Raw genomic sequence first — 144179 nt, forward strand, 5'->3', positions numbered from 1 at the left:
GGGGCTGAAGCTAACCCTAACCTTAACCCTAACACTATCCTAGGGCTGATGCTAACCCTAACCCTAACCCTAAAAATATCCTAGAGCTGATGCTAACCCTAACCCTAACCCTAACCCTAATAGTATCCCAGGGCTGATGCTAACCGTAACCCTAACCCTAACACTATCCTTGTTCTGATGCTAACCCTAACCCTAACCCTAACACTATCCTAGGGCTGAGGCTAACACTAACCCTAACCCTAACACTATCCTAGAGCTGATGCTAACCCTAAACCTAACACTATCCTAGGCCTGATGATAACCCTAACCCTAACACTAACACTATCCTAGGGCTGATGATAACCCTATCCCTAACACTATCCTAGGGCTGATGCTAACCCTAACCCTAACACTATCCAAGGGCTAATGCTAACCCTAAACCTAACCCTAACAGTGTCCTAGGGCTGATGCTAACACTAACCCTACCCCTAACAGTATCCTAGGGCTGATGCTAACCCTAACCCTAACCCAAACACTATCCTAGGGCTGATGCTAACCCTAACCATAACACTATCCTAGGGCTGATGCTAACACTAACCCTAACCAAAACACTATCCTAGAGCTGATGCTAACCCTAACCCTATCACTATCCTAAGGCTGATGCTAACCATAACCCTAACCATAACATTATACTAGGGCTGATGCTAACCCTAACCCTAACACTATCCTAGGGCTGATGCTAACCCTAACCCTAACCCTAACACTATCCTCGGGCTGATGTTAACCCTAACCCTAACCTTAACACTATCCTAGGGCTGATGCTCACCCTAACCCTAACCCTAACAGTATCCTAGGACTGATGCTAACCCTAACAATAACCCTAACACTATCCTATGTCTGATGCTAACCCTAACCCTAACACCATCCTAGGGCTGATGCTAACCCTAACCCTAACCCTAACACTATCCTAGGGCTGATGCTAACCCTAACAAAACACTATCCTAGGGCTGATGCTTACCCTAACCCTAACCCTAACACTATCCTAGAGCTGATGCTAACCCTAACCCTAACACTATCCTAGGCCTGATGATAACCCTAACCCTAACACTAACATTATCCTAGGGCTGATGCTAACCCTATCCCTAACACTATCCTAGGGCTGATGCTAACCCTAACCCTAACACTATCCTAGGCCTGATGCTAACAATAACCCTAACCCTAACACTATCCTAGGGCTGATGCTAACCCTAACCCTAACACTATCCTAGGGCTGATGCTAACCCTAACCATAACACTATCCTAGGGCTGATGCTAACACTAACCCTAACAATAACACTATCCTAGAGCTGATGCTAACCCTAACCATAACACTATCCTAGGCCTGATGACAACCCTAACCCTAACCCTAACACCACCCTAGGGCCGATGCTAACCCTAACACTAACACTATCCTAGGGCTGATGCTAAACCTAACCCTAACCCTAAAACTATCCTCGGGGTGATGCTAACCCTAAACCTAACCCAAACACTATCCTAAGGCTGATGCTAACCCTAACCCTAACACTATCCTAGGGCTGATGCTAACCCTAACCCTAACCCTAATACTATACTAGGGCTGATGCTAACCCTAACCCTAACCCTAACACTATCCTAGGGCTGATGCTAACCCTAACCCTAACCCTAACACTATCCTAGGGCTGTTGCTTACCCTAACCCTAACCCTGACACTATCCTAGGGCTGATGCTAACCCTAACCCTAACCCTAACCCTAACACTATCCTAGGGCTGACGCTAACCCTAACCCTAACACTATCCTAGGGCTGATGCTAACTCTAACGCTAACCCTAACACTATCATAGGGCCGATGCTAACCCTAACCCTAACCCTAACACTATCCTAGGGCTGATGTTAACCCCAACCCTAACACTATCCTAGGGCTGATGCTAACCCTAACCCTAACCCTAACACTGTCCTAGGGCTGATGCTATCCCTAACTCTAACACTATCCTAGGCCTGATGCTAAACCTAACCCTAACCCTAACACGATCCTAGGGCTGATGCTAACCCTAACCCTAACACTATCCTAGGGCTGTTGCTAACCCTAACCCTAACCCTATCACTATCCTAGGCCTGATGATAACCCTAACCCTAACCCTAACACCACCCTAGGGCCGATGCTAACCCTAACCATAACACTATCCTAGGGCTGATGCTAACCCTAACACTAACACTATCCTAAGGCTGATGCAAACCATAACCCTAACCATAACATTATCCTAGGGCTGATTCTAACCCTAACCCTAACACTATCCTGGGGCTGATGCTAACCCTAACCCTAACCCTAACACTATCCTAGGGCTGATGCTAACCCTAACCCTAACCCTAACAATATCCTAGAGCTGATGCTAACCCTAACCCTAACCCTAACCCTAATAGTATCCCAGGCCTGATGCTAACCGTAACCCTAACCCTAACACTATCCTAGGGCTGATGCTAACCCTAACCCTAACCCTAACACTATCCTAGTGCTGAAGCTAACCCTAACCCTAACCCTAACACTATCCTAGGGCTGAGGCTAACACTAACCCTAACCCTAACACTATCCTAGAGCTGATGCTAACCCTAACCCTAACACTATCCTAGGCCTGATGATAACCCTAACCCTAACACTAACACTATCCTAGGGCTGATGATAACCCTATCCCTAACACTATCCTAGGGCTGATGCTAACCCTAACCCTAACCCTAACACTATCCTAGGGCTAATGCTAACCCTAAACCTAACCCTAACAGTATGCTAGGGCTGATGCTAACACTAACCCTACCCCTAACAATATCCTAGGGCTGATGCTAACCCTAAACCTAACCCTAACAGTATGCTAGGGCTGATGCTAACACTAACCCTACCCCTAACACTATCCTAGGGCTGATGCTAACCCTAACCATAACACTATCCTAGGGCTGATGCTAACACTAACCCTAACCCTAACACTATCCTAGAGCTGATGCTAACCCTAACCCTAACACTATCCTAAGGCTGATGCTAACCATAACCCTAACCATAACAGTATCCTAGGGCTGATGCTAACCCTAACCCTAACACTATCCTAGGGCTGATGCTAACCCTAACCCTAACCCTAACACTATCCTCGGGCTGATGCTAACCCTAACCCTAAACTTAACACTATCCTAGGGCTGATGCTCACCCTAACCCTAACCCTAACACTATCCTAGGACTGATGCTAACCCTAACAATAACCCTAACACGATCCTATGTCTGATGCTAACCCTAACCCTAACACCATCCTAGGGCTGATGCTAACCCTAACCCTAACCCTAACACTATCCTAGGGCTGATGCTAACCCTAACAAAACACTATCCTAGGGCTGATGCTTACCGTAACCCTAACCCTAACACTATCCTAGAGCTGATGCTAACCCTAACCCTAACACTATCCTAGGCCTGATGATAACCCTAACCCTAACACTAACCTTATCCTAGGGCTGATGCTAACCCTATCCCTAACACTATCCTAGGGCTGATGCTAACCCTAACCCTAACACTATCCTAGGCCTGATGCTAACAATAACCCTAACCCTAACACTATCCTAGGGCTGATGCTAACCCTAACCCTAACACTATCCTAGGGCTGATGCTAACCCTAACCATAACACTATCCTAGGGCTGATGCTAACACTAACCCTAACAATAACACTATCCTAGAGCTGATGCTAACCCTAACCATAACACTATCCTAGGCCTGATGACAACCCTAACCCTAACCCTAACACCACCCTAGGGCCGATGCTAACCCTAACCCTAACACTATCCTAGGGCTGATGCTAAACCTAACCCTAACCCTAAAACTATCCTCGGGGTGATGCTAACCCTAAACCTAACCCAAACACTATCCTAAGGCTGATGCTAACCCTAACCCTAAATCTAACCTAGGGCTGATGCTAACCCTAACCCTAACCCTAATACTATCCTAGGGCTGATGCTAACCCTAACCCTAACCCTAACACTATCCTAGGGCTGATGCTAACCCTAAACCTAACCCTAACACTATCCTAGGGCTGTTGCTTACCCTAACCCTAACCCTGACACTATCCTAGGGCTGATGCTAACCCTAACCCTAACCCTAACCATAACACTATCCTAGGGCTGATGCTAACCCTAACCCTAACACTATCCTAGGGCTGATGCTAACCCTAACGCTAACCCTAACACTATCCTAGGGCCGATGATAACCCTAACCCTAACCCTAACACTATCCTAGGGCTGATGTTAACCCTAACCCTAACACTATCCTAGGGCTGATGCTAACCCTAACCCTAACCCTAACACTGACCTAGGGCTGATGTTAACCCTAACTCTAACACTATCCTAGGCCTGATGCTAAACCTAACCCTAACCCTAACACGATCCTAGGGCTGAAGCTAACCCTAACCTAACACTCTCCTAAGGCCGATGCTAACCATAACCCTAACCATAACATTATCCTAGGGCTGATGCTAACCCTAAACCTAACACTATCCTAGGGCTGTTTCTAACCCTAACCCTAACACTATCCTAGGGGTGATGCTAACACTAACCCTAACAATAACACTATCCTAGAGCTGATGCTAACCCTAACCATAACACTATCCTAGGCCTGGTGGTAACCCTAACCCTAACCCTAACACCACCCTAGGGCCGATGCTAACCCTAACCCTAACACTATCCTAGGGCTGATGCTAACCCTAACCCTAACACTAACACTATCCTCGGGCTGATGCTAACACTAACCCTAACCGAAACACTATCCTAAGGCTGATGCTAACCCTACCCTAACACTATCCTAGGGCTGATGCTAACCCTAACCCTAACCCTAACACTATCCTAGGGCTGATGCTAACCCTAACCCTAACCCTAACACTATCCTAGGGCTGATGCTAACCCTAACCCTAACCCTAACACTATCCTAGGGCTGTTGCTAACCCTAACCCTAACCCTGACACTATCCTAGGGCTGATGCTAACCCTAACCCTAACACTATCCTAGGCCTGATGATAACCCTAACCCTAACCCTAACACCACCCTAGGGCCGATGCTAACCCTAACCCTAACACTATCCTAGGGCTGATGCTAACCCTAACCCTAACACTAACACTATCCTAGGGCTGATGCTAACCCTAACCCTAACCCAAACACTATCCTAAGGCTGATGCTAACCCTAACCCTAACACTATCCTAGGGCTGATGCTAACCCTAACCCTAACCCTAACACTATCCTAGGGCTGATGCTAACCCTAACCCTAACCCTAACACTATCCTTGGGCTGATGCTAACCCTAACCCTAACCCTAACACTATCCTAGGGCTGATGCTAACCCTAACCCTAACCCTAACACTATCCTAGGGCTGATGCTAACCCTAACCCTAACAGTATCCTAAGGCTGATGCTAACCCTAACCCTAACCCTAACACTGTACTAGGGCTGATGCTAACCCTAACCCTAACACTATCCTAGGCGTGATGCTAAACCTAACCCTAACCCTAACACTATCCTAGGGCTGATGCTAACCCTAACCCTAACACTATCCTAAGGCTGATGCTAACCATAACCCTAACCATAACATTATCCTAGGGCTGATGCTAACCCTAACAATAACACTATCCTAGGGCTGATGCTAACCCTAACCCTAACCCTAACACTATCCTAGGGCTGATGCTAACCCTAACCCTAACCCTAACACTATCCTAGGGCTGATGCTAACCCTAACCCTAACCCTAACACTATCCTAGGGCTGATGCTAACCCTAACCCTAACCCTAACACTATCCTAGGACTGATGCTAACCCTAAAAATAACCCTAACACTATCCTATGTCTGATGCTAACCCTAACCCTAACACCATCCTAGGGCTGATGCTAACCCTAACCCTAACCCTAACACTATCCTAGGGCTGATGCTAACCCTAACCCTAACACTATCCTAGGGCTGATGCTTACCCTAACCCTAACCCTAACACTATCCTAGTGCTGATGCTAACCCTAACCTTAACACTATCCTAGGCCTGATGATAACCCTAACCCTAACACTAACACTATCCTAGGGCTGATGCTAACCCTATCCCTAACACTATCCTAGGGCTGATGCTAACCCTAACCCTAACACTATGCTAGGGGTGATGCTAGCCCTAACCCTAACCCTAACCCTAACACTATCCTAGGGCTGATGCTACCCTAACCCTAACACTATCGTAGTGCTGATGCTAACCCTAACCCTAACCCTAACACTCTCCTAGGGCTGATGCTAACCCTATCCCTAACACTATCCTAGGGCTGATGCTAACCCTAACCATAACACTATCCTAGGGCTGATGCTAACACTAACCCTAACAATAACACTATCCTAGAGCTGATGCTAACCCTAACCATAACACTATCCTAGGCCTGATGACAACCCTAACCCTAACCCGAACACCACCCTAGGGCCGATGCTAACCCTAACCCTAACACTATCCTAGGGGTGATGCTAACCCTAACCCTAACCCTAACACTATCCTCGGGCTGATGCTAACCCTAAACCTCACCCAAACACTATCCTAAGGCTGATGCTAACCCTAACCCTAACACTGTCCTAGGGCTGATGCTAACCCTAACCCTAACCCTAACACTATCCTAGGGCTCATGCTAACCCTAACCCTAACCCTAACACTATCCTCGGGCTGATGCTAACCCTAAACCTAACCCAAACACTATCCTAAGGCTGATGCTCACCCTAACCCTAAGACTATCCTAGGGCTGATGTTAACCCTAACCCTAATACTAACACTAACCTAGGGCTGCTGCTAACCCTAACCCTAACACTAACACTATCCTCGGGCTGATGCTAACACTAACACTAACCCAAACAGTATCCTAAGGCTGATGCTAACCCTAACCCTAACACTATCCTAGGGCTGATGCTAACCCTAACCCTAACCCTAACACTATCCTAGGGCTGATGTTAACCGTAACCCTAACACTATCCTAGAGCTGATGCTGACCCTAACCCTAACCCTAACCCTAATACTATCCCAGGGCTAATGCTAACCGTAACCCTAACCCTAACACTATCCCAGGGCTGATGCTAACCCTAACCCTAACCCTAACACTATCCTAGTGCTGATGCTAACCCTAACACTAACCCTAACACTATCCTAGGTCTGATGCTAACCATAGCCATCACACTATCCTAGGGCTCATGCTAACCCTAACCCTGACACTATCCTAGGCCTTATGGTAACCATAACACTAACCCTAACACTATCCTAGGGCTGAGGCTAACACTAACCCTAACCCTAACACTATCCTAGAGCTGATGCTAACCCTAACCCTAACCCTAACACTATCCTAGGCCTGATGATAACCCTAACCCTAACACTAACACTATCCTAGGGCTGATGATAACCCTATCCCTAACACTATCCTAGGGCTGATGCTAACCCTAACCCTAAACCTAACACTATCCTAGGGCTCATGCTAACCCTAACCCTAACCCTAACACTATCCTAGGGCTGATGCTAACACTAAACCTACCCGTAACACTATCCTAGGGCTTATGCTAACACTAACCATAACCCTAACACTATCCTAGAGCTGAAGCTAACCCTAACCCTAACACTATCCTAGACCTGATGATAACCCTAACCCTAACCCTAACACGATCCTAGGGCTGATGCTAACCCTAACCCTAACACTATCCTAGGGCTAATGCTAACCCTAACCCTAACCCTAACACTATCCTAGGGCTGATGCTAAACCTAACCCTAACCTTAACAGTATCCTAGGGCTGATGCTCACCTTAACCCTAACCCTAACACTATCCTAGGGCTGATGCTAACCCTAACAATAATCCTAACACTATCCTATGTCTGATGCTAACCCTAACCCGAACACCATCCTAGGGCTGATGCTAACCCTAACCCTAACCCTAACACTATCCTAGGGCTGATGCTAACCCTAACTCTAACCCTAACCCTAACACTATCCTAGGGCTGATGCTAACCCTAAACATAACACTATGGTAGTGCTGATGCTTACCCTAACCCTAACCCTAACGCTCTCCTAGGGCTGAGGCTAACCCTAACCCTAACACTATCCTAGGGCTGATGCTAACAATAACCCTAACCCTAACACTATCCTAGGGCTGATGCTAACCCTAACCCTAACACTCTCCTAGGGCTGATGCTAACCCTAACCCTAACCCTAACACTATGCTAGGGCTGATGTTAACCCTAACCCTAACACTATCCTAGGGATGATGCTAACCCTAACCCTAAACCTAACACTATCCTAGGGCTGATGCTAACTCTAACCCTAACACTATCCTAGGCCTGATGCTAAACCTAACCCTAACCCTAACACTATCCTAGGGCTGATGCTAACCCTAACCCTAACACTATCCTAAGGCTGAGGCTAGCCATAACCCTAACCATAACATTATCCTAGGGCTGATGCTAACCCTAGCCCTAATACTATCCCAGGGCTGATGCTAACCGTAACCCTAACCCTAACACTATCCTAGGGCTGTTGCTAACCCTAACCCTAACCCTGACACTATCCTAGGGCTGATGCTAACCCTAACCCTGACACTATCCTAGGGCTGAGGCTAACCCTAACCCTAACACTATCCTAGGGCTGATGCTAACCCTAACCCTAACCCTAACACTATCCTAGGGCTGATGTTAACCCTAACCCTAACACTATCCTAGGGCTGATGCTAACCCTAACCCTAACCCTAACACTGTCCTAGGGCTGATGCTAACCCTAACCCTAACACTATCCTAGGCGTGATGCTAAACCTAACCCTAACCCTAACACTATCCTAGGGCTGATGCTAACCCTAACCCTAACACTATCCTAAGGCTGATGCTAACCATAACCCTAACCATAACATTATCCTAGGGCTGATGCTAACCCTAACCCTAACACTATCCTAGGGCTGATGCTAACACTAACCCTAACCCTAACACTATCCTAGGGTTGATGCTAACCCTAACCCTAACCTTAACACTATCCTAGGGCTGATGCTCACCCTAACCCTAACCCTAACACTATCCTAGGACTGATGGAACCCTAACAATAACCCTAACACTATCCTATGTCTGATGCTAACCCTAAACCTAACACCATCCTAGGGCTGATGCTAACCCTAACCCTAACCCTAACACTATCCTAGGGCTGATGCTAACCCTAACCCTAACACTATCCTAGGGCTGATGCTTACTCTAACCCTAACCCTAACACTATCCTAGAGCTGATGCTAACCCTAACCTTAACACTATGCTAGGCCTGATGATAACCCTAACCCTAACACTAACACTATCCTAGGGCTGATGCTAACCCTATCCCTAACACTATCCTAGGGCTGATGCTAACCCTAACCCTAACACTATCCTAGGCCTGATGCTAAAAATAACCCTAACCCTAACACTATCCTAGGGCTGATGCTAACCCTAACCCTAACACTATCCTAGGGCTGATGCTAACCCTAACCATAACACTATCCTAGGGCTGATGCTAACACTAACCCTAACAATAACACTATCCTAGAGCTGATGCTAACCCTAACCATAACACTATCCTAGGCCTGATGACAACCCTAAGCCTAACCCTAACACCACCCTAGGACCGATGCTAACCCTAATCCTAACACTATCCTAGGGCTGATGCTAACCCTAACCCTAATCCTAACATTATCCTAGGGCTGATGCTAAACCTAACCCTAACCCTAACACTATCCTAGGGCTGATGCTAATCCTAACCCTAACCGTAACACTATCCTAGGGCTGTTGCTAACCCTAACCCTAACCCTGACACTATCATAGGGCTGATGCTAACCCTAACCCTAACCCTAACCCTAACACTATCCTAGGGCTGATGCTAACCCTAACCCTAACACTATCCTAGGGCTGATGCTAACCCTAACGCTAACCCTAACACTATCCTAGGGCCGATGCTAACCCTAACCCTAACCCTAACACTATCCTAGGGTTGATGTTAACCCTAACTCTAACACTATCCTTGGGCTGATGCTAACCCTAACCCTAACCCTAACACTATCCTAGGGCTGTTGCTAACCCTAACCCTAACCCTGACACTATCCTAGGGCTGATGCTAACCCTAACCCTGACAGTATCCTAGGGCTGAGGCTAACCCTAACCCTAACACTATCCTAGGGCTGATGCTAACCCTAACCCTAACCCTAACACTATCCTAGGGCTGATGCTAACCCTAACCCTAACAGTATCCTAAGGCTGATGCTAACCCTAACCCTAACCCTAACACTGTCCTAGGGCTGATGCTAACCCTAACCATAACACTATCCTAGGCGTGATGCTAAACCTAACCCTAACCCTAACACTATCCTAGGGCTGATGCTAACCCTAACCCTAACACTATCCTAAGGCTGATGCTAACCATAACCCTAACCATAACATTATCCTAGGGCTGATGCTAACCCTAACCCTAACACTATCCTAGGGCTGATGCTAACCCTAACCCTAACCCTAACACTATCCTAGGGCTGATGCTAACCCTAACCCTAACCTTAACACTATCCTAGGGCTGATGCTCACCCTAATCGTAACCCTAACACTATCCTAGGACTGATGCTAACCCTAAAAATAACCCTAACACTATCCTATGTCTGATGCTAACCCTAACCCTAACACCATCCTAGGGCTGATGCTAACCCTAACCCTAACCCTAACACTATCCTAGGGCTGATGCTAACCCTAACCCTAACACTATCCTAGGGCTGATGCTTACCCTAACCCTAACCCTAACACTATCCTAGTGCTGATGCTAACCCTAACCCTAACACTATCCTAGGCCTGATGATAACCCTAACCCTAACACTAACACTATCCTAGGGCTGATGCTAACCCTATCCCTAACACTATCCTAGGGCTGATGCTAACCCTAACCCTAACACTATCCTAGGCCTGATGCTAACAATAACCCTAACCCTAACACTATCCTAGGGCTGATGCTAACCCTAACCCTAACACTATCCTAGGGCTGATGCTAACCCTAACCATAACACTATCCTAGGGCTGATGCTAACACTAACCCTAACAATAACACTATCCTAGAGCTGATGCTAACCCTAACCATAACACTATCCTGGGCCTGATGACAACCCTAACCCTAACCCTAACACCACCCTAGGCCGATGCTAACCCTAACCCTAACACTATCCTAGGGGTGATGCTAACCCTAACCCTAACCCTAACACTATCCTCGGGCTGATGCTAACCCTAAACCTCACCCAAACACTATCCTAAGGCTGATGCTAACCCTAACCCTAACACTATCCTAGGGCTGATGCTAACCCTAACCCTAACCCTAACACTATCCTAGGGCTGATGCTAACCCTAACCCTAACACTATCCTAAGGCTGATGCTAACCATAACCCTAACCATAACATTCTCCTAGGGCTGATGCTAACCCTAACCGTAACACTATCCTAGGGCTGATGCTAACCCTAACCCTAACCCTAACACTATCCTAGGGCTGATGTTAACCGTAACCCTAACACTATCCTAGGGCTGATGCTAACCCTAACCCTAACCCTAACACTGTCCTAGGGCTGATGCTAACCCTAACCCTAACACTATCCTAGGCGTGATGCTAAACCTAACCCTAACCCTAACACTATCCTAGGGCTGATGCTAACCCTAACCCTAACACTATCCTAAGGCTGATGCTAACCATAACCCTAACCATAACATTCTCCTAGGGCTGATGCTAACCCTAACCCTAACACTATCCTAGGGCTGTTGCTAACCCTAACCCTAACCCTAACCCTAACACTATCCTAGGGCTGATGCTAACCCTAACCCTAACCCCAACAATATCCTAGAGCTGATGCTGACCCTAACCCTAACCCTAAACCTAATACTATCCCAGGGCTGATGCTAACCGTAACCCTAACCCTAACACTATCCCAGGGCTGATGCTCACCCTAACCCTAACCCTAACACTATCCTAGTGCTGATGCTAACCCTAACACTAACCCTAACACTATCCTAGGTCTGATGCTAACCATAGCCATCACACTATCCTAGGGCTCATGCTAACCCTAACCCTGACACTATCCTAGGCCTTATGGTAACCATAACACTAACCCTAACACTATCCTAGGGCTGAGGCTAACACTAACCCTAACCCTAACACTATCCTAGAGCTGATGCTAACCCTAACCCTAACCCTAACACTATCCTAGGCCTGATGATAACCCTAACCCTAACACTAACACTATCCTAGGGCTGATGATAACCCTATCCCTAACACTATCCTAGGGCTGATGCTAACCCTAACCGTAAACCTAACACTATCCTAGGGCTCATGCTAACCCTATCCCTAACCCTAACACTATCCTAGGGCTGATGCTAACACTAAACCTACCCGTAACACTATCCTAGGGCTTATGCTAACACTAACCCTAACCCTAACACTATCCTAGAGCTGAAGCTAACCCTAACCCTAACACTATCCTAGACCTGATGATAACCCTAACCCTAACCCTAACAAGATCCTAGGGCTGATGCTAACCCTAACCCTAACACTATCCTAGGGCTAATGCTAACCCTAACCCTAACCCTAACACTATCCTAGGGCTGATGCTAAACCTAACCCTAACCTTAACAGTATCCTAGGGCTGATGCTCACCTTAACCCTAACCCTAACACTATCCTAGGGCTGATGCTAACCCTAAAAATAATCCTAACACTATCCTATGTCTGATGCTAACCCTAACCCGAACACCATCCTAGGGCTGATGCTAACCCTAACCCTAACCCTAACACTATCCTAGGGCTGATGCTAACCCTAACTCTAACCCTAACCCTAACACTATCATAGGGCTGATGCTAACCCTAACCATAACACTATGGTAGTGCTGATGCTAACCCTAACCCTAACCCTAACGCTCTCCTAGGGCTGAGGCTAACACTAACCCTAACACTATCCTAGGGCTGATGCTAACAATAACCCTAACCCTAACACTATCCTAGGGCTGATGCTAACCCTAACCCTAACACTCCCCTAGGGCTGATGCTAACCCTAACCCTAACCCTAACACTATCCTAGGGCTGATGTTAACCCTAACCCTAACACTATCCTAGGGATGATGCTAACCCTAACCCTAAACCTAACACTATCCTAGGGCTGATGCTAACTCTAACCCTAACACTATCCTAGGCCTGATGCTAAACCTAACCCTAACCCTAACACTATCCTAGGGCTGATGCTAACCCTAACCCTAACACTATCCTAAGGCTGAGGCTAGCGATAACCCTAACCATAACATTATCCTAGGGCTGATGCTAACCCTAGCCCTAATACTATCCCAGGGCTGATGCTAACCGTAACCCTAACCCTAACACTATCCTAGGGCTGTTGCTTACCCTAACCCTAACCCTGACACTATCCTAGGGCTGATGCTAACCCTAACCCTGACACTATCCTAGGGCTGATGCTAACCCTAACCCTAACCCTAACACTATCCTAGGGCTGATGCTAACCCTAACCCTAACCTTAACACTATCCTAGGGCTGATGCTCACCCTAACCCTAACCCTAACACTATCCTAGGACTGATGGAACCCTAACAATACCCTAACACTATCCTATGTCTGATGCTAACCCTAACCCTAACACCATCCTAGGGCTGATGCTAACCCTAACCCTAACCCTAACACTATCCTAGGGCTGATGCTAACCCTAACCCTAACACTATCCTAGGGCTGATGCTTACTCTAACCCTAACCCTAACACTATCCTAGAGCTGATGCTAACCCTAACCTTAACACTATGCTAGGCCTGATGATAACCCTAACCCTAACACTAACACTATCCTAGGGCTGATGCTAACCCTATCCCTAACACTATCCTAGGGCTGATGCTAACCCTAACCCTAACACTATCCTAGGCCTGATGCTAACAATAACCCTAACCCTAACACTATCCTAGGGCTGATGCTAACCCTAACCCTAACACTATCCTAGGGCTGATGCTAACCCTAACCATAACACTATCCTAGGGCTGATGCTAACACTAACCCTAACAATAACACTATCCTAGAGCTGATGCTAACCCTAACCATAACACTATCCTAGGCCTGATGACAACCCTAAGCCTAACCCTAACACCACCCTAGGACCGATGCTAACCCTAATACTAACACTATCCTAGGGCTGATGCTAACCCTAACCCTAATCCTAACACTATCCTAGGGCTGATGCTAAACCTAACCCTAACCCTAACACTATCCTAGGGCTGATGCTAATCCTAACCCTAACCGTAACACTATCCTAGGGCTGTTGCTAACCCTAACCCTAACCCTGACACTATCATAGGGCTGATGCTAACCCTAACCCTAACCCTAACCCTAACACTATCCTAGGGCTGATGCTAACCCTAACCCTAACACTATCCTAGGGCTGATGCTAACCCTAACGCTAACCCTAACACTATCCTAGGGCCGATGCTAACCCTAACCCTAACCCTAACACTATCCTATGGTTGATGTTAACCCTAACCCTAACACTATCCTAGGGCTGATGCTAACCCTAACCCTAACCCTAACACTATCCTAGGGCTGATGTTAACCCTAATCCTAACACTATCCTAGGGCTGATGGTAACCCTAACCCTAACCCTAACACTGTCCTAGGGCTGATGCTAACCCTAACCCTAACACTATCCTAGGCGTGTTGCTAAACCTAACCCTAACCCTAACACTATCCTAGGGCTGATGCTAACCCGAACCCTAACACTATCCTAAGGCTGATGCTAACCATAACCCTAACCATAACATTATCCTAGGGCTGATGCTAACCCTAACCCTAACACTATCCTAGGGCTGTTGCTAACCCTAACCCTAACCCTAACACTATCCTAGGGCTGATGCTAACCCTAACCCTAACCCCAAAAATATCCTAGAGCTGATGCTAACCCTAACCCTAACCCTAATACTATCCCAGGGCTGATGCTAACCGTAACCCTAACCCTAACACTATCCTAGGGCTGATGCTAACCCTAACCCTAACCCTAACACTATCCTTGTGCTGATGCTAACCCTAACACTAACCCTAACACTATCCTATTGCTGATGCTGACCCTAACACTAACACTATCCTAGGCCTGATGATAAACCTAACCCTAACCCTAACACGATCCTAGGGCTGAGGCTAACACTAACCCTAACCCTAACACTCTCCTAGAGCTGATGCTAACCCTAACCCTAACCCTAACACTATCCTAGGCCTGATGATAACCCTAACCCTAACACTAACACTATCCTAGGGCTGATGATAACCCTATCCCTAACACTATCCTAGGGCTGATGCTAACCCTAACCCTAAACCTAACACTATCCTAGGGCTCATGCTAACTCTAACCCTAACCCTAACACTATCCTAGGGCTGATGCTAACACTAACCCTAACACTATCCTAGAGCTGAAGCTAACCCTAACCCTAACACTATCCTAGGCCTGATGATAACCCTAACCCTAACCCTAACACGATCCTAGGGCTGATGCTAACCCTAACCCTAACAGTATCCTAGGGCTAATGCTAACCCTATCCCTAACCCTAACACTATCCTAGGGCTGATGCTAAACCTAACCCTAACCTTAACAGTATCCTAGGGTTGATGCTCACCCTAAACCTAACCCTAACACTATCCTAGGGCTGATGCTAACCCTAACAATAATCCTAACACTATCCTATGTCTGATGCTAACCCTAACCCGAACACCATCTTAGGGCTGATGCTAACCCTAACCCTAACCCTAACACTATCCTAGGGCTGATGCTAACCCTAACTCTAACCCTAACCCTAACACTATCCTAGGGCTGATGCTAACCCTAACCATAACACTATGGTAGTGCTGATGCTAACACTAACCCTAACCCTAACGCTCTCCTAGGGCTGAGGCTAACCCTAACCCTAACACTATCCTAGGGCTGATGCTAACAATAACCCTAACCCTAACACTATCCTAGGGCTGATGCTAACCCTAACCCTAACACTATCCTAGGGCTGATGCTAACCATAACCCTAACCATAACACTATCCTAGGGCTGATGTTAACCCTAACCCTAACACTATCCTAGGGCTGATGCTAACCCTAACCCTAAACCTAACACTATCCTAGGACTGATGCTAACTCTAACCCTAACACTATCCTAGGCCTGATGCTAAACCTAACCCTAACCCTAACTCTATCCTAGGGCTGACGCTAACCCTAACCCTAACACTATCCTAAGGCTGATGCTAGCCATAACCCTAACCATAACATTATCCTAGGGCTGATGCTAACCCTAGCCCTAATACTATCCCAGGGCTGATGCTAACCGTAACCCTAACCCTAACACTATCCTAGGGCTGATGCTAACCCTAACCCTAACCCTATCACAATCCTAGTGCTGATGCTAACCCTAACCCTAACCCTAACACTATCCTAGGGCTGATGCTAACCCTAACCCTAACCCTAACACTATCCTAGTGCTGATGCTAACCCTAACACTAACCCTAACACTATCCTAGGTCTGATGCTAACCATAGCCATCACACTATCCTACGGCTCATGCTAACCCTAACCCTGACACTATCCTAGGCCTGATGGTAACCATAACCCTAACCCTAACACTATCCTAGGGCTGAGGCTAACACTAATCCTAACCCTAACACTATCCTAGAGCTGATGATAACCCTAACCCTAACCCTAACACTATCCTAGGCCTGATGATAACCCTAACCCTAACACTAACACTATCCTAGGGCTGATGATAACCCTATCCCTAACACTATCCTAGGGCTGATGCTAACCCTAACCCTAAGCCTAACACTATCCTAGGGCTGATGCTAACCCTAACTCTAACCCTAACCCTAACACTATCCTAGGGCTGATGCTAACCCTAACCATAACACTATGGTAGTGCTGATGCTAACACTAACCCTAACCCTAACGCTCTCCTAGGGCTGAGGCTAACCCTAACCCTAACACTATCCTAGGGCTGATGCTAACAATAACCCTAACCCTAACACTATCCTAGGGCTGGTGCTAACCCTAACCCTAACACTATCCTAGGGCTGATGCTAACCATAACCCTAACCATAACACTATCCTAGGGCTGATGTTAACCCTAACCCTAACACTATCCTAGGGCTGATGCTAACCCTAACCCTAAACCTAACACTATCCTAGGGCTGATGCTAACTCTAACCCTAACACTATCCTAGGCCTGATGCTAAACCTAACCCTAACCCTACCTCTATCCTAGGGCTGATGCTAACCCTAACCCTAACACTATCCTAAGGCCGATGCTAGCCATAACCCTAACCATAACATTATCCTAGGGCTGATGCTAACCCTAGCCCTAATACTATCCCAGGGCTGATGCTAACCGTAACCCTAACCCTAACACTATCCTAGGGCTGATGCTAACCCTAACCCTAACCCTATCACAATCCTAGTGCTGATGCTAACCCTAACCCTAACCCTAACACTATCCTAGGGCTGAGGCTAACACTAACTCTAACCCTAACACTATCCTAGAGCTGATGCCAACCCTAACCCTAACAGTATCCTAGGCCTGATGATAACCGTAACCCTAACACTTACACTATCCTAGGGCTGATGATAACCCTATCCCTAACACTATCCTAGGGCTGATGCTAACCCTAACCCTAACCCTAACACTATCCTAGGGCTAATGCTAACCCTAAACCTAACCCTAACACTCTCCTAGGGCTGATGCTAACCTTCACCCTAACCCTAACACTATCCTAGGGCTGATGCTAACCCTAACCCTAACCCTAACACTATCCTAGGGCTGATGCTTACCCTAACCATAACACTATCCTAGAGCTGATGCTAACACTAACTCTAACCCTAACACTATCCTAGAGCTGATGCTAACCCTAAACCTAACAGTATGCTAGGCCTGATGATAACCCTAAACCTAACCCTAACACAATCCTAAGGCTGATGCTAACCCTAACCCTAACACTATCCTAGGGCTCATGCTAACCCTAACCCTAAACCTAACACTATCCTAGGGCTGATGCTAACCCTAACCCTAAACTTAACTCTATCCTAGGGAGGATGCTCACCCTAACCCTAACCCTAACTCTATCGTAGGGCTGATGGTAACCCTAACAATAACCCTAACACTATCCTATGTCTGATGCTAACCCTAACCCTAACACTATCCTAGGGCTGATGCTAACCCTAACCCTAACCCTATCACAATCCTAGTGCTGATGCTAACCCTAACCCTAACCCTAACACTATCCTAGGGCTGATGCTAACCCTAACCCTAACCCTAACACTATCCTAGTGCTGATGCTAACCCTAACACTAACCCTAACACTATCCTAGGTCTGATGCTAACCATAGCCATCACACTATCCTAGGGCTCATGCTAACCCTAACCCTGACACTATCCTAGGCCTGATGGTAACCATAACCCTAACCCTAACACTATCCTAGGGCTGAGGCTAACACTAATCCTAACCCTAACACTATCCTAGAGCTGATGATAACCCTAACCCTAACCCTAACACTATCCTAGGCCTGATGATAACCCTAACCCTAACACTAACACTATCCTAGGGCTGATGATAACCCTATCCCTAACACTATCCTAGGGCTGATGCTAACCCTAACCCTAAGCCTAACACTATCCTAGGGCTGATGCTAACCCTAACTCTAACCCTAACCCTAACACTATCCTAGGGCTGATGCTAACCCTAACCATAACACTATGGTAGTGCTGATGCTAACACTAACCCTAACCCTAACGCTCTCCTAGGGCTGAGGCTAACCCTAACCCTAACACTATCCTAGGGCTGATGCTAACAATAACCCTAACCCTAACACTATCCTAGGGCTGGTGCTAACCCTAACCCTAACACTATCCTAGGGCTGATGCTAACCATAACCCTAACCATAACACTATCCTAGGGCTGATGTTAACCCTAACCCTAACACTATCCTAGGGCTGATGCTAACCCTAACCCTAAACCTAACACTATCCTAGGGCTGATGCTAACTCTAACCCTAACACTATCCTAGGCCCGATGCTAAACCAAACCCTAACCCTACCTCTATCCTAGGGCTGATGCTAACCCTAACCCTAACACTATCCTAAGGCTGATGCTAGCCATAACCCTAACCATAACATTATCCTAGGGCTGATGCTAACCCTAGCCCTAATACTATCCCAGGGCTGATGCTAACCGTAACCCTAACCCTAACACTATCCTAGGGCTGATGCTAACCCTAACCCTAACCCTATCACAATCCTAGTGCTGATGCTAACCCTAACCCTAACCCTAACACTATCCTAGGGCTGAGGCTAACACTAACTCTAACCCTAACACTATCCTAGAGCTGATGCCAACCCTAACCCTAACAGTATCCTAGGCCTGATGATAACCGTAACCCTAACACTTACACTATCCTAGGGCTGATGATAACCCTATCCCTAACACTATCCTAGGGCTGATGCTAACCCTAACCCTAACCCTAACACTATCCTAGGGCTAATGCTAACCCTAAACCTAACCCTAACACTCTCCTAGGGCTGATGCTAACCTTCACCCTAACCCTAAAACTAACCTAGGGCTGATGCTAACCCTAACCCTAACCCTAACACTATCCTAGGGCTGATGCTTACCCTAACCATAACACTATCCTAGAGCTGATGCTAACATTAACTCTAACCCTAACACTATCCTAGAGCTGATGCTAACCCTAAACCTAACAGTATGCTAGGCCTGATGATAACCCTAAACCTAACCCTAACACAATCCTAGGGCTGATGCTAACCCTAACCCTAACACTATCCTAGGGCTCATGCTAACCCTAACCCTAAACCTAACACTATCCTAGGGCTGATGCTAACCCTAACCCTAAACTTAACTCTATCCTAGGGAGGATGCTCACCCTATCCCTAACCCTAACTCTATCGTAGGGCTGATGGTAACCCTAACAATAACCCTAACACTATCCTATGTCTGATGCTAACCCTAACCCTAACACTATCCTAGGGCTGATGCTTACCCTAACCCTAACCCTAACACTATCCTAGAGCTGATGATAACCCTAACTCTAAAACTATCCTAGGCCTGATGATAACCCTAACCCTAACACTAACACTATCCTAGGGCTGATGCTAACCCTATCCCTAACACTATCCTAGGGCTGATGCTAACCCTAACCCTAACACTATCCTAGGTCTGATGCTAACAATAACCCTAACCCTAACACTATCCTAGGGCTGATGCTAACCCTAACCCTAAACCTAACACTATCCTAGGGCTGATGCTAACCCTAATCATAACACTATCCTAGGCCTGATGATAACCCTAACCCTAACCCTAACACGACCCTAGGGCTGATGCTAACCCTAACCCTAACACTATCCTAGGGTTGAGGCTAACCCTAACCCTAATCCTAACACTATCCTAGGGCTGATGCTAACCCTAACCCTAACACTATCCTAGGGCTGATGCTAACTCTAACCCTAACCCTAACACTGTCCTAGGGCTGATGCTAACCATAACCCTAACCAAAACATTATCCTAGGGCTGATGCTAACCCTAACCCTAACACTATCCTGGGGCTGATGCTAACCCTAACCCTAACCCTAACAGTATCCTATGGCTGATGCTAACCCTAACCCTAACCCTAACCCTAACAATATCCTAGAGCTGATGCTAACCCTAACCCTAACCCTAACCCTAATAGTATCCCAGGGCTGATGCTAACCGTAACCCTAACCCTAACACTATCCTAGGGCTGATGCTAACCCTAACCCTAACCCTAACACTATCCTAGGGCTGAGGCTAACACTAACCCTAACCCTAACACTATCCTAGAGCTTTTGCTAACCCTAACCCTAACACTATGCTAGGCCTGATGATAACCCTAACCCTAACACTAACACTATCCTAGGGCTGATGATAACCCTATCCCTAACACTATCCTAGGGCTGATGCTAACCCTAACCCTAACCCTAACACTATCCTAGGGCTAATGCTAACCCTAAACCTAACCCTAACAGTATCCTAGGGCTGATGCTAACACTAACCGTACCCCTAACACTATCCTAGGGCTGATGCTAACCCTAACCCTAACCCTAACACTATCCTAGGGCTGATGCTAACCCTAACCATAACACTATCCTAGGGCTGATGTTAACACTAACCCTAACCCTAACACTATCCTAGAGCTGATGTTAACCCTAACCCTAACACTATCCTAGGCCTGATGATAACCCTAACCCTAACCCTAACACGATCCTAGGGCTGATGCTAACCCTAACCCTAACACTATCCTAGGGCTGATGCTATCCCTAACCCTAACCCTAACACTATCCTAGGGCTGATGCTAACCCTAACAATAACCTTAACACTATCCTAGGGCTGATGCTCACCCTAACCCTAACCCTAACACTATCCTATGACTGATGCTAACCCTAACAATAACCCTAAGACTATCCTATGTCTGATGCTAACCCTAACCCTAACACCATCCTAGGGCTGATGCTAACCCTAACCCTAACCCTTACACTATCCTAGGGCTGATGCTAACCCTAACCCTAACACTATCCTAGGGCTGATGCTTACCCTAACCCTAACCCTAACACTATCCTAGGGATGATGCTAACCCTAACCCTAACCCTAACACTATCCTAGGGCTGACGCTAACACTAACTCTAAACCTGACACTATCCTAGAGCTGATGCTAACCCTAACCCTAACACTATCCTAGGCCTGATGATAACCCTAAACCTAACCCTAACACAATCCTAGGGCTGATGCTAACCCTAACCCTAACACTATGCTAGGGCTCATGCTAACCCTAACCCTAACCCTAACACTATCCTAGGGCTGATGCTAACCCTAACCCTAACCTTAACACTATCCTAGGGCGGATGCTCACCCTAACCCTAACCCTAACTCTATCCTAGGGCTGATGCTAACCCTAACAATAACCCTAACACTATCCTATGTCTGATTCTAACCCTAACCCTAACACCATCCTAGGGCTGATGCTAACCCTAACCTTAACCCTAACACTATCCAAGGGCTGATGCTAACCCTAACCCTAACACTATCCTAGGGCTGATGCTTACCCTAACACTAACCCTAACACTATCCTAGAGCTGATGCTAACCCTAACCCTAAAACTATCCTAGGCCTGATGATAACCCTAAACCTAACACTAACACTATCCTAGGGCTGATGCTAACCCTATCCCTAACACTATCCTAGGGCTGATGCGAACCCTAACCCTAACACTATCCTAGGTCTGATGCTAACAATAACCCTAACCCTAACACTATCCTAGGGCTGATGCTAACCCTAACCCTAAACCTAACACTATCCTAGGGCTGATGCTTACCCTAACCCTAACCCTAACACTATCCTAGAGCTGATGCTAACCCTAACCCTAAAACTATCCTAGGCCTGATGATAACCCTAACCCTAACACTAACACTATCCTAGGGCTGATGCTAACCCTATCCCTAACACTATCCTAGGGCTGATGCGATCCCTAACCCTAACATTATCCTAGGGCTAATGCTAACCCTAAACCTAACCCTAACACTCTCCTAGGGCTGATGCTAACCCTCACTCTAACCCTAACACTATCCTAGGGCTGATGCTAACCCTCACCCTAACCCTAACACTATCCTAGGGCTGATGCTTACCCTAACCATAACACTATCCTAGGGCTGATGCTAACCCTAAACCTAACAGTATGCTAGGCCTGATGATAACCCTAAACCTAACCCTAACACAATCCTAGGGCTGATGCTAACCCTAACCCTAACACTATCCTAGGTCTCATGCTAACCCTAACCCTAACCCTAACACTATCCTAGGGCTGATGCTAACCCTAAACCTAACCATAACTCTATCCTAGGGCGGATGCTCACCCTAACCCTAACCCTAACTCTATCCTAGGGCTGATGGTAACCCTAACAATAACCCTAACACTATCCTATGTCTGATGCTAACCCTAACCCTAACACTATCCTAGGGCTGATGCTTACCCTAACCCTAATCCTAACACTATCCTAGAGCTGATGCTAACCCTAACCCTAAAACTATCCTAGGCCTGATGATAACCCTAACCGTAACACTAACACTATCCTAGGGCTGATGCTAACCCTATCCCTAACACTATCCTAGGGCTGATGCTAACCCTAAGCCTAACACTATCCTAGGGCTGATGCTAACAATAACCCTAACCCTAACACTATCCTAGGGCTGATGCTAACCCTAACCCTAACACTATCCTAGGGCTGATGCTAACCCTAACCATAACACTATCCTAGGGCTGATGCTAACACTAACCCTAACAATAACACTATCCTAGAGCTGATGCTAACCCTAACCATAACACTATCCTAGGCCTGATGACAACCCTAAGCCTAACCCTAACACCACCCTAGGACCGATGCTAACCCTAATACTAACACTATCCTAGGGCTGATGCTAACCCTAACCCTAATCCTAACACTATCCTAGGGCTGATGCTAAACCTAACCCTAACCCTAACACTATCCTAGGGCTGATGCTAATCCTAACCCTAACCGTAACACTATCCTAGGGCTGTTGCTAACCCTAACCCTAACCCTGACACTATCATAGGGCTGATGCTAACCCTAACCCTAACCCTAACCCTAACACTATCCTAGGGCTGATGCTAACCCTAACCCTAACACTATCCTAGGGCTGATGCTAACCCTAACGCTAACCCTAACACTATCCTAGGGCCGATGCTAACCCTAACCCTAACCCTAACACTATCCTATGGTTGATGTTAACCCTAACCCTAACACTATCCTAGGGCTGATGCTAACCCTAACCCTAACCCTAACACTATCCTAGGGCTGATGTTAACCCTAATCCTAACACTATCCTAGGGCTGATGGTAACCCTAACCCTAACCCTAACACTGTCCTAGGGCTGATGCTAACCCTAACCCTAACACTATCCTAGGCGTGTTGCTAAACCTAACCCTAACCCTAACACTATCCTAGGGCTGATGCTAACCCGAACCCTAACACTATCCTAAGGCTGATGCTAACCATAACCCTAACCATAACATTATCCTAGGGCTGATGCTAACCCTAACCCTAACACTATCCTAGGGCTGTTGCTAACCCTAACCCTAACCCTAACACTATCCTAGGGCTGATGCTAACCCTAACCCTAACCCCAAAAATATCCTAGAGCTGATGCTAACCCTAACCCTAACCCTAATACTATCCCAGGGCTGATGCTAACCGTAACCCTAACCCTAACACTATCCTAGGGCTGATGCTAACCCTAACCCTAACCCTAACACTATCCTTGTGCTGATGCTAACCCTAACACTAACCCTAACACTATCCTATTGCTGATGCTGACCCTAACACTAACACTATCCTAGGCCTGATGATAAACCTAACCCTAACCCTAACACGATCCTAGGGCTGAGGCTAACACTAACCCTAACCCTAACACTCTCCTAGAGCTGATGCTAACCCTAACCCTAACCCTAACACTATCCTAGGCCTGATGATAACCCTAACCCTAACACTAACACTATCCTAGGGCTGATGATAACCCTATCCCTAACACTATCCTAGGGCTGATGCTAACCCTAACCCTAAACCTAACACTATCCTAGGGCTCATGCTAACTCTAACCCTAACCCTAACACTATCCTAGGGCTGATGCTAACACTAACACTAACCCTAACACTATCCTAGAGCTGAAGCTAACCCTAACCCTAACACTATCCTAGGCCTGATGATAACCCTAACCCTAACCCTAACACGATCCTAGGGCTGATGCTAACCCTAACCCTAACAGTATCCTAGGGCTAATGCTAACCCTATCCCTAACCCTAACACTATCCTAGGGCTGATGCTAAACCTAACCCTAACCTTAACAGTATCCTAGGGCTGATGCTAACCCTAACCCTAACACTATCCTAGGGCTGTTGCTAACCCTAACCCTAACCCTAACACTATCCTAGGGCTGTTGCTAACCCTAACCCTAACCCTGACACTATCCTAGGGCTGATGCTAACCCTAACCATAACCCTAACCCTATCACTATCCTAGGGCTGATGCTAACCCTAACCCTAACACTATCCTACGGCTGATGCTAACCCTAACCCTAACACTATCCTAAGGCTGATGCTAACCATAACCCTAACCCTAACACTATCCTATGGCTGATGCTAACACTAACGCTAACAATAACACTCTCCTAGAGCTGATGCTAACCCTAACCATAACACTATCCTAGGCCTGATGATAACCCTAACCCTAACCCTAACACCACCCTAGGGCTGATGCTAACCCTAACCCTAACACTATCCTAGGGCTGATGCTAACCCTAACCCTGACACTAACACTATCCTCGGGCTGATGCTAACCCTAACCCTAACCCAAACACTATCCTAAGGCTGAGGCTAACCCTAACCCTAACACTATCCTAGGGCTGATGCTAACCCTAACCCTAACCCTAACACTATCCTAGGGCTGATGCTAACCCTAACCCTAACCCTAACACTATCCTAGGGCTGATGCTAACCCTAACCCTAACCCTAACCCTAACACTATCCTAGGGCTGTTGCTAACCCTAACCCAAACCCTGACACTATCCTAGGGCTGATGCTAACCCTAACCCTAACCCTAACCCTAACACTATCCTAGGGCTGATGCTAACCCTAACCCTAACACTATCGTAGTGCTAATGCTAACCCTAACCCTAACACTAACACTCTCCTAGGGCTGAGGCTAACCCTAACCCTAACACTATCCTAGGGCTGATGTTAACCCTAACCCTAACCCTAACACTATCCTAGGGCTGATGCTAACCCTAACCCTAACCCTAACACTATCCTAGGGCTGATGTTAACCCTAAACCTAACACTATCCTAGGGCTGATGCTAACCCTAACCCTAACCCTAACACTGTCCTAGGGCTGATGCTAACCCTAACCCTAACACTATCCTAGGCGTGATGCTAAACCTAACCCTAACCCTAACACTATCCTAGGGCTGATGCTAACCCTAACCCTAACACTATCCTAAGGCTGATGCTAACCATAACCCTAACCATAACATTATCCTAGGGCTGATGCTAACCCTAACCCTAAAACTATTCTAGGGCTGATGCTAACCCTAACCCTAACACTAACACTATCCTCGGGCTGATGCTAACACTAACCCTAACCCAAACACTATCCTAAGGCTGATGCTAACCCTAACCCTAACACTATCCTAGGGCTGATGCTAACCCTAACCCTAACCGTAACACTATCCTAGGGCTGATGCTAACCCTAACCCTAACCCTAACACTATCCTAGGGCTGATGATAACCCTAACCCTAACCCTAAAACTATCCTAGGGCTGTTGCTAACCCTAACCCTAACCCTGACACTATCCTAGGGCTGATGCTAACCCTAACCATAACACTATCCTAGGCCTGATGATAACCCTAACCCTAACCCTAACACCACCGTAGGGCCGATGCTAACCCTAACCCTAACACTATCCTAGGGCTGATGCTAACCCTAACCCTAACACTAACACTATCCTAGGGCTGATGCTAACCCTAAACCTAACCCAAACACTATCCTAAGGCTGATGCTAACCCTAACCCTAACACTATCCTAGGGCTGATGCTAACCCTAACCCTAACCCTAACACTATCCTAGGGCTGGTGCTAACCCTAACCCTAACCCTAACACTATCCTAGGGCTGATGCTAACCCTAACCCTAACCCTAACACTATCCTAGGGCTGTTGCTAACCCTAACCCTAACCCTGACACTATCCTAGGGCTGATGCTAACCCTAACCCTGACACTATCCTAGGGCTGAGGCTAACCCTAACACTAACACTATCCTAGGGCTGATGCTAACCCTAACCCTAACCCTAACACTATCCTAGGGCTGATGCTAACCCTAACCTTAACCCTAACACTATCCTAGGGCTGATGCTAACCATACCCCTAACACTATCCTAAGGCTGATGCTAACCATAACCCTAACCATAACATTATCCTAGGGCTGATGCTAACCCTAACCCTAACCCTAACCCTAACACTATCCTAGGGCTGATGCTAACCCTAACCCTAACACTATCGTAGTGCTAATGCTAACCCTAACCCTAACACTAACACTCTCCTAGGGCTGAGGCTAACCCTAACCCTAACACTATCCTAGGGCTGATGCTAACCCTAACCCTAACCCTAACACTATCCTAGGGCTGATGCTAACCCTAACCCTAACCCTAACACTATCCTAGGGCTGATGTTAACCCTAAACCTAACACTATCCTAGGGCTGATGCTAACCCTAACCCTAACCCTAACACTGTCCTAGGGCTGATGCTAACCCTAACCCTAACACTATCCTAGGCGTGATGCTAAACCTAACCCTAACCCTAACACTATCCTAGGGCTGATGCTAACCCTAACCCTAACACTATCCTAAGGCTGATGCTAACCATAACCCTAACCATAACATTATCCTAGGGCTGATGCTAACCCTAACCCTAAAACTATTCTAGGGCTGATGCTAACCCTAACCCTAACACTAACACTATCCTCGGGCTGATGCTAACACTAACCCTAACCCAAACACTATCCTAAGGCTGATGCTAACCCTAACCCTAACACTATCCTAGGGCTGATGCTAACCCTAACCCTAACCGTAACACTATCCTAGGGCTGATGCTAACCCTAACCCTAACCCTAACACTATCCTAGGGCTGATGATAACCCTAACCCTAACCCTAAAACTATCCTAGGGCTGTTGCTAACCCTAACCCTAACCCTGACACTATCCTAGGGCTGATGCTAACCCTAACCATAACACTATCCTAGGCCTGATGATAACCCTAACCCTAACCCTAACACCACCGTAGGGCCGATGCTAACCCTAACCCTAACACTATCCTAGGGCTGATGCTAACCCTAACCCTAACCCTAATACTATCCTAGGGCTGATGCTAACCCTAAACCTAACCCAAACACTATCCTAAGGCTGATGCTAACCCTAACCCTAACACTATCCTAGGGCTGATGCTAACCCTAACCCTAACCCTAACACTATCCTAGGGCTGGTGCTAACCCTAACCCTAACCCTAACACTATCCTAGGGCTGATGCTAACCCTAACCCTAACCCTAACACTATCCTAGGGCTGTTGCTAACCCTAACCCTAACCCTGACACTATCCTAGGGCTGATGCTAACCCTAACCCTGACACTATCCTAGGGCTGAGGCTAACCCTAACACTAACACTATCCTAGGGCTGATGCTAACCCTAACCCTAACCCTAACACTATCCTAGGGCTGATGCTAACCCTAACCTTAACCCTAACACTATCCTAGGGCTGATGCTAACCATACCCCTAACACTATCCTAAGGCTGATGCTAACCATAACCCTAACCATAACATTATCCTAGGGCTGATGCTAACCCTAACCCTAACCCTAACCCTAACACTATCCTAGGGCTGATGCTAACCCTAACCCTAACACTATCGTAGTGCTAATGCTAACCCTAACCCTAACACTAACACTCTCCTAGGGCTGAGGCTAACCCTAACCCTAACACTATCCTAGGGCTGATGCTAACCCTAACCCTAACCCTAACACTATCCTAGGGCTGATGCTAACCCTAACCCTAACCCTAACACTATCCTAGGGCTGATGTTAACCCTAAACCTAACACTATCCTAGGGCTGATGCTAACCCTAACACTAACCCTAACACTGTCCTAGGGCTGATGCTAACCCTAACCCTAACACTATCCTAGGCGTGATGCTAAACCTAACCCTAACCCTAACACTATCCTAGGGCTGATGCTAACCCTAACCCTAACACTATCCTAAGGCTGATGCTAACCATAACCCTAACCATAACATTATCCTAGGGCTGATGCTAACCCTAACCCTAAAACTATTCTAGGGCTGATGCTAACCCTAACCCTAACACTATCCTAAGGCTGATGCTAACCATAACCCTAACCATAACATTATCCTAGGGCTGATGCTAACCCTAACCCTAAAACTATTCTAGGGCTGATGCTAACCCTAACCCTAACACTAACACTATCCTCGGGCTGATGCTAACACTAACCCTAACCCAAACACTATCCTAAGGCTGATGCTAACCCTAACCCTAACACTATCCTAGGGCTGATGCTAACCCTAACCCTAACCGTAACACTATCCTAGGGCTGATGCTAACCCTAACCCTAACCCTAACACTATCCTAGGGCTGATGATAACCCTAACCCTAACCCTAAAACTATCCTAGGGCTGTTGCTAACCCTAACCCTAACCCTGACACTATCCTAGGGCTGATGCTAACCCTAACCATAACACTATCCTAGGCCTGATGATAACCCTAACCCTAACCCTAACACCACCGTAGGGCCGATGCTAACCCTAACCCTAACACTATCCTAGGGCTGATGCTAACCCTAACCCTAACACTAACACTATCCTAGGGCTGATGCTAACCCTAAACCTAACCCAAACACTATCCTAAGGCTGATGCTAACCCTAACCCTAACACTATCCTAGGGCTGATGCTAACCCTAACCCTAACCCTAACACTATCCTAGGGCTGGTGCTAACCCTAACCCTAACCCTAACACTATCCTAGGGCTGATGCTAACCCTAACCCTAACCCTAACACTATCCTAGGGCTGTTGCTAACCCTAACCCTAACCCTGACACTATCCTAGGGCTGATGCTAACCCTAACCCTGACACTATCCTAGGGCTGAGGCTAACCCTAACACTAACACTATCCTAGGGCTGATGCTAACCCTAACCCTAACCCTAACACTATCCTAGGACTGATGCTAACCCTAACCTTAACCCTAACACTATCCTAGGGCTGATGCTAACCATACCCCTAACACTATCCTAAGGCTGATGCTAACCATAACCCTAACCATAACATTATCCTAGGGCTGATGCTAACCCTAACCCTAACCCTAACCCTAACACTATCCTAGGGCTGATGCTAACCCTAACCCTAACACTATCGTAGTGCTAATGCTAACCCTAACCCTAACACTAACACTCTCCTAGGGCTGAGGCTAACCCTAACCCTAACACTATCCTAGGGCTGATGCTAACCCTAACCCTAACCCTAACACTATCCTAGGGCTGATGCTAACCCTAACCCTAACCCTAACACTATCCTAGGGCTGATGTTAACCCTAAACCTAACACTATCCTAGGGCTGATGCTAACCCTAACCCTAACCCTAACACTGTCCTAGGGCTGATGCTAACCCTAACCCTAACACTATCCTAGGCGTGATGCTAAACCTAACCCTAACCCTAACACTATCCTAGGGCTGATGCTAACCCTAACCCTAACACTATCCTAAGGCTGATGCTAACCATAACCCTAACCATAACATTATCCTAGGGCTGATGCTAACCCTAACCCTAAAACTATTCTAGGGCTGATGCTAACCCTAACCCTAACACTAACACTATCCTCGGGCTGATGCTAACACTAACCCTAACCCAAACACTATCCTAAGGCTGATGCTAACCCTAACCCTAACACTATCCTAGGGCTGATGCTAACCCTAACCCTAACCGTAACACTATCCTAGGGCTGATGCTAACCCTAACCCTAACCCTAACACTATCCTAGGGCTGATGATAACCCTAACCCTAACCCTAAAACTATCCTAGGGCTGTTGCTAACCCTAACCCTAACCCTGACACTATCCTAGGGCTGATGCTAACCCTAACCATAACACTATCCTAGGCCTGATGATAACCCTAACCCTAACCCTAACACCACCGTAGGGCCGATGCTAACCCTAACCCTAACACTATCCTAGGGCTGATGCTAACCCTAACCCTAACCCTAATACTATCCTAGGGCTGATGCTAACCCTAAACCTAACCCAAACACTATCCTAAGGCTGATGCTAACCCTAACCCTAACACTATCCTAGGGCTGATGCTAACCCTAACCCTAACCCTAACACTATCCTAGGGCTGGTGCTAACCCTAACCCTAACCCTAACACTATCCTAGGGCTGATGCTAACCCTAACCCTAACCCTAACACTATCCTAGGGCTGTTGCTAACCCTAACCCTAACCCTGACACTATCCTAGGGCTGATGCTAACCCTAACCCTGACACTATCCTAGGGCTGAGGCTAACCCTAACACTAACACTATCCTAGGGCTGATGCTAACCCTAACCCTAACCCTAACACTATCCTAGGGCTGATGCTAACCCTAACCCTAACCCTAACACGACCCTAGGGCTGATGCTAACCCTAACCCTAACACTATCCTAGGGTTGAGGCTAACCCTAACCCTAATCCTAACACTATCCTAGGGCTGATGCTAACCCTAACCCTAACACTATCCTAGGGCTGATGCTAACTCTAACCCTAACCCTAACACTGTCCTAGGGCTGATGCTAACCATAACCCTAACCAAAACATTATCCTAGGGCTGATGCTAACCCTAACCCTAACACTATCCTGGGGCTGATGCTAACCCTAACCCTAACCCTAACAGTATCCTATGGCTGATGCTAACCCTAACCCTAACCCTAACCCTAACAATATCCTAGAGCTGATGCTAACCCTAACCCTAACCCTAACCCTAATAGTATCCCAGGGCTGATGCTAACCGTAACCCTAACCCTAACACTATCCTAGGGCTGATGCTAACCCTAACCCTAACCCTAACACTATCCTAGGGCTGAGGCTAACACTAACCCTAACCCTAACACTATCCTAGAGCTTTTGCTAACCCTAACCCTAACACTATGCTAGGCCTGATGATAACCCTAACCCTAACACTAACACTATCCTAGGGCTGATGATAACCCTATCCCTAACACTATCCTAGGGCTGATGCTAACCCTAACCCTAACCCTAACACTATCCTAGGGCTAATGCTAACCCTAAACCTAACCCTAACAGTATCCTAGGGCTGATGCTAACACTAACCGTACCCCTAACACTATCCTAGGGCTGATGCTAACCCTAACCCTAACCCTAACACTATCCTAGGGCTGATGCTAACCCTAACCATAACACTATCCTAGGGCTGATGTTAACACTAACCCTAACCCTAACACTATCCTAGAGCTGATGTTAACCCTAACCCTAACACTATCCTAGGCCTGATGATAACCCTAACCCTAACCCTAACACGATCCTAGGGCTGATGCTAACCCTAAACCTAACACTATCCTAGGGCTGATGCTATCCCTAACCCTAACCCTAACACTATCCTAGGGCTGATGCTAACCCTAACAATAACCTTAACACTATCCTAGGGCTGATGCTCACCCTAACCCTAACCCTAACACTATCCTATGACTGATGCTAACCCTAACAATAACCCTAAGACTATCCTATGTCTGATGCTAACCCTAACCCTAACACCATCCTAGGGCTGATGCTAACCCTAACCCTAACCCTTACACTATCCTAGGGCTGATGCTAACCCTAACCCTAACACTATCCTAGGGCTGATGCTTACCCTAACCCTAACCCTAACACTATCCTAGGGATGATGCTAACCCTAACCCTAACCCTAACACTATCCTAGGGCTGACGCTAACACTAACTCTAAACCTGACACTATCCTAGAGCTGATGCTAACCCTAACCCTAACACTATCCTAGGCCTGATGATAACCCTAAACCTAACCCTAACACAATCCTAGGGCTGATGCTAACCCTAACCCTAACACTATGCTAGGGCTCATGCTAACCCTAACCCTAACCCTAACACTATCCTAGGGCTGATGCTAACCCTAACCCTAACCTTAACACTATCCTAGGGCGGATGCTCACCCTAACCCTAACCCTAACTCTATCCTAGGGCTGATGCTAACCCTAACAATAACCCTAACACTATCCTATGTCTGATGCTAACCCTAACCCTAACACCATCCTAGGGCTGATGCTAACCCTAACCTTAACCCTAACACTATCCAAGGGCTGATGCTAACCCTAACCCTAACACTATCCTAGGGCTGATGCTTACCCTAACACTAACCCTAACACTATCCTAGAGCTGATGCTAACCCTAACCCTAAAACTATCCTAGGCCTGATGATAACCCTAAACCTAACACTAACACTATCCTAGGGCTGATGCTAACCCTATCCCTAACACTATCCTAGGGCTGATGCGAACCCTAACCCTAACACTATCCTAGGTCTGATGCTAACAATAACCCTAACCCTAACACTATCCTAGGGCTGATGCTAACCCTAACCCTAAACCTAACACTATCCTAGGGCTGATGCTTACCCTAACCCTAACCCTAACACTATCCTAGAGCTGATGCTAACCCTAACCCTAAAACTATCCTAGGCCTGATGATAACCCTAACCCTAACACTAACACTATCCTAGGGCTGATGCTAACCCTATCCCTAACACTATCCTAGGGCTGATGCGATCCCTAACCCTAACATTATCCTAGGGCTAATGCTAACCCTAAACCTAACCCTAACACTCTCCTAGGGCTGATGCTAACCCTCACTCTAACCCTAACACTATCCTAGGGCTGATGCTAACCCTCACCCTAACCCTAACACTATCCTAGGGCTGATGCTTACCCTAACCATAACACTATCCTAGGGCTGATGCTAACCCTAAACCTAACAGTATGCTAGGCCTGATGATAACCCTAAACCTAACCCTAACACAATCCTAGGGCTGATGCTAACCCTAACCCTAACACTATCCTAGGTCTCATGCTAACCCTAACCCTAACCCTAACACTATCCTAGGGCTGATGCTAACCCTAAACCTAACCTTAACTCTATCCTAGGGCGGATGCTCACCCTAACCCTAACCCTAACTCTATCCTAGGGCTGATGGTAACCCTAACAATAACCCTAACACTATCCTATGTCTGATGCTAACCCTAACCCTAACACTATCCTAGGGCTGATGCTTACCCTAACCCTAATCCTAACACTATCCTAGAGCTGATGCTAACCCTAACCCTAAAACTATCCTAGGCCTGATGATAACCCTAACCGTAACACTAACACTATCCTAGGGCTGATGCTAACCCTATCCCTAACACTATCCTAGGGCTGATGCTAACCCTAAGCCTAACACTATCCTAGGGCTGATGCTAACAATAACCCTAACCCTAACACTATCCTAGGGCTGATGCTAACCCTAACCCTAACACTATCCTAGGGCTGATGCTAACCCTAACCATAACACTATCCTAGGGCTGATGCTAACACTAACCCTAACAATAACACTATCCTAGAGCTGATGCTAACCCTAACCATAACACTATCCTAGGCCTGATGACAACCCTAAGCCTAACCCTAACACCACCCTAGGACCGATGCTAACCCTAATACTAACACTATCCTAGGGCTGATGCTAACCCTAACCCTAATCCTAACACTATCCTAGGGCTGATGCTAAACCTAACCCTAACCCTAACACTATCCTAGGGCTGATGCTAATCCTAACCCTAACCGTAACACTATCCTAGGGCTGTTGCTAACCCTAACCCTAACCCTGACACTATCATAGGGCTGATGCTAACCCTAACCCTAACCCTAACCCTAACACTATCCTAGGGCTGATGCTAACCCTAACCCTAACACTATCCTAGGGCTGATGCTAACCCTAACGCTAACCCTAACACTATCCTAGGGCCGATGCTAACCCTAACCCTAACCCTAACACTATCCTATGGTTGATGTTAACCCTAACCCTAACACTATCCTAGGGCTGATGCTAACCCTAACCCTAACCCTAACACTATCCTAGGGCTGATGTTAACCCTAATCCTAACACTATCCTAGGGCTGATGGTAACCCTAACCCTAACCCTAACACTGTCCTAGGGCTGATGCTAACCCTAACCCTAACACTATCCTAGGCGTGTTGCTAAACCTAACCCTAACCCTAACACTATCCTAGGGCTGATGCTAACCCGAACCCTAACACTATCCTAAGGCTGATGCTAACCATAACCCTAACCATAACATTATCCTAGGGCTGATGCTAACCCTAACCCTAACACTATCCTAGGGCTGTTGCTAACCCTAACCCTAACCCTAACACTATCCTAGGGCTGATGCTAACCCTAACCCTAACCCCAAAAATATCCTAGAGCTGATGCTAACCCTAACCCTAACCCTAATACTATCCCAGGGCTGATGCTAACCGTAACCCTAACCCTAACACTATCCTAGGGCTGATGCTAACCCTAACCCTAACCCTAACACTATCCTTGTGCTGATGCTAACCCTAACACTAACCCTAACACTATCCTATTGCTGATGCTGACCCTAACACTAACACTATCCTAGGCCTGATGATAAACCTAACCCTAACCCTAACACGATCCTAGGGCTGAGGCTAACACTAACCCTAACCCTAACACTCTCCTAGAGCTGATGCTAACCCTAACCCTAACCCTAACACTATCCTAGGCCTGATGATAACCCTAACCCTAACACTAACACTATCCTAGGGCTGATGATAACCCTATCCCTAACACTATCCTAGGGCTGATGCTAACCCTAACCCTAAACCTAACACTATCCTAGGGCTCATGCTAACTCTAACCCTAACCCTAACACTATCCTAGGGCTGATGCTAACACTAACACTAACCCTAACACTATCCTAGAGCTGAAGCTAACCCTAACCCTAACACTATCCTAGGCCTGATGATAACCCTAACCCTAACCCTAACACGATCCTAGGGCTGATGCTAACCCTAACCCTAACAGTATCCTAGGGCTAATGCTAACCCTATCCCTAACCCTAACACTATCCTAGGGCTGATGCTAAACCTAACCCTAACCTTAACAGTATCCTAGGGTTGATGCTCACCCTAAACCTAACCCTAACACTATCCTAGGGCTGATGCTAACCCTAACAATAATCCTAACACTATCCTATGTCTGATGCTAACCCTAACCCGAACACCATCTTAGGGCTGATGCTAACCCTAACCCTAACCCTAACACTATCCTAGGGCTGATGCTAACCCTAACTCTAACCCTAACCCTAACACTATCCTAGGGCTGATGCTAACCCTAACCATAACACTATGGTAGTGCTGATGCTAACACTAACCCTAACCCTAACGCTCTCCTAGGGCTGAGGCTAACCCTAACCCTAACACTATCCTAGGGCTGATGCTAACAATAACCCTAACCCTAACACTATCCTAGGGCTGATGCTAACCCTAACCCTAACACTATCCTAGGGCTGATGCTAACCATAACCCTAACCATAACACTATCCTAGGGCTGATGTTAACCCTAACCCTAACACTATCCTAGGGCTGATGCTAACCCTAACCCTAAACCTAACACTATCCTAGGACTGATGCTAACTCTAACCCTACCACTATCCTAGGCCTGATGCTAAACCTAACCCTAACCCTAACTCTATCCTAGGGCTGACGCTAACCCTAACCCTAACACTATCCTAAGGCTGATGCTAGCCATAACCCTAACCATAACATTATCCTAGGGCTGATGCTAACCCTAGCCCTAATACTATCCCAGGGCTGATGCTAACCGTAACCCTAACCCTAACACTATCCTAGGGCTGATGCTAACCCTAACCCTAACCCTATCACAATCCTAGTGCTGATGCTAACCCTAACCCTAACCCTAACACTATCCTAGGGCTGATGCTAACCCTAACCCTAACCCTAACACTATCCTAGTGCTGATGCTAACCCTAACACTAACCCTAACACTATCCTAGGTCTGATGCTAACCATAGCCATCACACTATCCTAGGGCTCATGCTAACCCTAACCCTGACACTATCCTAGGCCTGATGGTAACCATAACCCTAACCCTAACACTATCCTAGGGCTGAGGCTAACACTAATCCTAACCCTAACACTATCCTAGAGCTGATGATAACCCTAACCCTAACCCTAACACTATCCTAGGCCTGATGATAACCCTAACCCTAACACTAACACTATCCTAGGGCTGATGATAACCCTATCCCTAACACTATCCTAGGGCTGATGCTAACCCTAACCCTAAGCCTAACACTATCCTAGGGCTGATGCTAACCCTAACTCTAACCCTAACCCTAACACTATCCTAGGGCTGATGCTAACCCTAACCATAACACTATGGTAGTGCTGATGCTAACACTAACCCTAACCCTAACGCTCTCCTAGGGCTGAGGCTAACCCTAACCCTAACACTATCCTAGGGCTGATGCTAACAATAACCCTAACCCTAACACTATCCTAGGGCTGGTGCTAACCCTAACCCTAACACTATCCTAGGGCTGATGCTAACCATAACCCTAACCATAACACTATCCTAGGGCTGATGTTAACCCTAACCCTAACACTATCCTAGGGCTGATGCTAACCCTAACCCTAAACCTAACACTATCCTAGGGCTGATGCTAACTCTAACCCTAACACTATCCTAGGCCTGATGCTAAACCTAACCCTAACCCTACCTCTATCCTAGGGCTGATGCTAACCCTAACCCTAACACTATCCTAAGGCTGATGCTAGCCATAACCCTAACCATAACATTATCCTAGGGCTGATGCTTACCCTAGCCCTAATACTATCCCAGGGCTGATGCTAACCGTAACCCTAACCCTAACACTATCCTAGGGCTGATGCTAACCCTAACCCTAACCCTATCACAATCCTAGTGCTGATGCTAACCCTAACCCTAACCCTAACACTATCCTAGGGCTGAGGCTAACACTAACTCTAACCCTAACACTATCCTAGAGCTGATGCCAACCCTAACCCTAACAGTATCCTAGGCCTGATGATAACCGTAACCCTAACACTTACACTATCCTAGGGCTGATGATAACCCTATCCCTAACACTATCCTAGGGCTGATGCTAACCCTAACCCTAACCCTAACACTATCCTAGGGCTAATGCTAACCCTAAACCTAACCCTAACACTCTCCTAGGGCTGATGCTAACCTTCACCCTAACCCTAACACTATCCTAGGGCTGATGCTAACCCTAACCCTAACCCTAACACTATCCTAGGGCTGATGCTTACCCTAACCATAACACTATCCTAGAGCTGATGCTAACACTAACTCTAACCCTAACACTATCCTAGAGCTGATGCTAACCCTAAACCTAACAGTATGCTAGGCCTGATGATAACCCTAAACCTAACCCTAACACAATCCTAAGGCTGATGCTAACCCTAACCCTAACACTATCCTAGGGCTCATGCTAACCCTAACCCTAAACCTAACACTATCCTAGGGCTGATGCTAACCCTAACCCTAAACTTAACTCTATCCTAGGGAGGATGCTCACCCTAACCCTAACCCTAACTCTATCGTAGGGCTGATGGTAACCCTAACAATAACCCTAACACTATCCTATGTCTGATGCTAACCCTAACCCTAACACTATCCTAGGGCTGATGCTAACCCTAACCCTAACCCTATCACAATCCTAGTGCTGATGCTAACCCTAACCCTAACCCTAACACTATCCTAGGGCTGATGCTAACCCTAACCCTAACCCTAACACTATCCTAGTGCTGATGCTAACCCTAACACTAACCCTAACACTATCCTAGGTCTGATGCTAACCATAGCCATCACACTATCCTAGGGCTCATGCTAACCCTAACCCTGACACTATCCTAGGCCTGATGGTAACCATAACCCTAACCCTAACACTATCCTAGGGCTGAGGCTAACACTAATCCTAACCCTAACACTATCCTAGAGCTGATGATAACCCTAACCCTAACCCTAACACTATCCTAGGCCTGATGATAACCCTAACCCTAACACTAACACTATCCTAGGGCTGATGATAACCCTATCCCTAACACTATCCTAGGGCTGATGCTAACCCTAACCCTAAGCCTAACACTATCCTAGGGCTGATGCTAACCCTAACTCTAACCCTAACCCTAACACTATCCTAGGGCTGATGCTAACCCTAACCATAACACTATGGTAGTGCTGATGCTAACACTAACCCTAACCCTAACGCTCTCCTAGGGCTGAGGCTAACCCTAACCCTAACACTATCCTAGGGCTGATGCTAACAATAACCCTAACCCTAACACTATCCTAGGGCTGGTGCTAACCCTAACCCTAACACTATCCTAGGGCTGATGCTAACCATAACCCTAACCATAACACTATCCTAGGGCTGATGTTAACCCTAACCCTAACACTATCCTAGGGCTGATGCTAACCCTAACCCTAAACCTAACACTATCCTAGGGCTGATGCTAACTCTAACCCTAACACTATCCTAGGCCCGATGCTAAACCTAACCCTAACCCTACCTCTATCCTAGGGCTGATGCTAACCCTAACCCTAACACTATCCTAAGGCTGATGCTAGCCATAACCCTAACCATAACATTATCCTAGGGCTGATGCTAACCCTAGCCCTAATACTATCCCAGGGCTGATGCTAACCGTAACCCTAACCCTAACACTATCCTAGGGCTGATGCTAACCCTAACCCTAACCCTATCACAATCCTAGTGCTGATGCTAACCCTAACCCTAACCCTAACACTATCCTAGGGCTGAGGCTAACACTAACTCTAACCCTAACACTATCCTAGAGCTGATGCCAACCCTAACCCTAACAGTATCCTAGGCCTGATGATAACCGTAACCCTAACACTTACACTATCCTAGGGCTGATGATAACCCTATCCCTAACACTATCCTAGGGCTGATGCTAACCCTAACCCTAACCCTAACACTATCCTAGGGCTAATGCTAACCCTAAACCTAACCCTAACACTCTCCTAGGGCTGATGCTAACCTTCACCCTAACCCTAAAACTAACCTAGGGCTGATGCTAACCCTAACCCTAACCCTAACACTATCCTAGGGCTGATGCTTACCCTAACCATAACACTATCCTAGAGCTGATGCTAACATTAACTCTAACCCTAACACTATCCTAGAGCTGATGCTAACCCTAAACCTAACAGTATGCTAGGCCTGATGATAACCCTAAACCTAACCCTAACACAATCCTAGGGCTGATGCTAACCCTAACCCTAACACTATCCTAGGGCTCATGCTAACCCTAACCCTAAACCTAACACTATCCTAGGGCTGATGCTAACCCTAACCCTAAACTTAACTCTATCCTAGGGAGGATGCTCACCCTATCCCTAACCCTAACTCTATCGTAGGGCTGATGGTAACCCTAACAATAACCCTAACACTATCCTATGTCTGATGCTAACCCTAACCCTAACACTATCCTAGGGCTGATGCTTACCCTAACCCTAACCCTAACACTATCCTAGAGCTGATGATAACCCTAACTCTAAAACTATCCTAGGCCTGATGATAACCCTAACCCTAACACTAACACTATCCTAGGGCTGATGCTAACCCTATCCCTAACACTATCCTAGGGCTGATGCTAACCCTAACCCTAACACTATCCTAGGTCTGATGCTAACAATAACCCTAACCCTAACACTATCCTAGGGCTGATGCTAACCCTAACCATAACACTATCCTAGGGCTGATGTTAACACTAACCCTAACCCTAACACTATCCTAGAGCTGATGTTAACCCTAACCCTAACACTATCCTAGGCCTGATGATAACCCTAACCCTAACCCTAACACGATCCTAGGGCTGATGCTAACCCTAACCCTAACACTATCCTAGGGCTGATGCTATCCCTAACCCTAACCCTAACACTATCCTAGGGCTGATGCTAACCCTAACAATAACCTTAACACTATCCTAGGGCTGATGCTCACCCTAACCCTAACCCTAACACTATCCTATGACTGATGCTAACCCTAACAATAACCCTAAGACTATCCTATGTCTGATGCTAACCCTAACCCTAACACCATCCTAGGGCTGATGCTAACCCTAACCCTAACCCTTACACTATCCTAGGGCTGATGCTAACCCTAACCCTAACACTATCCTAGGGCTGATGCTTACCCTAACCCTAACCCTAACACTATCCTAGGGATGATGCTAACCCTAACCCTAACCCTAACACTATCCTAGGGCTGACGCTAACACTAACTCTAAACCTGACACTATCCTAGAGCTGATGCTAACCCTAACCCTAACACTATCCTAGGCCTGATGATAACCCTAAACCTAACCCTAACACAATCCTAGGGCTGATGCTAACCCTAACCCTAACACTATGCTAGGGCTCATGCTAACCCTAACCCTAACCCTAACACTATCCTAGGGCTGATGCTAACCCTAACCCTAACCTTAACACTATCCTAGGGCGGATGCTCACCCTAACCCTAACCCTAACTCTATCCTAGGGCTGATGCTAACCCTAACAATAACCCTAACACTATCCTATGTCTGATGCTAACCCTAACCCTAACACCATCCTAGGGCTGATGCTAACCCTAACCTTAACCCTAACACTATCCAAGGGCTGATGCTAACCCTAACCCTAACACTATCCTAGGGCTGATGCTTACCCTAACACTAACCCTAACACTATCCTAGAGCTGATGCTAACCCTAACCCTAAAACTATCCTAGGCCTGATGATAACCCTAAACCTAACACTAACACTATCCTAGGGCTGATGCTAACCCTATCCCTAACACTATCCTAGGGCTGATGCGAACCCTAACCCTAACACTATCCTAGGTCTGATGCTAACAATAACCCTAACCCTAACACTATCCTAGGGCTGATGCTAACCCTAACCCTAAACCTAACACTATCCTAGGGCTGATGCTTACCCTAACCCTAACCCTAACACTATCCTAGAGCTGATGCTAACCCTAACCCTAAAACTATCCTAGGCCTGATGATAACCCTAACCCTAACACTAACACTATCCTAGGGCTGATGCTAACCCTATCCCTAACACTATCCTAGGGCTGATGCGATCCCTAACCCTAACATTATCCTAGGGCTAATGCTAACCCTAAACCTAACCCTAACACTCTCCTAGGGCTGATGCTAACCCTCACTCTAACCCTAACACTATCCTAGGGCTGATGCTAACCCTCACCCTAACCCTAACACTATCCTAGGGCTGATGCTTACCCTAACCATAACACTATCCTAGGGCTGATGCTAACCCTAAACCTAACAGTATGCTAGGCCTGATGATAACCCTAAACCTAACCCTAACACAATCCTAGGGCTGATGCTAACCCTAACCCTAACACTATCCTAGGTCTCATGCTAACCCTAACCCTAACCCTAACACTATCCTAGGGCTGATGCTAACCCTAAACCTAACCTTAACTCTATCCTAGGGCGGATGCTCACCCTAACCCTAACCCTAACTCTATCCTAGGGCTGATGGTAACCCTAACAATAACCCTAACACTATCCTATGTCTGATGCTAACCCTAACCCTAACACTATCCTAGGGCTGATGCTTACCCTAACCCTAATCCTAACACTATCCTAGAGCTGATGCTAACCCTAACCCTAAAACTATCCTAGGCCTGATGATAACCCTAACCGTAACACTAACACTATCCTAGGGCTGATGCTAACCCTATCCCTAACACTATCCTAGGGCTGATGCTAACCCTAAGCCTAACACTATCCTAGGGCTGATGCTAACAATAACCCTAACCCTAACACTATCCTAGGGCTGATGCTAACCCTAACCCTAAACCTAACACTATCCTAGGGCTGATGCTAACACTAACCCTAACCCTAACACTATCCTAGAGCTGATGCTAACCCTAACCATAACACTATCCTAGGCCTGATGGTAACCCTAACCCTAACCCTAACACGACCCTAGGGCTCATGCTAACCCTAACACTATCACTATCCTAGGGCTGATGCTAACCCTTACCCTAACCCTAACACTATCCTAGGGCTGAGGCTAACCCTAACCCTAACCCTAACACTATCCTAGGGCTGATGCTAACCCCAACCCTAACACTATCCTAGGGCTGATGCTAACTCTAACCCTAACCCTAACACTGTCCTAGGGCTGATGCTAACCATAACCCTAACCAAAACATTATCCTAGGGCTGATGCTAACCCTAACCCTAACACTATCCTGGGGCTGATGCTAACCCTAACCCTAACCCTAACACTATCCTAGGGCTGATGCTAACCCTAACCCTAACCCTAACCCTAACAATATCCTAGAGCTGATGCTAACCCTAACCCTAACCCTAACCCTAATAGTATCCCAGGGCTGATGCTAACCCTAACCTTAACCCTAACACTATCCTAGGGCTGATGCTAACTCTAACCATAACACTATCCTAGGGCTGATGCTAACACTAACCCTAACCCTAACACTATCCTAGAGCTGATGCTAACCCTAACCCTAACACTATCCTAGGCCTGATGATAACCCTAACCCTAACCCTAACACGATCCTAGGGCTGATGCTAACCCTAACCCTAACACTATCCTAGGGCTGATGCTATCCCTAACCCTAACCCTAACACTATCCTAGGGCTGATGCTAACCCTAACCCTAACCTTAACACTATCCTAGGGCTGATGCTCACCCTAACCCTAACCCTAACACTATCCTAGGACTGATGCTAACCCTAACAATAACCCTAACACTATCCTATGTCTGATGCTAACCCTAACCCTAACACCATCCTAGGGCTGATACTAACCCTAACCCTAACCCTTACACTATCCTAGGGCTGATGATAACCCTAACCCTAACACTATCCTAGGGCTGATGCTTACCCTAACCCTAACCCTAACACTATCCTAGGGATGATGCTAACCCTAACCCTAACCCTAACACTATCCTAGGGCTGATGCTAACCCTAACCCTAACACCATCCTAGGGCTGATGCTAACCCTAACCCTAACCCTTACACTATCCTAGGGCTGATGCTAACCCTAACCATAACACTATCCTAGGGCTGATGCTTACCCTAACCCTAACCTTTACACTATCCTAGGGCGGATGTTCACCCTAACCCTAACCCTAACACTATCCTAGGGCTGATGCTTACCCTAACCCTAACCCTAACACTATCCTAAGGCTGTTGCTAGCCATAACCCTAACCATAACATTATCCTAGGGCTGATGCTAACCCTAGCCCTAATACTATCCCAGGGCTGATGCTAACCGTACCCCTAACCCTAACACTATCCTAGGGCTGATGCTAACCCTAACCTTAACCCTATCACAATCCTAGTGCTGATGCTAACCCTAACCCTAACCCTAACACTATCCTAGGGCTGAGGCTAACACTAACCCTAACCCTAACACTATCCTAGAGCTGATGCTAACCCTAACCCTAACAGTATCCTAGGCCTGATGATAACCGTAACCCTAACACTTACACTATCCTAGGGCTGATGATAACCCTATCCCTAACACTATCCTAGGGCTGATGCTAACCCTAACCCTAAACCTAACACTACCCTAGGGCTAATGCTAACCCTAAACCTAACCCTAACACTCTCCTAGGGCTGATGCTAACCCTCACCCTAACCCTAACACTATCCTAGGGCTGATGCTTACCCTAACCATAACACTATCCTAGGGCTGATGCTAACACTAACTCTAACCCTAACACTATCCTAGAGCTGATGCTAACCCTAAACCTAACAGTATGCTAGGCCTGATGATAACCCTAAACCTAACCCTAACACAATCCTAGGGCTGAGGCTAACCCTAACCCTAACACTATCCTAGGGCTCATGCTAACCCTAACCCTAACCCTAACACTATCCTAGGGCTGATGCTAACCCTAACCCTAACCTTAACTCTATCCTAGGGCGGATGCTCACCATAACCCTAACCCTAACTCTATCGTAGGGCTGATGGTAACCCTAACAATAACCCTAACACTATCCTATGTCTGATGCTAACCCTAAACCTAACACTATCCTAGGGCTGATGCTTACCCTAACCCTAATCCTAACACTATCCTAGAGCTGATGCTAACCCTAACCCTAAAACTATCCTAGGCCTGATGATAACCCTAACCCTAACACTAACACTATCCTAGGGCTGATGCTAACCCTATCCCTAACACTATCCTAGGGCTGATGCTAACAATAACCCTAACCCTAACACTATCCTAGGGCTGATGCTAACCCTAACCCTAAACCTAACACTATCCTAGGGCTGAGGCTAACACTAACCCTAACCCTAACACTATCCTAGAGCTTTGGCTAATCCTAACCCTAACACTATGCTAGGCCTGATGATAACCCTAACCCTAACACTAACACTATCCTAGGGCTGATGATAACCCTATCCCTAACACTATCCTAGGGCTGATGCTAACCCTAACCCTAACCCTAACACTATCCTAGGGCTAATGCTAACCCTAAACCTAACCCTAACAGTATCCTAGGGCTGATGCTAACACTAACCGTACCCCTAACACTCTCCTAGGGCTGATGCTAACCCTAACCCTAACCCTAACACTATCCTAGGGGTGATGCTAACCCTAACCATAACACTATCCTAGGGCTGATGTTAACACTAACCCTAACCCTAACACTATCCTAGAGCTGATGTTAACCCTAATCCTAACACTATCCTAGGCCTGATGATAACCCTAACCCTAACCCTAACACGATCCTAGGGCTGATGCTAACCCTAACCCTAACACTATCCTAGGGCTGATGCTATCCCTAACCCTAACCCTAACACTATCCTAGGGCTGATGCTAACCCTAACAATAACCTTAACACTATCCTAGGGCTGATGCTCACCCTAACCCTAACCCTAACACTATCCTATGACTGATGCTAACCCTAACAATAACCCTAAGACTATCCTATGTCTGATGCTAACCCTAACCCTAACACCATCCTAGGGCTGATGCTAACCCTAACCCTAACCCTTACACTATCCTAGGGCTGATGCTAACCCTAACCCTAACACTATCCTAGGGCTGATGCTTACCCTAACCCTAACCCTAACACTATCCTAGGGATGATGCTAACCCTAACCCTAACCCTAACACTATCCTAGGGCTGATGCTAACCCTAACCATAACACTATCCTAGGGCTGACGCTAACACTAACTCTAAACCTGACACTATCCTAGAGCTGAGGCTAACCCTAACCCTAACACTATCCTAGGCCTGATGATAACCCTAAACCTAACCCTAACACAATCCTAGGGCTGATGCTAACCCTAACCCTAACACTATGCTAGGGCTCATGCTAACCCTAACCCTAACCCTAACACTATCCTAGGGCTGATGCTAACCCTAACCCTAACCTTAACACTATCCTAGGGCCGATGCTCACCCTAACCCTAACCCTAACTCTATCCTAGGGCTGATGCTAACCCTAACAATAACCCTAACACTATCCTATGTCTGATGCTAACCCTAACCCTAACACCATCCTAGGGCTGATGCTAACCCTAACCTTAACCCTAACACTATCCAAGGGCTGATGCTAACCCTAACCCTAACACTATCCTAGGGCTGATGCTTACCCTAACACTAACCCTAACACTATCCTAGAGCTGATGCTAACCCTAACCCTAAAACTATCCTAGGCCTGATGATAACCCTAAACCTAACACTAACACTATCCTAGGGCTGATGCTAACCCTATCCCTAACACTATCCTAGGGCTGATGCGAACCCTAACCCTAACACTATCCTAGGTCTGATGCTAACAATAACCCTAACCCTAACACTATCCTAGGGCTGATGCTAACCCTAACCCTAAACCTAACACTATCCTAGGGCTGATGCTTACCCTAACCCTAACCCTAACACTATCCTAGAGCTGATGCTAACCCTAACCCTAAAACTATCCTAGGCCTGATGATAACCCTAACCCTAACACTAACACTATCCTAGGGCTGATGCTAACCCTATCCCTAACACTATCCTAGGGCTGATGCGATCCCTAACCCTAACACTATCCTAGGGCTAATGCTAACCCTAAACCTAACCCTAACACTCTCCTAGGGCTGATGCTAACCCTCACCCTAACCCTAACACTATCCTAGGGCTGATGCTAACCCTAACCCTAACCCTAACACTATCCTAGGGCTGATGCTTACCCTAACCATAACACTATCCTAGGGCTGATGCTAACACTAACACTAACCCTAACACTATCCTAGAGCTGATGCTAACCCTAAACCTAACAGTATGCTATTCCTGATGATAACCCTAAACCTAACCCTAACACAATCCTAGGGCTGATGCTAACCCTAACCCTAACACTATCCTAGGTCTCATGCTAACCCTAACCCTAACCCTAACAGTATCCTAGGGCTGATGCTAACCCTAAACCTAACCTTAACTCTATCCTAGGGCGGATGCTCACCCTAACCCTAACCCTAACTCTATCCTAGGGCTGATGGTAACCCTAACAATAACCCTAACACTATCCTATGTCTGATGCTAACCCTAACCCTAACACTATCCTAGGGCTGATGCTTACCCTAACCCTAACCCTAACACTATCCTAGAGCTGATGCTAACCCTAACCCTAAAACTATCCTAGGCCTGATGATAACCCTAACCCTAACACTAACACTATCCTAGGGCTGATGCTAACCCTATCCCTAACACTATCCTAGGGCTGATGCTAACCCTAAGCCTAACACTATCCTAGGGCTGATGCTAACAATAACCCTAACCCTAACACTATCCTAGGGCTGATGATAACCCTAACCCTAAACCTAACACTATCCTAGGGCTGATGCTAACCCTAATCATAACACTATCCTAGGGCTGATGCTAACACTAACCCTAACCCTAACACTATCCTAGAGCTGATGCTAACCCTAACCATAACACTATCCTAGGCCTGATGGTAACCCTAACCCTAACCCTAACACGACCCTAGGGCTCATGCTAACCCTAACACTAACACTATCCTAGGGCTGATGCTAACCCTTACCCTAACCCTAACACTATCCTAGGGCTGAGGCTAACCCTAACCCTAACCCTAACACTATCCTAGGGCTGATGCTAACCCCAACCCTAACACTATCCTAGGGCTGATGCTAACTCTAACCCTAACCCTAACACTGTCCTAGGGCTGATGCTAACCATAACCCTAACCAAAACATTATCCTAGGGCTGATGCTAACCCTAACCCTAACACTATCCTGGGGCTGATGCTAACCCTAACCCTAACCCTAACACTATCCTAGGGCTGATGCTAACCCTAACCCTAACCCTAACCCTAACAATATCCTAGAGCTGATGCTAACCCTAACCCTAACCCTAACCCTAATAGTATCCCAGGGCTGATGCTAACCCTAACCATAACACTATCCTAGGGCTTATGCTTACCCTAACCCTAACCTTTACACTATCCTAGGGCGGATGTTCACCCTAACCCTAACCCTAACACTATCCTAGGGCTGATGCCTACCCTAACCCTAACCCTAACACTATCCTAAGGCTGTTGCTAGCCATAACCCTAACCATAACATTATCCTAGGGCTGATGCTAACCCTAGCCCTAATACTATCCCAGGGCTGATGCTAACCGTACCCCTAACCCTAACACTATCCTAGGGCTGATGCTAACCCTAACCTTAACCCTATCACAATCCTAGTGCTGATGCTAACCCTAACCCTAACCCTAACACTATCCTAGGGCTGAGGCTAACACTAACCCTAACCCTAACACTATCCTAGAGCTGATGCTAACCCTAACCCTAACAGTATCCTAGGCCTGATGATAACCGTAACCCTAACACTTACACTATCCTAGGGCTGATGATAACCCTATCCCTAACACTATCCTAGGGCTGATGCTAACCCTAACCCTAACCCTAACACTACCCTAGGGCTAATGCTAACCCTAAACCTAACCCTAACACTCTCCTAGGGCTGATGCTAACCCTCACCCTAACCCTAACACTATCCTAGGGCTGATGCTTACCCTAACCATAACACTATCCTAGGGCTGATGCTAACACTAACTCTAACCCTAACACTATCCTAGAGCTGATGCTAACCCTAAACCTAACAGTATGCTAGGCCTGATGATAACCCTAAACCTAACCCTAACACAATCCTAGGGCTGAGGCTAACCCTAACCCTAACACTATCCTAGGGCTCATGCTAACCCTAACCCTAACCCTAACACTATCCTAGGGCTGATGCTAACCCTAACCCTAACCTTAACTCTATCCTAGGGCGGATGCTCACCCTAACCCTAACCCTAACTCTATCGTAGGGCTGATGGTAACCCTAACAATAACCCTAACACTATCCTATGTCTGATGCTAACCCTAAACCTAACACTATCCTAGGGCTGATGCTTACCCTAACCCTAATCCTAACACTATCCTAGAGCTGATGCTAACCCTAACCCTAAAACTATCCTAGGCCTGATGATAACCCTAACCCTAACACTAACACTATCCTAGGGCTGATGCTAACCCTATCCCTAACACTATCCTAGGGCTGATGCTAACAATAACCCTAACCCTAACACTATCCTAGGGCTGATGCTAACCCTAACCCTAAACCTAACACTATCCTAGGGCTGATGCTAACCCTAATCATAACACTATCCTAGGGCTGATGCTAACACTAACCCTAACCCTAACACTATCCTAGAGCTGATGCTAACCCTAACCATAACACTATCCTAGGCCTGATGATAACCCTAACCCTAACCCTAACACGACCCTAGGGCTGATGCTAACCCTAACACTAACACTATCCTGGGGCTGATGCTAACCCTTACCCTAACCCTAACACTATCCTAGGGCTGAGGCTAACCCTAACCCTAACCCTAACACTATCCTAGGGCTGATGCTAACCCTAACCCTAAAACTATCCTAGGGCTGATGCTAACTCTAACCCTAACCCTAACACTGTCCTAGGGCTGATGCTAACCATAACCCTAACCAAAACATTATCCTAAGGCTGATGCTAACCCTAACCCTAACACTATCCTGGGGCTGATGCTAACCCTAACCCTAACCCTAACACTATCCTAGGGCTGATGCTAACCCTAACCCTAACCCTAACCCTAACAATATCCTAGAGCTGATGCTAACCCTAACCCTAACCCTAACCCTAATAGTATCCCAGGGCTGATGCTAACCGTAACCCTAACCCTAACACTATCCTAGGGCTGATGCTAACTATAACCAAAACACTAACACTATCCTAGTGCTGATGCTAACCCTAACCCTAACCCTAACACTATCCTAGGGCTGAGGCTAACACTAACCCTAACCCTAACACTATGCTAGAGCTTTTGCTAACCCTAACCCTAACACTATGCTAGGCCTGATGATAACCCTAACCCTAACACTGACACTATCCTAGGGCTGATGATAACCTTATCCCTAACACTATCCTAGGGCTGATGCTAACCCTAACCCTAACCCTAACACTATCCTAGGGCTAATGCTAACCCTAAACGTACCCTAACAGTATCCTAGGGCTGATGCTAACACTAACCGTACCCCTAACACTATCCTAGGGCTGATGCTAACCCTAACCCTAACCCTAACACTATCCTAGGGCTGATGCTAACCCTAACCATAACACTATCCTAGGGCTGATGCTAACACTAACCCTAACCCTAACACTATCCTAGAGCTGATGTTAACCCTAACCCTAACACTATCCTAGGCCTGATGATAACCCTAAACCTAACCCTAACACGATCCTAGGGCTGATGCTAACCCTAACCCTAACACTATCCTAGGGCTGATGCTATCCCTAACCCTAACCCTAACACTATCCTAGGGCTGATGCTAACCCTAACCCTAACCTTAACACTATCCTAGGGCTGATGCTCACCCTAACCCTAACCCTAACACTATCCTAGGACTGATGCTAACCCTAACAATAACCCTATCACTATCCTATGTCTGATGCTAACCCTAACCCTAACACCATCCTAGGGCTGATGCTAACCCTAACCCTAACCCTTACACTATCCTAGGGCTGATGCTAACCCTAACCCTAACACTATCCTAGGGCTGATGCTAACCCTAACCCTAACCCTAACACTATCCTAGGGATGATGCTAACCCTAACCCTAACCCTAACACTATCCTAGGGCTGATGCTAACCCTAACCCTAACACCACCCTAGGGCTGATGCTAACCCTAACCCTAACACTTACACTATCCTAGGGCTGATGCTAACCCTAACCCTAACACTATCCTAGGGCTGATGCTTACCCTAACCCTAACCCTTACACTATCCTTGGGCGGATGCTCACCCTAACCCTAACCCTAACTCTATCCTAGGGCTGATGCTAACCCTAACAATAACCCTAACACTATCCTAGGGCTGATGCTAACCCTAACAATAACCCTAACACTATCCTATGTCTGATGCTAACCCTAACGCTAACACCATCCTACGGCTGATGCTAACCCTAACCTTAACCCTAACACTATCCAAGGGCTGATGCTATCCCTAACCCTAACACTATCCTAGGGCTGATGCTTACCCTAACCCTACCCCTAACACTATCCTAGAGCTGATGCTAACCCTAACCCTAAAACTATCCTAGGCCTGATGATAACCCTAACCCTAACACTAACACTATCCTGGGGCTGATGCTAACCCTATCCCTAACACTATCCTAGGGCTGATGCGAACCCTAACCCTAACACTATCCTAGGTCTGATGATAACAATAACCCCAAACCTCACACTATCCTAGGACTGATGCTAACCCTAACCCTAAACCTAACACTATAATAGGGCTGATGCTAACACTAACCCTAACCCTAACAGTATCCTAGAGCTGATGCTAACCCTAACCATAACACTATCCTAGGCCTGATGATAACCCTAACCCTAACCCTAACACCACCCTGGGGCTGATGCTAACCCTAACCCTAACACTATCCTGGGGCTGATGCTAACCCTTACCCTAACCCTAACACTGTCCTAGGGCTGAGGCTAACCCTAACCCTAACCCTAACACTATCCTAGGGCTGATGCTAACCCTAATCCTAACACTATCCTAGGGCTGATGCTAACTCTAACCCTAACCCTAACACTGTCCTAGGGCTGATGCTAACCCTAACCCTAACACTATCCTAGGCCTGATGCTAAACCTAACCCTAACCATAACACTATCCTAGGGCTGATGCTAACTCTAACCCTAACCCTAACACTGTCTTAGGGCTGATGCTAACTCTCACCCTAACACTATCCTAGGCCTGATGCTAAACCTAACCCTAACCGTAACACTATCCTAAGGCTGATGCTAACCATAACCCTAACCATAACATTATCCTAGGGCTGATGCTAACCCTAACCCTAACACTATCCTGGGGCTGATGCTAACCCTAACCCTAACCCTAACACTATCCTAGGGCTGATGCTAACCCTAACCCTAACCCTAACAATATCCTAGAGCTGATGCTAACCCTAACCCTAACCCTAACCCTAATAGTATCCCAGGGCTGATGCTAACCATAACCGTAACCCTAACACTATCCTAGGGCTGATGGTAACCCTAACCCTAACCCTAACACTATCCTAGTGCTGATGCTAACCCTAAACCTAACCCTAACACTATCCTAGGGCTGAGGCTAACACTAACCCTAACCCTAACACTATCCTAGAGCTGATGCTAACCCTAACCCTAACACTATCCTAGGCCTGATGATAACCCTAACCCTAACACTAACACTACCCTAGGGCTGATGATAACCCTATCCCTAACACTATCCTAGGGCTGATGCTAACCCTAACCCTAACACTATCCTAGGGCTAATGCTAACACTAAACTTAACCCTAACAGTATCCTAGGGCTGATGCTAACACTAACCCTACCCCTAACACTATCCTGGGGCTGATGCTAACCCTAACCCTAACGCTAACACTATCCTAGGGCTGATGCTAACCCTAACCCTAAACCTAACACTATCCTAGGGCTGATGTTACCCTAACCCTAACCCTAACACTATCCTAGAGCTGATGCTAACCCTAACCTTAAAACTATCCTAGGCCTGATGATAACCCTAACCCTAACACTAACACTATCCTAGGGCTGATGCTAACCCTATCCCTAACACTATCCTAGGGCTGATGCGAACCATAACCCTAACACTATCCTAGGGCTAAAGCTAACCCTAAACCTAAACCTAACACTCTCCTAGGGCTGATGCTAACCCTCACCCTAACCCTAACACTATCCTAGGGCTGATGCTAACCCTAACCCTAACCCTAACACTATCCTAGGGCTGATGCTTACCATAACCATAACACTATCCTAGGGCTGATGCTAACACTAACTCTAACCCTAACACTATCCTAGACCTGATGCTAACCCTAAACCTAACAGTATGCTAGGCCTGATTATAACCCTAAACCTAACCCTAACACAATCCTAGGGCTGATGCTAACCCTAACCCTAACACTATCTTAAGGCTCATGCTAACCCTAACCCTAACCCTAACACTATCCTAGGGCTGATGCTAACCCTAACCCTAACCTTAACTCTATCCTAGGGCGGATGCTCACCCTAACCCTAACCCTAACTCTATCCTAGGGCTGATGGTAACCCTAACAATAACCCTAACACTATCCTATGTCTGATGCTAACCCTAACCCTAACACTATCCTAGGGCTGATGCTTACCCTAACCCTAACCCTAACACTATCCTAGAGCTGATGCTAACCCTAACCCTAAAACTATCCTACGCCTGATGATAACCCTAACCCTAACACTAACACTATCCTAGGGCTGATGCTAACCCTATCCCTAACACTATCCTAGGGCTGATGCTAACCCTAACCCTAACACTATCCTAGGCTGATGCTAACAATAACCCTAACCCTAACACTATCCTAGGGCTGATGCTAACCCTAACCCTAAACCTAACACTATCCTAGCGCTGATGCTAACCCTAATCATAACACTATCCTAGGGCTGATGCTAACACTAACCCTAACCCTAACACTATCCTAGAGCTGATGCTAACCCTAACCATAACACTATCCTAGGCCTGATGATAACCCTAACCCTAACCCTAACACGACCCTAGGGCTGATGCTAACCCTAACAATAACACTATCCTGGGGCTGATGCTAACCCTTACCCTAACCCTAACACTATCCTAGGGCTGAGGCTAACCCTAACCCTAACCCTAACACTATCCTAGGGCTAAAGCTAACCCTAACCCTAACACTATCCTAGGGCTGATGCTAACTCTAACCCTAACCCTAACACTGTCCTAGGGCTGATGCTAACCATAACCCTAACCAATACATTATCCTAGGGCTGATGCTAACCCTAACCCTAACACTATCCTGGGGCTGATGCTAACCCTAACCCTAACCCTAACACTATCCTAGGGCTGATGCTAACCCTAACCCTAACCCTAACCCTAACAATATCCTAGAGCTGATGCTAACCCTAACCCTAACCCTAACCGTAATAGTATCCCAGGGCCGATGCTAACCCTAACCTTAACCCTAACACTATCCTAGGGCTGATGCTAACCCTAACCATAACACTATCCTAGGGCTGATGCTAACACTAACCCTAACCCTAACACTATTCTAGAGCTGATGCTAACCCTAACCCTAACACTATCCTAGGCCTGATGATAACCCTAACCCTAACCCTAACTCTATCCTAGGGCTGATGCTAACCCTAACCCTAACCATAACATTATCCTAGGGCTGATGCTAACCCTAGCCCTAATACTATCCCAGGGCTGATACTAACCGTAACCCTAACCCTAACACTATCCTAGGCCTTATGGTAACCCTAACCCTAACCCTAACACTATCCTAGGGCTGAGGCTAACACTAATCCTAACCCTAACACTATCCTAGAGCTGATGCTAACCCTAACCCTAACCCTAACACTATCCTAGGGCTCATGCTAACCCTAACCCTAACCCTAACACTATCCTAGGGCTGATGCTAACACTAACCCTACCCGTAACACTATCCTAGGGCTTATGCTAACACTAACACTAACCCTAACACTATCCTAGAGCTGAAGCTAACCCTAACCCTAACACTATCCTAGGCCTGATGATAACCCTAACCCTAACCCTAACACGATCCTAGGGCTGATGCTAACCCTAACCCTAACACTATCCTAGGGCTAATGCTAACCCTAACCCTAACCCTAACACTATCCTAGGGCTGATGCTAAACCTAACCCTAACCTTAACAGTATCCTAGGGCTGATGCTCACCCTAACCCTAACCCTAACACTATCCTAGGGCTGATGCTAACCCTAACAATAATCCTAACACTATCCTATGTCTGATGCTAACCCTAACCCTAACACCATCCTAGGGCTGATGCTAACCCTAACCCTAACGCTAACACTATCCTAGGCCTGATGCTAACCCTAACTCTAACCCTAAACCTAACACTATCCTAGGGCTGATGCTAACCCTAACCATAACACTATGGTAGTGCTGATGCTAACCCTAACCCTAACCCTAACGCTCTCCTAGGGCTGATGCTAACCCTAACCATAACAATATGGTAGTGCTGATGCTAACACTAACCATAACCCTAACGCTCTCCTAGGGCTGAGGCTAACCCTAACCCTAACACTATCCTAGGGCTGATGCTAACAATAACCCTAACCCTAACACTATCCTAGGGCTGATGCTAACCCTAACCCTAACACTATCCTAGGGCTGATGCTAACCCTAACCCTAACCATAACACTATCCTAGGGCTGATGTTAACCCTAACCCTAACACTATCCTAGGGCTGATGCTAACCCTAACCCTAAACCTAACACTATCCTAGGGCTGATGCTAACTCTAACCCTAACACTATCCTACGCCTGATGCTAAACCTAACCCTAACCCTAACTCTATCCTAGGGCTGATGCTAACCCTAACCCTAACACTATCCTAAGGCTGATGCTAGCCATAACCGTAACCATAACATTATCCTAGGGCTGATGCTAACCCTAGCCCTAATACTATCCCAGGGCTGATGCTAACCGTAACCCTAACCCTAACACTATCCTAGGGCTGATGCTAACCCTAACCCTAACCCTAACAATATCCTAGGGCTGAGGCTAACACTAACCCTAACCCTAACACTATCCTAGAGCTGATGCTAACCCTAACCCTAACAGTATCCTAGGCCTGATGATAACCGTAACCCTAACACTTACACTATCCTAGGGCTGATGATAACCCTATCCTTAACACTATCCTAGGGCTGATGCTAACCCTAACCCTAACCCTAACACTATCCTAGGGCTGAGGCTAACACTAACCCTAACCCTAACACTATGCTAGAGCTTTTGCTAACCCTAACCCTAACACTATGCTAGGCCTGATGATAACCCTAACCCTAACACTGACACTATCCTAGGGCTGATGATAACCTTATCCCTAACACTATCCTAGGGCTGATGCTAACCCTAACCCTAACCCTAACACTATCCTAGGGCTAATGCTAACCCTAAACGTAACCCTAACAGTATCCTAGGGCTGATGCTAACACTAACCGTACCCCTAACACTATCCTAGGGCTGATGCTAACCCTAACCCTAACCCTAACACTATCCTAGGGCTGATGCTAACCCTAACCATAACACTATCCTAGGGCTGATGCTAACACTAACCCTAACCCTAACACTATCCTAGAGCTGATGTTAACCCTAACCCTAACACTATCCTAGGCCTGATGATAACCCTAACCCTAACCCTAACACGATCCTAGGGCTGATGCTAATCCTAACCCTAACACTATCCTAGGGCTGATACTATCCCTAACCCTAACCCTAACACTATCCTAGGGCTGATGCTAACCCTAACCCTAACCTTAACACTATCCTAGGGCTGATGCTCACCCTAACCCTAACCCTAACACTATCCTAGGACTGATGCTAACCCTAACAATAACCCTATCACTATCCTATGTCTGATGCTAACCCTAACCCTAACACCATCCTAGGGCTGATGCTAACCCTAACCCTAACCCTTACACTATCCTAGGGCTGATGCTAACCCTAACCCTAACACTATCCTAGGGCTGATGCTAACCCTAACCCTAACCCTAACACTATCCTAGGGATGATGCTAACCCTAACCCTAACCCTAACACTATCCTAGGGCTGATGCTAACCCTAACCCTAACACCACCCTAGGGCTGATGCTAACCCTAACCCTAACCCTTACACTATCCTAGGGCTGATGCTAACCCTAACCCTAACACTATCCTAGGGCTGATGCTTACCCTAACCCTAACCCTTACACTATCCTTGGGCGGATGCTCACCCTAACCCTAACCCTAACTCTATCCTAGGGCTGATGCTAACCCTAACAATAACCCTAACACTATCCTATGTCTGATGCTAACCCTAACGCTAACACCATCCTAGGGCTGATGCTAACCCTAACCTTAACCCTAACACTATCCAAGGGCTGATGCTAACCCTAACCCTAACACTATCCTAGGGCTGATGCTTACCCTAACCCTAATCCTAACACTATCCTAGAGCTGATGCTAACCCTAACCCTAAAACTATCCTAGGCCTGATGATAACCCTAACCCTAACACTAACACTATCCTGGGGCTGATGCTAACCCTATCCCTAACACTATCCTAGGGCTGATGCGAACCCTAACCCTAACACTATCCTAGGTCTGATGATAACAATAACCCTAACCCTCACACTATCCTAGGGCTGATGCTAACCCTAACCCTAAACCTAACACTATAATAGGGCTGATGCTAACACTAACCCTAACCCTAACAGTATCCTAGAGCTGATGCTAACCCTAACCATAACACTATCCTAGGCCTGATGATAACCCTAACCCTAACCCTAACACCACCCTGGGGCTGATGCTAACCCTAACCCTAACACTATCCTGGGGCTGATGCTAACCCTTACCCTAACCCTAACACTGTCCTAGGGCTGAGGCTAACCCTAACCCTAACCCTAACACTATCCTAGGGCTGATGCTAACCCTAATCCTAACACTATCCTAGGGCTGATGCTAACTCTAACCCTAACCCTAACACTGTCCTAGGGCTGATGCTAACCCTAACCCTAACACTATCCTAGGCCTGATGCTAAACCTAACCCTAACCATAACACTATCCTAGGGCTGATGCTAACTCTAACCCTAACCCTAACACTGTCTTAGGGCTGATGCTAACTCTCACCCTAACACTATCCTAGGCCTGATGCTAAACCTAACCCTAACCGTAACACTATCCTAAGGCTGATGCTAACCATAACCCTAACCATAACATTATCCTAGGGCTGATGCTAACCCTAACCCTAACACTATCCTGGGGCTGATGCTAACCCTAACCCTAACCCTAACACTATCCTAGGGCTGATGCTAACCCTAACCCTAACCCTAACACTATCCTAGAGCTGATGCTAACCCTAACCCTAAAACTATCCTACGCCTGATGATAACCCTAACCCTAACACTAACACTATCCTAGGGCTGATGCTAACCCTATCCCTAACACTATCCTAGGGCTGATGCTAACCCTAACCCTAACACTATCCTAGGCTGATGCTAACAATAACCCTAACCCTAACACTATCCTAGGGCTGATGCTAACCCTAACCCTAAACCTAACACTATCCTAGGGCTGATGCTAACCCTAATCATAACACTATCCTAGGGCTGATGCTAACACTAACCCTAACCCTAACACTATCCTAGAGCTGATGCTAACCCTAACCATAACACTATCCTAGGCCTGATGATAACCCTAACCCTAACCCTAACACGACCCTAGGGCTGATGCTAACCCTAACACTAACACTATCCTGGGGCTGATGCTAACCCTTACCCTAACCCTAACACTATCCTAGGGCTGAGGCTAACCCTAACCCTAACCCTAACACTATCCTAGGGCTAAAGCTAACCCTAACCCTAACACTATCCTAGGGCTGATGCTAACTCTAACCCTAACCCTAACACTGTCCTAGGGCTGATGCTAACCATAACCCTAACCAATACATTATCCTAGGGCTGATGCTAACCCTAACCCTAACACTATCCTGGGGCTGATGCTAACCCTAACCCTAACCCTAACACTATCCTAGGGCTGATGCTAACCCTAACCCTAACCCTAACCCTAACAATATCCTAGAGCTGATGCTAACCCTAACCCTAACCCTAACCGTAACAGTATCCCAGGGCCGATGCTAACCCTAACCTTAACCCTAACACTATCCTAGGGCTGATGCTAACCCTAACCCTAACACTATCCTAGGGCTGATGCTAACACTAACCCTAACCCTAACACTATTCTAGAGCTGATGCTAACCCTAACCCTAACACTATCCTAGGCCTGATGATAACCCTAACCCTAACCCTAACACGATCCTAGGGCTGATGCTAACCCTAACCCTAACACTATCCTAGGGCTGATGCTATCCCTAACCCTAACCCTAACACTATCCTACGGCTGATGCTAACCCTAACCCTAACCTTAACACTATCCTAGGGCTGATGCTCACCCTAACCCTAACCCTAACACTATCCTAGGACTGATGCTAACCCTAACAATAACCCTAACACTATCCTATGTCTGATGCTAACCCTAACCCTAACACCATCCTAGGGCTGATGCTAACCCTAACCCTAACCCTTACACTATCCTAGGGCTGATGCTAACCCTAACCCTAACACTATCCTAGGGCTGATGCTAACCCTAACCCTAACCCTAACACTATCCTAGGGATGATGCTAACCCTAACCCTAACCCTAACACTATCCTAGGGCTGATGCTAACCCTAACCCTAACACCACCCTAGGGCTGATGCTAACCCTAACCCTAACCCTTACACTATCCTAGGGCTGATGCTAACCCTAACCCTAACACTATCCTAGGGCTGATGCTTACCCTAACCCTAACCCTTACACTATCCTTGGGCGGATGCTCACCCTAACCCTAACCCTAACTCTATCCTAGGGCTGATGCTAACCCTAACAATAACCCTAACACTATCCTATGTCTGATGCTAACCCTAACGCTAACACCATCCTAGGGCTGATGCTAACCCTAACCATAACACTATCCTAGGGCTGATGCTAACACTAACCCTAACCCTAACACTATCCTAGAGCTGATGCTAACCCTAACCCTAACACTATCCTAAGCCTGATGATAACCCTAACCCTAACCCTAACACGATCCTATAGCTGATGCTAACCCTAACCCTAACACTATCCTAGGGCTGATGCTAACCCTAACCCTAACCCTAACACTATCCTAGGGCTGATGCTAACCCTAACCCTAACCTTAACACTATCCTAGGGCTGATGCTCATACTAACCCTAACCCTAACACTATCCTAGGACTGATGCTAACCCTAACAATAACCCTAACACTATCCTATGTCTGATGCTAACCCTAACCCTAACACCATCCTAGAGCTGATGCTAACCCTAACCGTAACACTATCCTAAGGCTGATGCTAACCATATCCCTAACCATAACATTATCCTAGGGCTGATGCTAACCCTAACCCTAACACTATCCTAGGGCTGTTGATAACCCTAACCCTAACCCTAACACTATCCTAGGGCTGATGGTAACCCTAACCCTAACCCCAACAATATCCTAGAGATGATGCTAACCCTAACCCTAACAATAACCCTAATACTATCCCAGGGCTGATGCTAACCGTAACCCTAACCCTAACACTATCCTAGGGCTGATGCTAACCCTAACCCTAACCCTAACACTATCCTAGTGCTGATGCTAACCCTAACACTAACCGTAACACTATCCTAGGTCTGATGCTAACCATAGCCATCACACTATCCTAGGGCTCATGCTAACCCTAACCCTGACACTATCCTAGGCCTTATGGTAACCATAACCCTAACCCTAACACTATCCTAGGGCTGAGGCTAACACTAATCCTAACCCTAACACTATCCTAGAGCTGATGCTAACCCTAACCCTAACCCTAACACTATCCTAGGGCTCATGCTAACCCTATCCCTAACCCTAACACTATCCTAGGGCTGATGCTAACACTAACCCTACCCGTAACACTATCCTAGGGCTTATGCTAACACTAACCCTAACCCTAACACTATCCTAGAGCTGAAGCTAACCCTAACCCTAACACTATCCTAGGCCTGATGATAACCCTAACCCTAACCCTAACACGATCCTAGGGCTGATGCTAACCCTAACCCTAACACTATCCTAGGGCTAATGCTAACCCTAACCCTAACCCTAACACTATCCTAGGGCTGATGCTAAACCTAACCCTAACCTTAACAGTATCCTAGGGCTGATGCTCACCCTAACCCTAACCCTAACACTATCCTAGGGCTGATGCTAACCCTAACAATAATCCTAACACTATCCTATGTCTGATGCTAACCCTAACCCTAACACCATCCTACGGCTGATGCTAACCCTAACCCTAACGCTAACACTATCCTAGGGCTGATGCTAACCCTAACTCTAACCCTAACCCTAACACTATCCTAGGGCTGATGCTAACCCTAACCCTAACCCTAACGCTCTCCTAGGGCTGATGCTAACCCTAACCATAACACTATGGTAGTGCTGATGCTAACACTAACCCTAACCCTAACGATCTCCTAGGGCTGAGGCTAACCCTAACCCTAACACTATCCTAGGGCTGATGCTAACAATAACCCTAACCCTAACACTATCCTAGGGCTGATGCTAACCCTAACCCTAAGACTATCCTAGGGCTGATGCTAACCCTAACCCTAACCATAACACTATCCTAGGGCTGATGTTAACCCTAACCCTAACACTATCCTAGGGCTGATGCTAACCCTAACCCTAAACCTAACACTATCCTAGGGCTGATGCTAACTCTAACCCTAACACTATCCTAGGCCTGATGCTAAACCTAACCGTAACCCTAACTCTATCCTAGGGCTGATGCTAACCCTAACCCTAACCATAACATTATCCTAGGGCTGATGCTAACCCTAGCCCTAATACTATCCCAGGGCTGATACTAACCGTAACCCTAACCCTAACACTATCCTAGGGCTGATGATAACCCTAACCCTAACCCTAACACTATCCTAGGGCTGAGGCTAACACTAACCCTAACCCTAACACTATCCTAGAGCTGATGCTAACCCTAACCCTAACAGTATCCTAGGCCTGATGATAACCGTAACCCTAACACTTACACTATCCTAGGGCTGATGGTAACCCTATCCCTAACACTATCCTAGGGCTGATGCTAACCCTAACCCTAACCCTAACACTATCCTAGGGCTAATGCTAACCCTAAACCTAACCCTAACACTCTCCTAGGGCTGATGCTAACCGTCACCCTAACCCTAACACTATCCTAGGGCTGATGCTAACCCTAACCCTAACCCTAACACTATCCTAGTGCTGATGCTAACCCTAACCCTAACCTTAACACTATCCTAGGGCTGATGCTCACCCTAACCCTAACCCTAACACTATCCTAGGACTGATGCTCACCCTAACAATAACCCTAACACTATCCTATGTCTGATGCTAACCCTAACCCTAACACCATCCTAGGGCTGATGCTAACCCTAACCCTAACACTATCCTAAGGCTGATGCTAACCATATCCCTAACCATAACATTATCCTAGGTCTGATGCTAACCATAGCCATCACACTATCCTAGGGCTCATGCTAACCCTAACCCTGACACTATCCTAGGCCTTATGGTAACCCTAACCCTAACCCTAACACTATCCTAGGGCTGAGGCTAACACTAATCCTAACCCTAACACTATCCTAGAGCTGATGCTAACCCTAACCCTAACCCTAACACTATCCTAGGGCTCATGCTAACCCTAACCCTAACCCTAACACTATCCTAGGGCTGATGCTAACACTAACCCTACCCGTAACACTATCCTAGGGCTTATGCTAACACTAACACTAACCCTAACACTATCCTAGAGCTGAAGCTAACCCTAACCCTAACACTATCCTAGGCCTGATGATAACCCTAACCCTAACCCTAACACGATCCTAGGGCTGATGCTAACCCTAACCCTAACACTATCCTAGGGCTAATGCTAACCCTAACCCTAACCCTAACACTATCCTAGGGCTGATGCTAAACCTAACCCTAACCTTAACAGTATCCTAGGGCTGATGCTCACCCTAACCCTAACCCTAACACTATCCTAGGGCTGATGCTAACCCTAACAATAATCCTAACACTATCCTATGTCTGATGCTAACCCTAACCCTAACACCATCCTAGGGCTGATGCTAACCCTAACCCTAACGCTAACACTATCCTAGGCCTGATGCTAACCCTAACTCTAACCCTAACCCTAACACTATCCTAGGGCTGATGCTAACCCTAACCATAACACTATGGTAGTGCTGATGCTAACCCTAACCCTAACCCTAACGCTCTCCTAGGGCTGATGCTAACCCTAACCATAACAATATGGTAGTGCTGATGCTAACACTAACCATAACCCTAACGCTCTCCTAGGGCTGAGGCTAACCCTAACCCTAACACTATCCTAGGGCTGATGCTAACAATAACCCTAACCCTAACACTATCCTAGGGCTCATGCTAACCCTAACCCTAACACTATCCTAGGGCTGATGCTAACCCTAACCCTAACCATAACACTATCCTAGGGCTGATGTTAACCCTAACCCTAACACTATCCTAGGGCTGATGCTAACCCTAACCCTAAACCTAACACTATCCTAGGGCTGATGCTAACTCTAACCCTAACACTATCCCAGGCCTGATGCTAAACCTAACCCTAACCCTAACTCTATCCTAGGGCTGATGCTAACCCTAACCCTAACACTATCCTAAGGCTGATGCTAGCCATAACCGTAACCATAACATTATCCTAGGGCTGATGCTAACCCTAGCCCTAATACTATCCCAGGGCTGATGCTAACCGTAACCCTAACCCTAACACTATCCTAGGGCTGATGCTAACCCTAACCCTAACCCTAACAATATCCTAGGGCTGAGGCTAACACTAACCCTAACCCTAACACTATCCTAGAGCTGATGCTAACCCTAACCCTAACAGTATCCTAGGCCTGATGATAACCGTAACCCTAACACTTACACTATCCTAGGGCTGATGATAACCCTATCCTTAACACTATCCTAGGGCTGATGCTAACCCTAACCCTAACCCTAACACTATCCTAGGGCTAATGCTAACCCTAAACCTAACCCTAACACTCTCCTAGGGCTGATGCTAACCGTCACACTAACCCTAACACTATCCTAGGGGTGATGCTAACCCTAACCCTAACACTATCCTAGGGCTGATGCTTACCCTAACCCTAACCCTAACACTATCCTAGAGCTGATGCTAACCCTAACCCTAAAACTATCCTAGGCCTGATGATAACCCTAACCCTAACACTAACACTATCCTAGGGCTGATGCTAACCCTATCCCTAACACTATCCTATGGCTGATGCTAACCCTAACCCTAACACTATCCTAGGTCTGATGCTAACAATAACCCTAACCCTAACACTATCCTAGGGCTGATGCTAACCCTAACCCTAAACCTAACACTATCCTAGGGCTGATGCTAACCCTAATCATAACACTATCCTAGGGCTGATGCTAACACTAACCCTAACCCTAACACTATCCTAGAGCTGATGCTAACCCTAACCATAACACTATCCTAGGCCTGATGTTAACCCTAACCCTAACACTAACACGACCCTAGGGCTGATGCTAACCCTAACACTAACACTATCCTGGGGCTGATGCTAACCCTTACCCTAACCCTAACACTATCCTAGGGCTGAGGCTAACCCTAACCCTAACCCTAACACTATCCTAGGCCTGATGCTAACCCTAAACCTAACACTATCCTAGTGCTGATGCTAACTCTAACCATAACCCTAACACTGTCCTAGGGCTGATGCTAACCATAACCCTAACCAAAACATTATCCTAGGGCTGATGCTAACCCTAACCCTAACACTATCCTGGGGGTGATGCTAACCCTAACCCTAACCCTAACACTATCGTAGGGCTGATGCTAACCCTAACCCTAACCCTAACCCTAACAATATCCTAGAGCTGATGCTAACCCTAACCCTAACCCTAACCCTAATAGTATCCCAGGGCTGATGCTAACCGTAACCCTAACCCTAACACTATCCTAGGGCTGATGCTAACCCTAACCCTAACCCTAACACTATCCTAGGGCTGACGCTAACCCTAACCCTAACCCTAACACTATCCTAGGGCTGAGGCTAACACTAACCCTAACCCTAACACTATCCTAGAGCCGATGCTAACCCAAACCCTAACACTATCCTAGGCCTGTTGATAACCCTAACCCTAACACTAACACTGTCCTAGGGCTGATGATAACCCTATCCCTAACACTATCCTAGGGCTGATGCTAACCCTAACCCTCACCCTAACACTATCCTAGGGCTGATGCTAACCCTAACCCTAACCCTAACCCTAACAATATCCTAGAGCTGATGCTAACCCTAACCCTAACCCTAACCGTAACAGTATCCCAGGGCCGATGCTAACCCTAACCTTAACCCTAACACTATCCTAGGGCTGATGCTAACCCTAACCCTAACACTATCCTAGGGCTGATGCTAACACTAACCCTAACCCTAACACTATTCTAGAGCTGATGCTAACCCTAACCCTAACACTATCCTAGGCCTGATGATAACCCTAACCCTAACCCTAACACGATCCTAGGGCTGATGCTAACCCTAACCCTAACACTATCCTAGGGCTGATGCTATCCCTAACCCTAACCCTAACACTATCCTAGGGCTGATGCTAACCCTAACCCTAACCTTAACACTATCCTAGGGCTGATGCTCACCCTAACCCTAACCCTAACACTATCCTAGGACTGATGCTAACCCTAACAATAACCCTAACACTATCCTATGTCTGATGCTAACCCTAACCCTAACACCATCCTAGGGCTGATGCTAACCCTTACCCTAACCCTTACACTATCCTAGGGCTGATGCTAACCCTAACCCTAACACTATCCTAGGGCTGATGCTAACCCTAACCCTAACCCTAACACTATCCTAGGGATGATGCTAACCCTAACCCTAACCCTAACACTATCCTAGGGCTGATGCTAACCCTAACCCTAACACCACCCTAGGGCTGATGCTAACCCTAACCCTAACCCTTACACTATCCTAGGGCTGATGCTAACCCTAACCCTAACACTATCCTAGGGCTGATGCTTACCCTAACCCTAACCCTTACACTATCCTTGGGCGGATGCTCACCCTAACCCTAACCCTAACTCTATCCTAGGGCTGATGCTAACCCTAACAATAACCCTAACACTATCCTATGTCTGATGCTAACCCTAACGCTAACACCATCCTAGGGCTGATGCTAACCCTAACCATAACACTATCCTAGGGCTGATGCTAACACTAACCCTAACCCTAACACTATCCTAGAGCTGATGCTAACCCTAACCCTAACACTATCCTAAGCCTGATGATAACCCTAACCCTAACCCTAACACGATCCTATAGCTGATTCTAACCCTAACCCTAACACTATCCTAGGGCTGATGCTAACCCTAACCCTAACCCTAACACTATCCTAGGGCTGATGCTAACCCTAACCCTAACCTTAACACTATCCTAGGGCTGATGCTCATACTAACCCTAACCCTAACACTATCCTAGGACTGATGCTAACCCTAACAATAACCCTAACACTATCCTATGTCTGATGCTAACCCTAACCCTAACACCATCCTAGAGCTGATGCTAACCCTAACCGTAACACTATCCTAAGGCTGATGCTAACCATATCCCTAACCATAACATTATCCTAGGGCTGATGCTAACCCTAACCCTAACACTATCCTAGGGCTGTTGATAACCCTAACCCTAACCCTAACACTATCCTAGGGCTGATGGTAACCCTAACCCTAACCCCAACAATATCCTAGAGATGATGCTAACCCTAACCCTAACAATAACCCTAATACTATCCCAGGGCTGATGCTAACCGTAACCCTAACCCTAACACTATCCTAGGGCTGATGCTAACCCTAACCCTAACCCTAACACTATCCTAGTGCTGATGCTAACCCTAACACTAACCGTAACACTATCCTAGGTCTGATGCTAACCATAGCCATCACACTATCCTAGGGCTCATGCTAACCCTAACCCTGACACTATCCTAGGCCTTATGGTAACCATAACCCTAACCCTAACACTATCCTAGGGCTGAGGCTAACACTAATCCTAACCCTAACACTATCCTAGAGCTGATGCTAACCCTAACCCTAACCCTAACACTATCCTAGGGCTCATGCTAACCCTATCCCTAACCCTAACACTATCCTAGGGCTGATGCTAACACTAACCCTACCCGTAACACTATCCTAGGGCTTATGCTAACACTAACCCTAACCCTAACACTATCCTAGAGCTGAAGCTAACCCTAACCCTAACACTATCTTAGGCCTGATGATAACCCTAACCCTAACCCTAACACGATCCTAGGGCTGATGCTAACCCTAACCCTAACACTATCCTAGGGCTAATGCTAACCCTAACCCTAACCCTAACACTATCCTAGGGCTGATGCTAAACCTAACCCTAACCTTAACAGTATCCTAGGGCTGATGCTCACCCTAACCCTAACCCTAACACTATCCTAGGGCTGATGCTAACCCTAACAATAATCCTAACACTATCCTATGTCTGATGCTAACCCTAACCCTAACACCATCCTACGGCTGATGCTAACCCTAACCCTAACGCTAACACTATCCTAGGGCTGATGCTAACCCTAACTCTAACCCTAACCCTAACACTATCCTAGGGCTGATGCTAACCCTAACCCTAACCCTAACGCTCTCCTAGGGCTGATGCTAACCCTAACCATAACACTATGGTAGTGCTGATGCTAACACTAACCCTAACCCTAACGATCTCCTAGGGCTGAGGCTAACCCTAACCCTAACACTATCCTAGGGCTGATGCTAACAATAACCCTAACCCTAACACTATCCTAGGGCTGATGCTAACCCTAACCCTAAGACTATCCTAGGGCTGATGCTAACCCTAACCCTAACCATAACACTATCCTAGGGCTGATGTTAACCCTAACCCTAACACTATCCTAGGGCTGATGCTAACCCTAACCCTAAACCTAACACTATCCTAGGGCTGATGCTAACTCTAACCCTAACACTATCCTAGGCCTGATGCTAAACCTAACCGTAACCCTAACTCTATCCTAGGGCTGATGCTAACCCTAACCCTAACCATAACATTATCCTAGGGCTGATGCTAACCCTAGCCCTAATACTATCCCAGGGCTGATACTAACCGTAACCCTAACCCTAACACTATCCTAGGGCTGATGCTAACCCTAACCCTAACCCTAACACTATCCTAGGGCTGAGGCTAACACTAACCCTAACCCTAACACTATCCTAGAGCTGATGCTAACCCTAACCCTAACAGTATCCTAGGCCTGATGATAACCGTAACCCTAACACTTACACTATCCTAGGGCTGATGGTAACCCTATCCCTAACACTATCCTAGGGCTGATGCTAACCCTAACCCTAACCCTAACACTATCCTAGGGCTAATGCTAACCCTAAACCTAACCCTAACACTCTCCTAGGGCTGATGCTAACCGTCACCCTAACCCTAACACTATCCTAGGGCTGATGCTAACCCTAACCCTAACCCTAACACTATCCTAGTGCTGATGCTAACCCTAACCCTAACCTTAACACTATCCTAGGGCTGATGCTCACCCTAACCCTAACCCTAACACTATCCTAGGACTGATGCTCACCCTAACAATAACCCTAACACTATCCTATGTCTGATGCTAACCCTAACCCTAACACCATCCTAGGGCTGATGCTAACCCTAACCCTAACACTATCCTAAGGCTGATGCTAACCATATCCCTAACCATAACATTATCCTAGGTCTGATGCTAACCATAGCCATCACACTATCCTAGGGCTCATGCTAACCCTAACCCTGACACTATCCTAGGCCTTATGGTAACCCTAACCCTAACCCTAACACTATCCTAGGGCTGAGGCTAACACTAATCCTAACCCTAACACTATCCTAGAGCTGATGCTAACCCTAACCCTAACCCTAACACTATCCTAGGGCTCATGCTAACCCTAACCCTAACCCTAACACTATCCTAGGGCTGATGCTAACACTAACCCTACCCGTAACACTATCCTAGGGCTTATGCTAACACTAACACTAACCCTAACACTATCCTAGAGCTGAAGCTAACCCTAACCCTAACACTATCCTAGGCCTGATGATAACCCTAACCCTAACCCTAACACGATCCTAGGGCTGATGCTAACCCTAACCCTAACACTATCCTAGGGCTAATGCTAACCCTAACCCTAACCCTAACACTATCCTAGGGCTGATGCTAAACCTAACCCTACCCTTAACAGTATCCTAGGGCTGATGCTCACCCTAACCCTAACCCTAACACTATCCTAGGGCTGATGCTAACCCTAACAATAATCCTAACACTATCCTATGTCTGATGCTAACCCTAACCCTAACACCATCCTAGGGCTGATGCTAACCCTAACCCTAACGCTAACACTATCCTAGGCCTGATGCTAACCCTAACTCTAACCCTAACCCTAACACTATCCTAGGGCTGATGCTAACCCTAACCATAACACTATGGTAGTGCTGATGCTAACCCTAACCCTAACCCTAACGCTCTCCTAGGGCTGATGCTAACCCTAACCATAACAATATGGTAGTGCTGATGCTAACACTAACCATAACCCTAACGCTCTCCTAGGGCTGAGGCTAACCCTAACCCTAACACTATCCTAGGGCTGATGCTAACAATAACCCTAACCCTAACACTATCCTAGGGCTGATGCTAACCCTAACCCTAACACTATCCTAGGGCTGATGCTAACCCTAACCCTAACCATAACACTATCCTAGGGCTGATGTTAACCCTAACCCTAACACTATCCTAGGGCTGATGCTAACCCTAACCCTAAACCTAACACTATCCTAGGGCTGATGCTAACTCTAACCCTAACACTATCCCAGGCCTGATGCTAAACCTAACCCTAACCCTAACTCTATCCTAGGGCTGATGCTAACCCTAACCCTAACACTATCCTAAGGCTGATGCTAGCCATAACCGTAACCATAACATTATCCTAGGGCTGATGCTAACCCTAGCCCTAATACTATCCCAGGGCTGATGCTAACCGTAACCCTAACCCTAACACTATCCTAGGGCTGATGCTAACCCTAACCCTAACCCTAACAATATCCTAGGGCTGAGGCTAACACTAACCCTAACCCTAACACTATCCTAGAGCTGATGCTAACCCTAACCCTAACAGTATCCTAGGCCTGATGATAACCGTAACCCTAACACTTACACTATCCTAGGGCTGATGATAACCCTATCCTTAACACTATCCTAGGGCTGATGCTAACCCTAACCCTAACCCTAACACTATCCTAGGGCTAATGCTAACCCTAAACCTAACCCTAACACTCTCCTAGGGCTGATGCTAACCGTCACACTAACCCTAACACTATCCTAGGGGTGATGCTAACCCTAACCCTAACACTATCCTAGGGCTGATGCTTACCCTAACCCTAACCCTAACACTATCCTAGAGCTGATGCTAACCCTAACCCTAAAACTATCCTAGGCCTGATGATAACCCTAACCCTAACACTAACACAATCCTAGGGCTGATGCTAACCCTATCCCTAACACTATCCTATGGCTGATGCTAACCCTAACCCTAACACTATCCTAGGTCTGATGCTAACAATAACCCTAACCCTAACACTATCCTAGGGCTGATGCTAACCCTAACCCTAAACCTAACACTATCCTAGGGCTGATGCTAACCCTAATCATAACACTATCCTAGGGCTGATGCTAACACTAACCCTAACCCTAACACTATCCTAGAGCTGATGCTAACCCTAACCATAACACTATCCTGGGCCTGATGTTAACCCTAACCCTAACACTAACACGACCCTAGGGCTGATGCTAACCCTAACACTAACACTATCCTGGGGCTGATGCTAACCCTTACCCTAACCCTAACACTATCCTAGGGCTGAGGCTAACCCTAACCCTAACCCTAACACTATCCTAGGCCTGATGCTAACCCTAAACCTAACACTATCCTAGTGCTGATGCTAACCCTAACCCTAACCCTAACACTATCGTAGGGCTGATGCTAACCCTAACCCTAACCCTAACCCTAACAATATCCTAGAGCTGATGCTAACCCTAACCCTAACCCTAACCCTAATAGTATCCCAGGGCTGATGCTAACCGTAACCCTAACCCTAACACTATCCTAGGGCTGATGCTAACCCTAACCCTAACCCTAACACTATCCTAGGGCTGATGCTAACCCTAACCCTAACCCTAACACTATCCTAGGGCTGAGGCTAACACTAACCCTAACCCTAACACTATCCTAGAGCCGATGCTAACCCAAACCCTAACACTGTCCTAGGCCTGTTGATATCCCTAACCCTAACACTAACACTGTCCTAGGGCTGATGATAACCCTATCCCTAACACTATCCTAGGGCTGATGCTAACCCTAACCCTAACCCTAACACTATCCTAGGGCTGATGCTAACCCTAACCCTAACACTATCCTAGTGCTGATGCTAACTCTAACCATACCCCTAACACTGTCCTAGGGCTGATGCTAACCATAACCCTAACCAAAACATTATCCTAGGGCTGATGCTAACCCTAACCCTAACACTATCCTGGGGCTTATGCTAACCCTAAACCTACCCCTAACAGTATCCTAGGGCTGATGCTAACACTAACCGTACCCCTAACACTATCCTAGGGCTGATGCTAACCCTAACCCTAACCCTAACACTATCCTAGGGCTGATGCTAACCCTAACCATAACACTACCCTAGGGCTGATGCTAACACTAACCCTAACCCTAACACTATCCTAGAGCTGATGCTAACCCTAACCCTAACACTATCCTAGGCCTGATGATAACCCTAACCCTAACCCTAACACGATCCTAGGGCTGATGCTAACCCTAACCCTAACACTATCCTAGGGCTGATGCTATCCCTAACCCTAACCCTAACACTATCCTAGGGCTGATGCTAACCCTAACCCTAACCTTAACACTATCCTACGGCTGATGCTCACCCTAACCCTAACCCTAACACTATCCTAGGACTGATGCTAACCCTAACAATAAACCTAACACTATCCTATGTCTGATGCTAACCCTAACCCTAACACCATCCTAGGGCTGATGCTAACCCTAACCCTAACCCTTACACTATCCTAGGGCTGATGCTAACCCTAACCCTAACACTATCCTAGGGATGATGCTTACCCTAACCCTAACCCTAACACTATCCTAGGGCTGATGCTAACCCTAACCCTAACCCTAACACTATCCTAGGGCTGATGCTAACCCTAACCATAACACTGTCCTAGGGCTGATGCTAACACTAACTCTAAACCTAACACTATCCTAGAGCTGATGCTAACCCTAACCCTAACACTATCCTAGGCCTGATGATAACCCTAAACCTAACCCTAACACAATCCTAGGGCTGATGATAACCCTAACCCTAACACTATGCTAGGGCTCATGCTAACCCTAACCCTAACCCTAACACTGTCCTAGGGCTGATGCTAACCCTAACCCTAACCTTAACACTATCCTAGGGCGGATGCTCACCCTAACCCTAACCCTAACTCTATCCTAGGGCTGATGCTAACCCTAACAATAACCCTAACACTATCCTATGTCTGATGCTAACCCTAACCCTAACACCATCCTAGGGCTGATGCTAACCCTAACCTTAACCCTAACACTATCCAAGGGCTGATGCTAACCCTAACCCTAACACTATCCTAGGGCTGATGCTTACCCTAACCCTAACCCTAACACTATCCTAGAGCTGATGCTAACCCTAACCCTAAAACTATCCTAGGCCTGATGATAACCCTAACCCTAACCCTAACACTATCCTAGGGCTGATGCTAACCCTAACCCTAAACCTAACACTATCCTAGGGCTGATGCTAACCCTAATCATAACACTATCCTAGGGCTGATGCTAACACTAACCCTAACCCTAACAGTATCCTAGAGCTGATGCTAACGCTGACCATAACACTATCCTAGGCCTGATGATAACCCTAACCCTAACCCTAACACCACCCTAGGACTGATGCTAACCCTAACCCTAACACTATCCTGGGGCTGATGCTAACCCTTACCCTAACCCTAAGACTATCCTAGGGCTGAGGCTAACCCTAACCCTAACCCTAACACTATCCTAGGGCTGATGCTAACCCTAACCCTAACACTATCCTAGGGCTGATGCTAACTCTAACCCTAACCCTAACACTGTCCTAGGGCTGATGCTAACCCTAACCCTAACACTATCCTAGGCCTGATGCTAAACCTAACCCTAACCATAACACTATCCTAGGGCTGATGCTAACTCTAACCCTAACCCTAACACTGTCCTAGGGCTGATGCTAACTCTAACCCTAACACTATCCTAGGCCTGATGCTAAACCTAACCCTAACCCTAACACTATCCTAAGGCTGATGCTAACCATAACCCTAACCATAACATTATCCTAGGGCTGATGCTAACCCTAACCCTAACACTATCCTGGGGCTGATGCTAACCCTAACCCTAACCCTAACAATATCCTAGGGCTGATGCTAACCCTAACCCTAACCCTAACAATATCCTAGAGCTGATGCTAACCCTAACCCTAACCCTAACCCGAATAGTATCCCAGGGCTGATGCTAACCGTAACCCTAACCCTAACACTATCCTAGGGCTGATGCTAACCCTAACCCTAACCCTAACACTATCCTAGTGCTGATGCTAACCCTAACCCTAACCCTAACACTATCCTAGGCCTGATGATAACCCTAACCCTAACACTAACACTATCCTAGGGCTGATGATAACCCTATCCCTAACACTATCCTAGGGCTGATGCTAACCCTAACCCTAACCCTAACACTATCCTAGGGCTAATGCTAACCCTAAACCTCACCCTAACAGTATCCTAGGGGTGATGCTAACACTAACCCTACCCCTAACACTATCCTAGGGCTGATGCTAACCCTAACCCTAACCCTAACACTATCCTAGAGCTGATGCTAACCCTAACCCTAACACTATCCTAGGCCTGATGATAACCCTAACCCTAACCCTAACACTATCCTAGGGCTGATGCTAACCCTAACCCTAACACTATCCTTGGGCTGATGCTAACCCTAATCATAACACTATCCTAGGGCTGATGCTAACACTAACCCTAACCCTAACAGTATCCTAGAGCTGATGCTAACCCTAACCATAACACTATCCTAGGCCTGATGATAACCCTAACCCTAACCCTAACACCACCCTAGGACTGATGCTAACCCTAACCCTAACACTATCCTGGGGCTGATGCTAACCCTTACCCTAACCCTAACACTATCCTAGGGCTGAGGCTAACCCTAACCCTAACCCTAACACTATCCTAGGGCTGATGCTAACCCTAACCCTAACACTATCCTAGGGCTGATGCTAACTCTAACCCTAACCCTAACACTGTCCTAGGGCTGATGCTAACCCTAACCCTAACACTATCCTAGGCCTGATGCTAAACCTAACCCTAACCATAACACTATCCTAGGGCTGATGCTAACTCTAACCCTAACAATAACACTGTCCTAGGGCTGATGCTAACTCTAACCCTAACACTATCCTAGGCCTGATGCTAAACCTAACCCTAACCCTAACACTATCCTAAGGCTGATGCTAACCATAACCCTAACCATAACATTATCCTAGGGCTGATGCTAACCCTAACCCTAACACTATCCTGGGGCTGATGCTAACCCTAACCCTAACCCTAACACTATCCTAGGGCTGATGCTAACCCTAACCCTAACCCTAACAATATCCTAGAGCTGATGCTAACCCTAACCCTAACCCTAACCCGAATAGTATCCCAGGGCTGATGCTAACCGTAACCCTAACCCTAACACTATCCTAGGGCTGATGCTAACCCTAACCCTAACCCTAACACTATCCTAGTGCTGATGCTAACCCTAACCCTAACCCTAACACTATCCTAGGCCTGATGATAACCCTAACCCTAACACTAACACTATCCTAGGGCTGATGATAACCCTATCCCTAACACTATCCTAGGGCTGATGCTAACCCTAACCCTAACCCTAACACTATCCTAGGGCTAATGCTAACCCTAAACCTCACCCTAACTGTATCCTAGGGCTGATGCTAACACTAACCCTACCCCTAACACTATCCTAGGGCTGATGCTAACCCTAACCCTAACACTAACACTATCCTAGGGCTGATGCTAACACTAACCCTAACCCTAACACTATCCTAGAGCTGATGCTAACCCTAACCCTAACACTATCCTAGGCCTGATGATAACCCTAACCCTAACCCTAACACTATCCTAGGGCTGATGCTAACCCTAACCCTAACACTATCCTAGGGCTGATGCTAACCCTAACCCTAACCCTAACACTATCCTAGGGCTGATGCTCACCCTAACCCTAACCCTAACACTATCCTAGGACTGATGCTAACCCTAACAATAACCCTAACACTATCCTATGTCTGATGCTAACCCTAACCCTAACACCATCCTAGGGCTCATGCTAACCCTAACCCGGACACTATCCTAGGCCTTATGGTAACCATAACCCTAACCCTAACACTATCCTAGGGCTGAGGCTAACACTAACCCTAACCCTAACACTATCCTAGAGCTGATGCTAACCCTAACCCTAACCCTAACACTATCCTAGGGCTCATGCTAACCCTAACCCTAACCCTAACACTATCCTAGGGTTGATGCTAACACTAACCCTACCCGTAACACTATCCTAGGGCTTATGCTAACACTAACCCTAACCCTAACACTATCCTAGAGCTGAAGCTAACCCTAACCCTAACACTATCCTAGGCCTGATGATAACCCTAACCCTAACCCTAACACGATCCTAGGGCTGATGCTAACCCTAACCCTAACACTATCCTAGGGCTAATGCTAACCCTAACCCTAACCCTAACACTATCCTAGGGCTGATGCTAAACCTAACTCTAACCTTAACAGTATCCTAGGGCTTATGCTCACCGTAACCCTAACCCTAACACTATCCTAGGGCTGATGCTAACCCTAAGAATAATCCTAACACTATCCTATGTCTGATGCTAACCCTAACCCTAACACCATCCTAGGGCTGATGCTAACCCTAACCCTAACCCTAACACTATCCTAGGGCTGATGCTAACCCTAACTCTAACCCTAACCCAAACACTATCCTAGGGCTGATGCTAACCCTAACCCTAACACTATCCTAGGGCTGATGCTAACTCTAACCCTAACCCAAACACTGTCCTAGGGCTGATGCTAACCCTAACCCTAACACTATCCTAGGCCTGATGCTAAACCTAACCCTAACCATAACACTATCCTAGGGCTGATGCTAACTCTAACCCTAACCCTAACACTGTCCTAGGGCTGATGCTAACTCTAACCCTAACACTATCCTAGGCCTGATGCTAAACCTAACCCTAACCCTAACACTATCCTAAGGCTGATGCTAACCATAACCCTAACCATAACATTATCCTAGGGCTGATGCTAACCCTAACCCTAACACTATCCTGGGGCTGATGCTAACCCTAACCCTAACCCTAACACTATCCTAGGGCTGATGCTAACCCTAACCCTAACCCTAACAATATCCTAGAGCTGATGCTAACCCTAACCCTAACCCTAACCCGAATAGTATCCCAGGGCTGATGCTAACCGTAACCCTAACCCTAACACTATCCTAGGGCTGATGCTAACCCTAACCCTAACCCTAACACTATCCTAGTGCTGATGCTAACCCTAACCCTAACCCTAACACTATCCTAGGCCTGATGATAACCCTAACCCTAACACTAACACTATCCTAGGGCTGATGATAACCCTATCCCTAACACTATCCTAGGGCTGATGCTAACCCTAACCCTAACCCTAACACTATCCTAGGGCTAATGCTAACCCTAAACCTCACCCTAACTGTATCCTAGGGCTGATGCTAACACTAACCCTACCCCTAACACTATCCTAGGGCTGATGCTAACCCTAACCCTAACACTAACACTATCCTAGGGCTGATGCTAACACTAACCCTAACCCTAACACTATCCTAGAGCTGATGCTAACCCTAACCCTAACACTATCCTAGGCCTGATGATAACCCTAACCCTAACCCTAACACTATCCTAGGGCTGATGCTAACCCTAACCCTAACACTATCCTAGGGCTGATGCTAACCCTAACCCTAACCCTAACACTATCCTAGGGCTGATGCTCACCCTAACCCTAACCCTAACACTATCCTAGGACTGATGCTAACCCTAACAATAACCCTAACACTATCCTATGTCTGATGCTAACCCTAACCCTAACACCATCCTCGGGCTCATGCTAACCCTAAACCGGACACTATCCTAGGCCTTATGGTAACCATAACCCTAACGCTAACACTATCCTAGGGCTGAGGCTAACACTAACCCTAACCCTAACACTATCCTAGAGCTGATGCTAACCCTAACCCTAACCCTAACACTATCCTAGGGCTCATGCTAACCCTAACCCTAACCCTAACACTATCCTAGGGCTGATGCTAACACTAACCCTACCCGTAACACTATCCTAGGGCTTATGCTAACACTAACCCTAACCCTAACACTATCCTAGAGCTGAAGCTAACCCTAACCCTAACACTATCCTAGGCCTGATGATAACCCTAACCCTAACCCTAACACGATCCTAGGGCTGATGCTAACCCTAACCCTAACACTATCCTAGGGCTAATGCTAACCCTAACCCTAACCCTAACACTATCCTAGGGCTGATGCTAAACCTAACCCTAACCTTAACAGTATCCTAGGGCTTATGCTCACCGTAACCCTAACCCTAACACTATCCTAGGGCTGATGCTAACCCTAAGAATAATCCTAACACTATCCTATGTCTGATGCTAACCCTAACCCTAACACCATCCTAGGGCTGATGCTAACCCTAACCCTAACCCTAACACTATCCTAGGGCTGATGCTAACCCTAACTCTAACCCTAACCCTAACACTATCCTAGGGCTGATGCTAACCCTAACCATAACACTATGGTAGTGCTGATGCTAACCCTAACCCTAACCCTAACGCTCTCCTAGGGCTGAGGCTAACACTAACCCTAACACTATCCTAGGGCTGATGCTAACATTAACCCTAACCCTAACACTATCCTAGGGCTGATGCTAACCCTAACCCTAACACTATCCTAGGGCTGATGCTAACCCTAATCCTAACCCTAACACTATCCTAGGGCTGATGTTATCCCTAACCCTAACACTGTCCTAGGGCTGATGCTAACCCTAACCCTAAACCTAACACTATCCTAGGGCTGATGCTAACTCTAACCCTAACACTATCCTAGGCCTGATGCTAAACCTAACCCTAACCCTAACACTATCCTAGGGCTGATGCTAACCCTAACCCTAACACTATCCTAAGGCTGATGCTAGCCATAACCCTAACCATAACATTATCCTAGGGCTGATGCTAACCCTAGCCCTAATACTATCCCAGGGCTGATGCTAACCGTAACCCTAACCCTAACACTATCCTAGGGCTGATGCTAACCCTAACCCTAACCCTAACACTATCCTAGGGCTGATGCTAACCCTAACTCTAACCCTAACCCTAACACTATCCTAGGGCTGATGCTAACCCTAACCATAACACTATGGTAGTGCTGATGCTAACCCTAACCCTAACCCTAACGCTCTCCTAGGGCTGAGGCTAACACTAACCCTAACACTATCCTAGGGCTGATGCTAACATTAACCCTAACCCTAACACTATCCTAGGGCTGATGCTAACCCTAACCCTAACACTATCCTAGGGCTGATGCTAACCCTAACCCTAACCCTAACACTATCCTAGGGCTGATGTTATCCCTAACCCTAACACTGTCCTAGGGCTGATGCTAACCCTAACCCTAAACCTAACACTATCCTAGGGCTGATGCTAACTCTAACCCTAACACTATCCTAGGCCTGATGCTAAACCTAACCCTAACCCTAACACTATCCTAGGGCTGATGCTAACCCTAACCCTAACACTATCCTAAGGCTGATGCTAGCCATAACCCTAACCATAACATTATCATAGGGCTGATGCTAACCCTAGCCCTAATACTATCCCAGGGCTGATGCTAACCCTAACCCTAACCCTAACACTATCCTAGGGCTGAGGCTAACACTAACCCTAACCCTAACACTATCCTAGAGCTGATGCTAACCCTATCCCTAACACTATCCTAGGCCTGATGATAACCCTAACCCTAACACTGACACTATCCTAGGGCTGATGATAACCCTATCCCTAACACTATCCTAGGGCTGATGCTAACCCTAACCCTAACCCTAACACTATCCTAGGGCTAATGCTAACCCTAAACCTAACACTAACACTCTCCTAGGGCTGATGCTAACCCTAACCTTAACCCTAACACTATCCAAGGGCTGATGCTAACCCTAACACTAACACTATCCTAGGGCTGATGCTTACCCTAACCCTAACCCTAAAACTATCCTAGAGCTGATGCTAACCCTAACCCTAAAGCTATCCTAGGCCTGATGATAACCCTAACCCTAACACTAACACTATCCTAGGGCTGATGCTAACCCTAATCATAACACTATCCTAGGGATGATGCTAACACTAACCCTAACCCTAACACTATCCTAGAGCTGATGGTAACCCTAACCATAACACTATCCTAGGCCTGATGTTAACCCTAACCCTAACACTAACACGACCCTAGGGCTGATGCTAACCCTAACACTAACACTATCCTGGGGCTGATGCTAACCCTTACCCTAACCCTAACTCTATCCTAGGGCTGAGGCTAACCCTAACCCTAACCCTAACACTATCCTAGGGCTGATGCTAACCCTAACCCTAACACTATCCTAGTGCTGATGCTAACTCTAACCATAACCCTAACACTGTCCTAGGGCTGATGCTAACCATAACCCTAACCAAAACATTATCCTAGGGCTGATGCTAACCCTAACCCTAACACTGTCCTGGGGCTGATGCTAACCCTAACCCTAAACCTAACACTATCCTAGGGCTGATGCTAACCCTAACCCTAACCCTAACCCTAACAATATCCTAGAGCTGATGCTAACCCTAACCCTAACCCTAACCCTAATAGTATCCCAGGGCTGATGCTAACCGTAACCCTAACCCTAACACTATCCTAGGGCTGATGCTAACCCTAACCCTAACACTAACACTATCCTAGTGCTGATGCTAACCCTAACCCTAACCCTAACACTATCCTAGGGCTGAGGCTAACACTAACCCTAACCCTAACACTATCCTAGAGCCGATGCTAACCCAAACCCTAACACTATCCTAGGCCTGATGATAACCCTAACCCTAACACTAACACTATCCTAGGGCTGATGATAACCCTATCCCTAACACTATCCTAGGGCTGATGCTAACCTTAACCCTAACCCTAACACTATCCTAGGGCTAATGCTAACCCTAAACCTAACCCTAACAGTATCCTAGGGCTGATGCTAACACTAACCGTACCCCTAACACTATCCTAGGGCTGATGCTAACCCTAACCCTAACCCTAACACTATCCTAGGGCTGATGCTAACCCTAACCATAACACTACCCTAGGGCTGATGCTAACACTAACCCTAACCCTAACACTATCCTAGAGCTGATGCTAACCCTAACCCTAACACTATCCTAGGCCTGATGATAACCCTAACCCTAACCCTAACACGATCCTAGGGCTGATGCTAACCCTAACCCTAACACTATCCTAGGGCTGATGCTATCCCTAACCCTAACCCTAACACTATCCTAGGGCTGATGCTAACCCTAACCCTAACCTTAACACTATCCTACGGCTGATGCTCACCCTAACCCTAACCCTAACACTATCCTAGGACTGATGCTAACCCTAACAATAACTCTAACACTATCCTATGTCTGATGCTAACCCTAACCCTAACACCATCCTAGGGCTGATGCTAACCCTAACCCTAACCCTTACACTATCCTAGGGCTGATGCTAACCCTAACCCTAACATTATCCTAGGGCTGATGCTTACCCTAACCCTAACCCTAACACTATCCTAGGGCTGATGCTAACCCTAACCATAACCCTAACACTATCCTAGGGCTGATGCTAACCCTAACCATAACACTACCCTAGGGCTGATGCTAACACTAACTCTAAACCTAACACTATCCTAGAGCTGATGCTAACCCTAACCCTAACACTATCCTAGGCCTGATGATAACCCTAAACCTAACCCTAACACAATCCTAGGGCTGATGCTAACCCTAACCCTAACACTATGCTAGGGCTCATGCTAACCCTAACCCTAACCCTAACACTATCCTAGGGCTGATGCTAAACCTAACCCTAACCTTAACAGTATCCTAGGGCTGATGCTCACCCTAACCCTAACCCTAACACTATCCTAGGGCTGATGCTAACCCTAACAATAATCCTAACACTATCCTATGTCTGATGCTAACCCTAACCCTAACACCATCCTAGGGCTGATGCTAACCCTAACCCTAACGCTAACACTATCCTAGGCCTGATGCTAACCCTAACTCTAACCCTAACCCTAACACTATCCTAGGGCTGATGCTAACCCTAACCATAACACTATGGTAGTGCTGATGCTAACCCTAACCCTAACCCTAACGCTCTCCTAGGGCTGATGCTAACCCTAACCATAACAATATGGTAGTGCTGATGCTAACACTAACCATAACCCTAACGCTCTCCTAGGGCTGAGGCTAACCCTAACCCTAACACTATCCTAGGGCTGATGCTAACAATAACCCTAACCCTAACACTATCCTAGGGCTGATGCTAACCCTAACCCTAACACTATCCTAGGGCTGATGCTAACCCTAACCCTAACCATAACACTATCCTAGGGCTGATGTTAACCCTAACCCTAACACTATCCTAGGGCTGATGCTAACCCTAACCCTAAACCTAACACTATCCTAGGGCTGATGCTAACTCTAACCCTAACACTATCCCAGGCCTGATGCTAAACCTAACCCTAACCCTAACTCTATCCTAGGGCTGATGCTAACCCTAACCCTAACACTATCCTAAGGCTGATGCTAGCCATACCGTAACCATAACATTATCCTAGGGCTGATGCTAACCCTAGCCCTAATACTATCCCAGGGCTGATGCTAACCGTAACCCTAACCCTAACACTATCCTAGGGCTGATGCTAACCCTAACCCTAACCCTAACAATATCCTAGGGCTGAGGCTAACACTAACCCTAACCCTAACACTATCCTAGAGCTGATGCTAACCCTAACCCTAACAGTATCCTAGGCCTGATGATAACCGTAACCCTAACACTTACACTATCCTAGGGCTGATGATAACCCTATCCTTAACACTATCCTAGGGCTGATGCTAACCCTAACCCTAACCCTAACACTATCCTAGGGCTAATGCTAACCCTAAACCTAACCCTAACACTCTCCTAGGGCTGATGCTAACCGTCACACTAACCCTAACACTATCCTAGGGGTGATGCTAACCCTAACCCTAACACTATCCTAGGGCTGATGCTTACCCTAACCCTAACCCTAACACTATCCTAGAGCTGATGCTAACCCTAACCCTAAAACTATCCTAGGCCTGATGATAACCCTAACCCTAACACTAACACTATCCTAGGGCTGATGCTAACCCTATCCCTAACACTATCCTATGGCTGATGCTAACCCTAACCCTAACACTATCCTAGGTCTGATGCTAACAATAACCCTAACCCTAACACTATCCTAGGGCTGATGCTAACCCTAACCCTAAACCTAACACTATCCTAGGGCTGATGCTAACCCTAATCATAACACTATCCTAGGGCTGATGCTAACACTAACCCTAACCCTAACACTATCCTAGAGCTGATGCTAACCCTAACCATAACACTATCCTAGGCCTGATGTTAACCCTAACCCTAACACTAACACGACCCTAGGGCTGATGCTAACCCTAACACTAACACTATCCTGGGGCTGATGCTAACCCTTACCCTAACCCTAACACTATCCTAGGGCTGAGGCTAACCCTAACCCTAACCCTAACACTATCCTAGGCCTGATGCTAACCCTAAACCTAACACTATCCTAGTGCTGATGCTAACTCTAACCATAACCCTAACACTGTCCTAGGGCTGATGCTAACCATAACCCTAACCAAAACATTATCCTAGGGCTGATGCTAACCCTAACCCTAACACTATCCTGGGGGTGATGCTAACCCTAACCCTAACCCTAACACTATCGTAGGGCTGATGCTAACCCTAACCCTAACCCTAACCCTAACAATATCCTAGAGCTGATGCTAACCCTAACCCTAACCCTAACCCTAATAGTATCCCAGGGCTGATGCTAACCGTAACCCTAACCCTAACACTATCCTAGGGCTGATGCTAACCCTAACCCTAACCCTAACACTATCCTAGGGCTGATGCTAACCCTAACCCTAACCCTAACACTATCCTAGGGCTGAGGCTAACACTAACCCTAACCCTAACACTATCCTAGAGCCGATGCTAACCCAAACCCTAACACTATCCTAGGCCTGTTGATAACCCTAACCCTAACACTAACACTGTCCTAGGGCTGATGATAACCCTATCCCTAACACTATCCTAGGGCTGATGCTAACCCTAACCCTAACCCTAACACTATCCTAGGGCTGATGCTAACCCTAACCCTAACACTATCCTAGTGCTGATGCTAACTCTAACCATAACCCTAACACTGTCCTAGGGCTGATGCTAACCATAACCCTAACCAAAACATTATCCTAGGGCTGATGCTAACCCTAACCCTAACACTATCCTGGGGCTTATGCTAACCCTAAACCTACCCCTAACAGTATCCTAGGGCTGATGCTAACACTAACCGTACCCCTAACACTATCCTAGGGCTGATGCTAACCCTAACCCTAACCCTAACACTATCCTAGGGCTGATGCTAACCCTAACCATAACACTACCCTAGGGCTGATGCTAACACTAACCCTAACCCTAACACTATCCTAGAGCTGATGCTAACCCTAACCCTAACACTATCCTAGGCCTGATGATAACCCTAACCCTAACCCTAACACGATCCTAGGGCTGATGCTAACCCTAACCCTAACACTATCCTAGGGCTGATGCTATCCCTAACCCTAACCCTAACACTATCCTAGGGCTGATGCTAACCCTAACCCTAACCTTAACACTATCCTACGGCTGATGCTCACCCTAACCCTAACCCTAACACTATCCTAGGACTGATGCTAACCCTAACAATAAACCTAACACTATCCTATGTCTGATGCTAACCCTAACCCTAACACCATCCTAGGGCTGATGCTAACCCTAACCCTAACCCTTACACTATCCTAGGGCTGATGCTAACCCTAACCCTAACACTATCCTAGGGCTGATGCTTACCCTAACCCTAACCCTAACACTATCCTAGGGCTGATGCTAACCCTAACCCTAACCCTAACACTATCCTAGGGCTGATGCTAACCCTAACCATAACACTGTCCTAGGGCTGATGCTAACACTAACTCTAAACCTAACACTATCCTAGAGCTGATGCTAACCCTAACCCTAACACTATCCTAGGCCTGATGATAACCCTAAACCTAACCCTAACACAATCCTAGGGCTGATGATAACCCTAACCCTAACACTATGCTAGGGCTCATGCTAACCCTAACCCTAACCCTAACACTATCCTAGGGCTGATGCTAACCCTAACCCTAACCTTAACACTATCCTAGGGCGGATGCTCACCCTAACCCTAACCCTAACTCTATCCTAGGGCTGATGCTAACCCTAACAATAACCCTAACACTATCCTATGTCTGATGCTAACCCTAACCCTAACACCATCCTAGGGCTGATGCTAACCCTAACCTTAACCCTAACACTATCCAAGGGCTGATGCTAACCCTAACCCTAACACTATCCTAGGGCTGATGCTTACCCTAGCCCTAACCCTAACACTATCCTAGAGCTGATGCTAACCCTAACCCTAAAACTATCCTAGGCCTGATGATAACCCTAACCCTAACCCTAACACTATCCTAGGGCTGATGCTAACCCTAACCCTAAACCTAACACTATCCTAGGGCTGATGCTAACCCTAATCATAACACTATCCTAGGGCTGATGCTAACACTAACCCTAACCCTAACAGTATCCTAGAGCTGATGCTAACGCTGACCATAACACTATCCTAGGCCTGATGATAACCCTAACCCTAACCCTAACACCACCCTAGGACTGATGCTAACCCTAACCCTAACACTATCCTGGGGCTGATGCTAACCCTTACCCTAACCCTAACACTATCCTAGGGCTGATGCTAACCCTAACCCTAACCCTAACAATATCCTAGAGCTGATGCTAACCCTAACCCTAACCCTAACCCGAATAGTATCCCAGGGCTGATGCTAACCGTAACCCTAACCCTAACACTATCCTAGGGCTGATGCTAACCCTAACCCTAACCCTAACACTATCCTAGTGCTGATGCTAACCCTAACCCTAACCCTAACACTATCCTAGGCCTGATGATAACCCTAACCCTAACACTAACACTATCCTAGGGCTGATGATAACCCTATCCCTAACACTATCCTAGGGCTGATGCTAACCCTAACCCTAACCCTAACACTATCCTAGGGCTAATGCTAACCCTAAACCTCACCCTAACTGTATCCTAGGGCTGATGCTAACACTAACCCTACCCCTAACACTATCCTAGGGATGATGCTAACCCTAACCCTAACACTAACACTATCCTAGGGCTGATGCTAACACTAACCCTAACCCTAACACTATCCTAGAGCTGATGCTAACCCTAACCCTAACACTATCCTAGGCCTGATGATAACCCTAACCCTAACCCTAACACTATCCTAGGGCTGATGCTAACCCTAACCCTAACACTATCCTAGGGCTGATGCTAACCCTAACCCTAACCCTAACACTATCCTAGGGCTGATGCTCACCCTAACCCTAACCCTAACACTATCCTAGGACTGATGCTAACCCTAACAATAACCCTAACACTATCCTATGTCTGATGCTAACCCTAACCCTAACACCATCCTAGGGCTCATGCTAACCCTAACCCGGACACTATCCTAGGCCTTATGGTAACCATAACCCTAACCCTAACACTATCCTAGGGCTGAGGCTAACACTAACCCTAACCCTAACACTATCCTAGAGCTGATGCTAACCCTAACCCTAACCCTAACACTATCCTAGGGCTCATGCTAACCCTAACCCTAACCCTAACACTATCCTAGGGTTGATGCTAACACTAACCCTACCCGTAACACTATCCTAGGGCTTATGCTAACACTAACCCTAACCCTAACACTATCCTAGAGCTGAAGCTAACCCTAACCCTAACACTATCCTAGGCCTGATGATAACCCTAACCCTAACCCTAACACGATCCTAGGGCTGATGCTAACCCTAACCCTAACACTATCCTAGGGCTAATGCTAACCCTAACCCTAACCCTAACACTATCCTAGGGCTGATGCTAAACCTAACCCTAACCTTAACAGTATCCTAGGGCTTATGCTCACCGTAACCCTAACCCTAACACTATCCTAGGGCTGATGCTAACCCTAAGAATAATCCTAACACTATCCTATGTCTGATGCTAACCCTAACCCTAACACCATCCTAGGGCTGATGCTAACCCTAACCCTAACCCTAACACTATCCTAGGGCTGATGCTAACCCTAACTCTAACCCTAACCCAAACACTATCCTAGGGCTGATGCTAACCCTAACCCTAACACTATCCTAGGGCTGATGCTAACTCTAACCCTAACCCAAACACTGTCCTAGGGCTGATGCTAACCCTAACCCTAACACTATCCTAGGCCTGATGCTAAACCTAACCCTAACCATAACACTATCCTAGGGCTGATGCTAACTCTAACCCTAACCCTAACACTGTCCTAGGGCTGATGCTAACTCTAACCCTAACACTATCCTAGGCCTGATGCTAAACCTAACCCTAACCCTAACACTATCCTAAGGCTGATGCTAACCATAACCCTAACCATAACATTATCCTAGGGCTGATGCTAACCCTAACCCTAACACTATCCTGGGGCTGATGCTAACCCTAACCCTAACCCTAACACTATCCTAGGGCTGATGCTAACCCTAACCCTAACCCTAACAATATCCTAGAGCTGATGCTAACCCTAACCCTAACCCTAACCCGAATAGTATCCCAGGGCTGATGCTAACCGTAACCCTAACCCTAACACTATCCTAGGGCTGATGCTAACCCTAACCCTAACCCTAACACTATCCTAGTGCTGATGCTAACCCTAACCCTAACCCTAACACTATCCTAGGCCTGATGATAACCCTAACCCTAACACTAACACTATCCTAGGGCTGATGATAACCCTATCCCTAACACTATCCTAGGGCTGATGCTAACCCTAACCCTAACCCTAACACTATCCTAGGGCTAATGCTAACCCTAAACCTCACCCTAACAGTATCCTAGGGCTGATGCTAACACTAACCCTACCCCTAAAACTATCCTAGGGCTGATGCTAACCCTAACCCTAACCCTAACACTATCCTAGAGCTGATGCTAACCCTAACCCTAACACTATCCTAGGCCTGATGATAACCCTAACCCTAACCCTAACACTATCCTAGGGCTGATGCTAACCCTAACCCTAACACTATCCTTGGGCTGATGCTAACCCTAATCATAACACTATCCTAGGGCTGATGCTAACACTAACCCTAACCCTAACAGTATCCTAGAGCTGATGCTAACCCTAACCATAACACTATCCTAGGCCTGATGATAACCCTAACCCTAACCCTAACACCACCCTAGGACTGATGCTAACCCTAACCCTAACACTATCCTGGGGCTGATGCTAACCCTTACCCTAACCCTAACACTATCCTAGGGCTGAGGCTAACCCTAACCCTAACCCTAACACTATCCTAGGGCTGATGCTAACCCTAACCCTAACACTATCCTAGGGCTGATGCTAACTCTAACCCTAACCCTAACACTGTCCTAGGGCTGATGCTAACCCTAACCCTAACACTATGCTAGGCCTGATGCTAAACCTAACCCTAACCATAACACTATCCTAGGGCTGATGCTAACTCTAACCCTAACAATAACACTGTCCTAGGGCTGATGCTAACTCTAACCCTAACACTATCCTAGGCCTGATGCTAAACCTAACCCTAACCCTAACACTATCCTAAGGCTGATGCTAACCATAACCCTAACCATAACATTATCCTAGGGCTGATGCTAACCCTAACCCTAACACTATCCTGGGGCTGATGCTAACCCTAACCCTAACCCTAACACTATCCTAGGGCTGATGCTAACCCTAACCCTAACCCTAACAATATCCTAGAGCTGATGCTAACCCTAACCCTAACCCTAACCCGAATAGTATCCCAGGGCTGATGCTAACCGTAACCCTAACCCTAACACTATCCTAGGGCTGATGCTAACCCTAACCCTAACCCTAACACTATCCTAGTGCTGATGCTAACCCTAACCCTAACCCTAACACTATCCTAGGCCTGATGATAACCCTAACCCTAACACTAACACTATCCTAGGGCTGATGATAACCCTATCCCTAACACTATCCTAGTGCTGATGCTAACCCTAACCCTAACCCTAACACTATCCTAGGCCTGATGATAACCCTAACCCTAACACTAACACTATCCTAGGGCTGATGCTAACCCTAGCCCTAATACTATCCCAGGGCTGATGCTAACCGTAACCCTAACCCTAACACTATCCTAGGGCTGATGCTAACCCTAACCCTAACCCTAACAATATCCTAGGGCTGAGGCTAACACTAACCCTAACCCTAACACTATCCTAGAGCTGATGCTAACCCTAACCCTAACAGTATCCTAGGCCTGATGATAACCGTAACCCTAACACTTACACTATCCTAGGGCTGATGATAACCCTATCCTTAACACTATCCTAGGGCTGATGCTAACCCTAACCCTAACCCTAACACTATCCTAGGGCTAATGCTAACCCTAAACCTAACCCTAACACTCTCCTAGGGCTGATGCTAACCGTCACACTAACCCTAACACTATCCTAGGGGTGATGCTAACCCTAACCCTAACACTATCCTAGGGCTGATGCTTACCCTAACCCTAACCCTAACACTATCCTAGAGCTGATGCTAACCCTAACCCTAAAACTATCCTAGGCCTGATGATAACCCTAACCCTAACACTAACACTATCCTAGGGCTGATGCTAACCCTATCCCTAACACTATCCTATGGCTGATGCTAACCCTAACCCTAACACTATCCTAGGTCTGATGCTAACAATAACCCTAACCCTAACACTATCCTAGGGCTGATGCTAACCCTAACCCTAAACCTAACACTATCCTAGGGCTGATGCTAACCCTAATCATAACACTATCCTAGGGCTGATGCTAACACTAACCCTAACCCTAACACTATCCTAGAGCTGATGCTAACCCTAACCATAACACTATCCTAGGCCTGATGTTAACCCTAACCCTAACACTAACACGACCCTAGGGCTGATGCTAACCCTAACACTAACACTATCCTGGGGCTGATGCTAACCCTTACCCTAACCCTAACACTATCCTAGGGCTGAGGCTAACCCTAACCCTAACCCTAACACTATCCTAGGCCTGATGCTAACCCTAAACCTAACACTATCCTAGTGCTGATGCTAACTCTAACCATAACCCTAACACTGTCCTAGGGCTGATGCTAACCATAACCCTAACCAAAACATTATCCTAGGGCTGATGCTAACCCTAACCCTAACACTATCCTGGGGGTGATGCTAACCCTAACCCTAACCCTAACACTATCGTAGGGCTGATGCTAACCCTAACCCTAACCCTAACCCTAACAATATCCTAGAGCTGATGCTAACCCTAACCCTAACCCTAACCCTAATAGTATCCCAGGGCTGATGCTAACCGTAACCCTAACCCTAACACTATCCTAGGGCTGATGCTAACCCTAACCCTAACCCTAACACTATCCTAGGGCTGATGCTAACCCTAACCCTAACCCTAACACTATCCTAGGGCTGAGGCTAACACTAACCCTAACCCTAACACTATCCTAGAGCCGATGCTAACCCAAACCCTAACACTATCCTAGGCCTGTTGATAACCCTAACCCTAACACTAACACTGTCCTAGGGCTGATGATAACCCTATCCCTAACACTATCCTAGGGCTGATGCTAACCCTAACCCTAACCCTAACACTATCCTAGGGCTGATGCTAACCCTAACCCTAACACTATCCTAGTGCTGATGCTAACTCTAACCATAACCCTAACACTGTCCTAGGGCTGATGCTAACCATAACCCTAACCAAAACATTATCCTAGGGCTGATGCTAACCCTAACCCTAACACTATCCTGGGGCTTATGCTAACCCTAAACCTACCCCTAACAGTATCCTAGGGCTGATGCTAACACTAACCGTACCCCTAACACTATCCTAGGGCTGATGCTAACCCTAACCCTAACCCTAACACTATCCTAGGGCTGATGCTAACCCTAACCATAACACTACCCTAGGGCTGATGCTAACACTAACCCTAACCCTAACACTATCCTAGAGCTGATGCTAACCCTAACCCTAACACTATCCTAGGCCTGATGATAACCCTAACCCTAACCCTAACACGATCCTAGGGCTGATGCTAACCCTAACCCTAACACTATCCTAGGGCTGATGCTATCCCTAACCCTAACCCTAACACTATCCTAGGGCTGATGCTAACCCTAACCCTAACCTTAACACTATCCTACGGCTGATGCTCACCCTAACCCTAACCCTAACACTATCCTAGGACTGATGCTAACCCTAACAATAAACCTAACACTATCCTATGTCTGATGCTAACCCTAACCCTAACACCATCCTAGGGCTGATGCTAACCCTAACCCTAACCCTTACACTATCCTAGGGCTGATGCTAACCCTAACCCTAACACTATCCTAGGGCTGATGCTTACCCTAACCCTAACCCTAACACTATCCTAGGGCTGATGCTAACCCTAACCCTAACCCTAACACTATCCTAGGGCTGATGCTAACCCTAACCATAACACTGTCCTAGGGCTGATGCTAACACTAACTCTAAACCTAACACTATCCTAGAGCTGATGCTAACCCTAACCCTAACACTATCCTAGGCCTGATGATAACCCTAAACCTAACCCTAACACAATCCTAGGGCTGATGATAACCCTAACCCTAACACTATGCTAGGGCTCATGCTAACCCTAACCCTAACCCTAACACTATCCTAGGGCTGATGCTAACCCTAACCCTAACCTTAACACTATCCTAGGGCGGATGCTCACCCTAACCCTAACCCTAACTCTATCCTAGGGCTGATGCTAACCCTAACAATAACCCTAACACTATCCTATGTCTGATGCTAACCCTAACCCTAACACCATCCTAGGGCTGATGCTAACCCTAACCTTAACCCTAACACTATCCAAGGGCTGATGCTAACCCTAACCCTAACACTATCCTAGGGCTGATGCTTACCCTAGCCCTAACCCTAACACTATCCTAGAGCTGATGCTAACCCTAACCCTAAAACTATCCTAGGCCTGATGATAACCCTAACCCTAACCCTAACACTATCCTAGGGCTGATGCTAACCCTAACCCTAAACCTAACACTATCCTAGGGCTGATGCTAACCCTAATCATAACACTATCCTAGGGCTGATGCTAACACTAACCCTAACCCTAACAGTATCCTAGAGCTGATGCTAACGCTGACCATAACACTATCCTAGGCCTGATGATAACCCTAACCCTAACCCTAACACCACCCTAGGACTGATGCTAACCCTAACCCTAACACTATCCTGGGGCTGATGCTAACCCTTACCCTAACCCTAACACTATCCTAGGGCTGATGCTAACCCTAACCCTAACCCTAACAATATCCTAGAGCTGATGCTAACCCTAACCCTAACCCTAACCCGAATAGTATCCCAGGGCTGATGCTAACCGTAACCCTAACCCTAACACTATCCTAGGGCTGATGCTAACCCTAACCCTAACCCTAACACTATCCTAGTGCTGATGCTAACCCTAACCCTAACCCTAACACTATCCTAGGCCTGATGATAACCCTAACCCTAACACTAACACTATCCTAGGGCTGATGATAACCCTATCCCTAACACTATCCTAGGGCTGATGCTAACCCTAACCCTAACCCTAACACTATCCTAGGGCTAATGCTAACCCTAAACCTCACCCTAACTGTATCCTAGGGCTGATGCTAACACTAACCCTACCCCTAACACTATCCTAGGGATGATGCTAACCCTAACCCTAACACTAACACTATCCTAGGGCTGATGCTAACACTAACCCTAACCCTAACACTATCCTAGAGCTGATGCTAACCCTAACCCTAACACTATCCTAGGCCTGATGATAACCCTAACCCTAACCCTAACACTATCCTAGGGCTGATGCTAACCCTAACCCTAACACTATCCTAGGGCTGATGCTAACCCTAACCCTAACCCTAACACTATCCTAGGGCTGATGCTCACCCTAACCCTAACCCTAACACTATCCTAGGACTGATGCTAACCCTAACAATAACCCTAACACTATCCTATGTCTGATGCTAACCCTAACCCTAACACCATCCTAGGGCTCATGCTAACCCTAACCCGGACACTATCCTAGGCCTTATGGTAACCATAACCCTAACCCTAACACTATCCTAGGGCTGAGGCTAACACTAACCCTAACCCTAACACTATCCTAGAGCTGATGCTAACCCTAACCCTAACCCTAACACTATCCTAGGGCTCATGCTAACCCTAACCCTAACCCTAACACTATCCTAGGGTTGATGCTAACACTAACCCTACCCGTAACACTATCCTAGGGCTTATGCTAACACTAACACTAACCCTAACACTATCCTAGAGCTGAAGCTAACCCTAACCCTAACACTATCCTAGGCCTGATGATAACCCTAACCCTAACCCTAACACGATCCTAGGGCTGATGCTAACCCTAACCCTAACACTATCCTAGGGCTAATGCTAACCCTAACCCTAACCCTAACACTATCCTAGGGCTGATGCTAAACCTAACCCTAACCTTAACAGTATCCTAGGGCTTATGCTCACCGTAACCCTAACCCTAACACTATCCTAGGGCTGATGCTAACCCTAAGAATAATCCTAACACTATCCTATGTCTGATGCTAACCCTAACCCTAACACCATCCTAGGGCTGATGCTAACCCTAACCCTAACCCTAACACTATCCTAGGGCTGATGCTAACCCTAACTCTAACCCTAACCCAAACACTATCCTAGGGCTGATGCTAACCCTAACCCTAACACTATCCTAGGGCTGATGCTAACTCTAACCCTAACCCAAACACTGTCCTAGGGCTGATGCTAACCCTAACCCTAACACTATCCTAGGCCTGATGCTAAACCTAACCCTAACCATAACACTATCCTAGGGCTGATGCTAACTCTAACCCTAACCCTAACACTGTCCTAGGGCTGATGCTAACTCTAACCCTAACACTATCCTAGGCCTGATGCTAAACCTAACCCTAACCCTAACACTATCCTAAGGCTGATGCTAACCATAACCCTAACCATAACATTATCCTAGGGCTGATGCTAACCCTAACCCTAACACTATCCTGGGGCTGATGCTAACCCTAACCCTAACCCTAACACTATCCTAGGGCTGATGCTAACCCTAACCCTAACCCTAACAATATCCTAGAGCTGATGCTAACCCTAACCCTAACCCTAACCCGAATAGTATCCCAGGGCTGATGCTAACCGTAACCCTAACCCTAACACTATCCTAGGGCTGATGCTAACCCTAACCCTAACCCTAACACTATCCTAGTGCTGATGCTAACCCTAACCCTAACCCTAACACTATCCTAGGCCTGATGATAACCCTAACCCTAACACTAACACTATCCTAGGGCTGATGATAACCCTATCCCTAACACTATCCTAGGGCTGATGCTAACCCTAACCCTAACCCTAACACTATCCTAGGGCTAATGCTAACCCTAAACCTCACCCTAACAGTATCCTAGGGCTGATGCTAACACTAACCCTACCCCTAACACTATCCTAGGGCTGATGCTAACCCTAACCCTAACCCTAACACTATCCTAGAGCTGATGCTAACCCTAACCCTAACACTATCCTAGGCCTGATGATAACCCTAACCCTAACCCTAACACTATCCTAGGGCTGATGCTAACCCTAACCCTAACACTATCCTTGGGCTGATGCTAACCCTAATCATAACACTATCCTAGGGCTGATGCTAACACTAACCCTAACCCTAACAGTATCCTAGAGCTGATGCTAACCCTAACCATAACACTATCCTAGGCCTGATGATAACCCTAACCCTAACCCTAACACCACCCTAGGACTGATGCTAACCCTAACCCTAACACTATCCTGGGGCTGATGCTAACCCTTACCCTAACCCTAACACTATCCTAGGGCTGAGGCTAACCCTAACCCTAACCCTAACACTATCCTAGGGCTGATGCTAACCCTAACCCTAACACTATCCTAGGGCTGATGCTAACTCTAACCCTAACCCTAACACTGTCCTAGGGCTGATGCTAACCCTAACCCTAACACTATGCTAGGCCTGATGCTAAACCTAACCCTAACCATAACACTATCCTAGGGCTGATGCTAACTCTAACCCTAACAATAACACTGTCCTAGGGCTGATGCTAACTCTAACCCTAACACTATCCTAGGCCTGATGCTAAACCTAACCCTAACCCTAACACTATCCTAAGGCTGATGCTAACCATAACCCTAACCATAACATTATCCTAGGGCTGATGCTAACCCTAACCCTAACACTATCCTGGGGCTGATGCTAACCCTAACCCTAACCCTAACACTATCCTAGGGCTGATGCTAACCCTAACCCTAACCCTAACAATATCCTAGAGCTGATGCTAACCCTAACCCTAACCCTAACCCGAATAGTATCCCAGGGCTGATGCTAACCGTAACCCTAACCCTAACACTATCCTAGGGCTGATGCTAACCCTAACCCTAACCCTAACACTATCCTAGTGCTGATGCTAACCCTAACCCTAACCCTAACACTATCCTAGGCCTGATGATAACCCTAACCCTAACACTAACACTATCCTAGGGCTGATGATAACCCTATCCCTAACACTATCCTAGGGCTGATGCTAACCCTAACCCTAACCCTAACACTATCCTAGGGCTAATGCTAACCCTAAACCTCACCCTAACTGTATCCTAGGGCTGATGCTAACACTAACCCTACCCCTAACACTATCCTAGGGATGATGCTAACCCTAACCCTAACACTAACACTATCCTAGGGCTGATGCTAACACTAACCCTAACCCTAACACTATCCTAGAGCTGATGCTAACCCTAACCCTAACACTATCCTAGGCCTGATGATAACCCTAACCCTAACCCTAACACTATCCTAGGGCTGATGCTAACCCTAACCCTAACACTATCCTAGGGCTGATGCTAACCCTAACCCTAACCCTAACACTATCCTAGGGCTGATGCTCACCCTAACCCTAACCCTAACACTATCCTAGGACTGATGCTAACCCTAACAATAACCCTAACACTATCCTATGTCTGATGCTAACCCTAACCCTAACACCATCCTAGGGCTCATGCTAACCCTAACCCGGACACTATCCTAGGCCTTATGGTAACCATAACCCTAACCCTAACACTATCCTAGGGCTGAGGCTAACACTAACCCTAACCCTAACACTATCCTAGAGCTGATGCTAACCCTAACCCTAACCCTAACACTATCCTAGGGCTCATGCTAACCCTAACCCTAACCCTAACACTATCCTAGGGTTGATGCTAACACTAACCCTACCCGTAACACTATCCTAGGGCTTATGCTAACACTAACCCTAACCCTAACACTATCCTAGAGCTGAAGCTAACCCTAACCCTAACACTATCCTAGGCCTGATGATAACCCTAACCCTAACCCTAACACGATCCTAGGGCTGATGCTAACCCTAACCCTAACACTATCCTAGGGCTAATGCTAACCCTAACCCTAACCCTAACACTATCCTAGGGCTGATGCTAAACCTAACCCTAACCTTAACAGTATCCTAGGGCTTATGCTCACCGTAACCCTAACCCTAACACTATCCTAGGGCTGATGCTAACCCTAAGAATAATCCTAACACTATCCTATGTCTGATGCTAACCCTAACCCTAACACCATCCTAGGGCTGATGCTAACCCTAACCCTAACCCTAACACTATCCTAGGGCTGATGCTAACCCTAACTCTAACCCTAACCCAAACACTATCCTAGGGCTGATGCTAACCCTAACCCTAACACTATCCTAGGGCTGATGCTAACTCTAACCCTAACCCAAACACTGTCCTAGGGCTGATGCTAACCCTAACCCTAACACTATCCTAGGCCTGATGCTAAACCTAACCCTAACCATAACACTATCCTAGGGCTGATGCTAACTCTAACCCTAACCCTAACACTGTCCTAGGGCTGATGCTAACTCTAACCCTAACACTATCCTAGGCCTGATGCTAAACCTAACCCTAACCCTAACACTATCCTAAGGCTGATGCTAACCATAACCCTAACCATAACATTATCCTAGGGCTGATGCTAACCCTAACCCTAACACTATCCTGGGGCTGATGCTAACCCTAACCCTAACCCTAACACTATCCTAGGGCTGATGCTAACCCTAACCCTAACCCTAACAATATCCTAGAGCTGATGCTAACCCTAACCCTAACCCTAACCCGAATAGTATCCCAGGGCTGATGCTAACCGTAACCCTAAACTTACACTATCCTAGGGCTGATGCTAACCCTAACCCTAACCCTAACACTATCCTAGTGCTGATGCTAACCCTAACCCTAACCCTAACACTATCCTAGGCCTGATGATAACCCTAACCCTAACACTAACACTATCCTAGGGCTGATGATAACCCTATCCCTAACACTATCCTAGGGCTGATGCTAACCCTAACCCTAACCCTAACACTATCCTAGGGCTAATGCTAACCCTAAACCTCACCCTAACTGTATCCTAGGGCTGATGCTAACACTAACCCTACCCCTAACACTATCCTAGGGCTGATGCTAACCCTAACCCTAACACTAACACTATCCTAGGGCTGATGCTAACACTAACCCTAACCCTAACACTATCCTAGAGCTGATGCTAACCCTAACCCTAACACTATCCTAGGCCTGATGATAACCCTAACCCTAACCCTAACACTATCCTAGGGCTGATGCTAACCCTAACCCTAACACTATCCTAGGGCTGATGCTAACCCTAACCCTAACCCTAACACTATCCTAGGGCTGATGCTCACCCTAACCCTAACCCTAACACTATCCTAGGACTGATGCTAACCCTAACAATAACCCTAACACTATCCTATGTCTGATGCTAACCCTAACCCTAACACCATCCTCGGGCTCATGCTAACCCTAAACCGGACACTATCCTAGGCCTTATGGTAACCATAACCCTAACCCTAACACTATCCTAGGGCTGAGGCTAACACTAACCCTAACCCTAACACTATCCTAGAGCTGATGCTAACCCTAACCCTAACCCTAACACTATCCTAGGGCTCATGCTAACCCTAACCCTAACCCTAACACTATCCTAGGGCTGATGCTAACACTAACCCTACCCGTAACACTATCCTAGGGCTTATGCTAACACTAACCCTAACCCTAACACTATCCTAGAGCTGAAGCTAACCCTAACCCTAACACTATCCTAGGCCTGATGATAACCCTAACCCTAACCCTAACACGATCCTAGGGCTGATGCTAACCCTAACCCTAACACTATCCTAGGGCTAATGCTAACCCTAACCCTAACCCTAACACTATCCTAGGGCTGATGCTAAACCTAACCCTAACCTTAACAGTATCCTAGGGCTTATGCTCACCGTAACCCTAACCCTAACACTATCCTAGGGCTGATGCTAACCCTAAGAATAATCCTAACACTATCCTATGTCTGATGCTAACCCTAACCCTAACACCATCCTAGGGCTGATGCTAACCCTAACCCTAACCCTAACACTATCCTAGGGCTGATGCTAACCCTAACTCTAACCCTAACCCTAACACTATCCTAGGGCTGATGCTAACCCTAACCATAACACTATGGTAGTGCTGATGCTAACCCTAACCCTAACCCTAACGCTCTCCTAGGGCTGAGGCTAACACTAACCCTAACACTATCCTAGGGCTGATGCTAACATTAACCCTAACCCTAACACTATCCTAGGGCTGATGCTAACCCTAACCCTAACACTATCCTAGGGCTGATGCTAACCCTAATCCTAACCCTAACACTATCCTAGGGCTGATGTTATCCCTAACCCTAACACTGTCCTAGGGCTGATGCTAACCCTAACCCTAAACCTAACACTATCCTAGGGCTGATGCTAACTCTAACCCTAACACTATCCTAGGCCTGATGCTAAACCTAACCCTAACCCTAACACTATCCTAGGGCTGATGCTAACCCTAACCCTAACACTATCCTAAGGCTGATGCTAGCCATAACCCTAACCATAACATTATCCTAGGGCTGATGCTAACCCTAGCCCTAATACTATCCCAGGGCTGATGCTAACCGTAACCCTAACCCTAACACTATCCTAGGGCTGATGCTAACCCTAACCCTAACCCTAACACTATCCTAGGGCTGATGCTAACCCTAACTCTAACCCTAACCCTAACACTATCCTAGGGCTGATGCTAACCCTAACCATAACACTATGGTAGTGCTGATGCTAACCCTAACCCTAACCCTAACGCTCTCCTAGGGCTGAGGCTAACACTAACCCTAACACTATCCTAGGGCTGATGCTAACATTAACCCTAACCCTAACACTATCCTAGGGCTGATGCTAACCCTAACCCTAACACTATCCTAGGGCTGATGCTAACCCTAACCCTAACCCTAACACTATCCTAGGGCTGATGTTATCCCTAACCCTAACACTGTCCTAGGGCTGATGCTAACCCTAACCCTAAACCTAACACTATCCTAGGGCTGATGCTAACTCTAACCCTAACACTATCCTAGGCCTGATGCTAAACCTAACCCTAACCCTAACACTATCCTAGGGCTGATGCTAACCCTAACCCTAACACTATCCTAAGGCTGATGCTAGCCATAACCCTAACCATAACATTATCCTAGGGCTGATGCTAACCCTAGCCCTAATACTATCCCAGGGCTGATGCTAACCCTAACCCTAACCCTAACACTATCCTAGGGCTGAGGCTAACACTAACCCTAACCCTAACACTATCCTAGAGCTGATGCTAACCCTATCCCTAACACTATCCTAGGCCTGATGATAACCCTAACCCTAACACTGACACTATCCTAGGGCTGATGATAACCCTATCCCTAACACTATCCTAGGGCTGATGCTAACCCTAACCCTAACCCTAACACTATCCTAGGGCTAATGCTAACCCTAAACCTAACACTAACACTCTCCTAGGGCTGATGCTAACCCTAACCTTAACCCTAACACTATCCAAGGGCTGATGCTAACCCTAACACTAACACTATCCTAGGGCTGATGCTTACCCTAACCCTAACCCTAAAACTATCCTAGAGCTGATGCTAACCCTAACCCTAAAGCTATCCTAGGCCTGATGATAACCCTAACCCTAACACTAACACTATCCTAGGGCTGATGCTAACCCTAATCATAACACTATCCTAGGGCTGATGCTAACACTAACCCTAACCCTAACACTATCCTAGAGCTGATGGTAACCCTAACCATAACACTATCCTAGGCCTGATGTTAACCCTAACCCTAACACTAACACGACCCTAGGGCTGATGCTAACCCTAACACTAACACTATCCTGGGGCTGATGCTAACCCTTACCCTAACCCTAACTCTATCCTAGGGCTGAGGCTAACCCTAACCCTAACCCTAACACTATCCTAGGGCTGATGCTAACCCTAACCCTAACACTATCCTAGTGCTGATGCTAACTCTAACCATAACCCTAACACTGTCCTAGGGCTGATGCTAACCATAACCCTAACCAAAACATTATCCTAGGGCTGATGCTAACCCTAACCCTAACACTGTCCTGGGGCTGATGCTAACCCTAACCCTAAACCTAACACTATCCAAGGGTGATGCTAACCCTAACCCTAACCCTAACCCTAACAATATCCTAGAGCTGATGCTAACCCTAACCCTAACCCTAACCCTAATAGTATCCCAGGGCTGATGCTAACCGTAACCCTAACCCTAACACTATCCTAGGGCTGATGCTAACCCTAACCCTAACACTAACACTATCCTAGTGCTGATGCTAACCCTAACCCTAACCCTAACACTATCCTAGGGCTGAGGCTAACACTAACCCTAACCCTAACACTATCCTAGAGCCGATGCTAACCCAAACCCTAACACTATCCTAGGCCTGATGATAACCCTAACCCTAACACTAACACTATCCTAGGGCTGATGATAACCCTATCCCTAACACTATCCTAGGGCTGATGCTAACCTTAACCCTAACCCTAACACTATCCTAGGGCTAATGCTAACCCTAAACCTAACCCTAACAGTATCCTAGGGCTGATGCTAACACTAACCGTACCCCTAACACTATCCTAGGGCTTATGCTAACCCTAACCCTAACCCTAACACTATCCTAGGGCTGATGCTAACCCTAACCATAACACTACCCTAGGGCTGATGCTAACACTAACCCTAACCCTAACACTATCCTAGAGCTGATGCTAACCCTAACCCTAACACTATCCTAGGCCTGATGATAACCCTAACCCTAACCCTTACACGATCCTAGGGCTGATGCTAACCCTAACCCTAACACTATCCTAGGGCTGATGCTATCCCTAACCCTAACCCTAACACTATCCTAGGGCTGATGCTAACCCTAACCCTAACCTTAACACTATCCTACGGCTGATGCTCACCCTAACCCTAACCCTAACACTATCCTAGGACTGATGCTAACCCTAACAATAACTCTAACACTATCCTATGTCTGATGCTAACCCTAACCCTAACACCATCCTAGGGCTGATGCTAACCCTAACCCTAACCCTTACACTATCCTAGGGCTCATGCTAACCCTAACCCTAACATTATCCTAGGGCTGATGCTTACCCTAACCCTAACCCTAACACTATCCTAGGGCTGATGCTAACCCTAACCATAACCCTAACACTATCCTAGGGCTGATGCTAACCCTAACCATAACACTACCCTAGGGCTGATGCTAACACTAACTCTAAACCTAACACTATCCTAGAGCTGATGCTAACCCTAACCCTAACACTATCCTAGGCCTGATGATAACCCTAAACCTAACCCTAACACAATCCTAGGGCTGATGCTAACCCTAACCCTAACACTATGCTAGGGCTCATGCTAACCCTAACCCTAACCCTAACACTATCCTAGGGCTGATGCTAACCCTAACCCTAACCTTAACACTATCCTAGGGCGGATGCTCACCCTAACCCTAACCCTAACTCTATCCTAGGGCTGATGCTAACCCTAACAATAACCCTAACACTATCCTATGTCTGATGCTAACCCTAACCCTAACACCATCCTAGGGCTGATGCTAACCCTAACCTTAACCCTAACACTATCCAAGGGCTGATGCTAACCCTAACCCTAACACTATCCTAGGGCTGATGCTTACCCTAACCCTAACCCTAACACTATCCTAGAGCTGATGCTAACCCTAACCCTAAAACTATCCTAGGCCTGATGATAACCCTAACCCTAACCCTAACACTATCCTAGGGCTGATGCTAACCCTAACCCTAAACCTAACACTGTCCTAGGGCTGATCCTAACCCTAATCATAACACTATCCTAGGGCTGACGCTAACACTAACCCTAACCCTAACAGTATCCTAGAGCTGATGCTAACCCTAACCATAACACTATCCTAGGCCTGATGATAAAACTAACCCTAACCCTAACACCACCCTAGGGCTGATGCTAACCCTAACCCTAACACTATCCTGGGGCTGATGCTAACCCTTACCCTAATCCTAACACTATCCTAGGGCTGAGGCTAACCCTAACCCTAACCCTTACACTATCCTAGGGCTGATGCTAACCCTAACCCTAACACTATCCTAGGGCTGATGCTAACTCTAACCCTAACCCTAACACTGTCCTAGGGCTGATGCTAACTCTAACCCTAACACTATCCTAGGCCTGATGCTAAACCTAACCCTAACCCTAACACTATCCTAAGGCTGATGCTAACCATAACCCTAACCATAACATTATCCTAGGGCTGATGCTAACCCTAACCCTAACACTATCCTGGGGCTGATGCTAACCCTAACCCTAACCCTAACACTATCCTAGGGCTGATGCTAACCCTAACCCTAACCCTAACAATATCCTAGAGCTGATGCTAACCCTAACCCTAACCCTAACCCTAATAGTATCCCAGGGCTGATGCTAACCGTAACCCTAACCCTAACACTATCCTAGGGCTGATGCTAACCCTAACCCTAACCCTAACACTATCCTAGTGCTGATGCTAACCCTAACCCTAACCCTAACACTATCCTAGGGCTAATGCTAACCCTAAACCTAACACTAACACTCTCCTAGGGCTGATGCTAACCCTAACCTTAACCCTAACACTATCCAAGGGCTGATGCTAACCCTAACCCTAACACTATCCTAGGGCTGATGCTTACCCTAACCCTAACCCTAAAACTATCCTAGAGCTGATGCTAACCCTAACCCTAAAACTATCCTAGGCCTGATGATAACCCTAACCCTAACACTAACACTATCCTAGGGCTGATGCTAACCCTAATCATAACACTATCCTAGGGCTGATGCTAACACTAACCCTAACCCTAACACTATCCTAGAGCTGATGCTAACCCTAACCATAACACTATCCTAGGCCTGATGTTAACCCTAACCCTAACACTAACACGACCCTAGGGCTGATGCTAACCCTAACACTAACACTATCCTGGGGCTGAGGCTAACCCTTACCCTAACCCTAACACTATCCTAGGGCTGAGGCTAACCCTAACCCTAACCCTAACACTATCCTAGGGCTGATGCTAACCCTAAACCTAACACTATCCTAGTGCTGATGCTAACTCTAACCATAACCCTAACACTGTCCTAGGGCTGATGCTAACCATAACTCTAACCAAAACATTATCCTAGGGCTGATGCTAACCCTAACCCTAACACTATCCTGGGGCTGATGCTAACCCTAACCCTAAACCTAACACTATCCTAGGGCTGATGCTAACCCTAACCCTAACCCTAACCCTAACAATATCCTAGAGCTGATGCTAACCCTAACCCTAACCCTAACCCTAATAGTATCCCAGGGCTGATGCTAACCGTAACCCTAACCCTAACACTATCCTAGGGCTGATGCTAACCCTAACCCTAACACTAACACTATCCTAGTGCTGATGCTAACCCTAACCCTAACCATAACACTATCCTAGGGCTGAGGCTAACACTAACCCTAACCCTAACACTATCCTAGAGCCGATGCTAACCCAAACCCTAACACTATCCTAGGCCTGATGATAACCCTAACCCTAACACTAACACTATCCTAGGGCTGATGATAACCCTATCCCTAACACTATCCTAGGGCTGATGCTAACCCTAACCCTAACCCTAACACTATCCTAGGGCTAATGCTAACCCTAAACCTAACCCTAACAGTATCCTAGGGCTGATGCTAACACTAACCGTACCCCTAACACTATCCTAGGGCTGATGCTAACCCTAACCTTAACCCTAACACTATCCTAGGGCTGATGCTAACCCTAACCATAACACTACCCTAGGGCTGATGCTAACACTAACCCTAACCCTAACACTATCCTAGAGCTGATGATAACCCTAACCGTAACACTATCCTAGGCCTGATGATAACCCTAACCCTAACCCTAACACGATCCTAGGGCTGATGCTAACCCTAACCCTAACGCTATCCTAGGGCTGATGCTATCCCTAACCCTAACCCTAACACTATCCTAGGGCTGATGCTAACCCTAACCCTAACCTTAACACTATCCTACGGCTGATGCTCACCCTAACCCTAACCCTAACACTATCCTAGGACTGATGCTAACCCTAACAATAACCCTAACACTATCCTATGTCTGATGCTAACCCTAACCCTAACACCATCCTAGGGCTGATGCTAACCCTAACCCTAACCCTTACACTATCCTAGGGCTGATGCTAACCCTAACCCTAACACTATCCTAGGGCTGATGCTTACCCTAACCCTAACCCTAACACTATCCTAGGGCTGATGCTAACCCTAACCATAACCATAACACTATCCTAGGGCTGATGCTAACCCTAACCATAACACTATCCTAGGGCTGATGCTAACACTAACTCTAAACCTAACACTATTCTAGAGCTGATGCTAACCCTAACCCTAACACTATCCTAGGCCTGATGATAACCCTAAACCTAACCCTAACACAATCCTTGGGCTGATGCTAACCCTAACCCTAACACTATCCTAGGGCTGATGCTAACCCTAACCCTAACCCTAACAGTATCCTAGGGCTGATGCTAACCCTAAACCTCACCCTAACAGTATCCTAGGGCTGATGCTAACACTAACCCTACCCCTAACACTATCCTAGGGCTGATGCTAACCCTAACCCTAACACTAACACTATCCTAGGGCTGATGCTAACACTAACCCTAACCCTAACACTATCCTAGAGCTGATGCTAACCCTAACCCTAACACTATCCTAGGCCTGATGATAACCCTAACCCTAACCCTAACACTATCCTAGGGCTGATGCTAACCCTAACCCTAACACTATCCTAGGGCTGATGCTAACCCTAACCCTAACCCTAACACTATCCTAGGGCTGATGCTCACTCTAACCCTAACCCTAACACTATCCTAGGACTGATGCTAACCCTAACAATAACCCTAACACTATCCTATGTCTGATGCTAACCCTAACCCTAACACCATCCTAGGGCTCATGCTAACCCTAACCCGGACACTATCCTAGGCCTTATGGTAACCATAACCCTAACCCTAACACTATCCTAGGGCTGAAGCTAACACTAACCCTAACCCTAACACTATCCTAGAGCTGATGCTAACCCTAACCCTAACCCTAACACTATCCTAGGGCTCATGCTAACCCTAACCCTAACCCCAACACTATCCTAGGGCTGATGCTAACACTAACCCTACCCGTAACACTATCCTAGGGCTTATGCTAACACTTACCCTAACCCTAACACTATCCTAGAGCTGAAGCTAACCCTAACCCTAACTCTATCCTAGGCCTGATGATAACCCTAACCCTAACCCTAACACGATCCTAGGGCTGATGCTAACCCTAACCCTAACACTATCCTAGGGCTAATGCTAACCCTAACCCTAACCCTAACACTATCCTAGGGCTGATGCTAAACCTAACCCTAACCTTAACAGTATCCTAGGGCTTATGCTGACCGTAACCCTAACCCTAACACTATCCTAGGGCTGATGCTAACCCTAAGAATAATCCTAACACTATCCTATGTCTGATGCTAACCCTAACCCTAACACCATCCTAGGGCTGATGCTAACCCTAACCCTAACCCTAACACTATCCTAGGGCTGATGCTAACCCTAACTCTAACCCTAACCCTAACACTATCCTAGGGCTGATGCTAACCCTAACCATAACACTATGGTAGTGCTGATGCTAACCCTAACCCTAACCCTAACGCTCTCCTAGGGCTGAGGCTAACACTAACCCTAACACTATCCTAGGGCTGATGCTAACATTAACCCTAACCCTAACACTATCCTAGGGCTGATGCTAACCCTAACCCTAACACTATCCTAGGGCTGATGCTAACCCTAACCCTAACCCTAACACTATCCTAGGGCTGATGTTATCCCTAACCCTAACACTGTCCTAGGGCTGATGCTAACCCTAACCCTAAACCTAACACTATCCTAGGGCTGATGCTAACTCTAACCCTAACACTATCCTAGGCCTGATGCTAAACCTAACCCTAACCCTAACACTATCCTAGGGCTGATGCTAACCCTAACCCTAACACTATCCTAAGGCTGATGCTAGCCATAACCCTAACCATAACATTATCCTAGGGCTGATGCTAACCCTAGCCCTAATACTATCCCAGGGCTGATGCTAACCCTAACCCTAACCCTAACACTATCCTAGGGCTAATGCTAACCCTAAACCTAACACTAACACTCTCCTAGGGCTGATGCTAACCCTAACCTTAACCCTAACACTATCCAAGGGCTGATGCTAACCCTAACCCTAACACTATCCTAGGGCTGATGCTTACCCTAACCCTAACCCTAAAACTATCCTAGAGCTGATGCTAACCCTAACCCTAAAGCTATCCTAGGCCTGATGATAACCCTAACCCTAACACTAACACTATCCTAGGGCTGATGCTAACCCTAATCATAACACTATCCTAGGGCTGATGCTAACACTAACCCTAACCCTAACACTATCCTAGAGCTGATGGTAACCCTAACCATAACACTATCCTAGGCCTGATGTTAACCCTAACCCTAACACTAACACGACCCTAGGGCTGATGCTAACCCTAACACTGACACTATCCTGGGGCTGATGCTAACCCTTACCCTAACCCTAACTCTATCCTAGGGCTGAGGCTAACCCTAACCCTAACCTTAACACTATCCTAGGGCTGATGCTAACCCTAACCCTAACACTATCCTAGTGCTGATGCTAACTCTAACCATAACCCTAACACTGTCCTAGGGCTGATGCTAACCATAACCCTAACCAAAACATTATCCTAGGGCTGATGCTAACCCTAACCCTAACACTGTCCTGGGGCTGATGCTAACCCTAACCCTAAACCTAACACTATCCTAGGGCTGATGCTAACCCTAACCCTAACCCTAACCCTAACAATATCCTAGAGCTGATGCTAACCCTAACCCTAACCCTAACCCTAATAGTATCCCAGGGCTGATGCTAACCGTAACCCTAACCCTAACACTATCCTAGGGCTGATGCTAACCCTAACCCTAACACTAACACTATCCTAGTGCTGATGCTAACCCTAACCCTAACCCTAACACTATCCTAGGGCTGAGGCTAACACTAACCCTAACCCTAACACTATCCTAGAATCGATGCTAACCCAAACCCTAACACTATCCTAGGCCTGATGATAACCCTAACCCTAACACTAACACTATCCTAGGGCTGATGATAACCCTATCCCTAACACTATCCTAGGGTTGATGCTAACCCTAACCCTAACCCTAACACTATCCTAGGGCTAATGCTAACCCTAAACCTAACCCTAACAGTATCCTAGGGCTGATGCTAACACTAACCGTACCCCTAACACTATCCTAGGGCTGATGCTAACCCTAACCCTAACCCTAACACTATCCTAGGGCTGATGCTAACCCTAACCATAACACTACCCTAGGGCTGATGCTAACACTAACCCTAACCCTAACACTATCCTAGAGCTGATGCTAACCCTAACCCTAACACTATCCTAGGCCTGATGATAACCCTAACCCTAACCCTAACACAATCCTAGGGCTGATGCTAACCCTAACCCTAACACTATCCTAGGGCTGATGCTATCCCTAACCCTAACCCTAACACTATCCTAGGGCTGATGCTCACCCTAACCCTAACCCTAACACTATCCTAGGACTGATGCTAACCCTAACAATAACCCTAACACTATCCTATGTCTGATGCTAACCCTAACCCTAACACCATCCTAGGGCTGATGCTAACCCTAACCCTAACCCTTACACTATCCTAGGGCTGATGCTAACCCTAACCCTAACACTATCCTAGGGCTGATGCTTACCCTAACCCTAACCCTAACACTATCCTAGGGCTGATGCTAACCCTAACCATAACCCTAACACTATCCTAGGGCTGATGCTAACCCTAACCATAACACTATCCTAGGGCTGATGCTAACACTAACTCTAAACCTAACACTATCCTAGAGCTGATGCTAACCCTAACCCTAACACTATCCTAGGCCTGATGATAACCCTAAACCTAACCCTAACACAATCCTAGGGCTGATGCTAACCCTAACCCTAACACTATGTTATGGCTCATGCTAACCCTAACCCTAACCCTAGAACTATCCTAGGGCTGATGCTAACCCTAACCCTAACCTTAACACTATCCTAGGGCGGATGCTCACCCTAACCCTAACCCTAACTCTATCCTAGGGCTGATGCTAACCCTAACAATAACCCTAACACTATCCTATGTCTGATGCTAACCCTAACCCTAACACCATCCTAGGGCTGATGCTAACCCTAACCTTAACCCTACCACTATCCAAGGGCTGATGCTAACCCTAACCCTAACACTATCCTAGGGCTGATGCTTACCCTAACCCTAACCCTAACACTATCCTAGAGCTGATGCTAACCCTAACCCTAAAACTATCCTAGGCCTGATGATAACCCTAACCCTAACCCTAACACTATCCTAGGGCTGATGCTAACCCTAACCCTAAACCTAACACTATCCTAGGGCTGATGCTAACCCTAATCATAACACTATCGTAGGGCTGACGCTAACACTAACCCTAACCCTAACAGTATCCTAGAGCTGATGCTAACCCTAACCATAACACTATCCTAGGCCTGATGATAAAACTAACCCTAACCCTAACACCACCCTAGGGCTGATGCTAACCCTAACCCTAACACTATCCTGGGGCTGATGCTAACCCTTACCCTAATCCTAACACTATCCTAGGGCTGAGGCTAACCCTAACCCTAACCCTAACACTATCCTAGGGCTGATGCTAACCCTAACCCTAACACTATCCTAGGGCTGATGCTAACTCTAACCCTAACCCTAACACTGTCCTAGGGCTGATGCTAACCCTAACCCTAACACTATCCTAGGCCTGATGCTAAACCTAACCCTAACCATAACACTATCCTAGGGCTGATGCTAACTCTAACCCTAACCCTAACACTGTCCTAGGGCTGATGCTAACTCTAACCCTAACACTATCCTAGGCCTGATGCTAAACCTAACCCTAACCCTAACACTATCCTAAGGCTGATGCTAACCGTAACCCTAACCATAACATTATCCTAGGGCTGATGCTAACCCTAACCCTAACACTATCCTGGGGCTGATGCTAACCCTAACCCTAACCCTAACACTATCCTAGGGCTGATGCTAACCCTAACCCTAACCCTAACAATATCCTAGAGCTGATGCTAACCCTAACCCTAACCCTAACCCTAATAGTATCCCAGGGCTGATGCTAACCGTAACCCTAACTCTAACACTATCCTAGGGCTGATGCTAACCCTAACCCTAACCCTAACACTATCCTAGTGCTGATGCTAACCCTAACCCTAACCCTAACACTATCCTAGGGCTAATGCTAACCCTAAACCTAACACTAACACTCTCCTAGGGCTGATGCTAACCCTAACCTTAACCCTAACACTATCCAAGGGCTGATGCTAACCCTAACCCTAACACTATCCTAGGCCTGATGATAACCCTAACCCTAACCCTAAAACTATCCTAGAGCTGATGCTAACCCTAACCCTAAAACTATCCTAGGCCTGATGATAACCCTAACCCTAACACTAACACTATCCTAGGGCTGATGCTAACCCTAATCATAACACTATCCTAGGGCTGATGCTAACACTAACCCTAACCCTAACACTATCCTAGAGCTGATGCTAACCCTAACCATAACACTATCCTAGGCCTGATGTTAACCCTAACCCTAACACTAACACGACCCTAGGGCTGATGCTAACCCTAACACTAACACTATCCTGGGGCTGAGGCTAACCCTTACCCTAACCCTAACACTATCCTAGGGCTGAGGCTAACCCTAACCCTAACCCTAACACTATCCTAGGGCTGATGCTAACCCTAAACCTAACACTATCCTAGTGCTGATGCTAACTCTAACCATAACCCTAACACTGTCCTAGGGCTGATGCTAACCATAACCCTAACCAAAACATTATCCTAGGGCTGATGCTAACCCTAACCCTAACACTATCCTGGGGCTGATGCTAACCCTAACCCTAAACCTAACACTATCCTAGGGCTGATGCTAACCCTAACCCTAACCCTAACCCTAACAATATCCTAGAGCTGATGCTAACCCTAACCCTAACCCTAACCCTAATAGTATCCCAGGGCTGATGCTAACCGTAACCCTAACCCTAACACTATCCTAGGGCTGATGCTAACCCTAACCCAAACACTAACACTATCCTAGTGCTGATGCTAACCCTAACCCTAACCATAACACTATCCTAGGGCTGAGGCTAACACTAACCCTAACCCTAACACTATCCTAGAGCCGATGCTAACCCAAACCCTAACACTATCCTAGGCCTGATCATAACCCTAACCCTAACACTAACACTATCCTAGGGCTGATGATAACCCTATCCCTAACACTATCCTAGGGCTGATGCTAACCCTAACCCTAACCCTAACACTATCCTAGGGCTAATGCTAACCCTAAACCTAACCCTAACAGTATCCTAGGGCTGATGCTAACACTAACCGTACCCCTAACACTATCCTAGGGCTGATGCTAACCCTAACCTTAACCCTAACACTATCCTAGGGCTGATGCTAACCCTAACCATAACACTACCCTAGGGCTGATGCTAACACTAACCCTAACCCTAACACTATCCTAGAGCTGATGATAACCCTAACCGTAACACTATCCTAGGCCTGATGATAACCCTAACCCTAACCCTAACACGATCCTAGGGCTGATGCTAACCCTAACCCTAACGCTATCCTAGGGCTGATGCTATCCCTAACCCTAACCCTAACACTATCCTAGGGCTGATGCTAACCCTAACCCTAACCTTAACACTATCCTACGGCTGATGCTCACCCTAACCCTAACCCTAACACTATCCTAGGACTGATGCTAACCCTAACAATAACCCTAACACTATCCTATATCTGATGCTAACCCTAACCCTAACACCATCCTAGGGCTGATGCTAACCCTAACCCTAACCCTTACACTATCCTAGGGCTGATGCTAACCCTAACCCTAACACTATCCTAGGGCTGATGCTTACCCTAACCCTAACCCTAACACTATCCTAGGGCTGATGCTAACCCTAACCATAACCATAACACTATCCTAGGGCTGATGCTAACCCTAACCATAACACTATCCTAGGGCTGATGCTAACACTAACTCTAAACCTAACACTATTCTAGAGCTGATGCTAACCCTAACCCTAACACTATCCTAGGCCTGATGATAACCCTAAACCTAACCCTAACACAATCCTTGGGCTGATGCTAACCCTAACCCTAACACTATCCTAGGGCTGATGCTAACCCTAACCCTAACCCTAACAGTATCCTAGGGCTGATGCTAACCCTAAACCTCACCCTAACAGTATCCTAGGGCTGATGCTAACACTAACCCTACCCCTAACACTATCCTAGGGCTGATGCTAACCCTAACCCTAACACTAACACTATCCTAGGGCTGATGCTAACACTAACCCTAACCCTAACACTATCCTAGAGCTGATGCTAACCCTAACCCTAACACTATCCTAGGCCTGATGATAACCCTAACCCTAACCCTAACACTATCCTAGGGCTGATGCTAACCCTAACCCTAACACTATCCTAGGGCTGATGCTAACCCTAACCCTAACCCTAACACTATCCTAGGGCTGATGCTCACTCTAACCCTAACCCTAACACTATCCTAGGACTGATGCTAACCCTAACAATAACCCTAACACTATCCTATGTCTGATGCTAACCCTAACCCTAACACCATCCTAGGGCTCATGCTAACCCTAACCCGGACACTATCCTAGGCCTTATGGTAACCATAACCCTAACCCTAACACTATGCTAGGGCTGAGGCTAACACTAACCCTAACCCTAACACTATCCTAGAGCTGATGCTAACCCTAACCCTAACCCTAACACTATCCTAGGGCTCATGCTAACCCTAACCCTAACCCCAACACTATCCTAGGGCTGATGCTAACACTAACCCTACCCGTAACACTATCCTAGGGCTTATGCTAACACTTACCCTAACCCTAACACTATCCTAGAGCTGAAGCTAACCCTAACCCTAACTCTATCCTAGGCCTGATGATAACCCTAACCCTAACCCTAACACGATCCTAGGGCTGATGCTAACCCTAACCCTAACACTATCCTAGGGCTAATGCTAACCCTAACCCTAACCCTAACACTATCCTAGGGCTGATGCTAAACCTAACCCTACCCTTAACAGTATCCTAGGGCTTATGCTGACCGTAACCCTAACCCTAACACTATCCTAGGGCTGATGCTAACCCTAAGAATAATCCTAACACTATCCTATGTCTGATGCTAACCCTAACCCTAACACCATCCTAGGGCTGATGCTAACCCTAACCCTAACCCTAACACTATCCTAGGGCTGATGCTAACCCTAACTCTAACCCTAACCCTAACACTATCCTAGGGCTGATGCTAACCCTAACCATAACACTATGGTAGTGCTGATGCTAACCCTAACCCTAACCCTAACGCTCTCCTAGGGCTGAGGCTAACACTAACCCTAACACTATCCTAGGGCTGATGCTAACATTAACCCTAACCCTAACACTATCCTAGGGCTGATGCTAACCCTAACCCTAACACTATCCTAGGGCTGATGCTAACCCTAACCCTAACCCTAACACTATCCTAGGGCTGATGTTATCCCTAACCCTAACACTATCCTAGGCCTGATGCTAAACCTAACCCTAACCCTAACACTATCCTAAGGCTGATGCTAACCGTAACCCTAACCATAACATTATCCTAGGGCTGATGCTAACCCTAACCCTAACACTATCCTGGGGCTGATGCTAACCCTAACCCTAACCCTAACACTATCCTAGGGCTGATGCTAACCCTAACCCTAACCCTAACAATATCCTAGAGCTGATGCTAACCCTAACCCTAACCCTAACCCTAATAGTATCCCAGGGCTGATGCTAACCGTAACCCTAACTCTAACACTATCCTAGGGCTGATGCTAACCCTAACCCTAACCCTAACACTATCCTAGGGCTAATGCTAACCCTAAACCTAACACTAACACTCTCCTAGGGCTGATGCTAACCCTAACCTTAACCCTAACACTATCCAAGGGCTGATGCTAACCCTAACCCTAACACTATCCTAGGCCTGATGATAACCCTAACCCTAACCCTAAAACTATCCTAGAGCTGATGCTAACCCTAACCCTAAAACTATCCTAGGCCTGATGATAACCCTAACCCTAACACTAACACTATCCTAGGGCTGATGCTAACCCTAATCATAACACTATCCTAGGGCTGATGCTAACACTAACCCTAACCCTAACACTATCCTAGAGCTGATGCTAACCCTAACCATAACACTATCCTAGGCCTGATGTTAACCCTAACCCTAACACTAACACGACCCTAGGGCTGATGCTAACCCTAACACTAACACTATCCTGGGGCTGAGGCTAACCCTTACCCTAACCCTAACACTATCCTAGGGCTGAGGCTAACCCTAACCCTAACCCTAACACTATCCTAGGGCTGATGCTAACCCTAAACCTAACACTATCCTAGTGCTGATGCTAACTCTAACCATAACCCTAACACTGTCCTAGGGCTGATGCTAACCATAACCCTAACCAAAACATTATCCTAGGGCTGATGCTAACCCTAACCCTAACACTATCCTGGGGCTGATGCTAACCCTAACCCTAAACCTAACACTATCCTAGGGCTGATGCTAACCCTAACCCTAACCCTAACCCTAACAATATCCTAGAGCTGATGCTAACCCTAACCCTAACCCTAACCCTAATAGTATCCCAGGGCTGATGCTAACCGTAACCCTAACCCTAACACTATCCTAGGGCTGATGCTAAAACTAACCCTAACACTAACACTATCCTAGTGCTGATGCTAACCCTAACCCTAACCATAACACTATCCTAGGGCTGAGGCTAACACTAACCCTAACCCTAACACTATCCTAGAGCCGATGCTAACCCAAACCCTAACACTATCCTAGGCCTGATCATAACCCTAACCCTAACACTAACACTATCCTAGGGCTGATGATAACCCTATCCCTAACACTATCCTAGGGCTGATGCTAACCCTAACCCTAACCCTAACACTATCCTAGGGCTAATGCTAACCCTAAACCTAACCCTAACAGTATCCTAGGGCTGATGCTAACACTAACCGTACCCCTAACACTATCCTAGGGCTGATGCTAACCCTAACCTTAACCCTAACACTATCCTAGGGCTGATGCTAACCCTAACCATAACACTACCCTAGGGCTGATGCTAACACTAACCCTAACCCTAACACTATCCTAGAGCTGATGATAACCCTAACCGTAACACTATCCTAGGCCTGATGATAACCCTAACCCTAACCCTAACACGATCCTAGGGCTGATGCTAACCCTAACCCTAACGCTATCCTAGGGCTGATGCTATCCCTAACCCTAACCCTAACACTATCCTAGGGCTGATGCTAACCCTAACCCTAACCTTAACACTATCCTACGGCTGATGCTCACCCTAACCCTAACCCTAACACTATCCTAGGACTGATGCTAACCCTAACAATAACCCTAACACTATCCTATATCTGATGCTAACCCTAACCCTAACACCATCCTAGGGCTGATGCTAACCCTAACCCTAACCCTTACACTATCCTAGGGCTGATGCTAACCCTAACCCTAACACTATCCTAGGGCTGATGCTTACCCTAACCCTAACCCTAACACTATCCTAGGGCTGATGCTAACCCTAACCATAACCATAACACTATCCTAGGGCTGATGCTAACCCTAACCATAACACTATCCTAGGGCTGATGCTAACACTAACTCTAAACCTAACACTATTCTAGAGCTGATGCTAACCCTAACCCTAACACTATCCTAGGCCTGATGATAACCCTAAACCTAACCCTAACACAATCCTTGGGCTGATGCTAACCCTAACCCTAACACTATCCTAGGGCTGATGCTAACCCTAACCCTAACCCTAACAGTATCCTAGGGCTGATGCTAACCCTAAACCTCACCCTAACAGTATCCTAGGGCTGATGCTAACACTAACCCTACCCCTAACACTATCCTAGGGCTGATGCTAACCCTAACCCTAACACTAACACTATCCTAGGGCTGATGCTAACACTAACCCTAACCCTAACACTATCCTAGAGCTGATGCTAACCCTAACCCTAACACTATCCTAGGCCTGATGATAACCCTAACCCTAACCCTAACACTATCCTAGGGCTGATGCTAACCCTAACCCTAACACTATCCTAGGGCTGATGCTAACCCTAACCCTAACCCTAACACTATCCTAGGGCTGATGCTCACTCTAACCCTAACCCTAACACTATCCTAGGACTGATGCTAACCCTAACAATAACCCTAACACTATCCTATGTCTGATGCTAACCCTAACCCTAACACCATCCTAGGGCTCATGCTAACCCTAACCCGGACACTATCCTAGGCCTTATGGTAACCATAACCCTAACCCTAACACTATGCTAGGGCTGAGGCTAACACTAACCCTAACCCTAACACTATCCTAGAGCTGATGCTAACCCTAACCCTAACCCTAACACTATCCTAGGGCTCATGCTAACCCTAACCCTAACCCCAACACTATCCTAGGGCTGATGCTAACACTAACCCTACCCGTAACACTATCCTAGGGCTTATGCTAACACTTACCCTAACCCTAACACTATCCTAGAGCTGAAGCTAACCCTAACCCTAACTCTATCCTAGGCCTGATGATAACCCTAACCCTAACCCTAACACGATCCTAGGGCTGATGCTAACCCTAACCCTAACACTATCCTAGGGCTAATGCTAACCCTAACCCTAACCCTAACACTATCCTAGGGCTGATGCTAAACCTAACCCTACCCTTAACAGTATCCTAGGGCTTATGCTGACCGTAACCCTAACCCTAACACTATCCTAGGGCTGATGCTAACCCTAAGAATAATCCTAACACTATCCTATGTCTGATGCTAACCCTAACCCTAACACCATCCTAGGGCTGATGCTAACCCTAACCCTAACCCTAACACTATCCTAGGGCTGATGCTAACCCTAACTCTAACCCTAACCCTAACACTATCCTAGGGCTGATGCTAACCCTAACCATAACACTATGGTAGTGCTGATGCTAACCCTAACCCTAACCCTAACGCTCTCCTAGGGCTGAGGCTAACACTAACCCTAACACTATCCTAGGGCTGATGCTAACATTAACCCTAACCCTAACACTATCCTAGGGCTGATGCTAACCCTAACCCTAACACTATCCTAGGGCTGATGCTAACCCTAACCCTAACCCTAACACTATCCTAGGGCTGATGTTATCCCTAACCCTAACACTGTCCTAGGGCTGATGCTAACCCTAACCCTAAACCTAACACTATCCTAGGGCTGATGCTAACTCTAACCCTAACACTATCCTAGGCCTGATGCTAAACCTAACCCTAACCCTAACACTATCCTAGGGCTGATGCTAACCCTAACCCTAACACTATCCTAAGGCTGATGCTAGCCATAACCCTAACCATAACATTATCCTAGGGCTGATGCTAACCCTAGCCCTAATACTATCCCAGGGCTGATGCTAACCCTAACCCTAACCCTAACACTATCCTAGGGCTAATGCTAACCCTAAACCTAACACTAACACTCTCCTAGGGCTGATGCTAACCCTAACCTTAACCCTAACACTATCCAAGGGCTGATGCTAACCCTAACCCTAACACTATCCTAGGGCTGATGCTTACCCTAACCCTAACCCTAAAACTATCCTAGAGCTGATGCTAACCCTAACCCTAAAGCTATCCTAGGCCTGATGATAACCCTAACCCTAACACTAACACTATCCTAGGGCTGATGCTAACCCTAATCATAACACTATCCTAGGGCTGATGCTAACACTAACCCTAACCCTAACACTATCCTAGAGCTGATGGTAACCCTAACCATAACACTATCCTAGGCCTGATGTTAACCCTAACCCTAACACTAACACGACCCTAGGGCTGATGCTAACCCTAACACTGACACTATCCTGGGGCTGATGCTAACCCTTACCCTAACCCTAACTCTATCCTAGGGCTGAGGCTAACCCTAACCCTAACCCTAACACTATCCTAGGGCTGATGCTAACCCTAACCCTAACACTATCCTAGTGCTGATGCTAACTCTAACCATAACCCTAACACTGTCCTAGGGCTGATGCTAACCATAACCCTAACCAAAACATTATCCTAGGGCTGATGCTAACCCTAACCCTAACACTGTCCTGGGGCTGATGCTAACCCTAACCCTAAACCTAACACTATCCTAGGGCTGATGCTAACCCTAACCCTAACCCTAACCCTAACAATATCCTAGAGCTGATGCTAACCCTAACCCTAACCCTAACCCTAATAGTATCCCAGGGCTGATGCTAACCGTAACCCTAACCCTAACACTATCCTAGGGCTGATGCTAACCCTAACCCTAACACTAACACTATCCTAGTGCTGATGCTAACCCTAACCCTAACCCTAACACTATCCTAGGGCTGAGGCTAACACTAACCCTAACCCTAACACTATCCTAGAATCGATGCTAACCCAAACCCTAACACTATCCTAGGCCTGATGATAACCCTAACCCTAACACTAACACTATCCTAGGGCTGATGATAACCCTATCCCTAACACTATCCTAGGGCTGATGCTAACCCTAACCCTAACCCTAACACTATCCTAGGGCTAATGCTAACCCTAAACCTAACCCTAACAGTATCCTAGGGCTGATGCTAACACTAACCGTACCCCTAACACTATCCTAGGGCTGATGCTAACCCTAACCCTAACCCTAACACTATCCTAGGGCTGATGCTAACCCTAACCATAACACTACCCTAGGGCTGATGCTAACACTAACCCTAACCCTAACACTATCCTAGAGCTGATGCTAACCCTAACCCTAACACTATCCTAGGCCTGATGATAACCCTAACCCTAACCCTAACACAATCCTAGGGCTGATGCTAACCCTAACCCTAACACTATCCTAGGGCTGATGCTATCCCTAACCCTAACCCTAACACTATCCTAGGGCTGATGCTAACCCTAACCCTAACCTTAACACTATCCTACGGCTGATGCTCACCCTAACCCTAACCCTAACACTATCCTAGGACTGATGCTAACCCTAACAATAACCCTAACACTATCCTATGTCTGATGCTAACCCTAACCCTAACACCATCCTAGGGCTGATGCTAACCCTAACCCTAACCCTTACACTATCCTAGGGCTGATGCTAACCCTAACCCTAACACTATCCTAGGGCTGATGCTTACCCTAACCCTAACCCTAACACTATCCTAGGGCTGATGCTAACCCTAACCATAACCCTAACACTATCCTAGGGCTGATGCTAACCCTAACCATAACACTATCCTAGGGCTGATGCTAACACTAACTCTAAACCTAACACTATCCTAGAGCTGATGCTAACCCTAACCCTAACACTATCCTAGGCCTGATGATAACCCTAAACCTAACCCTAACACAATCCTAGGGCTGATGCTAACCCTAACCCTAACACTATGTTATGGCTCATGCTAACCCTAACCCTAACCCTAGCACTATCCTAGGGCTGATGCTAACCCTAACCCTAACCTTAACACTATCCTAGGGCGGATGCTCACCCTAACCCTGACCCTAACTCTATCCTAGGGCTGATGCTAACCCTAACAATAACCCTAACACTATCCTATGTCTGATGCTAACCCTAACCCTAACACCATCCTAGGGCTGATGCTAACCCTAACCTTAACCCTACCACTATCCAAGGGCTGATGCTAACCCTAACCCTAACACTATCCTAGGGCTGATGCTTACCCTAACCCTAACCCTAACACTATCCTAGAGCTGATGCTAACCCTAACCCTAAAACTATCCTAGGCCTGATGATAACCCTAACCCTAACCCTAACACTATCCTAGGGCTGATGCTAACCCTAACCCTAAACCTAACACTATCCTAGGGCTGATGCTAACCCTAATCATAACACTATCCTAGGGCTGACGCTAACACTAACCCTAACCCTAACAGTATCCTAGAGCTGATGCTAACCCTAACCATAACACTATCCTAGGCCTGATGATAAAACTAACCCTAACCCTAACACCACCCTAGGGCTGATGCTAACCCTAACCCTAACACTATCCTGGGGCTGATGCTAACCCTTACCCTAATCCTAACACTATCCTAGGGCTGAGGCTAACCCTAACCCTAACCCTAACACTATCCTAGGGCTGATGCTAACCCTAACCCTAACACTATCCTAGGGCTGATGCTAACTCTAACCCTAACCCTAACACTGTCCTAGGGCTGATGCTAACCCTAACCCTAACACTATCCTAGGCCTGATGCTAAACCTAACCCTAACCATAACACTATCCTAGGGCTGATGCTAACTCTAACCCTAACCCTAACACTGTCCTAGGGCTGATGCTAACTCTAACCCTAACACTATCCTAGGCCTGATGCTAAACCTAACCCTAACCCTAACACTATCCTAAGGCTGATGCTAACCGTAACCCTAACCATAACATTATCCTAGGGCTGATGCTAACCCTAACCCTAACACTATCCTGGGGCTGATGCTAACCCTAACCCTAACAGTAACACTATCCTAGGGCTGATGCTAACCCTAACCCTAACCCTAACAATATCCTAGAGCTGATGCTAACCCTAACCCTAACCCTAACCCTAATAGTATCCCAGGGCTGATGCTAACCGTAACCCTAACTCTAACACTATCCTAGGGCTGATGCTAACCCTAACCCTAACCCTAACACTATCCTAGTGCTGATGCTAACCCTAACCCTAACCCTAACACTATCCTAGGGCTAATGCTAACCCTAAACCTAACACTAACACTCTCCTACGGCTGATGCTAACCCTAACCTTAACCCTAACACTATCCAAGGGCTGATGCTAACCCTAACCCTAACACTATCCTAGGCCTGATGATAACCCTAACCCTAACACTAACACTATCCTAGGGCTGATGATAACCCTATCCCTAACACTATCCTAGGGCTGATGCTAACCCTAACCCTAACCCTAACACTATCCTAGGGCTAATGCTAACCCTAAACCTAACCCTAACAGTATCCTAGGGCTGATGCTAACACTAACCGTACCCCTAACACTATCCTAGGGCTGAGGCTAACCCTAACCCTAACCCTAACACTATCCTAGGGCTGATGCTAACCCTAACCATAACACTACCCTAGGGCTGATGCTAACACTAACCCTAACCCTAACACTATCCTAGAGCTGATGCTAACCCTAACCCTAACACTATCCTAGGCCTGATGATAACCCTAACCCTAACCCTAACACGATCCTAGGGCTGATGCTAACCCTAACCCTAACACTATCCTAGGGCTGATGCTATCCCTAACCCTAACCCTAACACTATCCTAGGGCTGATGCTAACCCTAACCCTAACCTTAACACTATCCTACGGCTGATGCTCACCCTAACCCTAACATTAACACTATCCTAGGACTGATGCTAACCCTAACAATAACCCTAACACTATCCTATGTCTGATGCTAACCCTAACCCTAACACCATCCTAGGGCTGATGCTAACCCTAACCCTAACCCTTACACTATCCTAGGGCTGATGCTAACCCTAACCCTAACACTATCCTAGGGCTGATGCTTACCCTAACCCTAACCCTAACACTATCCTAGGGCTGATGCTAACCCTAACCATAACCCTAACACTATCCTAGGGCTGATGCTAACCCTAACCATAACACTATCCTAGGGCTGATGCTAACACTAACTCTAAACCTAACACTATCCTAGAGCTGATGCTAACCCTAACCCTAACACTATCCTAGGCCTGATGATAACCCTAAACCTAACCCTAACACAATCCTAGGGCTGATGCTAACCCTAACCCTAACACTATGCTAGGGCTCATGCTAACCCTAACCCTAACCCTAACACTATCCTAGGGCTGATGCTAACCCTAACCCTAACCTTAACACTATCCTAGGGCGGATGCTCACCCTAACCCTAACCCTAACTCTATCCTAGGGCTGATGCTAACCCTAACAATAACCCTAACACTATCCTATGTCTGATGCTAACCCTAACCCTAACACCATCCTAGAGCTGATGCTAACCCTAACCTTAACCCTAACACTATCCAAGGGCTGATGCTAACCCTAACCCTAACACTATCCTAGGGCTGATGCTTACCCTAACCCTAACCCTAACACTATCCTAGAGGTGATGCTAACCCTAACCCTAACACTATCCTGGGGCTGATGCTAACCCTTACCCTAATCCTAACACTATCCTAGGGCTGAGGCTAACCCTAACCCTAACACTATCCTAGGGCTGATGCTAACCCTAACCCTAACACTATCCTAGGGCTGATGCTAACTCTAACCCTAACCCTAACACTGTCCTAGGGCTGATGCTAACCCTAACCCTAACACTATCCTAGGCCTGATGCTAAACCTAACCCTAACCATAACACTATCCTAGGGCTGATGCTAACTCTAACCCTAACCCTAACACTGTCCTAGGGCTGATGCTAACTCTAACCCTAACACTATCCTAGGCCTGATGCTAAACCTAACCCTAACCCTAACACTATCCTAAGGCTGATGCTAACCATAACCCTAACCATAACATTATCCTAGGGCTGATGCTAACCCTAACCCTAACACTATCCTGGGGCTGATGCTAACCCTAACCCTAACCCTAACACTATCCTAGGGCTGATGCTAACCCTAACCCTAACCCTAACAATATCCTAGAGCTGATGCTAACCCTAACCCTAACCCTAACCCTAATAGTATCCCAGGGCTGATGCTAACCGTAACCCTAACCCTAACACTATCTTAGGGCTGATGCTAACCCTAACCCTAACCCTGACACTATCCTAGTGCTGATGCTAACCCTAACCCTAACCCTAACACTATCCTAGGGCTGAGGCTAACACTAACACTAACCCTAACACTATCCTAGAGCTGATGCTAACCCTAACCCTAACACTATCCTAGGCCTGATGATAACCCTAAACCTAACCCTAACACAATCCTAGGGCTGATGCTAACCCTAACCCTAACACTATGTTATGGCTCATGCTAACCCTAACCCTAACCCTAGCACTATCCTAGGGCTGATGCTAACCCTAACCCTAACCTTAACACTATCCTAGGGCGGATGCTCACCCTAACCCTAACCCTAACTCTATCCTAGGGCTGATGCTAACCCTAACAATAACCCTAACACTATCCTATGTCTGATGCTAACCCTAACCCTAACACCATCCTAGGGCTGATGCTAACCCTAACCTTAACCCTACCACTATCCAAGGGCTGATGCTAACCCTAACCCTAACACTATCCTAGGGCTGATGCTTACCCTAACCCTAACCCTAACACTATCCTAGAGCTGATGCTAACCCTAACGCTAAAACTATCCTAGGCCTGATGATAACCCTAACCCTAACCCTAACACTATCCTAGGGCTGATGCTAACCCTAACCCTAAACCTAACACTATCCTAGGGCTGATGCTAACCCTAATCATAACACTATCCTAGGGCTGACGCTAACACTAACCCTAACCCTAACAGTATCCTAGAGCTGATGCTAACCCTAACCATAACACTATCCTAGGCCTGATGATAAAACTAACCCTAACCCTAACACCACCCTAGGGCTGATGCTAACCCTAACCCTAACACTATCCTGGGGCTGATGCTAACCCTTACCCTAATCCTAACACTATCCTAGGGCTGAGGCTAACCCTAACCCTAACCCTAACACTATCCTAGGGCTGATGCTAACCCTAACCCTAACACTATCCTAGGGCTGATGCTAACTCTAACCCTAACCCTAACACTGTCCTAGGGCTGATGCTAACCCTAACCCTAACACTATCCTAGGCCTGATGCTAAACCTAACCCTAACCATAACACTATCCTAGGGCTGATGCTAACTCTAACCCTAACCCTAACACTGTCCTAGGGCTGATGCTAACTCTAACCCTAACACTATCCTAGGCCTGATGCTAAACCTAACCCTAACCCTAACACTATCCTAAGGCTGATGCTAACCGTAACCCTAACCATAACATTATCCTAGGGCTGATGCTAACCCTAACCCTAACACTATCCTGGGGCTGATGCTAACCCTAACCCTAACCCTAACACTATCCTAGGGCTGATGCTAACCCTAACCCTAACCTTAACAATATCCTAGAGCTGATGCTAACCCTAACCCTAACCCTAACCCTAATAGTATCCCAGGGCTGATGCTAACCGTAACCCTAACTCTAACACTATCCTAGGGCTGATGCTAACCTAACCCTAACCCTAACACTATCCTAGTGCTGATGCTAACCCTAACCCTAACCCTAACACTATCCTAGGGCTAATGCTAACCCTAAACCTAACACTAACACTCTCCTAGGGCTGATGCTAACCCTAACCTTAACCCTAACACTATCCAAGGGCTGATGCTAACCCTAACCCTAACACTATCCTAGGCCTGATGATAACCCTAACCCTAACACTAACACTATCCTAGGGCTGATGATAACCCTATCCCTAACACTATCCTAGGGCTGATGCTAACCCTAACCCTAACCCTAACACTATCCTAGGGCTAATGCTAACCCTAAACCTAACCCTAACAGTATCCTAGGGCTGATGCTAACACTAACCGTACCCCTAACACTATCCTAGGGCTGAGGCTAACCCTAACCCTAACCCTAACACTATCCTAGGGCTGATGCTAACCCAAACCATAACACTACCCTAGGGCTGATGCTAACACTAACCCTAACCCTAACACTATCCTAGAGCTGATGCTAACCCTAACCCTAACACTATCCTAGGCCTGATGATAACCCTAACCCTAACCCTAACACGATCCTAGGGCTGATGCTAACCCTAACCCTAACACTATCCTAGGGCTGATGCTATCCCTAACCCTAACCCTAACACTATCCTAGGGCTGATGCTAACCCTAACCCTAACCTTAACACTATCCTACGGCTGATGCTCACCCTAACCCTAACCCTAACACTATCCTAGGACTGATGCTAACCCTAACAATAACCCTAACACTATCCTATGTCTGATGCTAACCCTAACCCTAACACCATCCTAGGGCTGATGCTAACCCTAACCCTAACCCTTACACTATCCTAGGGCTGATGCTAACCCTAACCCTAACACTATCCTAGGGCTGATGCTTACCCTAACCCTAACCCTAACACTATCCTAGGGCTGATGCTAACCCTAACCATAACCCTAACACTATCCTAGGGCTGATGCTAACCCTAACCATAACACTATCCTAGGGCTGATGCTAACACTAACTCTAAACCTAACACTATCCTAGAGCTGATGCTAACCCTAACCCTAACACTATCCTAGGCCTGATGATAACCCTAAACCTAACCCTAACACAATCCTAGGGCTGATGCTAACCCTAACCCTAACACTATGCTAGGGCTCATGCTAACCCTAACCCTAACCCTAACACTATCCTAGGGCTGATGCTAACCCTAACCCTAACCTTAACACTATCCTAGGGCGGATGCTCACCCTAACCCTAACCCTAACTCTATCCTAGGGCTGATGCTAACCCTAACAATAACCCTAACACTATCCTATGTCTGATGCTAACCCTAACCCTAACACCATCCTAGAGCTGATGCTAACCCTAACCTTAACCCTAACACTATCCAAGGGCTGATGCTAACCCTAACCCTAACACTATCCTAGGGCTGATGCTTACCCTAACCCTAACCCTAACACTATCCTAGAGGTGATGCTAACCCTAACCCTAACACTATCCTGGGGCTGATGCTAACCCTTACCCTAATCCTAACACTATCCTAGGGCTGAGGCTAACCCTAACCCTAACACTATCCTAGGGCTGATGCTAACCCTAACCCTAACACTATCCTAGGGCTGATGCTAACTCTAACCCTAACCCTAACACTGTCCTAGGGCTGATGCTAACCCTAACCCTAACACTATCCTAGGCCTGATGCTAAACCTAACCCTAACCATAACACTATCCTAGGGCTGATGCTAACTCTAACCCTAACCCTAACACTGTCCTAGGGCTGATGCTAACTCTAACCCTAACACTATCCTAGGCCTGATGCTAAACCTAACCCTAACCCTAACACTATCCTAAGGCTGATGCTAACCATAACCCTAACCATAACATTATCCTAGGGCTGATGCTAACCCTAACCCTAACACTATCCTGGGGCTGATGCTAACCCTAACCCTAACCCTAACACTATCCTAGGGCTGATGCTAACCCTAACCCTAACCCTAACAATATCCTAGAGCTGATGCTAACCCTAACCCTAACCCTAACCCTAATAGTATCCCAGGGCTGATGCTAACCGTAACCCTAACCCTAACACTATCTTAGGGCTGATGCTAACCCTAACCCTAACCCTGACACTATCCTAGTGCTGATGCTAACCCTAACCCTAACCCTAACACTATCCTAGGGCTGAGGCTAACACTAACACTAACCCTAACACTATCCTAGAGCTGATGCTAACCCTAACCCTAACACTATCCTAGGCCTGATGATAACCCTAACCCTAACACTAACACTATCCTAGGGCTGATGATAACCCTATCCCTAACACTATCCTAGGGCTGATGCTAACCCTAACCCTAACCCTAACACTATCCTAGGGCTAATGCTAACCCTAAACCTCACCCTAACAGTATCCTAGGGCTGATGCTAACACTAACCCTACCCCTAACACTATCCTAGGGCTGATGCTAACCCTAACCCTAACCCTAACACTATCCTAGGGCTGATGCTAACACTAACCCTAACCCTAACACTATCCTAGAGCTGATGCTAACCCTAACCCTAACACTATCCTAGGCCTGATGATAACCCTAACCCTAACCCTAACACTATCCTAGGGCTGATGCTAACCCTAACCCTAACACTATCCTAGGGCTGATGCTAACCCTAACCCTAACCCTAACACTATCCTAGGGCTGATGCTCACCCTAACCCTAACCCTAACACTATGCTAGGACTGATGCTAACCCTAACAATAACCCTAACACTATCCTATGTCTGATGCGAACCCTAACCCTAACACCATCCTAGGGCTCATGCTAACCGTAACCCTGACACTATCCTAGGCCTTATGGTAACCATAACCCTAACCCTAACACTATCCTAGGGCTGAGGCTAACACTAACCCTAATCCTAACACTATCCTAGAGCTGATGCTAACCCTAACCCTAACCCCAACACTATCCTAGGGCTCATGCTAACCCTAACCCTAACCCTAACACTATCCTAGGGCTGATGCTAACACTAACCCTACCCGTAACACTATCCTAGGGCTTATGCTAACACTAACCCTAACCCTAACACTATCCTAGAGCTGAAGCTATCCCTAACCCTAACACTATCCTAGGCCTGATGATAACCCTAACCCTAACCCTAACACGATCCTAGGGCTGATGCTAACCCTAACCCTAACACTATCCTAGGGCTAATGCTAACCCTAACCCTAACCCTAACACTATCCTAGGGCTGATGCTAAACCTAACCCTAACCTTAACAGTATCCTAGGGCTTATGCTCACCCTAACATTAACCTTAACACTATCCTAGGGCTGATGCTAACCCTAACAATAATCCTAACACTATCCTATGTCTGATGCTAACCCTAACCCTAACACCATCCTAGGGCTGATGCTAACCCTAACCCTTACCCTAACACTATCCTAGGGCTGATGCTAACCCTAACTCTAACCCTAACCCTAACACTATCCTAGGGCTGATGCTAACCCTAACCATAACACTATGGTAGTGCTGATGCTAACCCTAACCCTAACGCTAACGCTCTCCTAGGGCTGAGGCTAACACTAACCCTAACACTATCCTAGGGCTGATGCTAACCCTAACCCTAAACCTAACACTATCCTAGGGCTGATGCTAACCCTAATCACAACACTATCCTAGGGCTGAAGCTAACACTAACCCTAACCCTAACACTATCCTAGAGCTGATGCTAACCCTAACCATAACACTATCCTAGGCCTGATGATAACCCTAACCCTAACGCTAACACGACCCTAGGGCTGATGCTAACCCTAACACTAACACTATCCTGGGGCTGATGCTAACCCTTATCCTAACCCTAAAACTATCCTAGGGCTGAGGCTAACCCTAACCCTAACCCTAACTCTATCCTAGGGCTGATGCTAACCCTAACCCTAACAGTATCCTAGGGCTGATGCTAACTCTAACCCTAACCATAACACTGTCCTAGGGCTGATGCTAACCCTAACCCTAAACACTATCCTAGGGCTGATGCTAACCCTAACCCTAACCCTAACACTATCCTAGGGCTGATGCTAACCCTAACCCTAACCTTAACACTATCCTAGGGCTGATGCTCACCCTAACGTTAACCCTAACACTATCCTAGGACTGATGCTAACCCTAACAATAACACTATCCTAGGCCTGATGATAACCCTAACCCTAACACTAACACTATCCTAGGGCTGATGCTAACCCTATTCCTAACACTATCCTAGGGCTGATGCTAACCCTAACCGTAACATTATCCTAGGCCTGATGCTAACAATAACCCTAACCCTAACACTATCCTAGGGCTGATGCTAACTCTAACCCTAACACTATCCTAGGGCTGATGCTAACCCTAACCATAACACTATCCTAGGGCTGATGCTAACCCTATCCCTAACCCTAACACTATCCTAGGGCTGATGCTAACCCTACCCGTAATAATAACGCTATCCTAGAGCTGATGCTAACCCTAACCCTAACACTATCGTAGTGCTAATGCTAACCCTAACCCTAACCCTAACACTCTCCTAGGGCTGAGGCTAACCCTAACCCTAACACTATCCTAGGGCTGAAGCTAACCCTAACACTAACCCTAACACTATCCTAGGCCTGATGCTAACCCTAACCCTAACCCTAACACTCTCCTAGGGCTGATGCTAACCCTAACTCTAACACTATCCTAGGCCTGATGCTAAACCTAACCATAACCCTAACACGATTCTAGGGCTGATGCTAACCCTAACCCTAACACTATCCTAAGGCTGATGCTAACCATAACCCTAACCATAACATTATCCTAGGGCTGATGCTAACCCTAACCCTAACACTATCCTAGGGCTGTTGCTAATCTTAACCCTAACACTATCCTAAGGCTGATGCTAACCATAACCCTAACCATAACATTATCCTAGGGCTGATGCTAACCCTAACCCAAACACTATCCTAAGGCTGATGCTACCCCTAACCCTAACACTATCCTAGGGCTGATGCTAACCATAACCCTAACCCTAACACTATCCTAGGGTTGATGCTAACCCTAAACCTAACCCTAACACTATCCTAGGGCTGATGCTAACCCTAACCCTAACCCTAACACTATCCTAGGACTGTTGCTAACCCTAACCCTAACCCTGACACTATCCTAGGGCTGATGCTAACCCTAACCATAACACTATCCTAGGCCTGATGATAACCCTAACCCTAACCCTAACAACACCCTAGGGCCGATGCTAACCCTAACCCTAACGCTATCCTAGGGCTGATGCTAACCCTAACCCTAACACTAACACTATCCTAGGGCTGATGCTAACCCTAACCCTAACCCAAACACTATCCTAAGGCTGATGCTAACCCTAACCCTAACACTATCCTAGGGCTGATGCTAACCCTAACCCTAACCCTAACACTATCCTAGGGCTGATGCTAACCCTAACCCTAACCCTAACACTATCCTAGGGCTGATGCTAACCCTAACCCTAACCCTAACACTATCCTAGGGCTGTTGCTAACCCTCACCCTAACCCTGACACTATCCTAGGGCTGATGTTATCCCTAACCCTGACACTATCCTAGGGCTGATGCTAACCCTAACCCTAACACTATCCTGGGGCTGATGCTAACCCTAACCCTAACCCTAACACTATCCTAGGGTGATGCTAACCCTAACCCTAACCCTAACCCTAACAATATCCTAGAGCTGATGCTAACCCTAACCCTAACTCTAACCCTAATAGTATCCCAGGGCTGATGCTAACCGTAACCCTAAACCTAACCCTATCCTAGGGCTGATGCTAACCCTAACCCTAACCCTAACACTATCCTAGTGCTGATGCTAACCCTAACCCTAACACTAACGCTATGCTAGGGCTGAGGCTAACCCTAACCCTAACCCTAACACTATCCTAGGGCTGTTGCTAACCCTAACCCTAACCCTGACACTATCCTAGGGCTGATGTTATCCCTAACCCTGACACTATCCTAGGGCTGATGCTAACCCTAACCCTAACACTATCCTGGGGCTGATGCTAACCCTAACCCTAACCCTAACACTATCCTAGGGCTGATGCTAACCCTAACCCTAACCCTAACAATATCCTAGAGCTGATGCTAACCCTAACCAAAACCCTAACCCTAATAGTATCCCAGGGCTGATGCTAACCGTAACCCTAACCCTAACCCTATCCTAGGGCTGATGCTAACCCTAACCCTAACCCTAACACTATCCTAGAGCTGATGCTAACCCTAACCCTAACACTATCCTAGGCCTGATGATAACCCTAACCCTAACACTAACACTATCCTAGGGCTGATGATAACCCTATCCCTAACACTATCCTAGGGCTGATGCTAACCCTAACCCTAACCCTAACACTATCCTAGGGCTAATGCTAACCCTAAACCTAACCCTAACAGTATCCTAGGGCTGATGCTAACACTAACCCTACCCCTAACACTATCCTAGGGCTGATGCTAACCCTAACCCTAACCCTAACACTATCCTAGGGCTGATGCTAACCCTAACCATGACACTATCCTAGGGCTGATGCTAACACTAACCCTAACCCTAACACTATCCTAGAGCTGATGCTAACCCTAACCCTAACACTATCCTAGGCCTGATGATAACCCTAACCCTAACCCTAACACGATCCTAGGGCTGATGCTAACCCTAACCCTAACACTATCCTAGGGCTGATGCTAACCCTAACCCTAACCCTAACACTATCCTAGGGCTGATGCTAACCCTAACCCTAACCTTAACACTATCCTAGGCCTGATGCTAACCCTAACCCTAACCCTAACACTCTCCTAGGGCTGAGGCTAACCCTAACCCTAACACTATCCTAGGGCTGAAGCTAACCCTAACACTAACCCTAACACTATCCTAGGCCTGATGCTAACCCTAACCCTAACCCTAACACTGTCCTAGGGCTGATGCTAACCCTAACTCTAACACTATCCTAGGCCTGATGCTAAACCTAACCATAACCCTAACACGATTCTAGGGCTGATGCTAACCCTAACCCTAACACTATCCTAAGGCTGATGCTAACCATAACCCGAACCATAACATTATCCTAGGGCTGATGCTAACCCTAACCCTAACAATATCCTAGGGCTGTTGCTAATCTTAACCCTAACACTATCCTAAGGCTGATGCTAACCATAACCCTAACCATAACATTATCCTAGGGCTGATGCTAACCCTAACCCAAACACTATCCTAAGGCTGATGCTAACCCTAACCCTAACACTATCCTAGGGCTGATGCTAACCATAACCCTAACCCTAACACTATCCTAGGGTTGATGCTAACCCTAACCCTAACCCTAACACTATCCTAGGGCTGATGCTAACCCTAACCCTAACCCTAACACTATCCTAGGACTGTTGCTAACCCTAACCCTAACCCTGACACTATCCTAGGGCTGATGCTAACCCTAACCATAACACTATCCTAGGCCTGATGATAACCCTAACCCTAACCCTAACAACACCCTAGGGCCGATGCTAACCCTAACCCTAACGCTATCCTAGGGCTGATGCTAACCCTAACCCTAACACTAACACTATCCTAGGGCTGATGCTAACCCTAACCCTAACCCAAACACTATCCTAAGGCTGATGCTAACCCTAACCCTAACACTATCCTAGGGCTGATGCTAACCCTAACCCTAACCCTAACACTATCCTAGGGCTGATGCTAACCCTAACCCTAACCCTAACACTATCCTAGGGCTGATGCTAACCCTAACCCTAACCCTAACACTATCCTAGGGCTGTTGCTAACCCTAACCCTAACCCTGACACTATCCTAGGGCTGATGTTATCCCTAACCCTGACACTATCCTAGGGCTGATGCTAACCCTAACCCTAACACTATCCTGGGGCTGATGCTAACCCTAACCCTAACACTAACACTATCCTAGGGCTGATGCTAACCCTAACCCTAACCCTAACAATATCCTAGAGCTGATGCTAACCCTAACCCTAACCCTAACCCTAATAGTATCCCAGGGCTGATGCTAACCGTAACCCTAACCCTAACCCTATCCTAGGGCTGATGCTAACCCTAACCCTAACCCTAACACTATCCTAGTGCTGATGCTAACCCTAACCCTAACATTAACGCTATGCTAGGGCTGAGGCTAACCCTAACCCTAACCCTAACACTATCCTAGGGCTGTTGCTAACCCTAACCCTAACCCTGACACTATCCTAGGGCTGATGTTATCCCTAACCCTGACACTATCCTAGGGCTGATGCTAACCCTAACCCTAACACTATCCTGGGGCTGATGCTAACCCTAACCCTAACCCTAACACTATCCTAGGGCTGATGCTAACCCTAACCCTAACCCTAACAATATCCTAGAGCTGATGCTAACCCTAACCCTAACCCTAACCCTAATAGTATCCCAGGGCTGATGCTAACCGTAACCCTAACCCTAACCCTATCCTAGGGCTGATGCTAACCCTAACCCTAACCCTAACACTATCCTAGAGCTGATGCTAACCCTAACCCTAACACTATCCTAGGCCTGATGATAACCCTAACCCTAACACTAACACTCTCCTAGGGCTGATGATAACCCTATCCCTAACACTATCCTAGGGCTGATGCTAACCCTAACCCTAACCCTAACACTATCCTAGGGCTAATGCTAACCCTAAACCTAACCCTAACAGTATCCTAGGGCTGATGCTAACACTAACCCTACCCTAACACTATCCTAGGGCTGATGCTAACCCTAACCCTAACCCTAACACTATCCTAGGGCTGATGCTAACCCTAACCATAACACTATCCTAGGGCTGATGATAACACTAACCCTAACCCTAACACTATCCTAGAGCTGATGCTAACCCTAACCCTAACACTCTCCAAGGCCTGATGATAACCCTAACCCTAACCCTAACACGATCCTAGGGCTGATGCTAACCCTAACCCTAACAATATCCTAGGGCTGATGCTAACCCTAACCCTAACCCTAACACTATCCTAGGGCTGATGCTAACCCTAACCCTAACCTTAACACTATCCTAGGGCTGATGCTCACCCTAACCCTAACCCTAACACTATCCTAGGACTGATGCTAACCCTAACAATAACCCTAACACTATCCTATGTCTGATGCTAACCCTAACACTAACACCATCCTAGGGCTGATGCTAACCCTAACCCTAACCCTAACACTATCCTAGGGCTGATGCTAACCCTAACCCTAACACTATCCTAGGGCTGATGCTTACCCTAACCCTAACCCTAACACTATCCTAGAGCTGATGCTAACCCTAACCCTAACACTATCCTAGGCCTGATGATAACCCTAACCCTAACACTAACACTATCCTAGGGCTGATGCTAACCCTATTCCTAACACTATCCTAGGGCTGATGCTAACCCTAACCCTAACATTATCCTAGGCCTGATGCTAACAATAACCCTAACCCTAACACTATCCTAGGGCTGATGCTAACCCTAACCCTAACACTATCCTAGGGCTGATGCTAACCCTAACCATAACACTATCCTAGGGCTGATGCTAACCCTATCCCTAACCCTAACACTATCCTAGGGCTGATGCTAACCCTACCCGTAATAATAACGCTATCCTAGAGCTGATGCTAACCCTAACCCTAACACTATCGTAGTGCTAATGCTAACCCTAACCCTAACCCTAACACTCTCCTAGGGCTGAGGCTAACCCTAACCCTAACACTATCCTAGGGCTGAAGCTAACCCTAACACTAACCCTAACCCTATCCTAGGCCTGATGCTAACCCTAACCCTAACCCTAACACTGTCCTAGGGCTGATGCTAACCCTAACTCTAACACTATCCTAGGCCTGATGCTAAACCTAACCATAACCCTAACACGATCCTAGGGCTGATGCTAACCCTAACCCTAACACTATCCTAAGGCTGATGCTAACCATAACCCTAACAATAACATTATCCTAGGGCTGATGCTAACCCTAACCCTAACACTATCCTAGGGCTCTTGCTAATCTTAACCCTAACACTATCCTAAGGCTGATGCTAACCATAACTCTAACCATAACATTATCCTAGGGCTGATGCTAACCCTAACCCAAACACTATCCTAAGGCTGATGCTAACCCTAACCCTAACACTATCCTAGGGCTGATGCTAACCCTAACCCTAACCCTAACACTATCCTAGGGTTGATGCTAACCCTAACCCTAACCCTAACACTATCCTAGGGCTGATGCTAACCCTAACCCTAACCCTAACACTATCCTAGGGCTGTTGCTAACCCTAACCCTAACCCTGACACTATCCTAGGGCTGATGCTAACCCTAACCATAACACTATCCTAGGCCTGATGATAACCCTAACCCTAACCCTAACACCACCCTAGGGCCGATGCTAACCCTAACCCTAACACTATCCTAGGGCTGATGCTAACCCTAACCCTAACCCTAACACTATCCTAGGGCTGTTGCTAACCCTAACCCTAACCCTGACACTATCCTAGGGCTGATGCTAACCCTAACCCTGACACTATCCTAGGGCTGAGGCTAACCCTAACCCTAACACTATCCTAGGGCTGATGCTAAACCTAACCCTAACCCTAACACTATCCTAGGGCTGATGCTAACCCTAACCCTAACCCTAACACTATCCTAGGGCTGATGTTAACCCTAACCCTAACACTATCCTAGGGTTGATGCTAACCCTAACCCTAACCCTAACACTGTCCTAGGGCTGATGCTAACCCTAACCCTACCACTATCCTAGGCGTGATGCTAAACCTACCCTAACCCTAACACTATCCTAGGGCTGATGCTAACCCTAACCCTAACACTATCCTAAGGCTGATGCTAACCATAACCCTAACCATAACATTATCCTAGGGCTGATGCTAACCCTAAACCTAACACTATCCTAGGGCTGATTCTAACCCTAACCCTAACCCTAACACTATCCTAGGGCTGATGCTAACCCTAACCCTAACCTTAACACTATCCTAGGGCTGACGCTCACCCTAACCCTAACCCTAACACTATCCTAGGGCTGATGCTAACCCTAACCCTAACACTATCCTAGGGCTGATGCTTACCCTAACCCTAACCCTAACACTATCCTAGAGCTGATGCTAACCCTAACCTTAACACTATCCTAGGCCTGATGATAACCCTAACCCTAACACTAACACTATCCTAGGGCTGATGCTAACCCTATCCCTAACACTATCCTAGGGCTGATTCTAACCCTAACCCTAACACTATCCTAGGCCTGATGCTAACAATAACCCTAACACTAACACTATCCTAGGGCTGATGCTAACCCTAACCCTAACACTATCCTAGGGATGATGCTAACCCTAACCATAACACTATCCTAGGGCTGATGCTAACACTAACCCTAACAATAACACTATCCTAGAGCTGATGCTAACCCTAACCATAACACTATCCTAGGCCTGATGACAACCCTAAGCCTAACCCTAACACCACCCTAGGGCCGATGCTAACCCTAACCCTAACACTATCCTAGGGCTGATGCTAACCCTAACCCTAACCCTAACACAATCCTCGGGCTGATGCTAACCCTAAACCTAACCCAAACACTATCCTAAGGCTGATGCTAACCCTAACCATAACACTATCCTAGGGCTGATGCTAACACTAACCCTAATCCTAACACTATCCTAGGGCTGATGCTAACCCTAACCCTAACCCTAACACTATCCTAGGGCTGATGCTAACCCTAACCCTAACCCTAACACTATCCTAGGGCTGTTGCTAACCCTAACCCTAACCCTGACACTATCATAGGGCTGATGCTAACCCTAACCCTAACCCTAACCCTAACACTATCCTAGGGCTGATGCTAACCCTAACCCTAACACTATCCTAGGGCTGATGCTAACCCTAACGCTAACCATAACACTATCCTAGGGCCGATGCTAACCCTAATCCTAACCCTAACACTGTCCTAGGGTTGATGTTAACCCTAACCCTAACACTATCCTAGGGCTGACGCTAACCCTAACCCTAACCCTAACACTGTCCTAGGGCTGATGCTAACCCTAACTCTAACACTATCCTAGGCCTGATGCTAAACCTAACCCTAACCCTAACACGATCCTAGGGCTGATGCTAACCCTAACCCTAACACTATCCTAAGGCTGATGCTAACCCTAACCCTAACACTAACACTATCCTAGGGCTGATGCTAACCCTAACCCTAACCCAAACACTATCCTAAGACTGACCCTAACCCTAACCCTAACACTATCCTAGGGCTGATGCTAACCCTAACCCTAACCCTAACACTATCCTAGGGCTGATGCTAACCCTAACCATAACACTATCCTAGGGCTGATGCTAACAGTAACCCTAATCCTAACACTATCCTAGGGCTGATGCTAACCCTAACCCTAACCCTAACACTATCCTAGGGCTGATGCTAACCCTAACCCTAACCCTAACACTATCCTAGGGCTGTTGCTAACCCTAACCCTAACCCTGACACTATCATAGGGCTGATGCTAACCCTAACCCTAACCCTAACCCTAACACTATCCTAGGGCTGATGCTAACCCTAACCCTAACACTATCCTAGGGCTGATGCTAACCCTAACGCTAACCATAACACTATCCTAGGGCCGATGCTAACCCTAATCCTAACCCTAACACTGTCCTAGGGTTGATGTTAACCCTAACCCTAACACTATCCTAGGGCTGACGCTAACCCTAACCCTAACCCTAACACTGTCCTAGGGCTGATGCTAACCCTAACTCTAACACTATCCTAGGCCTGATGCTAAACCTAACCCTAACCCTAACACGATCCTAGGGCTGATGCTAACCCTAACCCTAACACTATCCTAAGGCTGATGCTAACCCTAACCCTAACACTAACACTATCCTAGGGCTGATGCTAACCCTAACCCTAACCCAAACACTATCCTAAGACTGACCCTAACCCTAACCCTAACACTATCCTAGGGCTGATGCTAACCCTAACCCTAACCCTAACACTATCCTAGGGCTGATGCTAACCCTAACCCTAACCCTAACACTATCCTAGGGCTGTTGCTAACCCTAACCCTAACCCTGACACTATCCTAGGGCTGATGCTAACCCTAACCCTGACACTATCCTAGGGCTGAGGCTAACCCTAACCCTAACACTATCCTAGGGCTGATGCTAAACCTAACCGTAACCCTAACACTATCCTAGGGCTGATGCTAACCCTAACCCTAACCCTAACACTATCCTAGGGCTGATGTTAACCCTAACCCTAACACTATCCTAGGGCTGATGCTAACCCTAACCCTAACCCTAACACTGTCCTAGGGCTGATGCTAACCCTAACCCTAACACTATCCTAGGCGTGATGCTAAACCTAACCCTAACCCTAACACTATCCTAGGGTTGATGCTAACCCTAACCCTAACACTATCCTAAGGCTGATGCTAACCATAACCCTAACCATAACATTATCCTAGGGCTGATGCTAACCCTAACCCTAACACTATCCTAGGGCTGATGCTAACCCTAACCCTAACCCTAACACTATCCTAGGGCTGATGCTAACCCTAACCCTAACCTTAACACTATCCTAGGGCTGACGCTCACCCTAACCCTAAACCTAACACTATCCTAGGGCTGATGCTAACCCTAACCCTAACACTATCCTAGGGCTGATGCTTACCCTAACCCTAACCCTAACACTATCCTAGAGCTGATGCTAACCCTAACCTTAACACTATCCTAGGCCTGATGATAACCCTAACCCTAACACTAACACTATCCTAGGGCTGATGCTAACCCTATCCCTAACACTATCCTAGGGCTGATGCTAACCCTAAACCTAACACTATCCTAGGCCTGATGCTAACAATAACCCTAACACTAACACTATCCTAGGGCTGATGCTTACCCTAACCCTAACCCTAACACTATCCTAGAGCTGATGCTAACCCTAACCTTAACACTATCCTAGGCCTGATGATAACCCTAACCCTAACACTAACACTATCCTAGGGCTGATGCTAACCCTATCCCTAACACTATCCTAGGGCTGATGCTAACCCTAACCCTAACACTATCCTAGGCCTGATGCTAACAATAACCCTAACACTAACACTATCCTAGGGCTGATGCTAACCCTAACCCTAACACTATCCTAGGGCTGATGCTAACCCTAACCATAACACTATCCTAGGGCTGATGCTAACACTAACCCTAACAATAACACTATCCTAGAGCTGATGCTAACCCTAACCATAACACTATCCTAGGCCTGATGACAACCCTAAGCCTAACCCTAACACCACCCTAGGGCCGATGCTAACCCTAACCCTAACACTATCCTAGGGCTGATGCTAACCCTAACCCTAACCCTAACACAATCCTCGGGCTGATGCTATCCCTAAACCTAACCCAAACACTATCCTAAGGCTGATGCTAACCCTAACCATAACACTATCCTAGGGCTGATGCTAACCCTAACCCTAATCCTAACACTATCCTAGGGCTGATGCTAACCCTAACCCTAACCCTAACACTATCCTAGGGCTGATGCTAACCCTAACCCTAACCCTAACACTATCCTAGGGCTGTTGCTAACCCTAACCCTAACCCTGACACTATCATAGGGCTGATGCTAACCCTAACCCTAACCCTAACCCTAACACTATCCTAGGGCTGATGCTAACCCTAACCCTAACACTATCCTAGGGCTGATGCTAACCCTAACGCTAACCCTAACACTATCCTAGGGCCGATGCTAACCCTAATCCTAACCCTAACACTATCCTAGGGTTGATGTTAACCCTAACACTAACACTATCCTAGGGCTGACGCTAACCCTAACCCTAACCCTAACACTGTCCTAGGGCTGATGCTAACCCTAACTCTAACACTATCCTAGGCCTGATGCTAAACCTACCCCTAACCCTAACACGATCCTAGGGCTGATGCTAACCCTAACCCTAACACTATCCTAAGGCTGATGCTAACCCTAACCCTAACACTAACACTATCCTAGGGCTGATGCTAACCCTAACCCTAACCCAAACACTATCCTAAGGCTGACCCTAACCCTAACCCTAACACTATCCTAGGGCTGATGCTAACCCTAACCCTAACCCTAACACTATCCTAGGGCTGATGCTAACCCTAACCCTAATCCTAACACTATCCTAGGGCTGTTGCTAACCCTAACCCTAACCCTGACACTATCCTAGGGCTGATGCTAACCCTAACCCTGACACTATCCTAGGGCTGATGCTAACCCTAACCCTAACACTATCCTAGGGCTGATGCTAAACCTAACCCTAACCCTAACACTATCCTAGGGCTGATGCTAACCCTAACCCTAACCCTAACACTATCCTAGGGCTGATGTTAACCCTAACCCTAACACTATCCTAGGGCTGATGCTAACCCTAACCCTAACCCTAACACTGTCCTAGGGCTGATGCTAACCCTAACCCTAACACTATCCTAGGCGTGATGCTAAACCTAACCCTAACCCTAACACTATCCTAGGGCTGATGCTAACCCTAACCCTAACACTATCCTAGGGCTGATGCTTACCCTAACCCTAACCCTAACACTATCCTAGAGGTGATGCTAACCCTAACCCTAACACTATCCTGGGGCTGATGCTAACCCTTACCCTAATCCTAACACTATCCTAGGGCTGAGGCTAACCCTAACCCTAACCCTAACACTATCCTAGGGCTGATGCTAACCCTAACCCTAACACTATCCTAGGGCTGATGCTAACTCTAACCCTAACCCTAACACTGTCCTAGGGCTGATGCTAACCCTAACCCTAACACTATCCTAGGCCTGATGCTAAACCTAACCCTAACCATAACACTATCCTAGGGCTGATGCTAACTCTAACCCTAACCCTAACACTGTCCTAGGGCTGATGCTAACTCTAACCCTAACACTATCCTAGGCCTGATGCTAAACCTAACCCTAACCCTAACACTATCCTAAGGCTGATGCTAACCATAACCCTAACCATAACATTATCCTAGGGCTGATGCTAACCCTAACCCTAACACTATCCTGGGGCTGATGCTAACCCTAACCCTAACCCTAACACTATCCTAGGGCTGATGCTAACCCTAACCCTAACCCTAACAATATCCTAGAGCTGATGCTAACCCTAACCCTAACCCTAACCCTAATAGTATCCCAGGGCTGATGCTAACCGTAACCCTAACCCTAACACTATCTTAGGGCTGATGCTAACCCTAACCCTAACCCTGACACTATCCTAGTGCTGATGCTAACCCTAACCCTAACCCTAACACTATCCTAGGGCTGAGGCTAACACTAACACTAACCCTAACACTATCCTAGAGCTGATGCTAACCCTAACCCTAACACTATCCTAGGCCTGATGATAACCCTAACCCTAACACTAACACTATCCTAGGGCTGATGATAACCCTATCCCTAACACTATCCTAGGGCTGATGCTAACCCTAACCCTAACCCTAACACTATCCTAGGGCTAATGCTAACCCTAAACCTCACCCTAACAGTATCCTAGGGCTGATGCTAACACTAACCCTACCCCTAACACTATCCTAGGGCTGATGCTAACCCTAACCCTAACCCTAACACTATCCTAGGGCTGATGCTAACACTAACCCTAACCATAACACTATCCTAGAGCTGATGCTAACCCTAACCCTAACACTATCCTAGGCCTGATGATAACCCTAACCCTAACCCTAACACTATCCTAGGGCTGATGCTAACCCTAACCCTAACCTTAACACTATCCTAGGGCTGACGCTCACCCTAACCCTAACCCTAACACTATCCTAGGGCTGATGCTAACCCTAACCCTAACACTATCCTAGGGCTGATGCTTACCCTAACCCTAACCCTAACACTATCCTAGAGCTGATGCTAACCCTAACCTTAACACTATCCTAGGCCTGATGATAACCCTAACCCTAACACTAACACTATCCTAGGGCTGATGCTAACCCTATCCCTAACACTATCCTAGGGCTGATGCTAACCCTAACCCTAACACTATCCTAGGCCTGATGCTAACAATAACCCTAACACTAACACTATCCTAGGGCTGATGCTAACCCTAACCCTAACACTATCCTAGGGCTGATGCTAACCCTAACCATAACACTATCCTAGGGCTGATGCTAACACTAACCCTAACAATAACACTATCCTAGAGCTGATGCTAACCCTAACCATAACACTATCCTAGGCCTGATGACAACCCTAAGCCTAACCCTAACACCACCCTAGGGCCGATGCTAACCCTAACCCTAACACTATCCTAGGGCTGATGCTAACCCTAACCCTAACCCTAACACAATCCTCGGGCTGATGCTAACCCTAAACCTAACCCAAACACTATCCTAAGGCTGATGCTAACCCTAACCATAACACTATCCTAGGGCTGATGCTAACACTAACCCTAATCCTAACACTATCCTAGGGCTGATGCTAACCCTAACCCTAACCCTAACACTATCCTAGGGCTGATGCTAACCCTAACCCTAACCCTAACACTATCCTAGGGCTGTTGCTAACCCTAACCCTAACCCTGACACTATCATAGGGCTGATGCTAACCCTAACCCTAACCCTAACCCTAACACTATCCTAGGGCTGATGCTAACCCTAACCCTAACACTATCCTAGGGCTGATGCTAACCCTAACGCTAACCCTAACACTATCCTAGGGCCGATGCTAACCCTAATCCTAACCCTAACACTGTCCTAGGGTTGATGTTAACCCTAACCCTAACACTATCCTAGGGCTGACGCTAACCCTAACCCTAACCCTAACACTGTCCTAGGGCTGATGCTAACCCTAACTCTAACACTATCCTAGGCCTGATGCTAAACCTAACCCTAACCCTAACACGATCCTAGGGCTGATGCTAACCCTAACCCTAACACTATCCTAAGGCTGATGCTAACCCTAACCCTAACACTAACACTATCCTAGGGCTGATGCTAACCCTAACCCTAACCCAAACACTATCCTAAGACTGACCCTAACCCTAACCCTAACACTATCCTAGGGCTGATGCTAACCCTAACCCTAACCCTAACACTATCCTAGGGCTGATGCTAACCCTAACCCTAACCCTAACACTATCCTAGGGCTGATGCTAAACCTAACCCTAACCCTAACACTATCCTAGGGCTGATGCTAACCCTAACCCTAACCCTAACACTATCCTAGGGCTGATGTTAACCCTAACCCTAACACTATCCTAGGGCTGATGCTAACCCTAACCCTAACCCTAACACTGTCCTAGGGCTGATGCTAACCCTAACCCTAACACTATCCTAGGCGTGATGCTAAACCTAACCCTAACCCTAACACTATCCTAGGGTTGATGCTAACCCTAACCCTAACACTATCCTAAGGCTGATGCTAACCATAACCCTAACCATAACATTATCCTAGGGCTGATGCTGACCCTAACCCTAACACTATCCTAGGGCTGATGCTAACCCTAACCCTAACCCTAACACTATCCTAGGGCTGATGCTAACCCTAACCCTAACCTTAACACTATCCTAGGGCTGACGCTCACCCTAACCCTAAACCTAACACTATCCTAGGGCTGATGCTAACCCTAACCCTAACACTATCCTAGGGCTGATGCTTACCCTAACCCTAACCCTAACACTATCCTAGAGCTGATGCTAACCCTAACCTTAACACTATCCTAGGCCTGATGATAACCCTAACCCTAACACTAACACTATCCTAGGGCTGATGCTAACCCTATCCCTAACACTATCCTAGGGCTGATGCTAACCCTAAACCTAACACTATCCTAGGCCTGATGCTAACAATAACCCTAACACTAACACTATCCTAGGGCTGATGCTTACCCTAACCCTAACCCTAACACTATCCTAGAGCTGATGCTAACCCTAACCTTAACACTATCCTAGGCCTGATGATAACCCTAACCCTAACACTAACACTATCCTAGGGCTGATGCTAACCCTATCCCTAACACTATCCTAGGGCTGATGCTAACCCTAACCCTAACACTATCCTAGGCCTGATGCTAACAATAACCCTAACACTAACACTATCCTAGGGCTGATGCTAACCCTAACCCTAACACTATCCTAGGGCTGATGCTAACCCTAAACATAACACTATCCTAGGGCTGATGCTAACCCTAACCCTAATCCTAACACTATCCTAGGGCTGATGCTAACCCTAACCCTAACCCTAACACTATCCTAGGGCTGATGCTAACCCTAACCCTAACCCTAACACTATCCTAGGGCTGTTGCTAACCCTAACCCTAACCCTGACACTATCATAGGGCTGATGCTAACCCTAACCCTAACCCTAACCCTAACACTATCCTAGGGCTGATGCTAACCCTAACCCTAACACTATCCTAGGGCTGATGATAACCCTAACGCTAACCCTAACACTATCCTAGGGCTGATGCTAACCCTAATCCTAACCCTAACACTATCCTAGGGTTGATGTTAACCCTAACCCTAACACTATCCTAGGGCTGACGCTAAACCTAACCCTAACCCTAACACTGTCCTAGGGCTGATGCTAACCCTAACTCTAACACTATCCTAGGCCTGATGCTAAACCTACCCCTAACCCTAACACGATCCTAGGGCTGATGCTAACCCTAACCCTAACACTATCCTAAGGCTGATGCTAACCCTAACCCTAACACTAACACTATCCTAGGGCTGATGCTAACCCTAACCCTAACCCAAACACTATCCTAAGGCTGACCCTAACCCTAACCCTAACACTATCCTAGGGCTGATGCTAACCCTAACCCTAACCCTAACACTATCCTAGGGCTGATGCTAACCCTAACCCTAATCCTAACACTATCCTAGGGCTGTTGCTAACCCTAACCCTAACCCTGACACTATCCTAGGGCTGATGCTAACCCTAACCCTGACACTATCCTAGGGCTGAGGCCAACCCTAACCCTAACACTATCCTACGGCTGATGCTAAACCTAACCCTAACCCTAACACTATCCTAGGGCTGATGCTAACCCTAACCCTAACCCTAACACTATCCTAGGGCTGATGTTAACCCTAACCCTAACACTATCCTAGGGCTGATGCTAACCCTAACCCTAACCCTAACACTATCCTAGGGCTGTTGCTAACCCTAACC

The sequence above is a fragment of the Lemur catta genome, chromosome 2 (genome assembly GCF_020740605.2).
Source record: "Lemur catta isolate mLemCat1 chromosome 2, mLemCat1.pri, whole genome shotgun sequence".
Lineage (NCBI taxonomy): Eukaryota > Metazoa > Chordata > Mammalia > Primates > Lemuridae > Lemur > Lemur catta.